At 37.5% G+C, this 144179-nt stretch overlaps 1 protein-coding gene and 1 pseudogene across 1 annotated transcript; both read right to left on the reverse strand.

The window, feature by feature from the left end:
* Positions 1-44000: 44000 nt before the first annotated feature.
* LOC143379974 (homeobox protein TGIF1 pseudogene) lies at positions 44001-45137 on the reverse strand (annotated as a pseudogene).
* A 12866-nt stretch (positions 45138-58003) lies between these two features.
* Efemp1 (EGF-like fibulin extracellular matrix protein 1) lies at positions 58004-113686 on the reverse strand. Its single transcript, XM_076832864.1, has 11 exons — positions 113591-113686; positions 112235-112322; positions 107944-107992; positions 107391-107777; positions 73710-73832; positions 69966-70085; positions 68870-68989; positions 67478-67597; positions 63502-63625; positions 63217-63412; positions 58004-58260 (listed from the first exon to the last, which is right to left on the reverse strand). The coding sequence occupies exons 2-11, from the start codon at positions 112313-112315 to the stop codon at positions 58099-58101; spliced, it is 1482 nt and encodes a 493-aa protein (XP_076688979.1). The 5' UTR covers positions 112316-112322; positions 113591-113686; the 3' UTR covers positions 58004-58098.
* Positions 113687-144179: the final 30493 nt, after the last annotated feature.

Here is a 144179-nt window from a genome sequence, read left to right on the forward strand (position 1 = left end):
AAAACTATATATTCTGAAGAAAGGGAAAAGGTATCTAAAATTTACCACATGTAAATTTAGTGTATGCCAAGCAGTGTTTAAACTTGAAGTTTCTCAATGAATCCTCAGAACAACCAAAAGAATAGATATTGGTAGTACTCCTATTTACAGGGAAGGAGAACTTAAGTAACTTTTCTAAACACCTGAGACTAAAATTTCAGAGGCAGGTTTCACCCAGGAATTCTTACTCCAGTACTACTCTATAAATGAGAAAAATAATACTGAAAAAGCCAGAAGAGGCTGGTGCCGTAGTCTGGCTGGGCACAAAATAACCGAGCCGCCACACAGCCTTGTAGGTTCAAAACGGGAACTCCTTTATTCTCTGCACTCCTGCGAACACCACGCATGCGGCCTTCTCCCAGGACACACCACACACCAACCGGAAATCCCTCCTCCGGAAATCCCTCCTCCGGCACTTCCTCAACCAATGGGAACTCTCCAGGAATCCCCGTGAGAACTCCAAAGTAGTTCTAGAACTCCCAAGTAGCAGGCCAAGGCGGACAGCAGGGGTCTAATATACAAATGAATACACAGCTTAACATAACCATTATCATCTCAATGGCTTGATGGCATTACCTCTCAACCACTCTGTTCTGGCAAAAATGCCATGCATCATTCCAAATTGCCTATGGCTCTCAGCAGGCTGGGAGCCCACTGAACTTCCATTGAAGGTTTTCAGGTTCCCAGTGAAGAGCTATGCTAGAGGCAGTAGGCATGTATCTGTTGGGACCAGAACAGAGGTCTTGGCTCATGGAAGAAGCCTAGGCTGGGTTTATTTTGTGAATGTCCAAATATTCCAGTTTCTTAGTGCAGTTCCAAGTCAGGAGAGCATACATTGTGAATGGGACTTTTCTCTGGCACTGACAGACATTGCTGATAACAGTTGGGTCCTGAATGCATTAAAATCTAACCATTCTATGGCATGGGCAACAAATCCTTTATTATACTTCACTTTAGGAAGGATTATATTTGTGGGTCCTTGTTTCAATTAAGAAATATGTGTATTGAACATGAGTTGTGTGCAAGAACACGTTGTTCTAGGCACTGAGCTGCATCTGGGCGACTTTAGCAAGTGTCTCCACCTTCCCCTTCGCTCTGACATTCTATTCCTTGTGGCTCATATACTTTCTTTCTTTTTTTTCCCCCTTGAGGTAACAACCAGTATTTGACATTCTAGTTTAGATTTACAGCACAAATAAAATTAGAAAGGGATATGTTGCATATGATTCTAGATATGACATTTTAAAAGAATGGCAACCATTATGAAGTCAAACAACAACAAGTGCTGGCGAGGATGTGGGGAAAAGGGTACACTTGTACATTGCTGGTGGGACTGCAAATTGGTGCGGCCAATTTGGAAAGCAGTATGGAGATTCCTCGGAAAGCTGGGAATGGAACCACCATTTGACCCAGCTATTCCCCTTCTTGGACTATTCCCCACAGACCTTAAAAGAGCATACTATAGTGATACAGCTACATTGATGTTCATAGCAGCACAATTCACAATAGCTAGACTGTGGATCCAACCTAGATGCCCTTCAATAGATGAATGGATAAAAAAAAATGTGGCATTTATACACAATGGAGTATTACTCAGCACTAAAAAATGACAAAATCCTGGCATTTGCAGGGAAATGGATGGCATTAGAGCAGATTATGCTAAGTGAAGCTAGCCAATCCCTAAAAAAAATGCCAAATGTCTTCTTTGATATAAGGAGGGCAAATAAGAACGGAGCAGGGAGGAAGAGCATGAGAAGAAGATTACCATTAAAGAGGGACAAGAGGTGGCAGGGAAAGGGAGAGAGAAGGGAAATTGCATGGAAATGGAAGGAGACCCTCATTGTTATATAAAATTACATATAAGAGGATGTGAGGGGAAAGGGAAAAAAACAAGGGAGAGAAATGAATTACAGTAGATGGGGTAGAGAGAGAAGATGGGAGGGGAGGGGAGGGGGGGTAGTAGAGGATAGGAAAGGCAACAGAACACAACAGACACTAGTATGGCAGTATGTAAAAAAGTGGATGTGTAACCGATGTGATTCTGCAATCTGTATACGGGGGAAAAATGGGAGTTCATAACCCACTTGAATCAAATGTATGAAATATGATATGTCAAGAGCTTTGTAATGTTTTGAACAACCAATAATAAAAAAAAGAAAGAAAAGGGGATCCCAACAAAAATGACCATCTGCCCCCAGTTAATTTGAATGTAAAAATATTGTCATATTAGAGTATAGATAATGGATGTAAACAAACCCAGTATGATGCTAAAACCTGAAGTAAGTCTATTTCTTATTTACATAAAATCTCAAATGGACTTATCTGGTAGATAAAAGAGGCTTCTCCAAGTGGTAGTTCAGATGCTCAGTTCCTCTAAAAGTTGTCACACACATCTGCATCAAATAAGCAGAAAGAGAAGGAGCATAAAGGTCACACGTGTGAGGTTTTTATGGGAGTCATGTGGAAATGGCACACATCTTTCTACTAACATCCCTTTGACAATAAATCAATCACATTGTTGACATCTAATTGTGAGAGAACCTAGAAAATGTGCACTACTCTGTGCCTGGAAATAAGAGGAAATAGTTTGATGGACAACCTGCTAGTCTGTCAAAGTGTTTAGATTCATCACACCACACACAAACACACACACACACACACACACACACACACACACGGATCATCTGAATTGCAATATTTAGTTGAAAAAAAGGAAAGAACTGAAATCCTCTGATTTGTTCTACTTCTCTTAATTCACTAATCATTTTAACTTACCCACTTCCTTGAATTTCATATAAATATTTCTAAGTTTAATTTTTTTATTTCATAAAGTTAAAAATTATATTAGTAAATATACTTGGAAATCACAGCCCATTTCTTTTGTATTGTTGTTGATGTTTCATAGATGAAAACTATGTGTTGAAATAACTTGCTTATGGCCTCACAATTTGTTGGTGAGTTAAGACTAAAACTCATAGGTTTCCTGATTTTCTCTTTTACCTTAACTAAATACAATATTCATACTGTATGTCCAAGCCTTTATTATATATTTTATATTTTATACTTATACAGAACAGTTCTGTTGAATTCATTTTGTGGAAAGTTTAATATAAATCCCTTTAATGATTTTTCTTTTCTTTTTGGGGGTGGAGGGGCAGTGTCAGAGTTTCTCACTACAACCTTTAGATGGCACAAGTTAGCTAATCTGAGGTTATTTTGTAGCTATGGGTAATTACAGGAGGTTAAAGAAAAGTTTATGGAAAACAGGAAGACTGAATAATAATTTAAACAAAGTATCCATGTTATCAGCAACCCCTCCCCCTGCATTTAGAATCAGTCTATATGAATAAGTGTATATGATTGGCAAATATTTGGAAGACTACCTCCTTGGGCTGGTATCAGGAGTTTGTAGAAATTAATGACCTTCAGGATAGATTTTGGGATAAGAATTGAAATTGGAAAAGGTTTCTGAAGTGGATGGAATATAAATCTGGGAGGTAGGAAGCCTTTACTTTCCACAAGTTGCACAATTTGCAAGATGTTCTTTTCCTATGGCTTATGCTGCTTAGCACAGATGCTCATGGTATTTGCATCTCCTCATGGTATTATGTACCTCCTTGGGATGTTCTGAAAACTTACATGGGATGACTGGGAAGGTTTAGATGTACCTGCCTCTCTGTGGGATAATGCTCAAGCACAATGCTCTGAACTAGGGCTACAGGAATTGTTTGTAGAATTGAATTTTCCCACTTGAATTTCTTCTTCTCATTCTTGTGCCTGGAGTTGATTGTAAACTCTTTTCCCAAGATGCTAATGAAAAATGATATTTACCCAGTGCCTCTTACGTTCATTAGCATTCTTGGAGCCAGTGTGAAGAATCCTAGGAAAAATTGTTCTTTCTGAAATCTAATTCAGTTCTGAGGACAAGATTTGGAAAAAAAAATCATGTATAAGAGAGGTGATATAAAACCAAAATACTGAGTAATTATGTAAATAAGTAGTGCTTTTGCTGTGAGAATGTGCAAAAAATCACCATTATATCTGCCAGAAATGTGAAAATGTGTTGAATTGAGGAAAGAGGTGGTAAAAATGTTCCTCTAGTATTCACTTAAAGTAAGTAGGCTTTTTGACACATTGTATGTAAATTTCAAAATTCTATTGTTTATGAGCACTGAAATCTGAATTAGAGCTTGAACAGGCTGACTTCATTTTGCTTAACAATGTCAGTTTCCAGGTTCATGTAACAACATAACTAGGCAAAGCTAACCATTGGCATTTCTGGACTCAACATGCTCAGAGACCTTTTTCATTTTAGGTGGTGTTCCCATCCTCAGCTCACTTCCAGCAGCTGAAGTCTTACTCCATTCCCCTCCCTCCACCATTTTTAAAAATTTGGTGCATTATAGTTATACAAAATGGTGGGATTTGTTGATCCATAGTCTTCCATGCACACAATATGACAATATAATTTGGCCGATATCACTTTCCAGCACTTCCCCCTCCATCCCCCTTGGTTCCTTTCCTTTATTATACTGATCTCCTTTTGATTTTCATGAGATTCCCCCTCCCCTTTCTTTTTCTCTTTCCTTTCCAGCTTCCAAATATGAGAGAAAACATAAACCTTGACTTTCTGAATTTGACTTATTTCTTAAGCACCATTCATTTTCCTGTAAATAATTTTATTTTTCTTTATGGCTGAATAAAACTCCTCTCTCTCTCTCTCTCTCTCTCTCTCTCTCTCTCTCTCTCTCTGTGTGTGTGTGTGTGTGTGTGTGTGTGAGTGTGTGTGATCACATTTTCCTTTCTTTTCTTTTTTTTTGGGATTGAACTCAGGGCACTCAACCACTGAGCCATATCTCCAGCCCTATTTTGTATTTTATTTAGAGACAGGGTGGGATTTGTTGATCTCACCGAGCTGCTAAGCACCTTGCCATTGCTGAGGCTGGCTTTGAACTCGAGATGCTCCTGTCTCAGCCTCCCGAGCTACTGGAATTACAGGCTTGCACCATCACGCCTGGCTGATCACATTTTCTTTTCCATTCATCCATGATGGACACCTAGACTGGTTCCATTGTTTGGCTATTGTGAATTGTACTGCTATAAATATGAGTATCATTCCCAAAAAAGCTCACTCTTTCTATCTTGGCAATATGGTATATATGACTGACGCTGGCTTCAAATGTTTCTGATATCCAGAAGGTTTTCAGTTTATAACTAGTCTAAACCACCTCCCAAGTCAAAGGAATAAAAGTAATTAGATGTACTGTTTTTTGTAAAAATGTTCACATGTCCATTATAAAAAATCAAATAATATAACTAAGTATATCCCAAATTCTAACCTCCAAAGAGCCACAACACTTAGGCATATCTATATTTATATCTATATATTTATGAACTTTTTTGAGGGGGAAACACATATACAGATGCATGAAAATGGAATACAAGGTATTACTGATGAAATTAAATCCCTCCAGCAGGTAGCCTATGCTAACAACTATGTAATTATCTTTTCCTACTGGTAAGACAACTTGCATAAAGGGTGGGTAATTTATAATACACAATTATCCTCTGTAATTTAATGATATGTCTTTTAAATATTCTTAAATGCAAGATGATTCTTATGGAAAATAAATTATGACTAGAAAGTTCATTACTGTCTTGGCGCTTCTTGCTGCATAGTTTCTGTGAGGAGGGATCAGAGTACCTGCATTTTTACACCTAGTTTCCTGCTTGGAGAGGAGCAAGTCTGATTCCTATACAAGTCAGTGATGAAATGACTGGAAATGTTCAGTTATAGTCTATTGGTCCTGCCTCCCAGAATAGAAGTTTATTATCAGAGAACTACGTTATGGCTTCACCATACCCCTCTTAATTTTCTAAACTGTATTTAAGTTTTTATATGAAAATATCTTCTCTAGAAGGTAGAATTTTGTACACTTGCTCTCTTAAATACTTTTCTCCCTCTCCAAATACCTGGCAATCATTTCCTGTCTTTTAGGTTTAGAATTTTATCCCTTTGAACTCAAATGGAGCAAACTATATCATTTGCATTTATGAATATGTCTCCACCAAGCCTGTTCTGATGTTTAAATATAATGCACTAATAAAGACATTTAAAAAATCTCCCCTTTTTCTGTCTTTATTCTAATCTAGACCCACATATTTGTTCTTTTGATTCTGCAGAATAGGGATTTTCATCCAACCTAAACAATTAGCTGGTTAACAACATGCTTAGCTCACTGCCAGACACTGTGAAGGTCTTGAGAAGAGGCAGTGCTGCTTAGTGGCTTTGAACTTGGGTTTTGGACTCAGATTGCCAGGGCTTGTACACTGCTTATAATTCATTGAGGTAATCTGTGTGGACCACTGAGCCCAGTACCTGGAAATGTAATAGGTGCTACTATTATTACTTATTCTTTCTTTTTTTCTTGTCTTCTTTCTTTCTGGTACTGGGAATTAAACCTAGAGGCATTTTACCACTGAGCCACATCCCTAGCCATTTTTATTTTTATTTTGGGTTTCACTAAATTGCTTAGAGCCTTGCTAAATTGATGAGGCTGGTCTTGAACTCTCTATCCTTCTGCTTCAGCCTCCTTGAGTGGCTGGGATCACCGGAGAGTGACACTGTGCTTAGCTTCATTCATTATTTCTGAACACCATTAAACATGAAATCTGTTCTAAGGAAATTAATAGTCCAACTGAATTAATAATCATGTAAAATACCCAAAGAGTAGAATAAAATAACTGATATAGATTATGATATCGACAGTAAAGGTTATTATTAAAGAAGAATTCATGGAGGATGCAGGGATCAAGCTGAGCTTTGGAAGGTGTGTAAGGTTTGTGTCTGCCAAGAAGAAGGAGAGACAAGATTCCCTTGTGTAGAAATTGTGCGTTAAGGATAGTTTTCCTTGAGTATACAGAGCTTTGGGGTCCTTCCATCTTGTGTGGATAAACTGTTTCTCGAGCTAGTTTCTGGCAAGACTGGGAAGACTGTTGCTTCAAGGCCTCAGGGTGTGATGAATTTGTTCTATGGGGATTAATTGAGTAGATGGATGAGTAACAGCAATGGTAATTAAGCAATAGGATAGGACAGATTGTGGCATAACAATGATTGATGGGATGCCTCAGGTGAGCACTGAGGCACGAGGCAGAACTGAGAGCTCTTGGTGTACCAGAGAAGTGTCATTAATCAGCATTACATCATGCTCAAGAGTGGTTTTATTGAAATTATAAAATAGGTACTTAAAATAACATTAAAAGCACAATTTTAAACATGCACAATTGATTCTAGTGAAGTACTATGCCAGAAATGAATTCCAATCTTCCAGAGGAGTGTACCCCTAGAAAAAGAAAGCAAGCTAGGCTCCTCAGAGCTGAAAGTGACCCATTGACACAGGGTGGCCCTGCCAACTCTACCTTCTAAAAGCTGTTCTTTTCATTGGAAACCACAGAAGAGACCAGCAAAAACAGAAACGAAATCTTGGCAGTGCTTCTTGCTGCCTCGTGTGCCTTGTAATGTCGCCCAACCTCTCAGCCAGGGCTGGCTGTTTCTTCCAAATCGGATCGCCAGGGAATGTGTAAAGGAAGGGGGTCTGGATAATGCACAAGCATCATTGAGTTTGGGGCAATCTATTGCATCTGCACATAGGAAAGATAAGAGGGGGTTTGGGGCTAGGTGGGCAGGGAAAGTGATTGGGTCTCTCACCCTAAGCTGTTCTAAGGGTTCTTTATAATCAGGGTATGTAGTTCAGTATCAAGCATCTAAATCAAGTGGTTGGACTAGAGACTGGCATCCAGAATCACGTATGGGTGGTTGGTTAGGTATCTCAGCATTTAGGCAAGAACGGAGTTTTGGAAAAACTGAGTTTGGAGAGAGAAGGGAAGGGAAAGCCCATAGTGAAGATATGATGCATCTGAGAGGTTCTGGAGAGCTGGGTGCCTACAATACCTAGCAAGGCTTCCTCCTCTACATACACTGCTGAAGTAGGACCCCTCATCTTGACCTGGTTGCTCTCAAAGGGACTCTGATATTGATTAATCAGAATTAACTAAAGAATTAGGCACCACTTTCCCTTTTTATCTATGAAGGGGAAAAGAAAACAGTTATGAATCCATACTAAACTAAACTAAAACAAAACAAATGCCTTTTTCTTCTTTCTTTGAAAAAAACCTGTTCTGATCATATTAATTCAAATGACTACCTCATTAGAATTGCACAATCGTATTTTTCAAATTTTAATCTTGCTTCAGTCCTTAGTGGATTGAATGATGTCTCCACCCCCAACCCCAAACATATATACAACTGTAATTTGTGAATCTGATTGCATTTGGAAATAGGGTCTTTGCAGATGGGGATCTTGAGATGTCAAGATCCAAGTCATCCTGGATTAGAATGGGTCCAAAATTGAATGACATGTGCCCTCCTAAAAAAGAAGGGGAACCAGGCATGGTGGTGCATGCCTGTAATCCCTGAAACTTTGAAGGCTCAGGCAGGAGGATTGCAATTTCTTAGGCCAGCCTCAGCAACTTAGTGAAAAATAAAAAATGTTGGGGATGTAGCTCAGTGGTAGAGCACCCCTGTGTTCAATTTCCAGTGAGGGGAAAATGTGGGGAGGGAGGGGAGGGGGGGAGAGAGAGAGAGAGAGAGAGAGAGAGAGAGAGAGAGAGAGAGAGAGAGAGAGAGAGAGAGAAGAAGAAGAAGAAGAAGAAGAAGAAGAAGAAGAAGAAGAAGAAGAAGAGGAGGAGGAGGAGAAGAGAGGGGAGAAAGAATAGGAGAAGGGAGAATTCACCCAGAGAAGAAACAGATGTAAGGAATAAGGCAGAGATTGGAAGTGATGCAAGTAGCAACCTAGGAATGCTAAGCATCACCAGCCGCCATTAAAAGCTGGAAGAGAAGTGTAGAATGAATTTTCCCTCACAGCCTCCAGGAAACCAGACCTTACTGACACCTTGATTTTTGTACTTGTGACCTCAAAACCTGTGAGAGAAATAATTTCTGTTATTTTAAGCCACCAACTTTGTAACAATTTGTTATGGCAACCATAGAGAGAGGACACCCTTCGACAGCTTGCTTCAAGAGCAATTTTAGCTGACGGGGTCCAGAAACTCACTAACTCACTGGCCTTTGTGCTCAGTGATGGTCCTCTATAGGTCAGTCTTCAAGTCAGCATATATGGGGCTGAGAGAGCAAAGAGCTTTGATATGGATGAATGTATGTATCAGTTTTTTTCAGACTATGCCACTATACTGTGATTTCCCTGAAATGGGTAGCCCAAACTTATGGTGACCAGGTTGGTATGATAGTTGTCAAGTCAGATGAGTTAAAATGCTTTAATGGATACCCAAAATATTATCTTGAAATGCAAAGTTGTTAATCAACTGCTAAAAGAATATAATTCCAAAAACCACAGACAAGTGATCTTGGTTCTCATGTTGGTAATTAATTTATTAAAATATGTAGTGAGCACATTCCATAGACTCTCTCTTTCTGGGATTTACATTCTGCAATGTCATTCTGTTCCATAAGGTAGACTTATTTGATTTGGTTTACTTTTCCTTCTTTCCTCTCAGTTGATGTATAAGAATCCAGACTTGCAAAATGGATAAGAAAGAAGATGATGATTTGCAGGCTTCTGTTGCATGATTAAAGCAAAACAGGAAATGCACTGGTGAATGAGCTCCAATTTTATGAAATCAGCCCACTTCAAAGAATGAAGGGTCTTTTGTTGAAAAAGAATAAAATACACGGTTCATTCATTTATTCAGTAAATATTTATTGAGAATGCACATGACAAACATAATTCTATGAACTGGGGACATAGGAGGAAGCAAGGCACAGTTCCTACTCTCATCAAACTTATTTCCTGATAGTAGAGATAGATGTTGAATGGATAAACAATTATACAAACTAATAAAATTCATGCAATGTTACATAATGCATACTGTGTAGAAGCTCCTCTTCCTCCAATTCCTGGACACACTTTGACAAGAAGTTTCTCTCATTTATGACATTATTTTTTCAAACACACCTTGCATCCTCCAAAGGCCTAGACAAACGTTTTTGTTTGATACTTGCTCCCTGCCAGTCTTCTCCTGACTTCACTAGTCTGAAACTCCCTATGGGGCTGGGATCATAGCTATCTCCCTAACACCTGGCTCAGCATTAGGCACATAGAAACTACAGGCAACCTTCTGATGCATGATTAAAGCAAAACAGGAAATGCACTGGTGAATGAGCTCCAATTTTATGAAATCAGCCCACTTCAAAGAATGAGTTACTTCATTTATTCTGACATTAGATTGCATTGCTTGGTAAATTTATTATTGTCATTTTTGTGCCTATTTTTGCAGGCCCAGAATGGAGAAAATTTACTGGATTCATGTGATTTTGTTGCCTATACTTTTGCATTCCTTCACAAGCATAAACTTGTCAGTCAACGAACAGAAGACAGCCATTTAATAATTACAACTGGCTATTGACTGTGTATATTCCCAATAAAATAATTCTGTAACACATTCCAGTAAGCAGGGCTCTAATTTGAATACTCACTGTACCAATGACCTTTACATGCTAAATATTGCTGTCCTCTTCTTTAACCAGGCACTTTTCTCTTTTTTCCAATTGCAGAAACTTTGGGTGCTCTTGTCATTGCTGTTTGAGAGAAGAGATGACCAGTCAGTTCCTCTCTTTTTGGAAATTCAAGGTTATAAATGGTCATTACTTGGTGGGCAATATTTGCCAGCCTGGAGGTTCAGAAATAGCAAGCAAAGTCCATGCTTCCTAGAAGGGACCTACCGTCCTGGGACTTGATACTATAGCTCAACAAATGCTGCAGCTCAGCTCCATTACACCTTACATAATAACTGTGGACTGTCATGGAAACCCAGTAGCCTTTCATGAGATTCTATTAAAAGGAAATATAACTAAGATTGCCAGATTAAAAAAACAAAACAAAACACAAAATCTTTAAGGAAAACTTCAGAACTTCATTTACCCCAAAATAAGATTAAACTTCACCTTTTTATTCTCTGGAGAGGATCAGAAAACATTTTTTTTTAATTACTGGGACAATATCTAATCCTTAACCAAGAGCACTTGATTTTTATATTTTCTAAATTTTTTATAATGACTATGTACTTTTGATTAAAGTTATTTTTAAATGAGAGGAAAGGCATTACGGGGAATGTGGTAGCTTAAGTGTAACATAAGCTATAAGGGTCCTTTGTAGCTGAGGGCAAGAACTGTGTGTGCTGCTGGGAATGTCCCCACATGAAGTTGGCAATCATTGATGGTGATCTCAGCCTCAGTGGTGATCTTTCCCCTTGAGGAGACTTGTTGGGCAGTGAAGGGGGTGGTCAGAGAACGCCAGGCTCAGGATCTTCTGGTTGTCACCTAAAAACCAACCTGAACTTGCTTTTCCCTCCTTATTTGGATTTTTGTCATTGAGGAGGCTGAGGACAGATGTTGCTATCTTACACTAGACTTCCTCTCTTGTCATCTCTTCCAGACATTCAGAGGCTAAAAGTGAGTCACATCGAGTTTTCTTTAGGAGAGCCTACTGGTTGATAAATTAACAATAATGAAAAACAACATTAAAGTTCACAGTTGTATTGTACTTTATGATCTTTCTAGTGACTTTTCTTTTTATAACTAAAAAATTTGTGTTACAATACACAGAATCCAAAATATACCATCTTAGTCATGTTCAGGGTTCTGTAGGATTGAGTACATTCACACTGTTGTGCAACCCTGACCACCACCCATCTCCAGAACTCTCTTCATCTTGCAAAACTGAAGCTCTGTACCCATTAAACAGTAATTTACCAAGTGTTTCTTTCCACATTATTTCAGATGCTCCTCTTCATAGTCCTGAAAGTGGGAGGGAAGGTATCATTAAACTCAACAGAGCACAGGGGCTAAAGGGGAAGGATCTGGAGTAGGGCTATGTGGTTTAAACCTCAGCCATCAAGTATTAACTATTAATAGCAGGGCCCGCTATACTGTACCAGGTTGTGAAGATCACATAAGGTTATTCACAACATGTTTAGCTATAGTCATCTCCATTTTGCAGATAAGAAAACTAAGACTCTGATACCTAGAACAATATGCCAAAACCCACAGAATTAATAAATGGCCAGTGAGAATCTGAATTCTGGTTGATTTAGGGTTCTCTTCTTTGTACTAGTCAAGTCCCAGCTCAGTGTCAACTCAGCGTGCAATAATCCTGCTTTTAGGCTAGTGAAGGGAAGTGTTTTGACCTCAGAGACAAGTCCTCTCGGTTCCCCATGAGCCCTGGTATTTCACCAGAGGTACTGCCAGCATTGACCTCAAGGTGTTCTGTGAACCAGAAGAGCATCGGCTGGGGCTGGGGAAGTTAGAGGAAGGTGGATGAAGGCCATGCAGGATTGAAGTACAGTTAGTTCAGTTCCAAGCTGACATTGGACACCCACAAGGAGCCTCCTTTGGGGGCACTGGCACTGGGAATGATTTTAAATGGCAGAACAGTAATGGTGAAGGAACCAGGCAAAATGGTTATGGTAGGAAACTTGTTTCAAAATCAGGTGAGATTTGGGGTTCAATCCCTGGTACCACAAAAACAAAACAAAACAAAACCCCGCTGTTGCAAAAGCTTCAGTTTTCTACAATCTCAAAGTCCATAGCCATTTTCTCTTCTTTGATTATAATGACTGGGTCAACTTCCCTGCTCTATCCTCATAACCCAGCAGCCCATGCCTGGCGCAGAGTGGGTACACAATAAATTCATATTGAATTGGATTGATTTCTCTGTGGCATTGGAGAGTTTATCATGGAAGGACAGTAGATTATGCCACCCCAAATATGCCACTTTGACATGGGGATCATTTTGAGTTGAGGAAAATTGAGAATCAACAGATACTAAAAGAAGTCTTTCCAGAGCTCCCCTTATCTAAGCAAAAGAAGAAATTTCTGAGAGTAAGAACTGCCATAAATCCTCTGTCTCGGACAAGTTTTAGGACTGAAAAGGATGGGAAGTTGGTACTAAGATGAACCTGCCCAAACAAACCTTGCTAAGGTAGCCCTATTTTCTATTAACTTCCCCTGTGTGTTTAACTCCCCATGGTCTGCAGGTCTTAGAAGCCTAGAACTGTTTTTCCTTGTCTTGTCACATCTCCCCAATTGATCATTTCTTGTTAAAAATGGTATAGAAACTATCAGGCCTATTTGCTTCTTTGGTCTTCACTTCTTTTGCAGGAAGACAATGGTGTCTTATAAAAGCCACACATCAAATATAATTCATATGCCTTTCTTCTGTTAATCGGTATTTTGTCGGTTAAATTTATAGGATTCCAGGCATGCAGCCTAAGCGGGTAGAGTTAATTTTCCCCCTCCCTTACAACATCTTCTCCTTTCTGTTCTTTCTCAGGCTTCCTCAGCTTTTTCCCTAAAGATCAGTAGGGTCTTCGGCATCTGCTTTTTCCTCTCTATATCTATATCTTTTTCCTCTCTATATCTCTTTTTCCTTTTCTGAGACTATAACTTTCGAATTGGGAGCCCAGGCCCTAAAGCCCAAGGGCTTACTAGAAATTATCGATTGAGCGCCTGCATGTACCTCATACTCAACATATTCTGAGCCTCTCCATCTTCTGCCTCAATCTACATCTCTTGTGTGTACTAGCTCAGTGCATGACACCTGTCATATACCCTATTGTCCAAGCTGGAAACCTGCAGATGTAATTCCTTCCTCCTTTTTCCTTATCTCTCTGTGCCCTCAGTGGTTCTCAGATCTATCGCCTTTTCTCTAACACCACTGCCATCACTCAAGTTCAGGCCACCAGCATCTGTCTGTCTCCTCCCTTATTGCTGTGGCCTTCCTCACTGCTTCTCTTTGGCCTTTGGCCTTCCTCAGCCTCTGCCTCTTCTCCATCCTCCTTGGCAAAGATAATTCCCACTCATGTTTGAGTTCCATGCAACGTCACTTCACTTGGGAAGCTTCCCTGACTAAACCCTCCCCACCTTTAAGCCCCAGGACAAGTTCAGTGCTTCTGTTAAATGTGTTCCAAGCACTTAATTCATCTTATTATAATTGCTTATTTAATTGCTTAATTGCCCAACTCACCCACTGAATTGTAGATACTCTATTTTGCACTGCACCTATTTCTAGCCCCTAGCACACAGTATGGCACATGTAGCCCATAGATATTCAAAAAATATTTGTTGAATGAATCAGTGAAAAGACTCTCCAAAAAAACCACCATTCTTCTCCAAAGAAAGACCATTTTGTAATTTAGCTAAAAATAAACAAGATTGGTGGTTTAGCAAATAAATCTATGGTGTGTGTGTAAACCTCCCACTCGAAGTTCATGTGGTTGATGAACCTCAACCATGTAAGTGAAACCTTATTTTCCAAGCAAAAATATGCAGTGTGAATGGCAGTGTCATAACTTTTGAGTTCTCATGGCAACAAGCAGCTGCAACAAACAAAATTAGGAAAAACAAAGGTAACAAAACCCCATTTGTCCATCCAGATCTTTTCTGTTTAACTCTGCAGTCTTAATAGTTCAATAATTCAGCTGCAGATTTGTTAAGATTCATTGCTTTCCAAGTCTATCACATGCTCAGGCTTATTTGCTTGTCTCTTTCTGCTGGGAAACAATTTGTGGAGTGGCCCAGAAAACAACTCTTTTCCATGTTAATTACTCAAAGATTAAGAAAGGTAAAGTAAGAGTTATGTAACCGAGGGCTTGTTTTGCTCCTGGGATTACTCAGGAGTGAACATGCATACTTATCATTAAGAATGCTTACAATGATGTTATTTTATCAACCATGTATTTTCTTCTACCATTTCTATGAATAAGGTGTTAATTGCAGTCTTCCTTTTTTCATCAAGTAGCTTTATTTGAACCCTCTTGTATCTGTACTAAAATGTATAAAGCACTGTTCAAATTGCCAAAGCAGTTAGATGTGTCCTAGGTCCTCGATTTCTTTGAGAGAAATGTGACCCAAACCTTTATGAAATACATAAGATAGGATGTAAGAGGCAATTGTCAGCAAAACTTGGCAAGCCAGGATTCCTTCCCACTCATTATCAACCAGTGGGTTCAGACTTAATATACTTACTCAGCTTGATTTTGAACTCGAATACTGTAGTTCTGAGGGTGAGTTTTTTTACAAACTGAAGAGCTGGGGACATTTGCTTTCTTTGAGAGTTGCAGTCCCTAGAACTATGGTTATGTAAATTTTTTATAGTATTACAGTATTACTTTACATAAATCTATTTTAAGGGAATAATTATTCTTAATAATCATTAATTATTATAATATACATAATTAATAATTATTAATTAATAATTTCTCTCCCTCTTTCCTTCCTTTTATTAAAAGTTAATATTTTCCTTTTTCAAAATCAAAGTAATGAGCATACAGCTTAGAAAGTCAATTAGTGCTAAGAGGCTTTTAGCAAAAAGCAACATTCTCTTTTTTCTTCCACCCCAATTGCCTCCCATTTTTCTGGAAGTCATGTCTCCCTCGGATAACCATTTTTAAAATTTTCAGCTGTTTAAGCTGACGTTAGCTGGGCATGGTGGTGCCTGCCTGTAACCCCAGCAACTGGAGAAGTTGGGGTAACTTAGTAAGACCTTATTAAGGGCTGAGGTGTGGCTCAGTACTGGGGATTGAACCCACAGTGCCCCTGGATTCAATTCCCAGTACTGAAAAAAAAAAAAAAAAGCTTATAAGATATTTACTTCTAATATCAAAGTACTATGCATCTACTGCTATTGCTTGATTCATTATTTTAAAACATTACTTATTTTGGCCCTATTATGGCTCCTTTCCTCACTTCATTTCTTTTAAATGATACTAGCACAATTTTTGGTTAAATCAGTATTCAATGATTTGTTATAATTCATATGTATGTATGTAGTTTGTGTGAATATTTTATATAACTTACAAAATGTATATATGATTATATGTACTATATATTAAAGTACACTGTATATATGTACATACAGTGTAAATTATACTATATACTATTTAGTCATACAGGTTTAAAGTTTATGCTATATATATATTATAATATACATAATATATAGTATATGCTATTCATACTAGATAGTTTAAATATACTGAAACAGTATGTATATATGATATATATGTATAGTTTATATTATAATTTCATTTCTTACACAATTTCTAAGTTTTCTTGGAGTTAATATATCACCTTTTTATTGTTTAGTGTTGACATTTTTAAAATTACAAACTTCTCTCTGAAGTGGCTCTCATTATAAATTTTCACAATACAATCTGTAAGACAGTCTTCAAGTTCCATTTTATATTTTTCCTGGATGAAGCCACTCTGTTGTTTTGAGCTCCCTTCAATTAAGTTTTGTTTGGCTTTGGGACCTGCTACAGTTCTGTTTACCTTGTTACCTTCTCATGAATTTTTTTCTGAAGGAGTTTTCTCTCTGAGAATCTCACTCTTTCTTGGGTTTAACCATCATTTTAACAGAACGCCTTCCTCAGTGACTTCTGGAGAAAAAAAAAAAAGCATCCTACAAATTTGCCTGAGGCTTTATATATCTGAAAATGACTTCATTTCACTCTCCTATGTTTTGATCTTACTATTACTTTTCTTCAGAAGTTGTCTTGGTCTCTTTTTAAAAGAACTTTTCTTGCCAGGCATGGTGGTGAATCCTGTGATCTCAGCGACTTGGGAGGCAGAGGTAGGAGGAACACAAGTTCAAAGCCCACACTCAGCAACTTAGTGAGGTCCTAAGCAACTTAGTGAGACCCTGTCTCAATACATATACATATACATATAGTCATACATAATAAATAAAAGGGCTGGGGATGTGGCTTCGTGGTTGGGTGTCCCTGGGTTCAATCCCTGGCATTCTGCAGCTATTCACTCATTTTTGAATGTGAGGTCCAGTGCTCTGGTTTTGCTTAGATTGGAGAAGAGGTGATAAGGCTATGGAGGTGTTGGAGAAGCATTAGGAAAGGCTGTTTTCATGTAGACAGTGACTGGACTTTTCAATATGCATGCTCCTTTATGTGGTTTTATTTATTTATTTATTGTGGTGCTTGGAATTGAACTCAGGGTCATGTGCATGCTCTGCAAGCCCTCTGCCGCTGAGCCACAGTCCCAGCATTGCTGTGTGGTTTTAGATACACACATTCAGTATTACTAATTTGTTGTTAACCTACATTATCCAATAGATATTCATTTTTAATAATAATGTGAGATGAAAAAATCACCCTTATTGGCTACCAGGACAAATAGCCTGTGTTTCTCTTATAGTCATACAGAGGTGGTAGACCTTGGCTGTTGTCATTCTTTTTATTTATATTTTTCTGTAAACTAAATTCTTTCCTTTCTTCCTCCCTCCCCCTTTCTTTATTTCTTCTAATTAAAATTGGTTTAATGGACCAATTTTAAGGAAAGGAAAAATATATGTGTCACATACATTTATATATTTTAGGAAATGTAAATAGTTATATAAATGTACCTATGTTTATGTACATATGTATATATACATGGATATACATAAATAGAAGCATAAATGTAAATACATCAATATATATGTAATACATAAACATATGTTCTATTTTTTACATATGATAAACTGCAAGATCTTATTATTGGTGAATTTTGATAAATTTATATACCTATGTAACCAGTACCTTGATTAATAAACAGATTATTTCCATGACTTTGGAAGTAGCCTTCAGTTTAAAACCTTTTAAGAACAAAGTTGGAAATTAATTTTAAGCTACTATATCTAGGTTAATTGGTCTTTTTTTTCCAAAAGTTTTAACAGAGATACATTGAACTTTAAAAAAATAATTAATTCTATAATTAAGTAAAGTTTTAAATACTTTACAGAAGAGATAAGACATTAGGTTTTGTTTAGTCATAATTTTTCTCTTTATATCTAGAGTTTCTATAAAAGATTACCAAATTTATTAACGGACTTTATGTTGACAACATTCTATTCTTACTGTATCCACTTACTCTCAGGTTCCTTATTTGCATCCTTTATTTTTTTTTAATGTTTTTTAGTTGGAAATGGATCTTTTATTTAATTGATTTATTTACATGTGGTGCTAAGAATCAAACCCAGGGCCTCACACATGCCAGGCAAATGCTCTACCACTGAGCTACAACTCCAGCCCCTGCACCCTTTAATTTTTATTTTTGTTTTATATTGTCATTGTTGGTGTGGGACTTTGTTGAAACTTTGATTTAGGTCTGTGATGATTTGGGATATTTTTCTTCTTGACTTCAAAGAGAAAAGTTAACTTGGGTAGGTACTGCAGGTGGAGTTAGAATTCCATTTTCTTCCAAGTTCAAGAGAGGCATTTTTTTTCTTACTGTGTGTACTTTATCTGATATAATTATCTTCACTGTCCTTTGAGGTAGGATTACTGTACTTGTTCTGCAGAGGAGGTAACAGAATCAAGGTCAGTGAAGCTGGAATTTAACTTAGATCTTTTTAACTCTTCCTTTCCTCCTGACGGCATTATGTCTATTGAGCATTGTCTGGTCTTTTCCACAGAGCAATTCTTATTTCCAAATGACATGTTCAAACACACTCATACCATCACATTTTGAAAGGTCTTCTTAAAGCCTCTTAGAACATGAAGGTACATTTTATTATCATTTAAATAAAACAGTTTCTGAGTGTCCAGGATGCTATGTGTGGGGAATACAGAGCCCTAACCTAGTCTTCACATTCAAGAACATACATCAAAATATCAATGACTTTCCACATTAGTACCGACTCCTTGGAAATTTATAAAATCTTATCCTTTATATATTAAACATTTGACAAACACAATTTTGGGAGATGATGAGAAGAGTTATTGTTCTTTGCAAAATGTTTCTGACTTGTAAAAATCTAGACCAATGTGGTTTCTTTTTTCAATTAAAAAATTAAGAAAAATGCTTTTTTCAAATAGCCACTGATGCTGGCTTTCCCTATGTTCTTTAATATATCATTTTCCTTGCAGTTTAGATCTAATGGTTCTGTTTTTCAGGTATGTTTGTTTCTGAGCATTGTTTTAATGGTTTGTCTAAGTTGTGCATTGTCTTGTTCATCTTGTTAGTGACATTTCTGGTTTCTTTGCTTGGTCCTTACAAACCTGGTGTCCTTCATGTTTTTAAGAAAATTTTTTTCTAGTTGGGTCCATGGTGCTTGACTGGGATGATTTTGCCACACCAACCCCAAACCCCAGGGCATATTGCAGTGGCTGTAGACATTTTTGGGGGGGATGGTGCTCCAAGTATTGAACTCAGCTGCACTAGACCACTAAGCCACATCCCCAGACGTATTTTGTATTTTATTTAGAGACAGGGTCTCACTGAGTTGCTTAGCACCTCGCCATTGCTGAGGCTGGCTTTGAACTGTCTCTGATCCAACTGTCTCAGCCTCCAGAGCCTCTGGGATTACAGGCATGCACTACTGCACCCTGGCTTGTAGACATTTTTGATTATCACAACTAGTGGTAGTAGGGATGGGGGTGGGAGGAAGCTGCTATTGGCATTTAGTGGTTACAGGTCTGAGATGCTTCTGTATGCTGCAATACAACACAGGACAGCTCCCCTCACCCCTTTCCCTGTCGCAAAACAAGAAATTATCTGGTCCAGAATTTCAGTGTTGCTAAGATTGAGGAATTCTAGTTTAGGTGATTTACAAAGTTTAAGGAAGTCAGCTTCTTACGGTGAATAATATTTCTAGCTTTATGCATGTTATGCAGATTCCTATCAGAAATTCATTTTGGGGGGGCTCCTTTTTTGCTTACCCAGAGACTTTCCAAAATTATACCTGACCCCTTTTTTTATAGAAAACAAAATACAGTAGCCCCCTTTTATAGTGGTAGATGTTTACTTTGGCACTTAAAACAAGGCTCTCACTTGAGGCTATTTCAAATAGTTCATTATTTGTAAATCTTAACTATCACTTTTTTTTTTCTCTGTTTACTCAAGGGACTTCATAAATCAGTCATAAAGGTAATTGCATTTACAAAGTTAGCTCAATAGGTCTTCATTTAAACTTAGATTTTTTTTTAAGTGTTATCTCATGAAAAATATATTCTTAGCAGTCTTTTAAAGACTGGACCATTTTAAAGGGGTTTTCAGCATGAACACATCACAACATATGCTCAGACACTGATTTAGCACGTGTGCTGGAAACTCTCAAGTTGAGAAACTGAACAACTAGATCAATTTTTCATGCCCTCTGGTAAACTTCAAGTACTAATAAACACTATAGTATGAAAACACAAGGATATTTTGGATCTGAGGCTTAGTTTGCAGTCTTGGTGAAAGCAAGTTTGTTTGATTTTATTTTTGCTTCTTGTGCCTAGCATTTGAACCAACATACAAGGGAAAGTAGGACAGTTTATGTTTGCTCTGAAGTTTTAAAAAGAAAAAAGGGAAGATTTGTGTTCACTCTGGATTTACTGATTAGTGTATCTTCCACCTCAACCAGGCAGATGGCTTCCAGACTTCCTGAAAAGAAGTTGCTGAAAAAAAAGAGTTGCTGAAACCTCCTCATGGGTTTCCTGTGCACATGGCCTTTGGAAGATGGGAACAGATTATATTATCATTTAAGTCAAATATTTATTGACTACATATTGTGCTGGGTGTTGGGAATATAGAGCACTTGAAGAAGTAGTTTTTTGCATTTAAGGGTTGCATACATTAAAATATAAACAGCTTTCCAAATTCATACCTGCTAACTGCAGGGAGGATGGTAATAGCAGTATTGCTACTGCAGTTTACTTTCCCTTCTGCAGCCAATCCTGCTTCCAACCAGCTGTGGGGTAAAGTGTACTCCCAGTGATTTGCTTCTTAAGGTCCTCTTGCTTCTCACATGCAGAGCCCAGATACCCTGGCTCTAGGATGTTCACAAAGATACTTTGTTGTTGTTTTGTGTGTGGCTGGGCCTCCTTGGCTCAATGGCTGACTCAGACCTCTTTTCTGGGTTACTGATCTTAGTGACCTGTCTTTCTCTTGATTTTTGTTTCTTAGATTTTATTTCTGGAGCCCCTCTGCTGGGCCTTGCAGCACTCCCACCAGCACTGAGCAGCTAACACTTCCTGCCTTTTTCTTTTTTCAACCCTGCTCACTTTTTCTCCAGGAAAGATGCCAGACTTTGTGGAGGAGGTGGGACTCCATTTTAATGAGAGGCAAATTTAAAAAAAATAAAATTTTCAAATAATTTCAAATTTCAATGTATGTTCCTTCTCCTCATACCAAAAGCCCTTGTGTCAAAAAGGATTTTAAAAGGGTTAACATGAGAGTGGCATGCATTGGAATGAAGGCAGAGAAATTTCATGACATAACAGCCCAGTATCAGCAGATAAAGATCTCAGTTGGCAATAGGGAAAAAAAGAAAGAGAGCAGCACTAGAAATGGTTTAGAAAGAATTAGCCAAACTGAGCAGAGAGGAACAGAACAAAACAAAACAATAGGTTTTGGAATTGTTAGAAATGCTGTAAAAATAAAAGTGCTATCAGGGGGAAATATGAGAGACCTCTGAGTCATCACCATCCTATTGTCCCAATGTGCCTAGGACTGAGAAGTTTTCTGGAATGTGGGAGTTTTGGTTTTCAAATCAGAAAACTAGGATGAGCTGTCCAACCAGTGCCAGTACCATGGGGGCTCTTTGACCCTCCAAGTCAGTTTGATTGGGATTATCTAGGCTGACATTGAGATTTTAGTTGAAGGGGTTGAAGTTATAACTGGGAGACAGACAGTCACATATAAGAGTGGCAGGTGCCTGATTGAGAGTTGCCAACCTTCCTGCTCCCATTTTAATGAGAGGGAAATTAAAAAAAAAAATTCAAATAATTTTAAATTTTATTGTACTTTCATTTTCCTCCTACCAAACAAAAGCAACAACAACAACAACAACAAAAATCCAGAATTCAATTTGTTATAGATTAAAATGTTTTGGTCTCTCCCCAATAATTTGTTTCCTTTTGGTAGATGGTTTAATGTTTACTGAAATGGTTCATGGCAGGAATTAGAGGGACAAAGAGAAGACAAGAACACAAAAGAAGGAAGAAATATGAGAGTGAACAGATTGATTACTGACCACTGAACCTGACTGTGAGATCCCAGAGACAAGCCTCTGGTAATCTCTCTTAAGAGCTGGAATTCAGCCCTAAGAAGACCTCTGTGTAACCAGAATAGATTCTGCACATTCAGGTACTGATGCTTATGTATTTAGATCCCAAAGCAATATTTCCTATTGATACTATCCAAAACAGATTTATTTTTAATGTAGATGTTACATCATACTTATTTATATGGGTTTCCAATCATTTGTACAGTGGAGGCAATGAACCCAAAGTTTGCTTTGACATATGAACATCAGTGCAAATTGATCATTGATAAGTTGATAGTATGGAAGGAGACAAAAATTAAAAATATAAAAATTTGCCAAAGTAATAAAGAAAATCCAGTGGCTTGGGGCTATTTTATATGAGAGTGAATCAGAGAATGATTTTGTTATTTTTTTTTGTATCCCCACATAATACTTGATAGTTTAAAGATGACTCCAAACCATCAAGAAAAAGTCAAATACATCGAATATATCTTATTTGAGACCTAAGGGAACTATTTAACATATGAGAAAGGATTTTCATCAAGTTCTTACATTAACAAGTCTTCAGTTATTGGAAAAATTGACTTCTGTTGAATACTTTATTCCGCAAACTATCAATAAAGAAAACACTGTGTGTTTAAAACAAAACAAAATGGAGGAACCTAAGTGAAATTTAGGAATCTACTGAGAGTACTAGGGACCCTGCTTTTTCTGAGAAAATTGACTTGCAACCTCGGCATTCTGCTGGGGCTGCACAATGGACGCCAACTTCAGTACAAAGCAGGATCTCGAAGACATTCTGTTGCCCTGACTGCCGGCAGAGAGCCATCACAAGCTTCGGTGCAGCCCCAAGGGGCGCATATATTAAAGAAAAAACAAGAGCCATGCTCCAAAATGGCTTATTTAAAATGCAAAGGGTAACAAGAGAGCTACATTTGGGGAAAGCCCAGCTCTCAGAAAAAGGAAAGTAATACCAAATCTTGGTTAAAGTTGCTTGCTCTTGAACTAATTAGCTGGGGATTGAATTCAGCATGAGAAGTCAGAATGTGGGTTAAGAGTGAAGGAAAGTGTTATTTTTCCTGTTAGGTACCAGCCTGGCATGTCAGAATGTAGTAGCAGGCAGCACATGAAACTCAGCCAATTCGACGAAGTCACAAATTTATAAAAAACACCATGACTGATTGAAAAGGGGTTGTGGAGATATAATTTGGGCCAGATGTGTGATAAAAGGCAGTTTTATCTACTTTGGTGGTAGCCTTTTTTTGTAATAAGATATTGGCACATTTGTCATTAAAGAAAAATAAAGAGGAATGAATAATACAGGATCCAGTGGAACAGTAAATAATATGTTCCCCCACTTTTGAAATCCTATTCCTACCTAGCATTGATATGCTATTGTTTTCTTTCAAATCTCTTTTCTTGTTTTTTTAAGATGGGAGGTTTGTGGGAAAATTATACATAAAAGAAGGAAGCCAAGATCGTTTGCTGTTATTTTACTTGTGAACCCTTTAGAAGAGGATAGAACTTACAATAAAGTCATATTTCCTGTGGATGGCATCCCTCAAAGGATATGAGTCCTTGACAGAACATGTCTGTGTGGAACAAGATTTGACTTCTTAACAGGCCTGTGCTAGATTCAAAATGTTCATGCTTAATTAGCTGTGTAAACAAATTTGGAATTTAGAGAATTTTTTTATGTCACGGGGAAGTGAAGGTTTATTACCTCTCTTTGGTAGATGGGCTCTTCCCCCAAATCCAATGCACCTACACTTCCTGGATTGGATGCTATTCCCATGGTATTCCCTGACTCCTGCACTGTGCATTCCATGGGAATTCTGCAGCTGGCTTCCGGATTGAGAAGCAGGAGTAGACCATTTCAGAGACAGAGTGACATTGCCCACGAAATACAGGGCACTTTTCAGCCGAAGGCACCCAGCTCTTCTGGTGTTGCCCTGCCAAAGCTCAACAGTTATGTAAGCTTCCCGTGCCCAGTTCTCTGCCAAACTTGGGGATTCTGCAAATTTCTCGTTAGTCCATAGCAGAATGAAAGGTGTGGCAGGTAGAGATGGTGCCAACTCAAGGGTTAGGAGAGAATTTGACTAATTGGGTGTGGGCATCCATCAGCAGAGAGCACTCACCTCAGAACGGATCAGGAATCCTCAGAGAAGCCAGGCAGGCACATCGCAGGTCACCCTCAGGCGGCTTTATCTTCTCTGACTGACACTTAAATGGCAGAGCTCATTTGATGCTGTTCCAGGCTCACCGCTGGGTGTTTCTAATCATGTGTTTTAATTAATGTTTTTATTGTACTTGGGCCCAGAGGCTGTTTCAACAGACCAGCATATATTTAGAAGTCTCTGAATAAATAAATGTAAAACAAAGGAAAACTGACTCTGTTGGAATTAGGAGAATTGTTTCTAAAAAGATAGGCTGAGGTTTCAGACTTGACTGCTTCAAACTAACTCAGCAATATCAGGGCCTGTCTCCCAAACACACTGGGTGTAGAAAAGTGTGACTTCAGGATCTTATCTAGGGTCTAACTTTCTCGAAAACTATGTTCTGGATCTTGAGGCAGTTGGGAACACTAGAATTTATTGTGTTGATTTTGACTTAAAATACATTTAAAAAACAAATAGTAGGAATACAGGGATGGCAGGAGTAGCAAATTTCTGAAGCAACATTTATTTAAAGCCAGGTAGATCTCTTTCTATTGCTAGTTAAAAGGGGTAATTGAATGGGTTAGTTTCTTTGCCCCCCCCCCATTGTTCTCTTGAATTTGAACCCTCCCCCTTTTTAAAGGAGCTTATATCTCTTCCCCATTCAAGGCAGTAGCACTTTTAGAGAATGGATTTAGTTCTGTTTAGCAAATATTTACTGAGCACCTCTTCATTCAAGGCAGGAGCTTGACTATGGGAAAAAGAAGTGTTTACAGGTTGTAGGAAGTATATTTATAAGGTACAGCTTGCTTTTGGAATATGTGCTGTGTTCCCAGTGGATGAAAGCATACTCTGTGTCTTCTTATCAGGATCTATTATTAGTTAAATTCTCTGATTGTGATTTCCTTTGGGCCCTTGAGAGTTTGTGAAAGTTACTAAGAGCTGTAAAGACTGGAGTGTCAGCAAATTGCCTGGTACTAGTAGGGAGGCCTGATCCTGGGCAGGACAGTAAAATTCTGAAATTGGGTTTTCTGCTATCATTTTTTTTTGTTAGTCTCTGGTTACACTCATTTTTCCCCCTTTTCTCCATGTCCTTCAAGGTGCCCTAATGTATCTGTTCTGGATTCTGCCTGTATAGAGCATAAACAACACTGATGATAGGTCTCATGCCGAAACCAATGAAAAGTGCTTCAGTGATTCTGTCCTGCAGCTGGGGTTGAGGTTGGGCTGCTCTCTGAGCACCCCCAGTGCTCCTCCACCACGGGCAATTGGGCAACCTTGTTCTCAGGAGAGTATCTGCTTCAGTTACCCTAGATCCTTGATAAGATGTCACCAGTTTCAAGATGTTCTACAGATTTAATAACAGATTTTTTTACTTAAATAAATAAATAAATAAGTAGAAAGAAAGAAAGAAAAAATACCACACTAGATAAACCTTATTTTTGGGTCATGGCATGGTTTCAGAAATATCAAAATGTGAAAATCATGTGAATTTGAGAATAAGACCATATTACTTGAAGATAAAATTAACCTATACCTATACTATTGTGAGGGCAATTTGTATTGTAAAAGAGGATAGTTTTGAAACCCAAATATTGCATTTTATTGAAAAGTTTTCAAACCAAGTGCTCTGCTAGGCAAGGGTTTCTTAATCTGGGCCCTCAGACATTTTGGATTGCGTAGTTGCTTGTTGCGGACAGCTGTACCGTGAATTGTGAGACATTTAGTAACCTCCCTGGCTCCTGCTCACTATATGCCAGTAACACTCACATCTCCCTTGTCTCCCAACCTACTGTGACAACCAAAAACATGTCCAGACATTGTCAAGTGATCCCTGGGCAGAAAATAAAAAAGTATCCCTGATTCAGGACCATAAGGACCATGAGACTGGTGGAATAGCTATTGGAAGGGACTGCAGTTTATATCATTTAGTGTTCTGTTGCAGAGGGCAGACTCCTCTCTAGCTGGCTTAATCTGAAATGTACTAATGACACAGGGTTTTGAGTGGTCAGCCCAACTGATCTGTGGGCTGGAGAAACAGAAATCTAGGGTGGAGCTTTCAGGAATGGATCCTGAAATGACACCATGTATGAGCCATCAAGGGAATCTCTCTGGACACTGCATGACCACGGAATGGAGAGTAATGGAGAGTATCCAATCCCACTAAACAAGGGAGCTAACATGCCACCTGCAGCAGCAGAAGGATCCCTCATTCCTCATGCCCTGTGTCTTTCCTTGCTGCACTCCATTCTGAATGCAAGTTTTTAAAGTGTTTCTGGTGACGGAGCTTAAATCAACTGCAATTGCAAGAAGTTTGGGAAAAAAAATTTTTTTAGTTGACCAGCCTCTATAATAAACTCCATAAAGAGGTTCAAACAAATTTTGAATGAGCCCACTTCTAATATTTTCTATAGAGTTCTTCAGAAATCCTCAACTCCCACCAATAGACAACCACCTATTCTGGGTGATTGGGGTTGACCCAAAAGTATCCTCTTCACTCTCCATTTACATATTTTATATCTGGTTAATTTTTCTTTTTTTTCTATTGCTCCATTCTTTTCCCTATTTTCTCTTTCATTACCATTCTTTTTGCACCTCCTCTTTCTCCCTGTCCCTAATTACAGGTTTCCTAAGGATTTGAAAAGTACATATTTTCTATTTGACTCTGTCAATGCATATAACATGTAAAAAGTCTTTGTTGATATGTGAGCTGAGCTTAGTAAACTCAACTGCCCCAACTTGTGGGTCTAGTCCCCTGAAGACACTGTGGAAATCAATATTTTGAATCTGAGATTTGTAGCTTTGAACAATATTTTCTCCATTTATAAGAATAGAGCACCAATTAATATGATTAATCACACTGGTTGGCTTGAAATAAACATTGATCAGTAGCCTTAATTCCAACCAATAAGCCTTAATTCCAAAGTATAATTTTTGTCTCTACAATAGAGGCCTTCAAATTTTAAGAAGTGGTTGCTTACCTGCTATATTTTTGTTCAGTTGGCTGCTATGCTCTCCAAATTATTAATATGGGGACTTTGACCTTAAGTTTAAAATCAGTCAGTAACCTTGGAAAAGATAAAAACACCACAAGGCATTTACTCTTTAGTGTAGGGCTGCCACGAGAAATACAGGACAACTTAAATTTGAGTTTCAAATAAATAATGACTAATTTTAATATAATTTTTAGGATAAGTATGTCCCAAATGTTACATGGGACATACATTAAAAGATTGTTGTTTAATTGAAATTCAAATTTAATTGCATCTGAGTGTCTTGTATTTATTTTTGCTAAGTCTGGTGTGCATGAATGGATTGTGTCCGTTCTTTCTTTCTTTCTTTCTTTCTTTCAATTTGCACAGTCTGGGAATTGAACCCAGGGCCTTGTGCATACCAGGCAAGTGCTGTAACACTGATAAAGGGCTATATCCCTAGCCCCTTATTGAGTTATTTTTAAAGAATGTAGTTCTTGAGATGGAGGATGAAGAAAATATGAGGGCGATGGACTCCTGAGAGAAATAAAGAAGAGCAAGTTGGGTTACATACACAAAGAAAGAGGGGCAAGTAAAAAATAAAAATTAAAAAAAAACTCAAACCAACATCAAATTGGTTCTGGCTTATCATTGTCCATTTCCCAAATGTGCAAAATAAAACCCTGATTTGAAGATAAAGCTCTATTCTTTCTCTGCTAATGTGACCATTTTCCTACAGCATTTGGATCAGGTCCCAACGTAGCATTCAGTTGCCCCGGTTGGACAAGGAGAGTTTCGAGGTAAGAGGGAGAGATGAGCCGTGCAGGCATTGGATACCTTGGAGCCTTGTAATCTTGCTTGCACAACCTCCAGATTGCATGGTTCTTGGCTTGAGTGCAGTTGGGCACAATTTCAATGCACATCTATGGAGACCATGTCACAACAACAAAACAAACCAATGTAGCTGCAAGTTACATTAACAGCTTGAGAAAACAAGTCAACAGACTTGAAGACTGCTCTGGGAACCCCTCCCTGGGAGTCAGCCTCTGGCAGAAAGGGACTTACTGTGCCTCTTATTGACTTTTTTTTTTTTTTTTTTTTTGCTGAGATTATTGTATATGATCTGTAGTTTGTCAATTTCAAAGATTTTGGGGGGTGCTGGGGGAAGAACCTTTATTTGCTTTATTGTTGATCAGCATTGATCTTCCCGAGGTGCAGAGTGGTTTGCACCGCAGTGTCTTGTCCTGAGAGAGGGTTTCCCTGCTCAGACATCAGATGCATTGCAACGGTACTTCCTTTTGTGGGCTCTTACACTACTATTAGTCACAAATACATTGAGCCAGATTTTCCAAATCTTCTGATGCTTTAGTTACTGCCTGGTTACGAATGAGTAGCTAGGAAGGGTTTACACACCTTGCAACATCATCTCTTATGGCAATTGTGAAACAATTTGTTAGAGAAATTCTACTTCTTATAGAGAGTGTATTAGTACATGCAAATTAAGTCTGGTAACACCTTCTTCACCACTGAACTAAGAACAAACTGACTTCTTAAAGTATGTTAGTGGATCAGGCCCAGAAGTATATGTGGATTGGAGTCTTTCCAACATCAAGAACCTCCTGTGCTCATATATTTTTTATTTCTGATTTTTATGAAAGATTTGATTTATGTGCCAGTAACATCAGGGTATATAGGTGAATGCATTGTGAGGAAGCCAGTAAAGAGAAGGAAAATGAAACACTCTGGAAGGGATCTTCTTAGCTGTTCAGTGTTTTTTTTTTTTTTTTTAAAAAAACAAATGTAAGGTATGCTTTACTGTGCATTTTGAATCTTTTCATCTAATTTACATGTTCTTGGATATCCATATTTTGCTTTAAAAATTTTCCCTACACAAACAGAACATTGTAAGAACTCTAATTTTTGCTTTGTTTAATAATTGTAAATTTATGTTTTGAAGAGACTAACAACAAAAACAGCAAAGCCATCTCATTTTCCTTATTAGTCTTTGGTTGTATTTTTTTTAAAAGCAAGTTTCTTCTGACTCATATCCTGGGCTATCTGAATTTGTACATGTTTCCAAAGTTTGTTTTTTTAATTTTTTTTTTCCATTTTCATTGTTTGCCCTACTTGTTCTTTTTCTGGTTATCCATTTCCAACTCTTGTTTCCTCATTTCCTCTTCTTTTCCTCCACCATCTTTTCCTATTTCTCTAAATCTATAAGGAGAGCCATTATTTTGATTATTTTGATTTTTTTAAATCACAGAACTATTATGAAATCCTCCTCTAGGTTCTTTTAAAGTTATGGAACATATTGCCCTAGGTCAAGGGAACCCCAGAGAGAATCATGTAATAATTGGAGTCTTGACTGTGAAAGGGGATGAGTTATCTCTCAGGTTCATTCTAACTTGACAATGTCTTGATTCCATGAATAGATGCTTCTGGGATTGATGGATCAGGTAAACTCTTTGTGTATGTAGATTTTTCAACTCAAATATTACTGTTGAACTTACTAAGTTACACTGAACTAAAAAACAAACAGACAAGAATATTCCCAAGCCATAGAAAGATTTTGCTTTTTTCAGAGAAACCAAAAATTCACTATTGTCAGATGGTCAGAAACCCTTACACTATCTGAGAAGAGATTAACTTTCCGAAGAGAGAGTAACTGTGTAGAGATTAACTTCTAATGAAACTAACAGGACTTTCTTTGGCACATCTTGGCTTTCCTTGCTATATAGTAACTTCACCATCCACCCCTGCAGAGGAACTAGAGGTCATTGATTGATGTCACTGTCCCTGTCCTCCCTGGAATTCCTGTGGGAAGTACTTCATTTAAGATGAAAAAGCTGTTACCTCTATGGAACCAGGCCCAAGAGGGAGCCATTGAAAGGGGAGGCTGCAAAGTTGTATATCACAAGCAATAAGCATAAATTTAAATGCATTTATTTTGCTGAGGCCATTCACTGATTTGCTTTATAGTGTACCGACTCTGTTCTAGGCACATTGTTCAACAGGAGTGAACAATGGTGAACAAAACCAGATATGGAGCTTCTATCTTTATGGAGCATATCGTCTGAAAGGAGAAGATAGTTATCACATAATCACACAAATACATTTAAAATTGTACCAAATAAGTACCAAAATAAGTACCATTTAAAATAAGTACCAAAGAGGGAAAGTAATAGAACTATAGGCAAGCTTGACACAGTTGTGAGGTGAGAGGAGAGGAAAAAGATGCATTACTTGGTGGGGGGATGGGGTGAGAAAGTTCTAGATTCAGTGGCCAAAGGCTAAAGGTCTGTGATAGGAGAAATGAAGAGAAAGGACCAGAAGAACTGGAATAGAATAAGAATGGGGGAACAACAGGAGGACAGGCAGCAGGGCCTGGGTCATCCAGAGACACAAAGATTGTGATATGGATGAATTTGATTTTTAATTCTAAAAGCAACAGAATGTTATCAGAATCCTATTGGGCAGGGGCTGGGTGGGAGAAATGATCAGATTTACAAAAAATGTTTTATTTTTATACCATCATGTAAATTATTAGATGACCTCAAACACTTAAAATGGACATATAGTCCTTAAAAGTTGACTTCTAGTTCTGGCTCACCTCCTAGGTGGCTGTATTCCTTGGACAAATCCTCATTCTCTCCATGGGCCAGTTATTATATTTGTATAATGCCCTAATTAACTTTCCTGGGTGGTTGTGAGGCTCAATAAAGGCAATGTATTTGAAGACACATTGAGGGACATATAGCTAAATAAGTAAACATTAATACTATAATTTTTAGGAACCATGAGCAATCATTTCAGGGGGAAAAGAACATGTGGAGATAGCAGTCTTTGCTATGAATTACATTGTATTATATTTTTACCTTAATGAATTTAGCAGAGTTACCCCTGAAACAGGGAAATGTTTGCTAAATTATGATAGAGAATGTAATAATGTGAATTTATTTTCTCTCTCTTTCAAGGGGGATTTTCAGATGGTATATTTATTAGGTATAAATGAAAAGGATGTATTTATCCTACCTTTAGATCTTGTTTTGATCTTGTCATTTTGATTCCATCATATTTAACAGGGAAGACATTTTGATCTCTTCCTCTACTCACTGCTAAAAGAAACTAGACAAGAGAAAGAAACAAAAGGCATCCAAATTGGAAAGGAAGAAGTAAATTATCTTTTTTTCCCCCCAGATGATATGATTTTATGTGTAGAAAACCCCAAAGACTCAACAAAACTACTGTCCAGATTCAGTAAAGTTACAAGTTACTAAATTGATGCACAAAAATCAGTCCCATTTCTAGACACAAAGAGTCAACTATCAGGAAAAGAAATTGAGAAAACAATTTCATTCTCAATAGCAATATAAATAATAAAATGTGTAGAAGTAAACTAACCCAAAGAAGTGAGAGACTTGTACACTGAAAAGTGTAAAACATTGATGAAGAAAATTAAAGAAAATACATATAAATGGAAAAAATATTCCATGTGTGTGGATTAGAAAAATTAATAATGTTAAAGTGATCTACAGATTCAATGTAATCCTTATGAAGATACAAATTAACCTGTTTGTTTTTCTTTTGGTGGCATTGGGGATGCTCAGGGAGCCTATACCACTGAGCTATATCTCCAGTCTTTTTTACTTTTAATTTTTGAGACAAGGCCTCACTAAATTGCTAAGGCTGGCCTTGAATTTGCAATCCACCTGCCTCAGCCTCCCATGTAGCTGGGAATTCAAGTGTGCACCACCATGCCTGGCTCCACAGACATTCCTTATAGAAATAGAAAAAATAAAATTCAGATGGAACCACACAAATCCCTGAATAACAACAGCAATCTTGAGCAAGAAGAACAAAGTGGGGGTCATCATATTTTCTGATTTCAAAATATATTACAAATCTGTGGTATTCAGAACATGGTACTGGCATAAAAAACAGACACATAAAACAATGAAACAGAATAGAGCCCAGAAATAAATCCATACCTCTCTAGTCAACCAATATCTGGTAATGGTGCCAAGATACAATAGGAGAAGGATAATATATTCAATAAATGGATTTGGGAAAATGAGATTCTACATGGAAAATGAAATTGGATACTTTTATTACACTATATACACAAATTAACTAAAAATGGATTACAGTCTTAATTATAAAAAGACTTGGAACTGTAAAATTACTAGAAGTGAACAGAAAAATTTTCTTGACATTAATCTAGGCAGTGATTTTTCAGCTATGATACCAGAAGCAGAGGCAACAAACCCAAAAAAAGTAGACAAGTGAGATTTCACCAAACTAAAACAAACAAATGTCCCTACCCCACATGCAAAAGGAGAAGCTTCTTCATAGCATACAGCAGTAAAAAGGCAGCCTATAGAATGGGAGAAAATATTTGCAAACTGTATATCCCATAAATGGTTAATTTCCAAAATGTCTAAGAAACCTAATAGCAAGAAAAAAATAACATAATTAATAAACAGAGAGGACTCACCTCTCACCTGTTGGTTAGTATGGCTACTAACAAAAAAGACAAAAAATAACCAGTGTTAGAAGAATGTGGAGAATCCTTGTACACTGGCAACGAGACTGTAAATAAGGACAGTCATTATGGAAAACACTATGCAAGTTCCTCAAATGGTAGTTACCATATGATCCAGCAATCCCACTACTAGTATGTATATCCAAAGGGATTGAAATAATTGTCTTGGAGAGACATTTGCATTCCCGTGTTCATTACAGAATTATTCACAATAGTCAATATGTGAAAACAACCTAAATGTCTGTTGACACATGAATTGATAAAGAAAATGTGGTATAAGTAATATAAAATGAAATGTTATTGAATCTTTAAAAAGAAGGCAATCCTGCCATTTGCAATAACGTGGATGTACCTGGAGGACATTATGCCAAGTGAAATAAGCCAGACATAGAAAAGCAAGTACCACATGATTTCACCTATATATGGAATCTAAAATCAAGCTTATAGAATCGAAGGGTAGAATGGTGGTTGCTAGGGCCTGCAGGGAGGGAGAAATGGGGAAATGTTGATCAGAGAGTGTGAAGTTTTATTTTTGCAAGATCAGTAAGTTCTGGAGGTGTAATCTATAGTAATGTGACTATAGTTAAAAGTATATACTTAAAATTGTGAGAGTGTAGATCTTAAGTGTTCTCACCCATACACACATACAAAGGGAACTATATGAAGTATAAATATATTTATTACCTTGATTATGATGATTATTTAATATGTAGTTGTATATTTTAAATATATAAAACTTTAATTCATCAATTATGTTTTAGTAAAGTTGAGAAAAAAACAACAACCCAACATAGAGTGGAAAGGACAATACCCCAAAACAGTGGTCAAATTATCTGGGACCTGGTTTTGAATTTTTAGACATATCTTATCTGCACCTAATATGGGGTCCTGTTCATCACTAGTACCTTATCATGCTTAGTTTCATTATTTGTCTTTAAATCAAGTTTTAATTTTACTTTATGTGGAAAACTGATGAAAAATTAACTATCCAGAAAGAGGTTGATTTTTAATTTTAGTCAAAAAATAACTCTTTTTAGTCCTGCATATAAATAATATAGATACTTGTTTGGAACTACTATTTACTACTTAGTCATATTGTAGTCTTCTAATTAATTTTATTGAATTTAATTAAGTCATTTTGTAATTTGATGGTGAATTTAAATTGTAAATGTGTGACAGTGATTTATAATTTGATAGTTTGGAAAATTCTGATTGGCTTACAAATATGAGAAAAATATTGAACAAAGAAGTCCTCTCTTATTTTGACAACTAAAAAATTCTGATTCCATTTTCAAAAGGGATTACCTGACTTTATAGTTAATTTCTAACTAGTAAAATAAATGGTCACTATTGGAGTCTTTCATTTAAACTTAATGGAAAGTGACTAAATTTCCAATCTGCATGACTTCCAAAGCAAGCATCATTTCCATTTATAAATTATTAGAAATAGAACAAGTTGTGAATAATACCAAAAGATACAAATGCTGAAGTCTGGTTTTTAAAAAATATCTTCTAGAGAAAAAAAATCCAAGTTCTTGAAAAATATTAACATAATTGCATAGTTTTAATTCTTGGGTTGGAAGCAATCATGCTAGCTAAAAAAAAAAAAAAAAAAAAATTAGTGAGTGAAATAAAATGCAACACCACAGTGGAAAAGGTGGCTTGCAAACAGAAAGACTTGACTGATTGTTTTAGCTCAGCAGTTCCATGACTTACTATAAAAGAAGAAACCCCACAAATTTTGTATACAGAATGCAAGTCTTGACCTCTGGGAAACCTGGAAATTAGTCTTGCATATTTTATTTGTGTATGTGCAACCTACACCTTGGCAGCACAGCCTAGTGGTGACAAGGAACCTCAAGAGCCTAACAGACCCAAATCCTTGCTCATTTATTAGCTACAGGACATCCACAACCTTGGGAGAATTACTTAACCTCTTAAAGCCCTGGTTTCCTCATTTCTAAGGTGGAACTAATAATAGTTGTATATCATAGGATTGGTGTTGGGGTTAAATGTCATAATGCATCTGAAAAAATCTCACCTATTATTATCATCATCATCTCATCATCATTACCACCACCACCACCACTACTACTAGCTATTAGAGAGGATTTTATGGCTTAATACAAATATATTTTTCCTTATTTTAATATATAGTTGGTGTTTGAAAAATGTTCTTTCCTACCTAAATTGTTTAATCTCTTTATCCATGTTCTTCCTAAAGACCCCTGAGACAGTTGTGGGCTCTGTGTTTGAGGAGATTAAGGTTATAAAATGTAGCATGCTGGTATATTGTAACAGGATTCTAATATTGTGGGTATTAAAAACAGAGGGAATGCACAGAGAATAAAACTAATTCTGAGATGTTACTTATAATGATGTAATCTTTGTAAATCTCTTTCATATCTTGGCTTATTAAAAGGTTTTTCTAATCATGTAAAATTCTGGCATTGGACTAAATCCCGAATTTCCTTTTCCTGTCTGAAGTGTCTATTTATACAGCTGGTACCACTTTTTATTCTTCCCCTTTTCCTATGCTAGGGATCAAACCTAGGGCCTTGCACCAGCTAGGCAGGTGCTCTACCACTGAGCTGCATCTCCAGCCCTATCTGGTTCTACTTTTATAGTGACTTATATCCTTGGACCTTGTAGGATAGATCAGCATAAAGATGATTATCTGTTTTTTTTCCCCACTCAGGGTTATGGTAAAAAACACAGCATAAATATGAAGGCATCCAGAAGTGAAGTCTGCCATGTGTGCAGTATCAATACAGAGGCAGTGCTGAAATGACAAAATGAGGTGATGGATAGAGAGGGCCACCTGTGCTCCTGTGGTGCTTAATGTTAATAGGTGTTTATTAACTTCTTTCTGCCCTGAAGTTTCTTTAGGCAACATATTCTAGATTCCAGCTGCTGGGAATTTCTACCCTTGTTAACATCTATTTTCACTACCCTCTATTTATAAAAACCTACGGCTTAAAAGGCTGTTTGTTACCAGTGTCCAACATCACCACCTTCAAGGACCTGCCATATTCAAGGTGCTCTGTTGGGCATTGTGTAAATATTTGCTAATGTTCAGAATGCCAAGGCCTCTTGAGGACTTAAGAAGAATGTTGCTTAGGCAAGGATGGGGGAAGGGCACAAAAATACCTTTCCCTGCAGCTGTGTAGCAAATTTTGGAGATCTGGGGCTGAATGTCTCTGAAAAATGATTACTACAGTTCAAATTGTTATTGTGATAGCAACTGCAACTCCCTCAAGCTACCTTGAAATACTCTCTCTGGTTTTGACACTTTGAAGGAGAGCAGGAACTCTTCTCTTCTAGTTTGGGTTTTGGTCTGTGTTTGAAAGAGGAATTATGAACATGTAGGTCTGCAAGGTTGTGGCATAACAGGCCTTCGACCTCACAGTGAGGGCTCAGCAAGTTGCTTCATGTTTTCTGTTCGTAGCTGCCTCCTCTGTCAGTTCTTTTGAAGCACCCATAAAACAAAATAGGCTCATTAAGTGCAAGAGGGCAAGTGAAGTTGGCAGTTGCACCTATTCAAATAGGCTTTCCTCTCTAGATGTTTACACTCTAGGAAGAAGAAGAAGTTAAAAAAAAAAAAAGTCAGAAGATGAATGCCTGCTTATCATTGACTCTTCCCAGCCTCCCTTTTGAGGGTAAGTGAGGTCATCCAGGCTCTGGGAGATGGGAGCGTTTTGCTCCAACTCTAACATGAAACTCGTTGACAAAATTAATGTCAAAGTGAAAAGTCAAGATGGTCTTGTCATTGCCATCTCATTCACTAAGTTTTCTTATAAGGCTGAAGACAGACTGTCAAGTAGGCTTGTCCCACACGTGCCCTCTTGCCCACAAGGACAAGCAGTAGTTCCGCCCTGTAGATTTGCTCTTCCCGTCCTAAGATTCTCTTCTTTTGTGAAGTTTTTCCCTACAGATTTGGCTCTTTTTCTGAACCTACAGGATCCACATTTTAATGAGCTGAAGGGATGCCAAGATACATAGATGGTTTTAACCCTCAAAATCTTAACCGTCAGTAAATGAGGTCATGTGTGATGATCTTCAGCAAATCACCATGCAAATGTGAGGTAATTTGAACTCACCCTTGAAAGATGGAAATGTTTCTGTGGTCTCTGGTTGTGGGAAAGGACATTTCAAACTGGGGGGAGGTTTGGATGAAGGCACAAGTGTGTTTCTAATCAGAGGACACTTTTTGGTTTTTCCCTTATTTGGTCTGATTCCTGTTTGGTACTGTAGAAGTGTCTCATCTTGAAGTGTCCTCTTGGCATCTGTGACCTCACACTCTGCAGGATTTCCTTCTTTTTTTAAGATGGTTCTTTTCAGTCTCACCCTCAGTTTTCTATGACCATAGATATGCTGATGGTAGCTCCCCTCTGCCTCCAGCCAGGCTGCTCTCCTGATGCTCAGACCTATACAAAACTAAATGCTGGCCACATCCATGTATCTAACTCTTACTTAAAGATCTTAAGTTCTGCATGTTGCATACTGAACTCATCTTTGTCTCCAGATTTCCATCTTCCTGGGTTTCCTACTTCAGTGAATGATGCCCATCTAATTATTTAAGAAATATGTCAGAAACAGTGTGATCTTGACTCTCCCCTCCCATCATTCTCCATATAATAAATCATAATGTCCTTTATATTTTCTTATGTCTCCTGAATCTGTCCAGGTCTTTCCATCTTCATTGCTATTTCCTTTGGTAGCTCACCGTAATCTTTTGCTTGGAGGACTGTAGTAGTCATCTGTCATCAAACTTTACTCCAGCTAATTCTTTCTCTACAGAATCTTTCTAAAGCACAGATTTGGTCATTGTATTGTTTCTTTCCTTAAAGCCCTGTGATATCTCCCCTTGCCTTAAGGATGATGTCCAGATCCTACACAAGACTTACTTGCCTTTCTTATGCTAGCCCTGCTGACCTTTCTTGCTACCACCTCTCAATTTCCCTTACGTTAGCCATTTTAAAATGTACCTCCAGTTCATCAACTCAACAGGGTTTTCCTGTCTCCAAGACTTTTCCTTATCTGGCACACTCTTCTCCCTTGTTCTTCCTCTGATCTCTGCTGAGAAATCACTGCTGTATCAATCCGTTTTCTGTTTCTGTGACAAAATGCCTGAAGGTAGGTACTTAAAAAGAAAAGAGGTTTATTTAGCTTATAATTTTAGAGCCTAGAAATCCAAGATTGCATCATAACATGATGAGGATGCATAGGAGAGTGAGGAATCACATGAGGAGGCAGGAAGCCAGAGACTGGGCCAGGGCCAGTTTTGCTCTTTTTTTTGATAACCCACCTTTGCATGAACTAACTGGGATCCCACAAGAGTCACATTAATCTCTTCTAAGGGCAATGCCCTCAATGATCTAATTATCTTACACCTAGCCTCATCTCTTACAGGTTCAATAACTTCTTTATTCTGCCACATTGGTGATCAAGCCTTACATGAATTTTGGGGAACACACTCAAATCATACCTAAACCATAGCAACTGCTCATACTATAGTCTAGTAGCCTATTTATTTGTCTATGTTCCTTTAAGCCAGTACCTTTTTGAAATATGGAGCATTTTAGGTAATCAGTAGATTTTTTTGAGTGAATAAATAAGTGATAATGTATGTAGTATTTTGAAGGAATGTCAGGTAAGCCATTTGCTGGAGTGTAGGATATATAGGAGACAAAAGTAAATGATATGAAAGAAAGGTGGTTGAGTATATTCCATTATATCCTGGAAGACCAATTCTGAGATGAAGATTCTAGTGCAGGAAATTTATTGAGGAATGCCCTTAGGATCAATAACTGTAAAGGAATAAAGAAGGCAGGCCGAGAAGTTGAACTGAAATGAATTTTCAAAAGATGCTCACATATGTCACTCAGAAGCTGGCATAGACCTACAAAAATGTCCCGAATTGATGCAAGGACCTTGTGTCCTCATAGCAACCAGTCATTGAATGTGGGTTAAGACTGGGGAGGGTACAGAACTTGGACCAAAGAGCATCCATTGCCCAGGGTAATTTCTGGAGAGGGATTCATCTGGCATTGCTGGTATCTAGGGAAATGAATCTATTTGGTATGGGGGATCACAGTGGCCCACCATAGCATCCACTACACTGGGCCCAGTTCCTGCCAGATTGAGGAATTTATACTTTATTCAATAGATTTTTGGATGCAATTGAAGGTATTTACACAGAGAAGTAATGTGAGTCAGAGTTGTATTTAGGAAGATTAATCTGGCTGGTATGTTTAAATTGGATTAGAGGTGGAGAAATTGGAGTCAGAGAGGCCAGTGGGAGACTTTTGAAATAGTCCAGGCAAGGAAATAAAGGCCTAAACAAGGGTGTTGGCAGTGGAAATGGAAAAGGCGGGTGGTTGCAAGAGATAGAACAATGCTAGAATTCACAAATTCTGGTGACTGAATATGGGAAATAGGCAAGAGGAAGGAGACTCAAAAGTGATTCCATGGTTTTGAGCCTGGATTAAATATAAGGACAATGGTAACCTAAATTTATACAGGCTTGGGGGTAGATTTTTTTTTCTTTTCAGTATGGTAGCCACCTAAGTAGAAATTGTCATTGGTGGCTGAAACGATTTTTGGGGGAGAGTAAAGCACACATAAATGAGAAGTTATGTAATGTTACAGAATGGTCATACCGCAGTATAAACAAAACAGTTGATGCTATAGGATCACAGAGAAGGAAGAAATCATGTTGTCAAGCAATGTTCATGGTGGAGGTGGAATTTAAGTAGCATTTAGATTTACCATAGGGAAAGGAGGAATAAGGAGGGCAGGATGATGACATCCTAAGTGGATCAGCGATTCAAGCAGAGGCAGCGGGAAAGGAATACACATTCCTATTTAGGGGACCATGAGATCAATTAGGCTAGAATGGAGGATCACTTATGGGAAATGTTGGCTTACAAAGTTGAAATGTTGATTGGGGAGGAACTTGAATGACAGAAAAAATGACAAGGAGAGCAGAAGGATTTAGAAGGTTTATTAAAGGCTTCGTATCTGTTTCTGAAGTTTGATCCTATCTGCTGCCTGAATGTGGTTCTCTATAAACCCACAGAACGAAACTGTCTACTTGAGAGACACTTTCAGTGTTTTTACACCAAAGTGGCTATGATGTAGAAGGCTACTGGACATTGGCAGTCTTTAGTGAAGATTATATGAAGACACATTGAGCAAATCCCAGCCTGCGTGTGTTTCTGAGGCTTTTACATCCACAGCCTTTGCTTAGCTTTCATGAGGCACAAGAATCTGTGGCCTAATTGGTCAGATAGTTTACAGGCTCACCCTGAAGAGTAAATATTGTGTATCTGCAAGTGGAAAGTTGGTAAGTATGTATAATCAAGCTGCCTAGTCACGCCTGCCTAAGCGCTGTTGAAAAGTTTGACCAAAGACTATAAAACTGTCAAAACCGAGGCCCAAGCTTGCTTCCACACCAAATAACTCGTTATTGAAGTTATTGGGAAGATAATAGGACTTGCATTTGACTTGCGGGGATTTCTTATTTGCTACAGAAGTATCTGGCAAAGCTAAATAGCTTTGCATTGCATCATTCTCTTCTTTTTATTTATCTTCTACATTTATTTATTTGACATGGAAACTTGTCCCACCCACCTCTGAGCACCATCATTGAATAAAAAGGATACCTTAATATAAATTCAGAGACTGCAAAATGGAATCTTCACATTGGCACTCAGACCACTGGGTGGGGGGTAAACAACAACAAAAATGACAACATTTCATTGGTGTCTTTGAGCAGATGTTTAATTTTACCCTCCTCCAAAATGATCATGGCCTGCCATGAAACTTCCCATTTCCATTTTGTGACATTCATAATATTGTTTGTTGTATTTTCTTTTTATAATTTCATCACAAAGTATTTGAAACTTATTTAGGAATGAGGATGAAGATTGCTACTTAAGATTGTAACCTACCTCTCATTTTGTCCTTTCCCTTACCTTCCCTTCTCTTCAGAAAGTGAATGGAAGGTGTCAAAGCTGCCATGATTGCTTTTGGAATAGCCTGCTAGATTCAGGACCAATGATGGAGACTATGCAATTGATGATGTGTGAACAGTTACTTCTGTTAAGGTAACGTGGCCCTAGTGTATCTGTAGCTTTCCTCACAGTTAATTGCTTGGGTTTTCACTCAACAAAAGAAAATGTGCCAAACCTTAAGTAATTAAAAAAAAGAAAAACACAAAAATCTGAGCACGTTAAGGTGCAACTGATATTCAACAGCTCTACATTAATCTCTGAGAAGCAAACAAATGAGTATTCACAGTTTTTATCCATGGTTTGGTTTTGCACAATTAAATACATTCTCCAGTCCCCAGAAATATTTATTGCACTGTAGGGATTTTTAAATATTTATATTTTATACTTAACAGTGTGTTTGGCCTAAAGAGGTGTACTTCAGTGATCCAAAGAGGCATCGTATAGAGGTTGTGTGTTGTCTTTTCCATTTTAATTAGAAATCTTAATTGCTTAATGATTTATTTATTTAGGTCCTTCCTGAACTCACACTAATTTTAATGGCTTCCTTAGCTATCTCTAGTATAAAATTTTAATTTCTTCCCTATTTATCTTGGCTAGGGATGGAGAAGAGTCATCTCCAGTTCTTATTGTGTGATGTTAGGGGTGCTAAAAGATATCCTTTCTTCCCATGTTAGCTCTTATAGTTTTCTGTTATTAGTATTCTTTTAACAGGGAATAAATACCTTAATGTAATTTATTTATACATGGTGTCTACCAGCCCAATTGAAGCATTGTTTTTGCTTCATATATATATATTTTTTTTTTTAGAAAAATCAATGACCACATATAATTAGGCACTGACAGTAGTGAGATAGTTAGGACTACAGATTCTGGAGTTAAACAGACCTGGGTTAATGATCTGGCTCTACCACTTTCTAGTTGTGCAACCCAGGCAGTTTCTTATTTCTCTGATGCTCAAAATATTCATCTTTAAAACAGGAAGGAAATGCTCATAAAATGAGATTCTCTGTAAAGCACATGAAACTTTTAGCACAATGCAAGACCACAGTGTATGGTTATAATAGGTGCTCAATAAAGGTTTGCTATTATCATCATTGTTATTCAAATATCTAGGCATTAAAAAAATGTCTTTCTTGGAAAATTTGCTGACACTAAGTTATGCCAGAAAAAGTGGGCCTTCCATCTTCAAGTGAGGCATTAGCTTAAATCTCATCCTAGGAAATCAATCAATATGAACCTCCTAGCACCTGAATCCTTGCTCTTGGTCCTCCCTGAATATGTGCGATTCCAATCTGTTCCCACAGCTTTTGCCTCTTGCATGTAATTGTTTGACTTGGGGCACCTCCTGTATCCCCAGAGGTGTGGTAACCAAGATTTGGCCTGTCCCCTAGCTCTTCTCTTACCAGGAGGTTTATTACTCTACCTTATCTATCCAGGCCTGACCCTCTGGCTTGAATGCTGTGTTTTCATTTTGCCTGCCAGGTCAGCATGGATGGCCCATCCTTGGGCAATACACATGACACCAAGGTGTTAAAGTTCTTCGTTAATGAGACTGGTGCAGTCTATAAGAAAACACTGTTGTATAATCATTCATATGGAATTTTTATAGTCATCTTTCTATTACTATGTCAAAATACTTGATCAACTAACTTATTATAAAGAGAAAAGGTTTGTTTAGCTCATGATTTTAGACTGAAAATCCAAAAGGCCATAGTGCAGGCTTGGCAAGGGCTGCCCCACCCACAGCACAGATGGTAATGATGAGGGTGTATATGGGGACAAGCAGGTGATTGATTATATCTTTAACAAAGAGGTAGAGAGAGTGGGAGTGGCCAGGCTTGTTCCTTTTATGACAGCCCTCTTCTGAAAACTATCAAAGTGGTCTCACAAGAAATACCTCATGCTCTAATGACCAGAGGGCCTTCTCTTAGGCTCTATTTCTCAAAGGTTCTACCATCTCCAATAGCTGCACCCTGGTGACAAGTCTTTAATTACAATGGGGGACTTCAAATCGTAACATTGCTCCTGGATTTTGGACTGAGCCTACAGCTTTAGTTTAGTGTCCACTTTACTTGGAATACTTAAATATGACCTGGTTGAAATTACCTATCATATTTCCAATTCTCCTATGTCTTCTTAGAGTTTGCTTTAAATTAAAGGAAAATTTTCATGGAACTCATTGTAAAAATAAAGTTTCAGATATAAGAAAGTACAGACGCACACACACCCACACACACACACACATACACACATACACACGCATATTTTATGTAATTGACACTACTTCCTGCATTTACAAGTATTACTGTATCATAAACACCCCTTATTCTAAAAATCTCTTTATGAACATGAACAATGAAGCGCATCCAAAGGAAGATGAGCAGAGTGACATAAGCAACATTCAAGTCTGCCCCCTAGCAAAGTCCTCACGTTCAATCCTCCATGCTTTCCCCGACCCACTTGATGTAGATGAGAAGTAGGTGACCTTGGAAGCCATCTGTTGAAGGTGGTGGAGCCCCAAGTAGGTTCCTTAATCTCTACATGGAAACAACTGCCTATGTAACAGATAATGGGAGCCAGAACCCATATTAATTCTTGACATGTCCTTCTCCCTCATGCTCCACATCCCATTCATCATTAAGCTTTTGATTTTGCTTCTTAAATATGTTAAATCTATAATTTCTTTTCTTGTTCTCCACTAATACATTTTTTGATAAAGAAAATATTATGAAAAAGACATCAATCAACTAGATTCACACTTGTTTGAAAAGAATTTGAAAATTAATTAGGCAGTATTTTGAAATTAATTGGACAGTATGTGGGCATCTTGTTCCACATGGGAAAGAAATGATGCTATGTTCTAAGTCTTGCACATTCTGAAAAATCACCAACAAAAAAGGAGAAGAGGAGGAAAAAAATTACATGATACCGAGAGCCATCTCATATTATGAATAATCTACCAAGAAACATTCAAAAAAGTAACTCTTTGCTTCTACAAATGAATAATTCTTGTGATGATTGTACTCCATTGAAGACATCTCACTAACAAGAAGCTTCATTTTAGCAATCCCATGTGCAAATTTTAATAAAATATATTAAAAATTCAATTCATATCTTGCCATCACTGTCCAGCATGCATGACAACATTTTTGAGAAATCTTTTACTACCGCAGGGGTTAAGCCATAGTTTTGCCTGAAACTCCCATCTCTGCAGTCTGTTTGGATGTAACATCCACCAGAAGCTGAAATCTATGAAAATCCTAGTTGAGGTCTGGTGGAGTAGGAGAGGAGTGTTGAAAAGACCACTCCTGAGTATTTATTTGTACTCAATCCAGATTTATATGTGTCCTCTGGGTATCAGAGAGAGATGCTGTAAAGTTGCTGGCTGCCATTTGCTGTATATCTGTGATTTGTCCCACATCAACCAATGGCAGAAAGAGAAAAGCACATCTTTCAAAGCAGTTAGAGTAGCATGGCAGACCACTGATGGACAAGCCAAAATTGATCCAGGGATAATGGCTTTGGAGACAGTGGCCTCCCCAGGGTTAGGTTTGGTCTAGTTGTACAGGAATAAAATAGGCTCTTCTCTAGAGCTGGCATGATGTTTTCAATACCCACTGCAGCCTAGAAATACCGAGTGTGCCACAAGAAATCAAACACGTTTGAAAGTAGGTAGGCAAGGCACACTTTTACTTCTTCTAGAACATCTCCCTACCTACTGGAACCTGACTGCAAGTGCTCCTGGGCGGGCAGTCCACCTCTCTGTCTACCTAGTGTAGTGTTGCCCATTGCCTTGATTGGAGGAGCACAGGGGTACAATCTATGTGATTGGCTAATTTTAAAATTGAGGTGGGCAAAGGAAAGGGCTATCATCGAATGGCTACAATTGGACTCAATTAAGGCTGAATACTGTATTTTGAAAATAAACTAGATTTTCTATTTCTCACATGTCCAGCTAGCTTCAGAAATCTTGGCTCTAGAGCAAGAAATGATGAACTGATTTGAATCTTTGCCATCCTCTCTCAGCAAGTCCAGGAGAAGCCTATACCTGGTGTGGATGAACCCGCTATAAACCTGTAGCGTAGACAGTTGTGTTTGCTGGGACAATATTGTTTTTTCTTCCTCTGAGGGACAGACATTTTTTGGGAGCTCATATCCTGCAGAATCTAAACAGACTCCTTGGGCAAGTTGCCTCTTCTCATTCTCTTGCCCCCCAAGTCAGTGGAAGAGCAAAGGTCCAGAGGTGTGTCCAAGTTGTCCTTATCATCAGTCTGGCTGTGGGATGCCCCTACCTCACTATTCTTGTTCTTCATTCTGGAACTGCTCTCCCAGTGAAAGGCAATGTTGAGAAATCAAGGGACCAGGAGCAGGGACACAGCAGGCAAAGGCAAGGAGTTGTCCTCCTTCACTGCTGACTCTCCTGCAACTTACAGGATGTGCCCCAGCTGTTATTATTGAACAAGGCACCAGGATCCCAGGTGCCTGTTCCTGGATGGAATTCAAGTGACTCTCCAGAGATCTTATGGTAGCTAGAGGAGACTCTCCCTCACCCAGCTCACTCCCCTCACCATCTCCTTCCTTCCTGGCTCCTGCATGAAGCACCTAAATGCTGTCAGAACCTCCACCGACACTCTTGCCTGAGTTACCCTGCCATCTTCTCCTGAACTGCTGAAGTCTTTCTAACCTGCATCTACCCTAACCCCTTTTCCAACCTATCTCCAGGTCAAAGTGATTTTTTTTTTTTTGTAAACGTGAAAATCTGGTAACATTACCTACCCACTTAAAATATTTAAATAGCTTCCCATTGTTTTAAAAACAAAGGCACAGTTTCTTCAGTGGTCTCTACATATCTATTCAGCCTCATCCTCAGCCCCAACCACATTGATATTCCAGTTGCTTTTAACACTGTGCCAAAAAATGCTCTCTCTCTTCGAAGAGAATTTGCATATGTATATCCCTTTGTGTGTGTGTGTGTAGTTATTTTCTGTTTATCTTAAAGATAGTTCAAGTGACATTTTCTAGGGATGCCTAAGTAGGTCATTTGATTTCCCCCTAGGCTCATGTAGCACCTCATGCCTTTTTTGCAGCCTCTGGCACAGTTGAAATTTACAAATCACATTCGATTGTGAGATTATTTGATTCATTCCCCCCCCCCCCAAAAAGTGTAAGTTTCTTACAAGTAGGAAAAGTACTTAAACAACCATCATATCCATGCTCATGGCAGGAATGAAAGAAGGAGAGAAGTAAAGAGAGAGAGGGAAAAAGTTTGATGGATGAAGTGATTTGTTATCACACGATTCAATATCAGGAGCCAGGATCTTGGTTGAACATGAGGAACCACAAAGTTTATAAGTTTTCTCCGCCTGATACCTTGTTTTGTTACTTTGTTTTGCCTCCTTGTTGTTATATTTTGTGGTGAGGTGTCCCCCTTAAGCTCATGTGTGAGACTATGTAAAATAGTCAGCCAGTGGAGTCTCTCTCTGCTTCTTGATCATCATGTGAGCTGCTTCCCTCCACCACATCGGCCATTGTGTTTTGCCTCACCTGGAGTCCTAAAGAAGGGAGCCAGCCTTCTGTGGACTCAGACCTCTGAAATGTGAGCCCTCAAATAAACTTTTTTCTCCTCTACAATGGTTCTGGTTGAGTCTTTTAATTGCAGCAGTGGAAAAGCTGACTACAATGCCTGCCTTTGTGCATAGGTCCTCTTCTGCTGAAACACCTGCTGTACTTGAAGAAATCTGGTTCCCCTGGAGATGAGCCCAGGAGTGACTTCACTGCCCCCTCACCAAAATCAACTACCCTGAGCTTTGCTCTCCTAAGAAAAGATTCAGGCTTTGGAGACAGAATGGGTCTTGTTTCCTGTCTTGATTCGACCCTGCTTGATATTTGGTTCTAACCAAGTCATCGGATCTGCTTCTTCACCACTATGATGAATAGTAACCCCTCTTCATAGGGTGAATGTGAGGAATGAAATAATGGTCTGGAAGCACCTCATGAATGATAAGTGCTCAGTAAATGGTGCTGATTTTTTAAAAAACTGAACGCAAAACATTATTTTTCATTTTCTGATTCTACTGGAAGTTCTCTGAGGCCAGGGACCATGATGTATTTATCTTCATTCACTTAGTACTTAGTGCAATACCTGGCACTTGGTGGATGCCCAGTGAAATGTTTATTAAAATGAATGCCACTAGAAATATAAGGTTGGATCCAGTTGCTGAGATATAATCAGGGGTTTGGATAGCCTCAGATCAATCTCTCTGAGGTCTTTTCCTTCTTATTAATGGCTACTCAATAGATACAAGGAGAAAATGAAGACAGGTAATCCTTGGTAAGAGACAAGTAAGGAAAAATATAACATTGAAGTACTGTAAGAATAACTCACCTAGAAACATGAGTGTTGATGTATATTTTTTCAACTTTTGATCTTGAGTCAGAACTTACTACTCTTAAATCCACAATTGCTATTAACAAGATGAAATGATGGCTATAGGAGCTGATGGCAGGTAGGGAAATATAAGGCCAGCTTCTGTACCATTTTCTGACTATTTTCATTTTCCAAGACCAAGATTAAGTGTCTGACATAGTTTGGAAGCAGTTAGTTCTCTCCAAACCTAAATTAAAGCTTGGGCCCAAAGTAATGGTATTCAAAGGATCTTTAGGAGATAGGGGCTAATTGAAGGCAACTGGGTCAGGACCATTCTAGTTAAAGGAATTAATGCTGGTTTCATGGAAACTTGCAAGGGTGGATTAGTTCCTGAGAGTGAGGGTTGTCATAGAGCCCGAAGCCTGTCTTCTCTGCAGTCTTTTGCTTTCCTTCTGGTCATTTGACCTCTTTCACACTACTGTGCCACATACCTGCAATATGATGCATGTATCATGTTATAATACAGCCAGAGATCTTCCCAGAGGCCAAACAAGTGGGGACACAAAATCTTGGAAGTTCAGTCTATAAAATTGAGATCTCTCTCTCTCTCTCTCTCTCTCTCTCTCTCTCTCAATAAAGTGTCAAGTATTTTGCAACACAGAATGGACTAAGAAAGTGTTCTTTTGTAACTTTCATGAAAGCTCCATATATGTAACAAGCAGCAGGGCTGCTTTTTGGTCTTACTACCAGGGATGTGCTCAAGTTTTGAACAAAGCTTATACATATTTGGTGGCTCATTTTAAGGGAAAGAATACAAAATTATAAGTGTAAAATTAGACACAAAAGTGAATTTTTATTTAAAATATCAAAAGAAATCACAACAAATTACAAATTTCAAAAGCTGACAAATATAGCAAAAAGTCACAAAGTCTGGGGAACAAACATTTTTTTTTTTTTTTGAAAGCTGCCTAATACTCCTTTGTAAAACTCCTTTCCTGCATTTTTGGCTGCATAGTATGATGACAATTCTATATATTTTTAATAGAGAGAATAGATATATAATTGTGTTTTTCTTTTTGTATGGTTGACTTTTTTTAGTTGTAAATGGACATAATAACTTTATTTTATTTATTTATATGGTGCTGAGGATCTAACCCAGTGCCCCACACATGTGAGACAAGAACTTTACCACTGAGCCACAACCCCAGCCTGAGGTTTTCTTTTTTTTTTAAATTTATGGTTTCTAGAAGTTTCTGCCTTGATAAATCATTATAATATCATGCACTTTTTAAAAATTGTCAAATTTGGAAATTTGGGAAACCTCTTCGGAACCAGGATCACTCGGGTGAATTGGGCTGGCATGAATGAATCACACAGACACAGAAAATACCTTTTATCTTGGGGCTTTTCAGGATGGCTCCTCCTCCTCCAGCTTAAGCTCCCACAAGGGGCACAAAAGAAAAACACAGGAGGCTGGAGGGGGGAGGGAGGGAGGGGGGGACAGGCCCTGAACCTTGTTTTTTATTGAAGAGAACCATTAGATAGAACATTCCATCCATTCCATCCAAAAAAGGTAAAGGGTAGTATTACAAAGGAATGAGAAGGTAGCCCACTCCTATTGGGTAATGCCCATTCCCAGAGACTAGCTCCCCTGTGGATCCACCTGTTTCCTGTACAGGGGAAACCAGTCTCCACACCTCCACAGCTTAAGGCTAAGGGTGCTCAACTCCTATATGGCAGTTCCGGACATCTGTCAATTTTGTATCATGTAAGATCTGCATGAGTTTGGATCACTCCAAATTTTCTTGTCCAGGGACTAATTTTAATACTCTCTGAAATGACATACCTGTTAGTCAGGGGGTAGTGTCTAACTCTTGGTTTTGTGTTATTCTCACTTATGTTAGTGTTCTGTACTGAAGTAGCAGGACATTTACATCTTATCCCAGTGTGTTCACATGATTCATTCCTCTTCACTAATTTGATTGCAAAATTAACCCACAAGTCTCTCCATTATTTCCATTTGAAATTTATTTCTTCCTCTCAATAAATTACAGCTTTTGGAATTATCGGAAACATATTTTGATTATAATTCACTTCTCATAGTTAGAATTGTTTCTAGTGAGTTCTTATAAAATTTATGCAAAATATTTTCATGGTATGGTGCATTTGTAATTGTGCCTGCTGCATAATCAAGTATATTCATGACTTAGGAATTGATTAAAACCCAAGCCCTCTGATTACCATTTTATATCTCTGGTGTATGAAAGAATTTTTGGTAGATTAGCTTCTGGCTTTGACTATTTCAAAACTTGTTTTTCCGGTTCACATCCAGCACTAGATGCTATAGGACATTATATTGTGATAGGAATCCTGTCTTTGACTTTTGTGCTTGCTATCAGGTAAGATCAACAGAGAGGGTGGTAGGAATTTTTTTAAAAGCTATTCCTATACCAGACAGGAGCTCAAATAACACATAGAAGTGACTGTTAACCATATAAATACGTCCTCCTAAACCCAAACTGAATATACCTTCCTAACTCAAATTCCCCAGACTGGATTCTCAAAAATGCTTGTGACTTACTCCAATGCTACAGAACATGAGGAAAAGTATGATGCTGAAAACCGAGAGGAAGGAGGGATCCTATAAGTCAGCTAAAATATATGAATTTTTCAAATTTGACAAAAATATATGGCTATGTGAATATATAGCTAGGGTCCCTTCCAGGGCCTTATGTAAGAGAGGAGCCTTGAAGCTTTAGCTTCATTAGCTCCCCTGAACATTCACCTTTGAAGAGCAACCCATTTCACCCAGTACTCTGTAGTTTAGAGTGATGAACTCTAGAATCAGGCTCCTGGTGTCAACAATATGACCCCACACTTTTTTTTTTTTTTTTAAAGAAAGAGTGAGAGAGAGGAGAGAGAGAATTTTAATATTTATTTTTTAGTGTTTGGCGGACACAACATCTTTGTCTATATGTGGTGTGGAGGATCGAACCCGGGCCGCATGCATGGCAGGCAAGCGCGCTACTGCTTGAGCCACATCCCCAGCCCAACATCACACTTTTCATAGTACCTTATGGGTCTTTTTCTATCAGTACCACATCTCTTAGACATGGTGGTGCCCAGCTTGCTAATCAAATAACACTTAGAGAAGAAAATTTTAGTAAAAGAGAGGAAAAGAGAAGAAAAAATAAAAAGATGGGAGAATGAAGAGTAAAAGGTCAAGAAAGAGGTTTATGTGATAAGAAGCCATCAAGCCAGGAAGTAACATAAACTTCAGCTGTCAGGGTCATAAAGCATTGACTGACCTTGTCCAGCCGATGCTGATGTCCACCTGCACATCGCTTTAGCCACATAAGCTTACTGGGTGCCACAGTAGATGTTTCTAGCTTACTGGCAGTGCCCTGTATCAAAGCTCTCTCTTGTTTTTGCCTGAGGGCTTTTTCCAGCATCAGAGAGCTAGCTCATTCACCAACTGGAAGTTCAGGGTGGGTGGGCGACCCTTACCGCAGGGATGGAAGTTGGTAGATAAATACTCCAGATATAGAGCTTTTGGTGGAATTCTTTTCCTTTTTTAAATTTTAAATTCTTTTTAGAAATCATGAAAGTAGAATGTATTTTGACAGATTATACATACATGGAGTGTGTGTGTGTGTGTGTGTGTGTGTGTTGTAATTAAAACTCATTTTAATTACAATCTTATTCTTGTGGTTGAACATGATGTGGAGTTACACTGGTTGGTGGAATGCTTCTGAGTTGAGTTCCACAGGATTTTTCTGAGGATCACAGAGGAACTGAGCACCAGGTGCCCACAGAGATGGCCCACTCATTAAGTCACTTATTGGTATCTTTCCTTTCCACGGCTCCCTTTCCCCACTCCCTGAGATAACCTCTCAAACCACCCAAACTCAATTCTTGTCTCAGGATCCACTTTGAAGCCTCACAAATCAAGACACCTGGTTTAAGTCATGTGCAAGTAATTTATGGTAAGTGTAAGCTAAATATTAAAATACAAAAAACGTGGAATATGGTGTTTAAAGGAAATAAACAATTTGGAGATACCAAAATAACTTATTAAAATAACTTATTTTTGTGTTACAGGCATCTGTTTAAAGATAATACAGATCTGTAGAAACTAATTTAGTTTCTATGGGAAGATAAAAAAGAACTGAATTATTGCATTCAGGTCTTTAAAATTCTCTTGCGTTTATATTCCAACTCTGGCTTATTAAAGGGATCTGTGCTCTGTTAACATACACATGTGCTTACAATATAAACAGCTTAACTAGACATCTGCGTTGACTACATAGAAGAGGCAGTTAACTTTTTGCCTTGTTTCTGTTCAATGATCTTGATATTTTAGCCTGTTGGCCAGATGAAACAAGATCGTTTTTTTTTTTTGATACCAGATGTGTCACAGTTTGGGCTTGCATTTTGCAGGTGCTCCCCCCAGCTGGGAAGATGGAAATTTGCCATCTCTCAGGGATGATGATTCAGGATAGAAATATAAGTGTGTTAAAATATTAATGGAGGGCTTTGTCCCTTGTGAGCTGCTTATGCATAACATATGAGCAGACCAACAGCTGTTCTATATTTTAAAAGGAAAGTTAGAAAGTTAGATGCATACAGAGCTATTCAAAACATAAGCAACTGCTTGAAGTCATGGAAACAAGATTCAACAATAACCTTTTATTTGTGAAGCTTCCCAAGAAATAATAATCCCACCGGGCTGTGTTCAGGTGGTCTCAGGGCATTGAACAGTTGTTCTGTTCCATCATTTGGATTCACTCCATCTCCCTTATATAGTGGTAGAGATACTACCTTTATTAGATATGGGGATTGGTTTCTAGCTGATTTCTACTCTCCAATATTTAATCATAATTTTAGAAGTACCTATTTGTTTTGTCCCCCTTTTCACTTAAATATATTGTGAAAGACCTAAAAGGTCTTTTATGATGGAGTTGTCAATTGTGATATCGCATTCCAGCCTGTAAAGTAAGAAGCCTTTAGCAGATAATGTTCATCGTACCTATTTCTTTCTTCAAGAATCTCTTAAGATTAATAATATGAACCAGCATCAAGGAATGACACTATTCTTCACATTCACACCTTGTCTTACACTGATTCTGATGGCAGGAAAGACTCCATAAGCCTTTTTGTCCAGCTCCTGGACCAGGACAGTGTTAGACCCACTCCATATTCACCACTCTGCCTCTCAAAGCCCACCCCCCCATCCCTGGCTCCTTCTGGATCTCTAGTAATAGACTCTTCTTTTCTTTTGGAAATTGCTGTTCTCTCAACTATAGTAAGGTCTACATGATTGGTCCTTGCATTTCAATTTGTAGAGCTCAAGAATATTTTATGTAACATATTTCTCTTTCTCTGGAGTTAAAAGAACAAATCAGCTACAGTTCTTGAGAGTCCATCTCTCTTGGGTTGGTATCTGTGTTATTTCAACTCAACTACATGTGACAGTAGCAGTGACAACTGGTCATGTAGCCAGCAAGGTTGATCCATGACATGGAGTGAACATTTTATAGGAAATATAGCATTTAATAGGAAGAAGTTTGGAAGGAAAGGGATTGTCTGACGGTGTTGAAATCTGGAGTGTGGCCAAGGAAAAGTGCTCCAATTTAAATCTTAGGACCTGTGTTCTAGGCATCGTGCTCTTGCTTAACAAACTGCAACCTAGAGCAAGTCTTAAAAACAAGATGGCGTCTAAGTTCTAGAATCCTGTTTTATTACTATTATTATTAAAAGGAAAGGTGTGTAACAGGAGAGATTTTGCTTGGAAGAAATGGTGACTGCAAGTTGTCAAAGTACTTTTTTTTGCAGGGTTGGGGAGTTGGCAGCTGAGGGAAGTTATCCTCTTTTTGAGATGGCCTAACCCCCATCAGGCCTTGCCTAACCAGTCAGAAAACAATTCTGCCTTCCTGGAGAGCACCGAAGTCTCAGAGCCCAGGCCAGGGGCATTGGGATGGTGAGTGGTGGAAATGTCTAGGAAAGTTCTCATTACACTAAGGCTCACCGAGTAGGCATTTCCCGGAAGCATGTTTGAAGTGTGGGAACCCATGACTGGCCCTTTTTTTCCATAGGTGAAACAAGGTAAAATGACTTTCAATTTAACATGAGTAATTATATTTCAGTATCAACAGAAAGTAACAAAAATGTAATTTTACAGAGTGAATACTAAAAAAAGAAAGGTATTTTGAATTGTAATTTAAAAACTTAGAGCTGAATTGGATTATTTATTGTGTCTTCATCCTCAATAATGAACCCACATTGTTGAAGATCTGGTTTAGGGTGGGAACTGTTAATTTTTTTTTTTTTTCTTCTGCCAATGCCCAATATTCAAAGAATACTCAGGTGCTTTCAAAGATTTGGTAAATAGAACTTTGTCTTCTCTCAATGCATCCTTGGGGGAGGATTTATAAAAACTTACAGTTTTACAAGCTGGAAAAACATCTTGTTTCAACATCCTGGTTTTGTAGATAAAGAATCATAAAGAATCCAAGATTTTGAGTGACTTTACTAAGGTCTCTCCACTGGTAATAAGAGAAGAGAGACTAAGAATCGTGGTTCTTTAGGATGACATCACACTGTTAGATTAGCAGAGACATTTATCAATGAATGTTGACAAAAAAAGATAGATTCTGACCATGAATTATTTTTCTATGATTTCCATATATGAGAGCTGGTTTAAATCAACCATTTCCAAGGATGACAGAAGGAAGGAGTCTTGTATAGTCTGAAAGAAAAGCAGAACTTTGTCGTACTGATTTGGTTTATTTTTAGTCATATTTATTTTGAATTTCAAATTGCATTTAAAGAGAACATGATGGAATCTCTCTGCCATTTCCCTTTCTAACTCTTCCCCCTCCCCCTTATTTTGGATTAGCTTCTGCATATCAGAAAAAACATTCAACTTTTGGCTTTTGGAGTCTGGCTTATTTCATTTAGTATTATAGTCTCCAGTTCTATCCATTTATGATCAAATGCTGTAATTTCATTCTTTATGGTTGAGTAATACTCCATTGTGTATAAAACCCACATTTTCTTTATCCATTCACCTGTTGAAGGGCCCCTTGTTTGGTTCCATAGCTTGGCTATTATGAATTGTGCTGCTATAAATATTGATGTGGCCATATCCATATAGTATGCTGATTTTAGCTATTTTGGATATATATATAAAGAGGAGTTGGATAGCTGGTTCATATGGTGGTTCCATTCCTACATTTTTGAGAAATCTCCATTCTGTGCTGTTATAATGTTTGCACTAATTCTGTGCTGCTCCAGAGTGGCTATACTAATCTGCAGTCCCACCAACAGTGTATGGGTGTGTCTTTCTCCCACATCATCGTCAGCATTTATTATTATTTGTATTCATAAAAATTGCCATTCTGACTTGAGTGAGATGAAATCTCTATGTAATTTTGATTGGCCTTTCCCTGATATGGAACATTTTTCCATATATTTGTTGGCCAATTGTATTTCTTCTTTTGACAAGTGCCTGTTTAGTTATTTTGCCCCATTTTTAATCAGATTATTTGTTCTTTTGGTGTCAATTTTCTTAAGTTCTCTATATATTCTGAGGGGCAGGTGACAAAGATCTTCTTCTGTGCTGTAGGCTCTCTCTTCACACTCTGGTTTCCTTTGTTATGAAGAAGCTTTTTAATTTCATGCCATCCCTCTTACTGATTTTTGGTTTAATTTCTTGTATGTTGGGGGTCTTGTTAAGGAAGTTGGTTCCTGTGCCAAAAAATGGAGTGTTTGTTGGATCTATATTTTCTTCCAGAAATTCAGAGTTTGTGGTCTAATTCCTAGGTCTCTGATTCACCTTGAGTTGATTTTTGTGCAGGGTGAGAGATAGAGGTTAAGTTTCATTCTTCTACTTATAGACATCCAATTCTCCTAACACCATTTGTTAAAAAGGCTACAGTGGTGGACTAGATGAAGGGAACTAAGCGGGGGGATAAGACATGGGAGAATGGAAGGACAGCTGAATGAGTCTGACCTGATTTTGCTATGTACATATATGGATATACCACAGTGAATCTCACCATCATGTCTATCCACAAGAAACTAACTCAAAAACAAAACAAAACTACCAAAGTAAATAGCAAAAAGATCAGTATAGTAGAGGGAAAGGAACACAGAGAGTGGGGAGGGAAGGAAAAGGGGAAATACTGGAAACTGAATTAGATCAAATTATATTCCATGATTTTATGTCAAAATGAATCCTAATGTTATGTATAACTAAAAAGAACCAATTTTAAAATAAAGCATGAGATTTTTATGTTTAATGGGGATCTTTATAAAGGCACTCATATGTTAACTTCTCAAAGTTCTTTCCAAGTTTTCATTCCTATAAAAAAAAAGTTTACTTGCTACTCTTTTTAGTCAGAAAGGAAACTAAAATTGGGTGAATTTAGACTGTGAAATTAGTGGATGAATTGTCTGGGAATCAGTTTCTTTTCAACATCCCAAATAAGAAGGACTTATAGATGGACACCATCTGTTGACTGATATCTGTCAACTAATGAATGGGTAAACAAAATGTGGTATATCTATACAATGGAATACTAGTCAGTCACAAAAAGAAATGAAGTACTTATACATGAAGCAACATGGTTGATCCCTGAAAACTGTTACATGAAAGAAGCCAGACACAAAAGGACACAAATTCTATAATCCTATTTATATGACATGCCCAGAATAGGCAAATCCACAGAGATCTGAGGTAGTTCCCACTGGGGCTGTGACAAGGAAAGAGTGGACACAGACTGCTGATGGGCATGGGGTTTGTTTTTCCAATGGTGAAAATGTTACGGAACTACATGGTGGGAATATTTGTATAATGTTTAAAGTGCTACTGAAGTATACACTTGAAAACTGTGTGCACGACCACATTGAATTTTGTGATGTGTGTTCTACCACAAATTAAAAGAAAAGGGGATTGAATCAGTGAAGCTTCAGTATAGCAACCCTCTCCGCGATCTATGATTTGTGAATAGGACCAAGCCTTGAGATTCAAGGATATTCATTATCTTGGAAGTTAATGGTTTCTATAGATTTGGATTTCATATACAGGATTTGGGGGTAAAGGGAGGGCCAGGGTTTATGCGCAAATATCCCAGAGACTCCTGTTACTTCTACTACAAAGACTCTGCCTTTTAGTTTAAGAGTGAACAATCTTGGAAGGTCTCAGGCTCTTTTCTTTTTTACTCTATGCAGACAAATCACTAGACTGATTACAAATAGAAAGGTTTAAACCAAACCTTAATTTATCTGGACTCCTCAACTGTCATGTAGGCAGGTGAGGAGCATGCCCTCAACAGTCCAGCCGCATGGTCAGGCCTGTTCCCCCTCCACTGGTCCTGCCCCTCTCTAGCCCTGAAGGGCCCATCCCCCACTCTAACATAAGGAGTTTGTGTTTTGTTCCTTGGTCTCTTGCTGAGCTTTCTTTTTGACAATTCTTACACATTCAGTCCACTGTGAGAGACCTTCATTTTAGCAGCAGGGTTACTTGGTGACAGAGGTTATTCATTTGTGCTTTGAAATTGGATGTAAGAAAAAAAACGGTTGTACACTTTCTTCGTGGCATGATTCTAATAGTCTTTGTTTCTTCATTTCTTAACACACACACACACACAACACGCACACATAAATATAATGGTTGTTCTTGCTCTGGCAGTGATTTTCCCCCAGATATAAAAGTTATATTGGCTGTTATTGGCTACATTAAGAAACCTCCAAAGATTGGGTGATCTTCTAAGAGAATATTTATTTTTATTTAAAAATATGACACATCAAAGTGAAGCAGTAACATTAAAAAAAAAAAAAATAAGAAGACCTAAAACCTTTTCCTAGAATTGGAGGAAGGGATTTGCTTTTAGTTCACACTCACTCTTGATGCCAGGAATAAGAACCATCATCATTTTCCTCCTTTGTGGGCACTGAGTACAAATATGAAAAATTTTACTTATAAACCAGTGAAGTGTTAGGACTTTAATTTTATTTAGAAATTAAAACTCCCCCAGTAAAATACCTTTTCTTCATTTTGTTCTGCATCTTGTGAAATCCTGAATTCAGGGATGTTATTACATTTACTGGATTTGCTTCTTCCGTTCAACTCCAATGTGGTTTAGAAAAAAAAAAAAATTTCTCCTCTGTTTCTCATAGATTTCTCAACAGAATAATTTTCTAGGAGATACTTGATTCATTTGGGGGAATTTGGGGAAATTTTTCTTATTGTTTTTTCACGTTCATAATAAAGGATTTCTGACAAAAATTTAAAATACCCTATGGAGACCAGCTTATTGTATAATAACGATTTATTGTATGTAATAAACAACCATCTGTAGACTGATCATGAAAATAAAGACCAACACAAATGTGGGAGTTCCTCATTTTCTAAAGAAATATATCTTTATTGACTTTTTCCATTTTCTTACAAAGCAGTTAAAAAAACCTCATTCCTGCCCTAGCATGCTATTCAATGTTAGGATGACTGCCCCCTTAAGAGACTGTTGGTGGAGCTGTCTTAAGGTTTTCCTAAGCACCACAGAAGAGCAACATCGCTTGGTCCCATTTTTACAGGATAGAATCCAAGATTCACCGGATAATGTATGCTTAGCTCTCTTGAATAAGACCAGTTTAGTGAATTAATGTTTGAAGAAGACCAGTTTAGTGGATTAATGTCTAATTTACACACATTAATACAGACAAACCTTGAATCTTTACAGATTAAATGCCCACTTTATATCATGGTGTGATTATGTGAATTATGGGGGAGTGTACAGTATATAGATGTATATGTACTAGATATATCTATAAATAAAATAGTGCTTTAAGGTAACAATATTCTTTGGTTGATTTAAATGCCTGTGGTAGACTCTGGTAAAAGGCTAAAAGGCAAATGGCCCCACTATAATTGTCAATCTTAACACTGAGCTTGTGCGGAAGGTCCCTATACTGTTGACTGTCAGCATTTCCAGGTCCACGATGTATTCTCTTGGTCCTGTTAGTGACTTTACGAGCACAAGCATGGCACTTACAGGACTTGTTTGCTAAAATAAAAGAAGAAAGAAGAGGGAGAGAATTAGTTTTCTTGGAATAGAGTTTCTCTTATTATACTTCCAATGAGAATTAGGAAATAATTAACTACTGGATAGGTAAGAAGTGGGATTAAAAAAACTACTACTTATCCCTTCCTGATTCCAAACCTTCTTCATAGTTATCCTTGGACCTAGCTCCAAGTTTCAAGGAGTTGCTTTTCAAATAGGTTTTCTTTTCTACTTCTCCCTTTCTGTGAATGTTTCTTATACCCTTGAGTAGTTTCAGCTATTTTAGAGTCCAGAGCTTGGAATCAGATCATTTTTGAACTGGTAAACAAAGCTGTAATTTTTCATTTTCTTCACATTGAGCATCTATTTACATTCTAGTGGGTGAAGAGAGAGGGAAACAGTTAATTTCAATAGAATGTTGCAAATATTAAGGAATATGGGGATACTCAGGGTGTGTGCAGACAGGTGCAAATACACGGGAAAAAGAGGAGGAATCCTAAAATATTAAGGAAAGGCTTTGGAATACCCAGGGAGAGTCCCCAGGGATAAGCGGAAGTTCTGTAAAGCATCATGTTCAGAAGAACTCAATGCAGTTTAATTTTGATGAAAAATGTGACGGGTGTTGGAAAGAGGAGAGAGATGATATTGGTGGGGTGGGTAAGCAGATGGTGAATCTGAATGACAAAGGATACAGAGAGAGATTCAGATTTAGCAATCACCTCAAGGGGTGGACATAAAACCAAGGGAGAGAATGTGGATGTAGTAAAGCCAGAGTTCTAGGAGAGGATGACACTGAAGGAGTAGGTAGAGGAGAAATCAAAGAAAGAAGCTGAGAAGAAATAAATGATTAAGTGGGGGAACAGATGAGTGGTCAGTTGTGTCCACCAGAGCGGAGGAGGATGAGGATTCTGGAATTTTAAGGTGCCTCTTGGATTTAATGTATGGAGGTCATTAGTGGCTTTTTTTCCCATATCAGCTTCCATATGGTAGTGGGAACAGAAGACAGGAGTGACCAGGAAGTGATAAAGCACAGACCATGATTACAGACTGCATTTAAACAAGCTAGTCTGGAAAGGGAGAGGAAAGGTAGGGCAAAATCCAGAGGGAAAAACATGTTGAATATGTAGGAAGTAGAGGGGAGTCTGTTAAAATAAGATTCTGGAGGAGATAAAATGAAAAATACATGTGCTGGGTGGATCTTGATTGACAGAAACGAAACCTTGTTTTTGGAAACTTGATGGAGGATCCAGAGACGTAAGTTTGCAGTGAGTGGCATGGGAAGTACAGCTAACTCATACCTATTTGATGTCAGTGGTTTCAGAGGAGTAGGAGGTGAGGTCACCTACTGAAAATGAAGAGCTCAAGGACTTAAAGAATATGGGGACATTTGAGACCAGGGAATAAAGAAAAATGGAATAAAAGAAATAAGAAAAAAAAATAACAGAATTGTTGAGCATACTGAACACCCATCTGTAATAGGAGACCAGAATTTTATAGGATTACTAGTCCATACAAGCTGGGTATGAAAATATATATGGATTTATGGGATTGATGTGGGGCTGCCAGATGGAGGATTGATGTGTTGGTGACAGGGTAGTTTAAGTGTCCACCAAGTAGCTGATAGACTGGAAGGAGACAGGGGATTGGAGGATCAGGGAACTAGCATCACTTTGAGGGTGAAAAGCACTGTGTGAGAGTGATGACGTGAGAGAGAGAGCAGGGTGGTGGAGAGGGAGGATGGTCACCAGAGACCAATACCTGAGTGTGGCCATGGGGGTTGGTGCCATTTTGTTCTGCATCTTGTGAAATCCTGAATTCAGGGATGTTATTACATTTACTGGATTTGCCATGGGAGATAAGATGGCTAGGGAACTATAGGCTAGGGCACTGGATAATTCTAACAGTGCTCAGATCAGGTTACAGAAAGGAAATGTCTTCATGCTGTAGCCTAGCCCTTCCTTATTTCAGGCTCTCCTCTCTTCCCACTAATCACCCACTCCAACACACTCTCCCTGAGTGATCCTATACGTCACCATGGCTTTGATTATTATGCATTTGCCAGTGACTTGGAAGTCTGCATTTTGAGTTCCAAATCCACAAATCCAGCTACAAGTATCTCTACTTTGATTTTTCACAGGGACCTGGAATTAATTTATCCAAATGACCTTTCATCTTTCCCTCCACACTGGCTCCTTGTTCTTCTTTATCTCCACTATTTACTGTTGCTCAAGACAGAAACAAGAAGGGTCTTCTTGATGCTTCTTTCTCCTCAAACGTCCCAATAGCAAATGAGTTACCAAGTCATGTAGTTTTTCCAATATCTTCTTAAATCTGTTCTTTCTTTGTTTTTTAAAACTCCTGGCTACCACCCTAACTTCCTGTCTATCTCTTGAATGTGTAACTGGTCTATTTCCATTTTTGCCCACTTCAATCCATGATCTGTAATGTAGATAGGCATCATTTTAACCTGAAAGTCCAATAGAGACTCCTCTACCTGAAGGCCTTAAAATACTCTATAAGGCTTGTGAGATCTAGTTCTTTCTGCTCTCCAGGATCCTCTCAGGCTCCTCTGCCTCTAGCACTAGACCAACTGCACTTCTATATACTCCTTTAATTTGCTATTCTTCAATTTGTCCTTGAGTTTAAATCTATTTGTACCAGAAGGCTGACCTGATTAGGTCTTCTGCTTACATACTTGTGAGCACCCTTTAAACTCTGTGTTGCAGAGGTCAGCACCCTTGTGAGCACTTGCACAGAGTCTAAACTATTATCTCCAATGGGATAGGAATTAGGCTGCTTTTATTTATTTTTGTGCCTCTAGGATCGTCTATAGTACTTGCTTCTTGGAAGCAATAGCTGTAGGTAACAGTAATACTTTGAAGGTGATACTTTACTTTCAATTTTGTGTACTACTTCCTTATAAATTGTCCCCTTTTCTAGGGAAGGAGCTTTTCTCAGTATTCTCCCAAAAGGAATAAAAATAATAAAATCCTATATTCCACATATCCTTTCAAGGATCAGGTCAAGTCTCATGACTATCCAGAAACTTCCTTTATCTATTAATTTTTTGCTGTCTTTAAACCATGGATTTAAGTACAATGCTGGCTCCTTCTTTTCCATAGATGTTAACTTTTGCTGCACAATTGTAGTCAGAACTCTTTGAAATCAGGAACAGTGCATTACCTGTCTTTTTAATTCTTCACTATGGAGCCAAGAACATAGTAGTGCTTAATTATGGACTGCCTGTTGATTCATAGGCATAAGTGGAATTTCAATGAGAAATTTTGTAGGATTTGATCCAAGTGCTTTTTGAATTATGTGATAAGAAATAGTATTGATGTATTTTTTTTAGCATTTAAAATAGTTTTTTATTCAAGTAATTTAAAATGATTTAACTCTGGGATTATCAAAATTGGCAATATTTTATATTATTCATGGGAAAAAGGCTTTGTATTTGTATTTGAAAAATCAAGTCAATAACTCAATAAATCAAGTCAATGAACAAAAATAACTTTCAAAGTGTCCTGTTTATTGCAGAGAAAAACCACGTTGGAACTTTATTTAACTGCTGATCCTACTAGGGAATTTTATTTCTTAAAATTATGGTGCAGAGTTCAAAATGGAAAGTTATTTTTAAAGCAGAATTTGAGATGAACCTATCATATTACCGTGGGATTACTGATAATATTATCTGTTTGGGCTAGAATTAATTAATTGGTACTATCTGAACTGTGTAAAACTCATTTACAGGAAACTTTTTACAAATAACCTAGTGCATCTCAAATTTAAGACACCAAATGCTAAAGAAGTTTATTTTTTCCTACTAGAAAAAATAATGATAGTAATAGACTGTATTTTGGGTTGGGTTTTTTCTCTTCAGAAGTTGGTCATGAGAAATTAATCATTTCTAATTTACTGGCAAAGAAACAGAATCACATTGCTTAAGCTGGAAAGGAAGTCAGCATATCAAAGAACAGGATAAACGTGTAAACATTAAAAAATCTGTAAACTCGACCACAAGGATGAATTTCCCAATTTGCTTTCATATTCTCAAAATGAAATATTGACTTTAAAATCTGATTAAAAAGGAAGAGTGCCCAAAGGAGTTTTGAAAAAAAAACTGTAACTGGATGAATAACATCCTGAGCTTGAAACAGTTACGGTAACCCTGCAAACTGCTTGGTGGGGTGCCATCATTTTCACATGAAGTGGTGAGCTGTATTTAAAATGTGTCAGAATTTTAACCTAAAATGAACTTGCTGAGATTTTGCAGGGGAGAATGGAGTCCGGGAGATCAGCTTGGAAGGCTCTGGAGAGACTGGGGAGGTGAAGCAAGCAGTTTAGAGAAGAGGAGGCTGGGGCTTTGGAAGCAAAGATAAGCCAGGAGACACTATGAAGAGAGAAATGGCAGAATTCAGAAGCAAGATTTCACATAGGTAATAAAAGACAGGGAAAAGACCTGGGTGAGCCCACACTGCCCAGAAGACAGTGGTATATGTGTTGACTCATACGATGCAGCGGAGTAGGTCACTTCTGAGAGTGACAGGTTTTAGTTTTGCTGTGAATGTAAACTATCTTGCAAATGTAGCAATAAGGAATTAATGATTTTTGAAAAACTCTCTGGAAATTATTTTTCCTACATACAATCAAATGTCATTGATTTGTAGGTTTGTGTTTTGGTAGTCACACACAACTCTAGTACTAGAGTCGGCAGTTTGGTATCTTGTGATTTTAGGGAAGCTACTTAATCTCTCTGCATGTCATATTTGTCTTCTGTAAAAAATCAAAATCAATATTAGTATATATCTTACGGCATTACCAGGGGATTAACTGAAATAAGATACACTGGAGGTCCTTACACATGTCTACACACAAAACTCTAAATGTTAGCTTTCCTTCCAAGTGAATACGACACGACAAACTTCCACCTTTCTCGATAGCTGCCTTCAGGATACTTACCCTTAGGTAGAACTCTCCATTTTCATTTCCAGATTTAATCCGAAAAGTATTGATGGTATTGGCATAAATAGTTGTGGCCTGTATCTGGAAGATGTCTGATGGTACAGTCCTGTCAGAGCGGATGCTCATATATTTGTAGACTATGGATTGGGGCAGTTCCCTGCACATAGCATTTGAGACTGGGCAAACACATCGGCTGTGGAGACAAATAAAAAAGCATTCAGTGGTTTGGTTGGGGAGTAACAGAAGAGGCTTACTTTCAAAAGTTCTGTTGATGTTTCTTACTTCTCTGATGTTAAAATATAGGGATCTTGACAAGGATTTCGTGGGTAACAACGGAAGCCACCATGATAATTCCAACACATTTCATCCTCTCGGCATTCATTGGCGGTCTCACACTCATTGATATCTGCAGACATAGGGTTTAAGAGTATATTGATCAAGAAGATTGTGTAAGTGGCAGGAAAATTGTGTAAGTTTCATGGAAGGCAGTATATAAGACACAAAACTGGGTGGAACCTGAATGCATTACATTGAATTCAGGACAGATGTAGTTGAGCCATTCTGCACAGATTAATATGTATCGTTTTGTGATATTTTTTTAAAAATCAAGTACCAATTGTTTATCTGTTAAATTCAAAGTCAAATGCTAACCATTGACTTGGCTTATATTAAAAAAAAAAAAAAAAGCCAACCAACCAAATACCCTACCAGTTCCTTCCCTCAGGGAGATGATAATTTAGTTGGGAACAATTACTTATAAAGCAAAATGGAATTAAATAGGAGATAGATAAGGACGGAGGAGGACTTGAAGTGAAATTGACTCATTCTGCCTGGAGGATTAGGGAAAGCTGAATAAAGAAGTAGGCATCTCAGACTGGCCTTGAAGGGTGGTAGTTAAATGGATTTTTCATTGCTAGGGTGGGGAAGGCTTCCCAGGATGAGAAAGCAGCAAGGAGAAACTATGCAGAGGGCAGCTGGTCCTTTGTCTCAGGAGCTCAGGAGAGAGAAAACATCTGGAAAGGTAGTTTCAGGAAGTAGGCATGCTGAGGGATAGATGAGGGGTTTCCATGGCCAGGAGGAAGGAGCATAGCGGAAGTGATGTCAATGTCATGAGGTTTTCCGCCTTGTAGAACACAGATATTTAAGGACTGTGTAGAAGAAGAAGGGGCTGGTGCCAAAGAGCCAGAGGGAAGAGTTCCAACTGTGAGTAGGCTAGGCTGGATGAAGGCTCACTTCAGATTTGGCTATTTGGAATTCCCAGGTGATATCTGAAAGAACACCTTAGTGAGCCATTGCAATTGTAACCACAGAAACAATTAAATTAATATCCATCTCCCTAGGTCTATCTCCTTTACATTTGAATACTGATTTATATTTTATCCCACATAAACATTTTCTGAATCATGCCTTCCCCATCATTGGATATTTTCATTCATTCATTTACTCATTCCACAGGTAATTTACTGAATCCTTGCTGCAAGCCAGGCATGGGCGGGGTGCTGGGATATGATCTCTCTTTTGTATTCCCATACCTGGTACTCCACTTTTAGGATCTTTATTGCTTTCTGCTTTGCATTATTGAAATCTGCCCGTTTGTTTTAATCCTTCTATTGTAAATTCCTTGAGGGCAAGAGCATAGTACCCACATTTTAACCCTTTTTATCACCTAGTGTTATTGCGTTGGGACATTGGCTTTTAAAAACGTTAAGTTTTGCTTCTCACATAAAACTGTGTGAAGACAGGTGAAGAAGATGCTATCTCCTTTTGACATGGAGAAAAAAAAAATCCACCATGGTTAAGTGGTGGATTCAAGTTCATGTAGTGAACTTGAGTGACAGGCATCTTTCCAGTGCAAGGTTCTCTAGGGAAGAATAATTCCAATGCCTTGTCTTTACAGAAATTTTTTTTTTCTTTTGACTTCCAATTGGCTAAACTTATCTGAATTCTAGGAGGAAACTGGAAAAGTTATGCAGTTTCCAAGAGTCAGACACAAGAAGTGTCTTCTTGGACTGGCTATGGCTGAGGACAGAAAACCTAACTCTCTCTGAAGAAATTACAATTGACTTGCCCTTTCAGCCTTTTTTTTTTTTTTTTTACCTTTTGGAAAAATAAAGGTGATGTTTAGCTCAAGGGAAAAATGAAGACTGGATTGTTATATGGAGTCCAACAATAGCACGAGCAAGCTTTATTCTATAACTTTGGTGATTACTTCTGACAGTGTAGAGTCTAGCATAATCAACAGCTTAACCATTCTGGAAGGCTGTTCAAAAATGAACAGTATTAAAATATTTGAGGAGCATGCATCTGCATGTATGTTTTTTTTTTCTGTCTGTTTAGATAAAACACACACACGCGCACACACACACACACACACACACACACAGAGTTTTCATTTTTGTAAGCCTGTGGAAATGAGAAAAGTTATTTCATACCCAAAATAAGCCCTTAGAGGAACGTAAGAATTCAAACCTTCTGAATTCTACTTTGTTCTTATGGACAGGGCTCAGGAGAGATGGTTTCAGTGGGGGAAAGCAATTGGTTGATACTTTAAAAGAATGCAAGTCTCTTTCACAAACAATATTTTGGCTCACTCAAATATTCTGAAGCTACATATCTTCAATATAACAACATTCATGAACCTCCATCTGTAATTTCAGTGCATTTTCCTTCTTTACTCAAAACAGATATGTCTCTGGATATATAGGTCAGGCAAGTAAGATCCTACTGTACATTAATTTTCTTTTGTCTTTGTTCAATATCAACTCCATTTATGATCAGAAACACATGGACATTTGTTTGAAGGACTCCAGGGAAATTGGTTAAAATATCCTACTGGCTAACATTTTCCTGCATGCAATATTCATGTTAAAAGTCTCAATTAGGGTTCAGTAAGTAAGACCTATGGAATGCAATGTTTCCCCACAATTAACATTTACAGAGTTTCTAGTAAGGGTTATAAAGATGTTCATTAAGAAATGAACGACATTTTGATTATGCACATACCTAGTGGTTGGAGTCTAGCTTCATGCTACAAAAGCCCAGGTCACGATGTTCCTCTGAGTTACTATTTCCCTACACGATTATTATATAGACTGAGACTTTCCAGTGTTTCCTTTCCTTGATCTTTTCCTTTCTTAAAAAGATCCTTATTGTCCTGTGTGTACTCTTTCCAATTCTGAGATTTTAAAAGTCTCTAGGAAAGACTTACTATTAGTTCCTGACATTGCTAAGCAAATTCCATAAAAACACTTTGAATTGTAGGAACTTCATAGTTTATGAATTATTTTCACATTATATTGTTTCATTCCCACATCTCCTTTTTCCAAAAGAGAGAGCTGAGACTCAACAGAAGTTTGATTTGCTCACTATTGTGTAGATAGAATGTAGTACATCCAGATTCAGTATGCAGAAAGGCAGTACATACATCAGAATGCAATACATACAGATTTTTTCTGTCCTCAAGTTAAGCCATTTTTTATACTTTCACTGTTTTATGTAAATTTGAGTATTTATACTAGTTTTCTCAGGATTATTTACATGTTTTGTTTTATCTACCAGTCTTTTTCCTCTTGAAGAAGTTTTAAACTACACGTGGTATTGGAGGTACATTTTCAAATTTTGGCACATTTTCAAATTTTCCTAAAAGATTCTGAAATTATACAATTGTAGATGGTTGCATCTCACATCTATGTGTAGGTGTGAAGACCACCTAAGTATTTATTTTGTAGCTGGTACAAGGTCATCAATTATTTTTTGGCTTCACAGTTTTTTTCCTGAAGAATACAGGCACATTTTAGTACATATTAGGATGATTTTCTCATCATCTAAATTATTACATAATTTATAATCTTGGTATCTTAGAGAATTAAGACTAAATTGAGGTTATCTCTAACTCACATGTTAAATTGAGGCTCTAAGCTCAAACTCATGGTGAAACATTTTCATAACTGAATCTTTTCTGGTAGATGCTTGGAAGAGATTATATGTGCCAGTTAGTAGAGATATTAACATTTTATTAAAACTATTTACACTTTTTAGAAAGGAAAACTGTTACTCTAAATTCCAAAGAAAGTCAAGACTAACATGGAGTCTCCTCTTTATGAGATGTGCATTATCTCATGATGAATAGGGACACAAAGAGCACTAATTGTGTATTCAATGTGGGAAAACTGAAAATCTGTAGTATAGAATCCTGTAACTTCCTTCAGGTTCTTCCTGGGTAAAACCAATCACTTCACATGTAAGAAAACAAATTTACCTTGACATGTTCTGCCTCTCACCACTTGGTATCCCTGGGGGCACATACATGTGAATTTCCCAGGTTCATTGACACATTGATATTGACACAGGTAGTTTGAGGTTCTGCATTCATCAATATCTGTTGAATCAGACAAGAGCAAAGACACAGAGTTGAAAAACTTTCATGTCACTACTTTGGTAATATACTTTTTAGATGAGCTGAAGAGAATAAAAACATTGTAAACTTTAAACAGAAATATAAGATTTTATCAAAAGCTTGAGGTCAAATTCTAACAATATCAGTGTATTTCCCTGTACAACTTCCCAGTATCAGGAGTTTTTATTTTTACCATCAGTTTTACTGATTAATTGTGGACAGTTTAGTTAACCTTGGACCTAACTATACTAGCTAAACAGACTTAATGAATTGGGGACATGTACTTCACTTTGTGCTCCACACAGGATGCAGATTCATGTTTGTCTTCTCAGAAATTGGGTGACTCTGCTACTATATTCATCTGAGCTTTGAATTCCAAGCCTATTCTCTGTGCAAGTTTCCAGAGGTGACATTTTGGCAGAGTCTTGTCTTCAGAGGAAGAATGCTTTGCATATCTGAATAGGGATGCATGTTTAGTTTGCTCAGAATTGCAGAAGCAGCTTCCTTGAGCTGGCTCCTTATGGTTTTGAGTGTAATGGTATGATGTGAGGCTTCTCTGGGTAGGGTATGACCTTTATGGCCCCAAGTGAATCTGAAAGGGACCCGGAGGAATTTAAGGACATCAAGTGTTGATGGTATCCCCTTCATGATATCTTATGCTGCTTGAATTATTCAGAGGAATGGGCACATTCAGGACTCTGAAGATCATCCATCCAGTAGAATGGCTGTCTTTTTACTTATACGAAACTAAAACCTAGGTAGCTTAAGAAATATACCCCAGGCACACAGTGGCAGGAATAAAGCTAGGGGCCAGGTCTCTTGTTTTTTTATTGCAATGTTTTTGACAAGCCTTCAGCATTTCTTAAATTCAAACATGCACAGCAATCACAGGGCATCCTTGTTAAATGCAGACTCTGCTTCAGAAAGTTTGGGCTGGGGTCTGAGATTCTGAATCTCTCAATAAGCTTCCAGGAGCACTGGTGTTATTGGTCACCAGATCACACTTTGAGAAGCAACACACTAGAACATCCTTTCTAATGATTAGACCCAGCTAGCATATAAAATTTCAGTTATTTCTGTTTTTTTTTCTCTTGGTAACATATGAAGAAGCCAACATTAAACTATATGAATTAGATTTTGGAATAGAATTTGTGTGAGTAAAAATTTGTTTTCATCAACAGCTACACGATCAGAGAAAGCCACACGAATGACAAGGGAGGACTCTTATTGCATGTTATTTCAAAAATATTTTACCTTCACAGTTGAGCCTATCACTGCTCAGCTCATATCCTTGATTGCACTGACAGATGAATGAACCGAGAATGTTGTAGCACTGCTGAGCACATTGGTTGCTGGCATCACATTCATTTATATCTGAAGGGAAAGGTTGTAGATATACATATAACTTTAAACATATATTTGCTCTCTTGTACCTATATCATCTGATGATAAATGAGTAATTCCCTAGCTGAATTCTTTGCCCTGCAGAAGCTCATTCGAGAACATCCATTCAGTTTCATATTTGTTGGAACAACTTCAAAGGTCTGTAATATACTTCTTTTAGAAATACCAGAATGTTTTTTTCTAGGTACGACAGTTTGATGTTTGATAAATCTTCCCCAAAGAATTTAATGCTTCTAATAAATAAACATTCCAGTGTCTATTTTCTTTTGTTGTTCAGATTCAAAATGCCAAGTCTATAAATAATTGTTATAAGACACTCATACTGATACGGTCTCTCAGCATGCTGTAGTGAAGATTTATCTGTGCTATTTATTACTTTTTAAATGGTTTCTGTTAAATTCCATTACAATTATAACATAAGCCTTTGAGACTCATACAGAGTTTTGCAATGCTCTAAGGCACTGAAAATATTGTGAAAAGGCATTTTTCCTGCACTAGATTCTTTCCATGTCATGCCAATCTTATAATTGTGTGCCGTGACATTGCATTCTGAAAGGGGAGAAGAAGCATGTAAAAATCAGATGCACTTTCAGTGGAAAGTTTATGTACTTGAACTTCCAGTAACCCCCTTGGCACCATTATCACACCCTGTTGACGAATTGGTGTGTGGATGTATCAATTGATCTATAATTTGAAAGAAATTTTGATACACTTACAGAGGAAAGCTAAAACCAAGCTTCAAAAAGGTTTCCGTTCACATGTTGATGTGTTTTAGGAAACACGTTAGTTATTGTCCTTTCAGCATTAAATGATTACTCAAAGGAAGTTGATGGAAACCAGTTCATTAAAGAATGCTGAAAACTGGAAGTAGTGCACCTTGATATGGGGTCTCCTTTTTTTTTTGAAGACAGAAATCAATTAGGATGGCAGTCTCCTCAAGACTTACCTACACAGGTGTAGTTGTTTGCCGCCAACTGAAACCCGGGGTTGCACTGGCAGTAAAATGAGCCTGGAGTGTTCACACATCTTTGGTGGCAATACGGAGGCACAGAGCACTCATCTATGTCTAAGAGACCAGCACACACAGAGAGACAAATTATTGACTTACCAAGTTTTCAGCAGAGATGATCTAGAAAACCTATGTAGGGAAGACCTTATTAAAAAAAAATCCCTTTGTTACTAAAATTCGGGTATAAGTATTTTAAATATACTTGAATCAGCATTCTGAAGTTAAATAAGATGTTAAGAATGAAGACTGCATACTCCAGTGTGTGATAAATAATCCTGGCTGGGTGGGTTGAGACTTAAAAGAGTAAAGTAAATAAGACCACTTCACATACATAAGAGAATGTCCATGTGGGGAGCTAAAATCTTATGAATGAGGTAAAAACCAATTAAGCAATGCAGCATGAAACTAAAAGAAAGGAAAGGAATTGTAGAGTATGTGTGGCTGGTGACAGGGGCTAAGTCACTGAAATGTTCTGTGTCCTGGAGTTTCTTCTGCACACAGTGAAAGGAAGGCTTGGCATATGTATCTTAGGAAGTTTTTGTGAGAGTCAAATGAAAGAATGCTGTGGAAAGAAAGGATGCACAACAAGTCACCTCTTGAGAGGGCCCTGCTGACACCAATGAGGTGTTCCAGATGGTGTCTTTCTCAGACAAATATTTCCAACCATAAGATGCTCAACTGAGAACTTGCAGAGGAAGATGAACATCTTAGAAGCATAGTAAAATGTCACTAATTCATGACTCTATGCTAATGACAACTCCAACATGGCATGTGTCATTCAGAGCAAAAAGTATGCAGGTACAAGGTAACACTGTATACAGACCCTGCCTTTTGGTAAAATGAAACAAAACAATGTGAAGCTGTTTGGGTACTTTAAAAATGTGAGAGGCAGTGTGCTCAAGTGACTTCAGGGTAACCTAAGTTTGGATTTTCACTTTGGCAATTACTATCTTGGTCTTAATTCTCAAGCTTCCATTTCCTCTTCCATAAGTAATAGTGTAAAAATATGATAGAATTGCTAGGAGGATTACATGACATAATGTAGGCAAAGTTCCTGGATCACAGCAGATAAAAATAAATGAGAGCTATTATTAATAAGCTGCAAAATATTTTTGATTTAATCTGCATCTTTTAAGGATTTTTTTTTTTTAGTTGTTGATAGATCTTTATTTTACTTATTTATATGTGGTGCTGAGAATGGAACCCAGTACCTCACACATGCCAGGCAAGTGCTCTACCACTGATCTACAGCTTCAGCTCCTTAACTACTTATTAAAATAAAGTGTATTGTCTGATCAATGTCGCCTCCTCAAGGAGGTCATTTCTCCCACACATATAAAATAGTTTATTCTGCCCCATCTATTTCTTTATCTTTATTGCTTTAGATGGATCACTGAAGGCTTGCTAGAGGAGGTATTCTGAACTGGGACTGAGCAGAAACTTGCTAGGAGGGAATTTCCTTGAGCCCTTTGCATCACTTGACATTGAGTTATATGTTTATCTGCCTCTTGTTTGTCTCCCTCACTACAATGCAGGCCAAATAAAACCTGTATCTTCTCCTTAAGGTAAAAACAGTGGGTCTTTTTTTTTTTTTTTTTTTTTTCTGATCATGCCATACGCTTAATATGTGGAACAAGGACTGGCATAGTGGGTGCCCCATAATCATTATTTGAATGAATGGAAGTTTAAGGCTAATTAGCACAGTGCTTCCTAGTACCTTGTATTATAGGCAGGTTCCAGCATTGATAGTCATTTATACAAATGGTACTTTCTAATAGTTATGACTTTGTACAATCTGTTTGTTCATTATTATAGCCAGTATGCAGAACAGCGCCTGGCACACAGTCCGCCTTAAATAATTTCTTGATAAATAAATAATGTGTGTCTTCTCAACCAGTGGACATTCATCAACCATTGTTATTTGGTAACATTGTATTTGGCACCGCCGGTTTATAATGATCTGCATCTGCCTAGTATGGAATATAGGCATGAAACAAATTTCCCCATGGAATAACAAGATCAATAATAGACAGATGTACAAGGGATAGAAGGAGCACACTGTGCTACACAAAGTGTGACCTACTGACTGCTGCTGGTCCATGGACTATTTGGATCGATACAGAAACTGAAAGTATATGTTTAGGTATAGCAATTGACATTACCACAATATTTTTTATTATACCTTACAGATGTATTGGTCTTGCAACAGATTAGAGATCTGCAAAAGGATATTTCATCATAGTTGATGAGGAAGGAGTGACCAATTATAGTTGGATGGATCACGGAAGGCTTGCTAGAGGAGGTACTCTGAACTGGGACTGAACAGAAATTTGCTAGGAGGGAATGTTCTTGGAGCAGGAAAGAACTTGGGTGGGGGTACTGAAGTGTGACAGTGTATGTGTATAATTAGTCATGAAGGTCTCTTCCTATTTTCTCACAAAGGGCTGTGACCATATTATGTTCCTGTCTTCTAGGTTCGCCCTGCAGTAGGATGAGTTAATTCTTTCTTCTGGAACATTTATTTTATTAACTAACACAATAGGCAAAGCTCTGGTGTCCGTGGAGTTTCCCCACACTCTTTTCCCAAACCATGGCTCAGCTGCTACAAACCCTGGGTGCTCCTTAGAGGCTGGGCACCAACCCCAGCATCTAGGCACGGTCCATGGCAGGCAGAACTGGGCCACGGCCCATGAGAAGCTCAGTGCTGACAACCTAATGTCAACAGCTCACACTTGTGGGTGAAAAGTGATTCCCTATCTCCACATCCTCACCCTCTATTCCTAAGAGAAAATAAGGCCTCTTCACTGGCCTGTGGTAAGAGGCGGTATCTAAATAAATGGACAGAGGGACTCAATTACAGAGTTCCAGGGCTACTGCTGGGCCTCACTGTTGAGCCAGGATGCTTTATTTTACTTCACTATTTGCCAGTTTACCTCCTCACACTGTCTTCTTCCATTTTGAATGCAAAATGCACCCACGGAGCATCCATCCTCTGTGTGGTGGGCTCTCTCTGAGGACTTTGGAGCCAGCAGTGACACATGCTGACCTGGCCCTGGCCCTCAGGGAGCTGACATGCTCAGACCCTCAAGGAAGCAGGTATCATGCTTGGCTTTGCACTTAAAACTCCCGGCACAGGCTGGCAACAGTCTCTGGCCTTTCTGTTAATCTCTGCATGATGATGGCAAGCAGCTGCACCACACAGGGCCAGTCTCTGTGGTGGGTGATCCTGTGCAGGAGCTCCTGAGGTAGGGACCCCTGCTGTCTCCACAGGACACAGGAACAAGGAAGGACACTGAGAACTGAAGTTCCAGCCTTGAGAGGATGGAGCTGGGATTTGAACTTCACCCTTTTCCCTGTGTGCTGCGTGAGCTATGCAACAGTGTGCCAAAGCCACATCACTAGTGTGTTGGTGCAATACCCGATAATTTAAAATTATTTTCTTGGTTGCCCTGTGGTCCAATTTGTACCACAGATTTCTGCTTTGGCTTAATCTGTAACACTTTGCTGTTCAGGATAGGCTTAACCTTTAAGGCTAGTTGTTCTTGTTAGATGGAGAATGGATTGGTAGTCAACAAAAGAGGAAGTATCATTGCTATCATTCTTCAATGGATATGGGTGCTTTGCTGTGAATGCCTGAAGATGCCCAGGACAAGACTCTATTTACTGCCCCATGGGACTTACCCACACACTGCTCTCCTCGCTTCTGATACCCTGGAGGGCAGTGGCATGCAAAGGAGCCTCGTAAATTGATGCACACTTGGTCTGCTCTACAGTTGTGCGTCCCTGCAGTGCACTCGTCGATGTCTGTCCAAGTCATGCAACACAAACAATGTTTTAGTAGATTGTGAAGATTTCATCATTTCTTCCATTTTGCCATTGCTTTTCTTAAACTGAATTTGACTTTATTCTTAAAGCATTATACTTTTGTTATATTGAAAATATTTTAAATTTAAATCATTTCAAGAATTCAGTAAATAACTTCATAGATAATGGTTTGTTAAAACACTAACATTTTGCCATGCTTGTCTTGGCTGCTTTTGTTTTGTTAAGAAATAAAACATTGCAGATGCAGCTAAAGCCTCACCCCATCCTCAACCCCTTACCCATCATGTGCCAGTCTCCTAACAGGCAGAAGATGTCTATACTTTTGTTAAACAGGGATTAGGTGTGTGCATCTAGTTGGATATAGTAGTTTAGTGTGTTTTAAAATTTTAATAAGTTGTATGTTATCTGATGTTCCACCCATATGTTACGTTATAATTTCTATTTACAAGGCTTTAAAAATCTGCCCAGTAGGTGGGTATAACTAATATTATACATTTAATTTCCTGTTGCTTTTTAAATTTTTTTTGCAAATGGTAGAGAAACATTTATGTATAAATTTTTCATTGCAAATTCAAAATACAAGGGATTCAATAAGATCATATTCCTCCAGGAGACAAAGACTGGTGTATTTTAAAATACACAATTTCCCAAAGCCTTTTACTATTTCGACAAATGTTCCTTAAGGAATAAGCAGGTCATTGTTCTAGAAAAGTAAAACAAACAAACAAACAACCCAAAACAAACAACTCAGCTGTACATATAAAACCAGTTTAGAGAATTTGTTTCATATGAAAATGTGATATAAAATCGTGTGTGTACATTCAGGTTTACTGTCATTTATAAGTGAATTCAATTTTGCCTTATCTATATCACCTTTGTATTCATTCAAATCTCCCACATCATTAAGTTAAATAGAACAAATTAAAGCATTACACAGTTTTGGCATCCTCTAATTGAAGACTCTTAAGTGTCATTAAGAGTATCGTATGACTTGTAATTCTGAGATGACACATTTTGCATGAAAACTGAGATAGAGTTAGGGGATCTTAAATCATCCTGTCTTAAATCATCACTATGGTCTACATGGGGGTGCTCTAGCAGAAATAGTGGACCAAGAATCAATTTTTAAAAAAAATAACCAATCATCTGAGTTCATGCAATCTCTGCTTTCCCTTTCAGAAGCTTAGAGAGTTGTCGTTTGTGTTTTCGCCTCATTTTTCCATGTTTTCAAGGTGAATTATTGCATTATGCAGTGTCCTAATGTAGAAAGACCTGGTTGTAAGAAGTTTGTCCTCAGATAACTGTTTCACTTAGCTGGGCATGGAAATGATAACAGAGATTCTTCCACAAGAAAGAGGGACAGAAGGTGAAAAATACTCGAGTGTTGTATGGCTATTTGTTGGATAATAACCTATGAACGCATCTACTTACATAATTCTTTGAACCTGGTGATAAAGTTTTAGCTGAGCTTTCTTGGTATGTTTCTGGCTCTGTTTTGAAATTTATCAGTACTATTTCTATCATTGTTAGTTTCAAACCAGTGATTGCAAACTGTGCTTTTTGGGTACGATACAATGGTTCGATAATCTTTCTGTGAGATTAATCTGCTCCTTTTGGTGTCTTTTATTATTTTCTCATAGGCACTTGATGAAAACCTTTCTACTGGGGTTTCTTCAGAGCTTTATGACTCGTTAATGCAGAAATGACAGCAGAATTCCTATTGTTTTATGTCAAGAACATTTGCCAGCATTTGCGGTGATAACAGCCCTGAGAGATATGGCAATGTTAGATTCAGATGTGGCAGGTTTCCTCAGCACACTCTGGCAGAAGATCAAGGACTTGGGCTGCTGCTGCATTTCTAAGGGAGGCCTCACCAGTGACTGAGGCTTATTCTTTTGGAGACATCTCTCTGCAAACTGCCTCCACCCCATTGCATTCTCGATGTCCTACCATTTCCTTCCTATTTCCACATTGTTTATTTCTAAGTCTCTTTGATAAATAGGTTAACATGTCCAGTGGAATCAATACATCATTAAATAGTTTTTAAATACAGAAACCTGTGCTGCTACTCCTTAACTATCATGTCTGTTAAGCTCCCAGAGGTTTATTTAATAGAAACAAAAAAAGTTAAAGTAATTTAATAAAAACAAACAAACAAAACCCCAAATACCACTACCTCCACTCTCACTATGTTCTTTTCTCTATCAAAAACCAAGCAAAGCTGGCAGTGGGTGCATGCCTGTAATCCAAGCAGCTCAGGAAGCTGAAGCAGGAGGATCACAAGTTAGAGACCAACCTCAGCAATTTAGAGAGACCCTGACCCAAAATAAAATAAAAAAAAAATTAAAGGGGATTGAGGTATAGCTTAGTGGTAAAGCACCCCTGGGTTCAACCTCCAGTATCAATCAATCAATCAATCAATCAATCAATAACATAAAACAAGCAAAGCTGCAGTAGGATCGGCCTCACCTAATGTTGACTAGTGATTATACTTTCTACTTACCTGGACTTCCAAAATGATCAAGAAAGTAATCTCTGTGACCAGGAAAGCAGGCTTTTTGTTTTGTTTTTTGGTTCTGGAAATTGAACTCTGGGGTGCTTTACCACTGAGCTACATTCCCAGCCCTTTTATTTTTTGACAGGGTCTTGCTAAATTGCCCACGATGACCTCAAAGTTGCAATCTTCCCGCATCAGCCTCCTGAGTTGCAGGGATTATAAGTATATGCCACCATCCTTGGCTCCAGAAAGCAGTTATTTACTGTATTTCCACTTATGGCTTCTCTGACTTCAGTTTATAATATATTCCTCCTTGCTTTTAGCAGGTTATCTAGTGCTGAAGTCTCCCAGTGGAATGAATTTTTTTGAGCTATCATCTATTATAGTATACATTTATTAGTTTACTTAAACAATTACTTTCACTATTTAAAACAATTGCTCTTTAACATCCTGTTATTGAACATTTACACAGCTATACAAGGTCACATCAAAATCATATGTTGATAAACTCTCTTATATTTGTCTTTTCTACTTGTAGGCATTTCAATATGATTCAAAAATCACTAATTCAGCCAACACAAACAATGTCTTTTACAGGCACCTCTGCGGTGTGTAGTCAATTTTCTACATCTATACTGGGGGTGGGGGGGTATGTGCATAGGCAAGAACAATGCTTTATTTTTCAGGGAAACTATTCAAGTCTGTCAAGATTTTCCTGATGATGAAAGAATAAATACTCTGGGGAGAGGAGTTTGTATTGTGTTTTTAAATTATCTACCATTTATTCTTGATAGTTAAGCTTACTTGGTTTTTTAGGTAGTCAGCATATGCCCTGGGCCCTGGAATCCAGCTCTTTGAGGATGGAATCTATATATTACTTTTTCTGTATGCCTAGCCCAGTAGAGTGCATAGCACATGGTGATTTTCAATACTTATTTGCTCAATAAATAGATGAATGAGTCATTGTTTGCTGGGAATTGATGCCTAGAGTTTAAGGAAAGTAGGGTCAGTGCTTTATCTCATGCAACTAAAATTTATAAGATAGTGTGACATGCAAGAACTGAGAAACAAATGCAGCAAAATCAACAAAGTATGGGTCAGTGGGAATAATGTAAAGCGACTGAGTGCAGAAGAATCCATGAGGCATGAAGCAGCCTAAGAGGGAAGCAGCTTCAGGAGGTTTGCCAAGGCGGTGGGTCCTCCGTTGCATTTTGAAAAAGATGAGATACATGAAGTAGCAGGAAAATGAGCTTGTTTCTAAGGAGAAAGCTGTTCCCATTAGAAAACAGTGGTGAGATCCAGTTGCTGTGCATGAGGAGAATGGAAGGAGCTGAAGTCAGCACACTGGAGGCACTGTGTGTAAGGAGCCTGGTACAGTGCCTGGCAGAAGTTGCTCATAAACTGCTGGCTCAAGTCATGAATAAAATTCAGGGCCCTTCTATACTGTAATATGAATTGTAATGCATTTTGCTGTCATATATGACAAATTAGAATACAAAATAAAGTAAAGCCCTAAAGGTGGGATTAGAGAGTTTGGATTATACACCACAGCAAGCAGACCTGAACTATGCAGTCATAACCTAATGTTGACATTAACAGAGAACAAAATAATAGAATGTGCTTCCTAAAATATCACAACATATTTCATCATTATAATATATTAAGAATAACTAATGGCAATATTTGGTGATTCTCTCATTTTTCAAAAATGTGTCCACGGTCTCCCTCCTAGTGATTTATACTATTCGTGGGTCCCTCTCTTGCTGACTTTGGCAACTTTAGTTGCTTTAAATAGTCCAGACTAATCTTTGCTCAGCTGTTACTTCTAGCGTCTTTATCACACTGGCCGTCAGTCGATGGAACCACACATTTGATCTCATCTCCAAGCTAATGGAAGCAATGGTGTCCACATCACTGTGGTGTCCATTAAGTTTCTGCTTAGGCCTTCATTCTCTCTGTTTTTTGGCTCCCTCCTTTCAGTCTGACTCATATTTCCCAAACCCCTGACTCATGCTGCTTTCTCTCTCTTATGCAACATTTTAATCTCTGCAATGTTCTTTCCATAATTTGATAACTTACCACGACATGGAGTCACTTCAGTGCGTTTTTATGGGCAACAAACTATCTGCATTTTGAATGCTATTGAGTGCTTATTTAGACTGTTCTAATTTGTGCTGCTTTAGGTTTAAGAAATAATTCAGAAGTACATTTGAATAAGCCACCATAGGCTATTAATGGGTGTGCCCTGAAACGGGAGGAAGGGGATTGAAGTGATTTTTATTCTGTGATAGCTATGGGATCTAGGGTCATAGTATCAATGAAACTTTCTAAATGAAATAAAAGAGACTCACTAGATAGAGGTCTTATAGTAACTTGGAATATTCATCTTATTTTCCAGTATAATCCTGGAAGGTAGGAACTAGTTTAGCAAGAGCTGAGGGTGTTGTTGTTTTACTATTGCCTTATTTATTAAGGGCAATTGATAATTATAACCTGAGTAATCAAGGTATTAAGTTCTATTGATTGAAATCATAATCAAAATATATAATATTTTATATAGCTTCATTTATAATTTATTAAAATTCTAAAATTAACTGGGATGAAAATGTTTTGCAGCATGAAATGATCTATTATTTGGTGAGGGAGTCAGATTTACAAAACCCAGTCCTGTGGAAAAGGTGATTGCATCATCCACAATTAACAGATGAGGAAGGAGGTTACTGAAATGTAGGCTCAGTGAGGTAGCTTGCCTAAGATCACACAAAACAGAGATTCAAACCCAAGAGTTCCAGTTAACTTCTGTAGTTTAGTTCTTTAGAAAGGCTTATTTCCTAAGAGTCACTAGATAGCAGAGATTTTCCTGTAGCCATATAGATTTTATATTTCTCAGCATCAAAGAGAGGGTCGCTAATCTTGTAGCACCTTGAGTCCTCCCTTGAGTCTTTCTTTTGCTTACAATAACATTCAGAGTGCTCCAAGTTTTCTGTTTGCCTCCCCAGTTCTTAGTCAATTATCAACAATTTTTGTCAAAGACCTTCTAGTTCCCTTGCTGCTTCCTTCACAGTACTGGAATCAGATTTATCTGGGCCAAATGCCCAGTTCTAGTTAGCTTTTCACCCTTCTGAAATTATCAGCTAGAATTCACCCAAGCTAAGCAGTTCTAGTGGAGAAAATAAATACTGATATTAAGTAAGAGAAGAAAACTGTCTTTATTGATGGCCAGCATTAGATTTATAGTTCTAGATTGTTATCAGTTCTGGCAAAACATATTGTTAATAATTTGGTGTGCTTTAAATGATAAACAAAAATATCACCAAAGTCAACAAATATCAGCCTCCTTTATTCATTGTCTTTGTTTTAGAAAGTGACAAGTCAAGTATCCTGGCAGTCCCTGGCCTAGCAGGGTTTTATCAGACTCTCGCAATATGCAGTTCCCATATGGAAACATCAATGCTACATGTACTGGAGTTGTCTTTTTAGAAATGATGAAGAATTTGCATTGAAAATGGACCCTCGATCTCTAGTTTCCTCTGTGGATAACAGCTTTTGTTTGCAAGATGACTGGATGAGGTTAGACATATTCATAAATGTGGGAAGAAAACCAACTGATATATGTGAATGATCAATCTGTGACTCATCTGTACTATACACAAACCAAATGAAACAATCAGTCATAGGCTAAAACAGAAGAACAAGCAAGAAAACAAAGGCTTTCGAGCTGATTCATTTCAGCTTTTTTCACACACTGGCAAAGTGGAGTTTACTGCTTTCACAACCTTAAGAAAACAACGTTTTCTATAGATAAATCCTTGTTTCTTGTCAGTGGTTATATTCTGGCATCTCAGTGACTATATCATACCCAGCTAAACTCTCCTGTTTTTTTTTCTTTGTCTTCTTAACTTAATTATCCATTAAAAAAAATGGCTGGGGAAAGATACCCTGAAATTTGGGTTATTACAACCAATCGTCAGTCTGTAACCTGTGGAATAAGACTGTATTTTGAAACAAGGAGTACTTTGAAACAGGGAGTCTTTGCTCCAAGGTGGCTCAGTACTAGGAATTAAAGACTCTCTGTGTGAAGGTTCAAGTTTGTTTTATACAGGTTGGAGTTCTGCTTCAAATTGAATGGGCTTGGGAGGAATTATGATCTCAACTTATTATGGGATGCCTTTGCACTGATATTTTAATTGTGTTTTCCTGAAGCCTCACCACTTCATCTTACCTCTCCCCCATTCTCTGTCTCCCTGGTCTCAAATCAAACCCTGGAGACTGATGAACTGAATGGAGATCGACTACATTCAACTGAGCATCAAGCCCTACATGAGCCCTGTGAGTTGATTCTTGGCCTTCCTCCCTATGCCTTACAGCCAGCTTAGACAGTCTCCCTAGCCCAAAGCATGCACATTCCAGGCTTACTCTTTCAGGCAAATCATCACTTGAGGTCACAAAAGCCCCTGGCTATGGCAATGCCAATTATAACAAGCATGGCTTGGTGACCTCCTAATTATATGGGACCAATTACATTATATTTGTTCATCCAATAATAAGCAGCTTTTGTGCCCACTAAATTGAGGCATAGTACTAAATTTGGTGAGTGTAACTTGGCAATACTTCTCCAACTCATTAACTGCCTAAAGGTTTTTCAATAAAGTATGTCTTTGTGCCTCTTGCCTCCAGAGCGTGTTGCCCTCTTGTGTGTATTTTCCTGCCCATTTTATCACATCTTACTTAGGTTATTTCTGCACAATGATCCCCAAGTGTTTTTCTGAATTTCAAATGAAGTAGAGGTAGGAAAAGGGTGATGGCAGATGGACTCATCAAATTTACACTAAATTCTTTTATTCCCCTCATTTTGGCAAAAAAATTCCAGCACAAGGATGAGCAGTGTAAAGTATAAAAGTGAGTAAATCTAAATGAATGCTGACTATGCAAAATGATACTAGTAGACGATTTATAGTTGGAGATTTATAAAATATTTAGAATTAAAATACATGAGAATAATAGCATGTAGATTGACCAGAAGGTAAATGGAGTTTACAAATTTTAAGTTCTTCACATTGTCCAGTAAGGGTTGAAATTTCTAATTTATTTTAGATCTTAAAAAATCATGGAGGACCATTCAAGTAATCCCTAGGAAAAACATTAAAGGAAGAGTAAAAGAATATAAAACTACAAAGTTAATGGAAGTGAAAATGGAATCATACAAAATATTTCATCAATTTACAGAGAAGGCAAGAAAGAAAAAAAATGAAGAGGGGGAGAAGCTAAAATTTGCTGGACTAACAGATGGCAAATGGTAGAATGGTAGTTTTAAGCCTAAACATGTCAGTAGTTGCATTAAATATAAGTGGAATAAATGCTCTCTGAACTGCTCCCCCCCATTATGAGACTGATTTAAAAACAAAACCCAAATATGCTATTTCAAGAGACATTATTTAAATACAGGGACACATAAATTAAAAGAGTTGGAAAATATACTATGCAAACACTAAATAAACTAAAGTTCACTTAGGAATTTTAATATCAAATTCACTTAAGGGGAAAAAAGATTATTAAAGAATAAAAAGAATACCACATAATAATGAAAATTTGAATTACCAGGAAAATGCATATACATTTAATCACATTATCTTAATATAGATAAAGCAAAAGTGGATAAAACTAAAGGATAGAGTAGACAAAACACAATTTTGGTGAGATCTTAACACATTTCCCCCAAGAACTGAGAAAACAAGCCTACGTTTTCAGAAATAAAGAAAAAAATATAATTAACATGATTAAAATTTTTGAACTAATTGATATATATCAATATATATAAAAATATACACTTATTTACATATCAATTAGTTAAAAGTTTTCTGTATGTATTTCTATATGGAATACATAACCTTTCTAAGGATTGAGGGAACATTAAAGGAAATAGCTACACAAATTTATAAAGTCAAGGGTCATATTTTTTCTCATATATGGAAGCTGGAGATGAAAAAAAGAAAGGCAAGAGGATCTTGAGAAAAAAATAGAAGAGAGGCTAATAAAATAAAGAAAGGGAATAAGGAAGGGAAAAAGGAAATACTGGGGAACAATATTGACCAAATTATGTCATTATGTCATGTGCATGAATGGATATGTAGCAATGAATCCCATCATTAAGTATAATGCACTAATAAAAATACGGAAAAAAGAAAATGCTTGTATGCTAGCTAGCCTTAAGGCAAGTCTAAAATAAATTGTGACATACAAACTATGTTCTCTAATTGTGCAAATAAGATAAAAACAAAGCAATGACAAAAACAGCAATGGCAGCAATAAAACCAGGGGAGGAGGAAAACCCTTGTTTTGGAAAAGAAAGCATGCACTTTAAAACAATCCATGTCTTAAAGAAAATGGCCAAATCCAAATTGGAGAATAGGAGAAACTGAATGAAAATGAAAATATTACATATCAAAATCTGTGAGAACAAATGCCAGCACATAAGAAAGCCTAGAGCCCCCCCCCCCCACTTCCTTGCACCTCACATCAATCTTATTTTTCTCCCTTGCCTTCATTCTGTAAGAATCATAATTGGCTATAAAAGTGGACTTCAGGGTTTTGAAGGGCTGCTTAGAAAAGAAAGAACAGACTCAATCATGTATTTCCAAAAGGTGGAACTAGAATGAATGGGCAAATTTCAAGGAAAGTAGATTTTTAGTTCCATGTAAGGAAAAAATGTACTCCCTAGGTTTTTGAATGTATTAGGAGGTAATGCGCTTCCTATCTCTGGACATATTGCAAATGGTGCAAGGTGGAGCCTAGCAGTGGGTGGGGATTTGGTTTGTTGTCTGTTTAAGAATGGTGGTAAGGTGCTGTAGGCCAATATGGTAGTATGTAAATGGTGTTTTAATCTGGATGTTGAGGTTCAATGTTGTTTGTTACTGCACAATTAACTTTTCTCTAAACTTGGTAATGTTGATAATAAAAACAAAAGTTGAAAAACAGATGCTGCATCTACCCTAACATAGAAAATTGAGAAGATTTAAGAAAATGGAAGATCTGTATTCTTGTTTGACATATGGTGCACATGTATCTATCATTGTATAGTTTTGAAGTTAACTTTTACATTTTATAATGTCTCCTCTAACACCTGAAAAACTTGCTTGATGATAAAATGAAGCAAGGAAAGTTTTCATTTTTAAAGTGGTTATTTTGAGGGCTAGAGCACTTGCCTAATACATGTGAGGCACTGGGTTCCATCCTCAGCACCACATTAAAAAAAAAAAGTTGTTGTGGTCATCTACAACTAAAATATATTTTTTTAAAAAGTGGCTATTTGTTTCCTCCTTCCTCCTTGACCTAGAAATCAGTTGAGAAGTCTTTGACTTGTTATTCCTTGTCCTGTATTAGGATTTTTCATGTTTATTCAGGGATTAAAATGTTAAATGTGAGCAACTTTCAGCTTGTGCCCAGATCTTTGATAAAGTACCATTAAACCAAGAAATTTGGACTTCTTGGTTTTGTTTCAAATTCATACTATAGCATTTTCTCCAATTTACCCATGAATATCATGCACACTTAAATTTAATTTGCTAATAAACTGTGTTGGCAAAGACTGAGATTTTTTTTTTTCCCTCTCTGTGTTAAAACACCTTCAGTATTGTGAGGCAGGAGTATTCAAACAACTGCTGAGCATCTGTAGAAGGAATGCCTAAATGTTAACAGGGGACAAAAGAAAATACTGTTCAATAAAATGACTGACACTATGAGTTTTACAAGTCTGGGTATTTCTGAGAAGTCTTTGAACTTTTAAATGAGACGGGGCGTTTTATCTTACATTTCCCTGGTAAGCTTGGACTACACAGTCTCTGAGATCTCTTTCAGTTTTAAGAATCTGAATTAATGGTTACTTTGATGAATTCTTGAGTGATGTTTAAAAAGCATTCATTTTTTTCTCTCTCATCTCTCCTCCCCTTTCTAACTGACTACGTTGGATTCTGGGAAATCTGGATAACATGCTCTTGATTTCATGAGATCTGGGTCACAGGTGTCTATTTCCTCTTCCTTCCTTTTTAATTTTTTTGGCAAACTTCTCCTGTCCTCTAATCTGGAGGATCAAAGCAGAGTCTAAAAATGGACTCACCTTCCTAGATCAGAGTAAATGGCTCTGTTAGCTGAGAATAGAAAGTTCACTTCTATTTATGTTTAAATGTTTAAATGCACTACTGTGTACCTGTAAATTTACATAGTTGTAGGAATTTAGAGTAGTTTAATGTCTGTTTGGCAATGTAAACTGAAACACGTCTTGTGGGGAAACATGCCCTGTATGTGGTTTCTTGTGTTGGTAGGGTACAAAGGCATATGGACCTGTGCCAGTGATACAGTTGATGTGTAAAGGCAGATGCCAAACTAAGCCAGTCTTCAAGAGAATTTCTTGGCATGAATAATAACACCAATGGGGAAAAGAAACCCTACATTCTCAGACTTCTTTTATGTGTACTTTACATGGTTACCATATGCAGCACATCCAAGTTTTGTTTTGGAAGAAAATGGAAACATTGAGCAATTCATATTGTTAATTTTAAAACTGGGCTAGGATAATTTTTCCCTAGAAATGTGATAATTTGTTTATGGAAACCCCTAAATAAAAACTTTTGGGTTCAGGCACTTATGTGGTTAATGTGGATGACTGTGAAGCTGCCAGATAGGTGTGAGGCGGTCCCCTGTGGGTGACCTTCATTACAGATCTCTTTTTAATGGTTCTGAGAAGTAGAAGTATCAGGCTATTCTTTCACTGCCAGTATTTTTAAGTTCTAAATTATTTTATTTGAGATTATATCTTTCCATAGTTGCTTATGCCAGCTTTTTTTCTAGGCTTGTTAAAACAAGAATAAACACTTATGTATAATTAATAGCAAGAATTAGCATTTGAGTGAGGACTTGATCTTTTTAGAAAGTCTGAGAACTTCAGAATAAAATTTTTTTTTCTTATGTAGGTCACTGACAGAAAAATAACTGAGACAGAAGAGTGTGTAAGATCATGGGTTTTAGAATCAAATAGGTCTCTATTCAAGTCCAAGTAATATCATGCTTTAGTTGCACCTCCTGGGAAAGTTATTTAGCCTTTCCAAGTCTTACTTCCACATTTATTAAGTAGGGATAATACCGAATTCATAATGCTATTGTGAGAGCTAACCACAGTAATATACACCTGTTCCTTAGTAAAGTGCTCAATAAATTGTTCTATGAGTGAAAAGGCTCTAACTTGATAATAGATCAGGGTGATAATTCTGTTGAATACAGATGGGAAGAAACAAAAAACTGCAAAAGTCATGATTTCTAATATAATATTCATGTGTCTGCATATAATTAAACATCTTATCTTCGTTTCCTTGCTTATTGTCATGTTTTGAATAGCATCCATCAGGACGACTGAAATCCAGTCAGGAGGAACATCATAGCATTGCATGACCTTCCCCTTCCTTTGACATATTCCAGACAAATGGATACAAGAGCAGGCAGTCAGCCTTTCTTGAAGTTATTTCTCATTAGGGAAATTGCAAATATTCAAACACAAGGGATCTGGCAAAACAAAATAAATCTAGCATCTTTTGCATTTCAAAATGTTTTGTGATTGGAAAGAACTGTTCAGGACTACAGGACCCTTTCATGGCAATGGAGCGTTAATGTTTATAAAAGACTTCTTAGCAAGCATAGAATTAACTAGAGCTCTGGTTAGAAACTATGTGTAAATCCAAGAAAGAACTAGTGGATGAACAAGTTCTGGCTATGGAAAAAGGCATGATCCTGTAGGACAGGACATTATAATCACCATCTTATCAAGGCAATAATGAAATCATAACTCAGAACTAGAGAACAAATGGAGTGGTATTTTCTAACGTCATCATAGTAACTGAATATAAGGTAGGATAAGGATCTCTGGCCATTTGTTCTAAGGAAAGCCTCAGATTTAGTCTAAGATGAATGGATTGGATTCACTAGATGCCTGACTTCTCAAATGAGCAGGCTGCAAACATAATGGTGATCTACAGTACTTATGCTTGTACTTAATGGAGCATCCATGAGTCACATCACATAGGAGAGTTTGATCAGGAGCCAGTTTTTGTTTTTTAAAATGCTCTGCTAGTAATAGAGTAAAATCATGGCATATTAGAAAAGTATTCTTTTGGAAAGCTAATTTTGGTTTCTTTGAACATCAAACGACCCTTTCCAAATGCTTTCATTATAGCTACAGGTAAATTATATGTGCATATATGATTGCCTATTGGTCCCATATTAAGGGTGTAACAGAGAGAATTAGCAGGAAAAATGAAGAAACTTAAAGCCTGAGGAAAGGCTTCAGGCTTATGATGAGATCATGACAAATTAGCAGGTGGCCACGCTGACTTCCTTTGTTGTCCTTCAACCTATCTGTCTCCATCCTGTATTTCTGGCTTCTTTCTTCTTCCTATTTTCCATTCAATTCTGCATCATGCTTCAGACCATTCTTCCAACTGGAGAGCTCTGGTTGCTGCCATGTGGTGGTGGTGTGAAGACTCCCTTCTAACGGTCTGGAGGCCAGGGATGCTGCTTCTTGGGGAATGGTTTGAGGGTGCTTCTCCTCTGGCCCAGGGTGGTGGCTCTCCATTGAGACCCTCAGGAGCTTGGCAAGCCTGCCTCTGCCATTTTTCACCTTCCTAGAGAGGCTGGGTTGCTGTCAGGCTCTCTGGGCTCCAAGATCTGCCTGTGACTGTACATGTATATGTTAATAAAGTGGCAGATGGCACTGGGTGATTGGTCTGAACTTCATTGCAACAATATAGGTGGTTCTATATACAAAGTAGCCTCTCCTTGGGCTCCAAGTCACCAGCATATCTTATGGGACCCTCCACATCAGCCATGCTGCCCACTGCTATGTTCAAGACACTCTTGTCACTTGTCTGCTTTGTGAGCCTTCCCTTAATTAACTCCTCTACCTTACTAGGACTGATTCCTCTTCAAGGTCCTCCTTATGTCTACCTCTTTAAGATCCTTTTCCTAGGTTCATTTGGACAACTCAGGCTCACCAGTCATCCAACTGACCTTTGGGACAGCTGTATCTATGATTTATTCTTGTTGCGGAAGAGAAGTAGTAAGCACACCTGCTATCACTGGAAACTCAACTGACTTGATGAGCTTCTTTTTTTTTTTTCATTTTTTTTCAAACCATAATTAATTTTATTTTTTATTAGCTACACATACAATTGATGAGGTTCTTGATGACTATTCCCCACCTCATCTTTAAAGTCACCCAAGGATGAATCTGTGTGTCATAGAACTCTAATTGGCTCATGGTCCTATACAAGTTTTGCTCTAATCAACAAATTCTGGAATTTTCCATTGAGAAACTAGCAGCTGGATAACCCCTGGCACATATCAGTGGCTATATAATTTTATAGCCTTAACCAGTTGAAGGTAGCAATTAAGCCCTCCATTAGATTTAATGTACACTTTCTAGCATTGTTACATTGTAAAGAGGCAAAACACTTAAATAATATTTGATACTTCCCTAGGGTTTTACAATTGTCGCTGCAACAACAACAATTTTTTTTTGTTTTGTTTTGTTACAAGATTAGAGAATGCTCTGCCAAGAAAGGCCAATATGTAGCTTCTGCAAAGGCTGAATTTCAATTTTGTTTTTCAAACCAGTGTTCCAATAAGTTTTAGTACAGGTTCTCAAATAGAACAGACCTTACATAGTAAAAATCCTTAAGACTTACAGTTATAGTCTGTGTGGAGAGAAATTAGAAGTGGCCTGAAACAACACACTAAATGCTGAGTGGAATTTTAAGGCTGGTTTGATGTCTACAGCTTTTCCTTGAGCTAAAAGATGTTTTCTCTACTGCATTGTTTGATAAAAACAAGCTTATGAACAGAAATGTTGCTATTTTTAGAATAAAATCCATAATTAATTTGGATTTGTAGCACTATTGTAAATGGAAAATAAAACTAGTCCTAATTAGTCATACTAAAATTATGTAAGCTCATTAATAAATTATAATTCAGAAATAAATTTAAAAGTAAGTGGTGTCTTTTGTGCACTTAATTCTTTAGTGAGCAAAGAACATGACTTCATTTAGATTTGCATACGTAAATTACAATTTGATCTGGGGCATTTTTCACTTCATACAAAGGAAAACTGGTTATGTCACTTCTCATCACTTCAGGATGAAACCCAAACTTTTTAACATGACATGTAAAGCCCTCCATGATTTGACTCCCGCCTATTCTCACCCTGTGCACACCGAAGTCATACAAAACAACTTGTTTCTTTCTTCTGTCTTCCACTTACAATCTTAGTAAATGCTTCTAATTCTTCCTGGAACATTCTTTTTCCTTCCCTCCTCCCCCAGTTCTCTAAAGTCTAATTTCTACAACTCTCTAAGACTGAGGCCTGGTCTCTAGGAAGTCCCTAAAATGGCACTCAAAATGCTACCTTCTAATCACTGTTTCCTCTTACACTGTGAGCTCTTTGAGGGCAGACTCCATAAACTTTTCTCTTTGAATTCTCATCACCTAGAACACTTTTTATATAGTTACCCAGTTCACGTTTGCTGAATAATGTCACACTTTGAAATTATGTGTAAGGATCTAGCAACAGGACACCTAGAGTGTTTCATGCCATCTCCTCAACATTAACTAACAAAACAAGGTTAAATTCCACCTCCCGTCTTATTCCCAATCCACACAAAATAAAAAAAGTAAATCTAGACAACTAACACATCATCTCCAGATGACTCCTATTCTTGAGAAATTAGAGTACAGGTGCAGCTACTGCTTATGAAGTGTTTCAGAATGAAAACTTAAACAGGTCAATATGTGGACAAACCAGGTGTTTTTTACCTTTGCCGAGTATCTGTGGGGAGGCCTTCAAAGAAAACAACATCTACAGAGTTGAGAATGAAGTGAGATCTAAATCCAGCTAAAATTCCTTTGCATTATTCCATAAACTATATATTCTTATGTTCTTAAATTCTGCTAAGCTGATAAAGTTTGCTCAGCATTCTAGCCTCACCCCTATTCCTAAATCACTGTTCCTCTTTCTGTTCCCCTTTAAAATTTGATTCCACTCATCTCCCATGCTGCCATTTTTTCAGTACTTGGGATGGACCTCATGGCCTTGCTCATGCTAAGCAAGTGCTCTACACTGAGCTGCAGCCCCAACCTTAAAATTCTTATTTTCAGATGAAGATAATTTTTAACTGGAAGATGCATTTCCCTTAGATGTATTAGGATAACTTATTGTTCTCTGTTTATGAGAAGATTACTTATTCATGCTTATTTGCAGATGGATAATAGGAAAGTATGCAGGAAAGTGGGCCTATGGATAATTGCCTTTTGCCATGATTTCTGATAATTGTAAAAACCTAACAATCAGGGCATGATTCTATTTAGGTTGAGTTCTCTGCATTTTGAAGGGTCACAGTCTTGTTAAAATAAGAGTAATTGCTATTAACTGTCCACATTTAGATGTAGTTTATAGTTGGAGACTTGCTCTGTATTTATTTGATCATATATTACAACTAATGAACATTCTCCAGTTTAAAGGATGTGGGCACAAGACAGAAAAGAAAAGCTGATTGTTCAGAAAATCATTTAAGGGCTTAAGTAGCTCCTAAATGGTTATTTCACAGGATGTGGGAGCTAAAATCACATGATCTTATTAATTTACAATTGATGCTTACCTTTATAATACCTATGAATACATCGCTAAAGAATATCATAACCATTTACCCTATTTGCAGTTGAACATGTTTAGAATCACTGTTTGACTCAAGAGAAGCACTTACATGCAAAAATAATGAATATGTTTGTTAGAAATAGTTGGAGAATATAATGCTAAGCGAAGTTAGCCAATCCCAAAAGACCAAATCCTAAATATTTTCTCTGATATAAGGAGGCTGATTCATAGTAGGGTTGGGAGGGGAGCATGGGAGGATTAAACAAACTCTACATAGGGCAAAGGGGTGGGAGGGAAAGGGATGGGCATGGGGGTAGAAAAGATGGTGGAATGAGATGGATATCATTACCCTAAGTACATGTATGAAGACACCAATGCTGTGAATATACTTTGTATACAACCAGAGATATGAAAAACTGTGCTCTATAAATGTAATATGAATTATAATGCATTCTGCTGTCATATATAACAAAGTAGAATAAAAAATAAATTAAAAATTAGTTTTAAATTAATTATTCATATCCTGAAAATAGTCCTTGATCAATTTTCTGTCTCTTGTTAGCATTGTTACTGCATATACACTACTTGAGAGTAATCAATTCTTTTCTGAGAAACTCACATTTCTACAAATTAGAGTGACATCTACCTTCTCTATCCCCTCCCATATCCAATTTTATTAGGATAATTTAATCCATTTAACCATATGTGTGTGTGTGTATTTATTTATTTTTCTTCCTCATCCTATAAGTGCCTGGAAGTAGTGTTTACATTATGTCACTCATTGATTAAAATCTTTCTTATGACAGTACTAAGTCTAAACTTCTTAATCAAGAATTCAAGGTCCTCCTTAACCATCCTCCAATGAATGACTCTTCCAATCTTTCCTGCTGCACCCACAGTGGCCTCACTTTCTCTTTCCCTGAAGAGTGACACAGACTCTCACCACTATGCTATACTCAGGGTGTCACCCATCAAAGCCTGCTCTTTTCAGTTTGAGTCACATCCTTCATGACCCTCCACTCTCTCTGAAAAGTCTTAACCAGGCACCTGGTTGCAGCCACCAATCCCTCCTCTGACTTCTTCAGGATTATTTGGTAACCACCATTTACAACTGACTACATGAGAACGAATGTTCTCAACTAGTTCGTTAACTTGAATCGTTGAGATAAATTATTTGTATCATTTAATTTTTAAAAATACAACCGTATCTACCTTTTCTGATGGACTGAAAAGTCCTTGCTAGAAAGGCAGTGTGCCTGGTGTCTAGTACAGTTTGCAGGCGCATTAACCTAATGCATGAATAGAGGACACAAATTGAACAGAGCATGTGTCAATGGCACAGATTTCAGGGTATATGGAGAAATATATCCCAAATTTACATGAACATTTTGGGGTCTAGTGAGGAAAAGATAGAGTTCTTAAAAACCCAGGCTCTTGATATTTAAATTATCCTTTAATATCTACGAGACAAAAAGTAGTGATCCAACAAAGTATGGGCTGGAAACAGGCTCCTTTGTTTCCATAATCCCTTAGTCGAGCCCTACATGTTTGGGAATGTAAGAGCAGCATGAGGTTATGGTGATGATCTGACCACATCATGTCCTGTCTTCCTTTCTACCATGGGAGAGATTGTGATCTCATTCTCTGGGAAGTGGACTCTGCTCCAGGATATCCATAGACAGACACTTGGAAGGATTAAGTGCAATACAAAATGGGATAAAGACAGAACAAACCTTACTCAGAGAACACGCAGGAGTTCTAGGAATAGGAGAAAGTCACTGCTGAGCTTTCTAATGTTTTTCCTTCTGAACCTTTGAAAAGATCAACTCTGGTTTTAGTTTAGTACCCACTCCCACCTCTCTACCCCCCACCCCCCACACACCAAAGAAACCTACATGGCCACTTATTCAAATTTGTTCCAGATGGATTTAGTCATAGAATGATTGATTAACCGCTCAGTTGTGAGCTCTGTGGGTAAGCTCAAAACCTATAACAAACTGGTTTGGAGCCCTGTTTCATGGTAAGTGGCAGAAGAGATAATCCTTAAACTGTCATTTTAGAGTTAGTGATGAGGAAAGAGGAATTTAGTGGGACTACTTATGTCAAGAGAATGTATCAGCAAATGGATTGCTGAATATGAGGAAATCTTATGAGCATAATGCTTTTTTACTTCCCTCTGGGCTTCAGAGTAAAGGAAACCAGATCCAACTTGGAGCCCCCCTGATGGTGACTCCAACTCTTATTGCTGGTTTCATGAACCAAACCAGCCTCCCCAGGATGCTCTAGGCCCAAGGCCAGAGGCTGGCCTCTATAGGGCTGTGAGGCACCCACTTATCCCATAACCCACTCAACAAGCCATAGAGAGTTTTATTATTGGCATCAGAGACACCTGAACAAATCTGGAAAATACAGTGAACCAAGGGGAAAATGTACTACCCTTCATGCAGAGCTATGTTATGTACTTTCAAAAGCAATTTAAGAATGTTTGGTTCATTTCAATATTCTTTACCAAATCTTCCTTTGGATTTTAGTTACTACTCTCCTCCTCCTCCTCCTCCTCCTGCACCTCCTCCTTTTTTTTGGGGGGGGGTACTGGGGATTGAACCCAGGGGTACTCTACCACTGAACCACATCTCCAGCCCTTTTTTATAATTCTTATTTTGAGATGGGGTCTTGCTAAATTGCTGAGACTGGTCTTGAAATTACCATCCTCGTGCCTTAGCCTCCCTGATCACTGGGTTTACAGGCATGTACCATTGTCCCCAGCTTGGTTAGTCTTCTTAATAGCTGAATTTACCCTTCTTTATTCTTCCTCTCTGGTTGATTCGCAATCTGGCTACTAGACTGTTTGGGAAGAGACTGAATGTGGTTGGTGGCCATCCCTTCACATCACCAGCTGGTTTTATAGGTCCCCCTATACTATGTTCAATTGCTTGGTTTCTATCTTCACTGAGTTTTTTTTTTTTTTTTTGGTGTGTGTGTGTGTGTGTGTGTGTGTGTGTGTGTGTGTGAGATATCTTTTAACAGAAGCCACCACCCTGCCTCTTATTAAGATACCTTCTCTGCTGGACCACAAGAAAGTTCACATGGAATTTTGTTGCTTCTGAATGTTTAACTCTTACATAATCTATTTTTTGGGTGTTTTAAGCAATCATCCCTTAGTAGACTTTAGAGGCAAAAGAAGACTTACACATATTTAAATGTAAAGATGATGATTCTAGGAGCAGGTAACCAAAACACAACAGGAATTTCTATGGGAGAGATGAGAACATTTTCTCCCCCTATGATTCTCTAAGAAACACAGATATAACAATGTCTAGAGCAAAAGATAACATAAAGTAAGAACAGGTTTATTTTCTTTCTTTTATGTAACAGGCATGTAACTACATGTTAATCTGCAAAATGAAAGGGGATTTTTGTGCTTGCTCATAACATTTTTGTTTTATGGATATTGTTTATTTGTAAAGTGGATGAAAATATTTTAATGAAAGAAGATATTTTAAAATCAAATGAAATAAGAGATATTTAGGAGTGAATTTGGAGGAGACAGAGAAAAGTTCCAGGTCAATGAAGAAGAAAAGGGTGTGCTGTTAGAAGCACCCAGTTTCCTCTTTTGGACAAGACTTCACCTGTACTGCTGACCACACCCACTAGGCTGTATATCCAAATGAGTTATCCAGTCTCTGGCATTGCTAGAGAATGGGGAATGCACTTTGCTTTTAACTCATATTTTGCTTTTTGAAATACTTTAAAATTCTAGATTTAACTGGAAAGATTGGGCTGGAGTGAATTCAGGGGGAATTTTAATTAAAGATTGTAGTAGCAGCTTCTGACCTGACTCCTAGTGATGCCAGCCTCCTGGCATTCACACCCTTGAGTATGGCTGGAGCTAGTTATTTATTTCTAAAGAACAGAAAATGGCAAAATAGGTGGGCTGACACTTTTTCAAGTAGACTACAAAAGACAGTGACTTAGTGACTTTAATTAGCATTGTCTCTCTTGATGGCACCTTCTCTTGCTCCCTCCCTTACCCACTCTGTTGAAGGAAGCTGCCCTGTTAGGAGATGCTCTATGGAGAAGTGGATGCCCAAGGAATTGTGAGTGGAAGAACTCATGAGGACCTGAGGCAGGAGGTGAGTCCTTCTGGCAGCCACTAATGAGCCATCTGGGAAAGGGATCCTTCCCAGTCAATCCTTGAGATCTCTGCAGCCCGTGAAAGATCCAAAGCCAGGGGACCCAACTAAATCACACCTCAATTCCTGGCCCAGAGAAACTGGGCTTATTGTTTCAAGTTGCTAAATTTGGAGTCATTTGTAATGCAGCAAGAGATAACTAGCACATAACCTTCCTTACAGTACATAAAAAGAACAATATATAATCTCAGACAAAACCCAGTTTGTGTTGTATACCTGGTTTGAATCTAAGACTGAAAAAGATTCCAAAATGTGAAATGAACCACCTTGTAGACTTTAAATAGATTGCTCTTTGTTGAAAAGCACTCCTGTCCCAGTGAAGGCAGGAAATCTTAACTCAAAATCAAGAAAATAATAAAAGATTGGTCATATTTAGTGCTGACACTTTTACATTTAAAGGAGTTTGGATTGATACATGCAAAAAGTATACTTACTGTGCACTGAAGTTAAAATAACTCCTTCCTGAGCTAGAATTCAGATGGAGTTCTGGGCTGTGTCATGAACCATAATAATTGCTCATGTCAGTGCCTGGGGGAATGACTGTAGTGATGTAGCTTTTAAAGCATCAGTGACTTGGCCCAGACTTTTAGCAAACAACCAGTACTGGGTGTGAACTGCTTTGTCAATAAAGCTTCAGGTCATTAAAACCGTCTAGTTTTCTGTTTCTGAGTCATTAATACTATTATAATCATGGAATGCACCTGCATTCTTCTCAGGGCAGATTTCAACTTGCCCTGGTATGTTTTCCTCATAGAAATGCCATCTAAGAGGCAAAGAAGAACTGTCGTCAATACACACAGTTTAAGGGCTATATCAAGAATGATACCATTCCCATATTTCCACAAAGCTTATAACCTAGACAAAATGTACCCTCTTTCTTTCTTTATTATTATTTGGTTTTGTTTTTGATACCCGGGATTGAACCCAAGAGCATTTAACCACTGAGCCACATCCCCGATCTTTTAAAATTATTTTTAAATTTTGAGACAGGGTCTCACTAAGTTGCTAAAAGTCTTCTAAGTTGCTGAGGTTGGCTTCAAATTTGTTATCCTCCTGTCTCAGCCTCCTGGGCTGCTGGGATTACAAACATGCCTGGATCTCTCTTTATTTTGAAAAATATCTGAGAAAACTAAAGACCAGAGAGATTAACTGTTTTAATACAGTCGACGAATCACTTAGGGGAAGACCCAAATGGAAATTTTTGTCTTTTGCTTCATTACATGGAGTTTTCTACCATTCTTTGCTGCCAAAGACTATTTTCTAGAATCCTCCTGAGCATTCAAGTACAAACACATTCCACTGCAGAAGAAAATTCTATTAATTAGTAAGCAAGGGAAGTATCTGTATATTATAGCTGTAGCTATTACAATGTAATTTATGTCAGAGAGACTGAATATCTAAGTAAAGGAGGGAAATAAATTTTTGAAAAATCACTACATGCAAATCTGATTCTACTCAGATTATACCACATTTTGCTACCACAGAAAATGAAGCATAAAGAATCATTAAACATATCAGCTTCTTGGTGGGAAGTGCACTGTCAGCTACTGGAAGATATACTCTGCATACATCAGCAAAATCCAAGAAACTTGTTAGAAAAGTGTAATATCAGTTCTTAACTCAGACATACTGAGTCAGAATCTTTATTTAAAAAGGATACCCAGGAAATTCGCATGCTCATTAGAGTTTGAGAGGCATTGATCTAGAATGCAGGGTATATGGAAGAGTCTTGAACATATATTAAACTTGATTCTGAATTTAAAGACTCTTCTACTGGTTCTCTTTCTCTGGAGAGCCCTGATTGATGCAGAGGTTCACTTAACTGTGACAGAAGAGAGAAGTTATTTCTCCTCTTCTAAGGGAAAGTGTAATATGTCTTTCTGCTGAGTAATAGCTTTGACATAATATTGTGTCATCTATTGCAATAATTAAGACATTCAGATTCTTCAACTCTATGCAAAGCCTTGGTCTGCACTGATTCTTCCCTAATTCAAGATTTACACTGAGGAATAGGCAGGCCCAGTGCTTGCAGATAATTTTACCCATTTCTCAAGAATTTAACTTGATTATTTTCTTTATTTTAGGCTCTGGAGAAAATTTCAAACATCATTCATTTTAAGTCAAGTAACTCATGCAATCTTCCTTATTGAGGTCTTTTTATTTTTTCTAATCAATACTCCTATACCCTTGTCACTATAAATCTTAGACCAGAAACTGTACTTTAAAAAGAGCAATACACTGAAATCCTAATAAAGTCCAGAGTTTAGTTAATAGTAATATGCTGGTGTTATTTTCCTAGATTTGACAAACATATCCAGAAATATGATATTAAAGGAATCTGAAAGTGAGTGAGGGATATATGGGAATTCTCTGCAGTGTCCTTGAAACTTTTCTGTAAGCCTAAAATGATTACCAAATAAAATGTTTATGAAAAATAAGCAAAAAAGAGCAAAACATAATTTAAACTATTTTATAACTGATTCACACATAATTTTGGTAATGTGTACATCTCCCTATTCCTAATTTTGATATTATAACCATAGTTTCCAATAATTTTTAAAAATTATCTATTAGAACCCTACTACTCTATTGTGACCAGGTTTAAAAATGGCAACTAAATGTAGTCCAGGCTCATTTTTTAATAGAGTGATATTCTGATAAGTCTATTTGGGGATATTAACCATCTGTGACAGGCAAGTTTATTGGAAGCTACTCTTCTGGCATGGTTACACAAATCATGTTTTTACTCAAAAAATCAATAAGAAGATTTTTGTAGTTTACTTAGAGTTGAGCTCTAATTTATAATGGTTTTTCTATTTAACAAAGTTTTTTGAATGAGCTATTCACTGAACAATCTTTCCTTTTTTTTTTTTTTTTTCAGGGCTATCATTAGCAGCTTAAATTGCACCATAATTAAATTCCCATGTTGCATTTAGTATCTTTTTATCATTAGCCCTCCTCCTCCCAATCACTGAAGGAGGGAGGTCACACAATTGAAGTTCAGAACAAAGCATCTTTACCAGTCTGTGTGGGAGGATGTTTCTCTCTGGCTCCTTCCCTGGATTAGGGTTCTTATGATACACCAGGTCATGAACTGTGTTAACAAAAAAGGCCCACAGCTTTTACTGTGAAGTTTAATTCATCATGAATGACTGGAATTTTCTGCCTTGCTTGTTGAGTGTAGTTTTATTCTGAACTTCCTTCTTACTATATAATTTACCAAAGTCTGAAAAATGAAAGAGCTTGGTGATTCAATTTTAGTCCCAGATAAGTTATTATTTCCACTCTGTGATGGTTTATCTAAAAAGTTAACTTTGCTAAAAAAAATTCCATTGAGTATAAAATACAAAGGTGGGTCAGGATGGAATCCAGGTAAATCTTTCAGAAAGATTAGAAATGAAATGACCCGGATGTGCAGAAGTATAAGGTGACAAAGCCTCAGAGGTTAAGCCTTAGGAGTTTCATTTCCATTTTGTTGACTCTCTGTGTTATTCTGTTTAATACAATTCTTTGTTGAGCAAATAGTGTAGTAGCTGTCCAAGGTGCCCTAGTTTTTTGCAAGAGGTACACAGATGCATTTAGAAAGTGGTTTTGAGTATTAATTTTACAGAAATAATGATGGCAGAAATGCATTTCAATTTATTTTGGAAGTCTATCAGCTTTTATCAGTTTGGTACATGCTACTTTCCTACTAAAAATAGTGGTGAGTGTAAGTTCGTGCCTACACATGTGTACAGATAGATATGTGCTTGAGTAGGTATGTGTATATGTACACCTGTGTGCGTATCAATAGCTGAAATAAACTAACTTCAGGCAAACAGTGGGTGTGTATCCTGTATAGGCAGGTATCCCAAGTGTCTTTTTAACAATCTCTTCTGGGATGCTCTTTTCTCTTTTAGAGAAGGGGTCTTTTGATATCATCAACTACTCAGGAAAGAACATAATGAGAAGAAAAAAAAAACCCATTTTATACAATAGCATCTCTTTAGACCTTAAATTATGAAAAGTAGTGATTAGAAAAAAAAAGTTCATTGGTGAGTTTTGCAAAGTTGAATGATACCAGATTCACAAATTGCTCACATATTTTAGGAGAATGATTAAAGTTGAACTAATTGTCGAAGAAGCCTCTTCAAATGAACAATGCTAAGGATTCAACATCAACTCGGAAAACAGACGTACACTGCTTTTTGTAATTTTCGTGTACTAGAACATATTGGGATATTTAAGCTTTTAGTAAATTTAAAAATTTAACAGTTTGATGGCAGACTTGTGTGAGTGCGTGTACAAGTTGGCTTTGCTGCAAAATATTCCACAAGTGAAATCCAATCATTACTGATAAAAATTCTTCCCTAATCCAGGTTCTGATAGACCTAGTCTCCGGGGAGGGCAATGAACAGGCCTCCAGGAGCTGTTTTCCATTTTGAATTGTGTTCTGTGGCTCCAGTCAAGGGATCAGGATTAGATTCCTTGCAAAAACAGCTGTTCAGAGTGAAAACTTATTTTGCCACAGTCCCCAGAGCCTTTTAACATTTAACTATATGCACAAAGGCAGGTCTAACTCCTGTCATGATTCTCACTTTAGCTGGGCCCACAGAACGCCATATACACAGTTTTATGGCAGGCTCCAGTTCCATTCCCTACTTTACTTTTATTTCACCTACACTTCAAGTATAAGCCAGTTATCAACTCTCACGGAACCCTCAGTGAGCCATGTCCTTTCATCCTGGGCCCCCGAGAGCTGTGGCTTTCCTTCCCACTTCCCTAGCAATTCAGTTCTTCCTATTTGGGGGCCAGATCAGAACTGCTCTTCTTAAAGTACCTACATTTAACTAACGGCCTTTCTTGGGTTCTAAAAACAGATTTTAAAAGGATAATTTCTGGCCTCTACTCCCAGGAAACCTCTTTATTTCACAGGCCTTCATCAAAAAGCCTTCAGGGTCTTCAGAATATCAGAGAGCTCACACCAATATCTTCCAGCCTTTACACAAATAATGCCTAATCTCACTTACATGTAGAATCTAAAAAAAAAGTCAAATTCTTAGATTCAGAAAGAACAATGTGGTTACCAGAGGCTGGAGCTGGGGTGATCAAGAATGGGAAGATGTTAGTCACAGGGTACAGTTTCAGTTACATGGTAGAATAAGTTTTTGAGATTTATGGTACATGCCAGCAACTATAGTTGATCATAATTTAATGTTATTTCAAAATTACTAAGATAGTAGATTTTTACTGTTCATAGCACGAAAAAAGGTAAGTATGGTAAAGGATGTTTTAATTAGCTCGATTTAATCATTCCATAACATATGCATCTATCAAAAATCACACTGTGCCCCATAACTGTATTCAGTTGTTAGCTAATTAAAAGTAAAACTTAAAAGATGAAAAAGAATTCCAACCTTATGATTATCTTCAAACATAATATATATTAACATTTCTCCAAACTGTATATTTTCATTATTCACCATGAGCTTTCTGAGGAAGGATATGTTGATACAAAGATGCAGAACATGGTTCTGGAAGATGTTTAGCCAAGGCTAAATTAAGTCACTACTATTTTGTTGGGGGGATTTACTGAGGGTGGAACCAGTTATAGATGTGGACTGTTACTTTCTGATTTGGTCTGTGTTCCTAACTTACCTTGCTATCATTCCTATCAGAAGCACAGTGCCCCTGGGACTTCTTTGGGGAGACTGTTCTGGAACAGAAGGAACATAGATACCCGGCCTCTCGATAGTTCTGCCTGGCTATGGGATGGGTATTTCCTCTGATGTAAGAATTTTGATTTCTACATCAGTCCTATCAACTTATTATTCTCTTCTCCATTCCAGGAAGGAAATAGACTTTAGTCCTTGATTATATTTCTAGGGACATGTTTTCTTTTTCTGTCCAACTATATATTTCAATAAAAATTTGTGGGACCACCTGTGTCACAAACTAGCTTTACTTCTACTTTTGGTAATCCATTGTGATGTCCGTGTGTTACTTTAGTACTCTGTTGTTTACTTTACTGGCTATTTGGTAACTCGTGTGTTGATTATGCCAAGTCCCCTAAAGACCATGACAATTTTTTGCCTTTTACTTGAGACTGTCTATCAAACCACAATAGAAAGTGATTCTCAGACTTGACTGACTTTGTTGAACACTAACCAAATGCTTTTGTGATCTTTTTCTTCCATTTATCTATGGTCATATGAAATGGACAACTGTAAACTATCCATGCTGCTGCCAATATCTTGGCACTCAGCCTTCCTTTCATGTCATTTTTTAATCAAATGTTTGCAAGTCATTTAGGTGTAAACCACAAACCTGCAATTGTGTCTAAATTCTTACAGTGACTGTTTTCTTCTTGCCAGCATTTGAAGGAAGTTTTCTTGATCAGTTTTACTTTTGAGTGTGCAATTTGTGGTTACCTCCTGGAAAAAGCAGCATACTAATGAATTTCAGATGTGGCATGAATTACTTATTTGTACATTCGTGCAAAATCAAACACATTTGGGACAAATTTTGTTTACTCTCTGGTTTCAAAGAATAAAATTGTGCCAGGAATTCAACAAGTGCAAAGGCAATCCTTACAAAAGGGCAACTTGTTGATTTCAGAGAATATAGCTTGAGACTTTCTTCTGGAGGAAGAAATAATGAGCCAGTACCAGTGCACATTCCTGAAGTTACCCAGGCTTGCAATTCTACTCTAATCTGTTTCTTTGTGATTCTATGCGGAGAGAGAAATTCATTCCACAGATTAAGTGTTAACTAGTCTTAACAAGAATCTTCTTATCTTTGATGGGAAGTAAATCTTTGATAAAGTTTAAATTGTACAGAAGACACCAATGTGAATACCCTTCAAATATCTGATGACTAACAGAGTCTAAATGTAATAAGATGGTCAACTAAGCACCTTATTCTAAAAAGATCCCATATCACTTTGGTGACTGAAAGATGCATTAAAACCAAAGTCAGAGTCAACATCTCTCCTTTTTGTAAGCTTTATATGAACTAAACCTCCAAACAGCATTGCTTCATATCACAAGTTTGTGCCATGAGTTTAAAGGGGATCTTGAGGGGAGATAGAGCTAACATTTAGCACCGATCATTACCATAGCCAGAGTACAACTTTTCACCTACTGGCAATTTAAGGATAGTTATATTATTTCATCTTTGTAGTTTATGTATAGAGAGATGCAAGCCTTTCTTGTTTTTTTCAGATGTGCCTTTTCCTTGAGATTGTACATATTGAGTCCTTGCTTCAGGGATACAGTCCTAACCAGGACTCATGACCACCCATTTTCAGGAGTCAATGTACTGGTGACAACAGTAAGAAAAGTGAGATAAGGAAAATAATATATTATTCTACCCCACAGAACAACAATTTTTTTTTTAATGCTTTTTCTTCACCATCCCATGTCAAGTATTCTAACCCTGTCTTCTGATTTATACAATTGGATGTAGCTTCCTGAAGTTAAGATTAAGTTAGGGTATTGATTCTGACTTGAGCAGGCATCAGAATCTTTGTTAAAATGTAGATCACTGGATCCCATCCCCAGAGTTTCTGATTCAGTAGGTCTGGTATGGGACCCAGGAATCTGTATTTCTAATAAGTTGCCAGATGAGCTGATGCTTCTGGTGTAGTGACCAGTTTGGAAACTGCTGAGTTGGGTGTTTAATGGTATAATCTTTTATTACAGAAAAGAGATTATACTGATTTCTTCTTCTACCTCAAATGGTTGGCATTCAATTTTTTTTTTTTTTTTTGTCCTGGGAATTGAACCCAGGGGTACATAACTACTGAGCTACATCCCCAGCCCTTTTTATTTTGAGGCAGGGTGTTGCTAAGATGCTAAGTTATTGAACTTGGGATCTTCCTGCCTCGGCCTCTGGAGTTGCTGGGATTACAGGTGAGTGTCACTCTGCCCAGCTTGTCATTCAGTGTTTATGAAGGAATTTTAAGGACACTTTCTGATGGTGTGTGAATCAGATATGTATATTCTCACATGCACATTAAAAATATCTCAAATTGATTAAAAGTCAATGTCTACAATATTTTGAAAAGTAAATCATAAAACAACGCTAGATTTTTCAGGAGTAAATCAATCACTTCTATTACATTCCCTCAGCTTACTTAAAAAGTAATGAAGTTTTCCCTCAAGACTCAACTCCTTTCCATTTACATAGCTTTAGAAAATTTTCAGATACTCAAAGGTAGTTAACAACTAAAAACAATGAAGAACTATAAGCTGGTTAAATGCCCATTTTACTTTCTGCTTTAAGTATTTTTTTGGTTAATATCATAATTTACTCTATAAAATTATAGCCTTCTTTCTGCAAAATGTCTATTTTCTTAGATCAAAGCTATTCATTGGGCTGTGTAATTATATACAACAAAATTTAGGCATTTCCTTACAAAACAAACCAGATACCCTAATGACATTAGTAAGATCAACAGAAGGGCAGTGTTTAAAAGCTGTTTGGTAATGACAATACCAGGTATGATGAGCCACTTGATTACACTATAATTTATAAATCTTCTTTTGGATATGAGACTACTTAAATTCAAAATGAAAGAAGTCAAAGAAAGGTGTCCCTCCTCTTTGGGAGGCTATACATGTTAGTTCAAGTCTCTCTTTTTTAAAGTAGATTTATAGACAATAACTTGAATTTATTTCCTTTTCAAAACAGTATTTTAGCTATCCTTCTGTTTATAAAGAAATGTGCAGAACATAATGGATGGTAACCAAGAATGAAGGTTTTTTGCTTTTTTTTTAAGCTGAGCATAATTTCATGTTTCTTTAGACTTCTATAAAGAGCCAAAAAAAAAAAAAAAAGTCCACACATGCTTTAAAAAATGTTTTACTTGCTCCTTGCTCCTGCTTCACAGGTAATAATGATTAAAAATAAAATAAAATCATCGAAAATACAGCTGAGAGTTAAAAAAATTAAATCTTTAGCAAACTGAAAAATTTATAATCGAAGCTTGGTCCTTAATTTGGCCATGTGGAAATGTGAAAAGATGAGCTGGTTATGGTATGACATATATCTAAGTCTGTAGGTGCTAATGTCTAGGTATTCCATCTGTGTAAAGTCTAAAACAATGTGGAGACCTGCTCATTGGCAAACTGACAAGTGGGATCCCAATAACTGCACAGGAAGGCTCTAAGTAATGAAAAATCCATGAAGTTTGGTTTTGGCTTTGAAAAGTTTAAAACGAATTTAAAAAAATAGTCTCACTAGAGACACAATGCCTTAAGTGAACTAATGACTCTAATGTTAAGACTTTCTCTCTTGGCTATGAACTGCATGGGGTTTGGTTCTAGGGGTGTATATGCTGGGGTGATGAACCATCCTATTTGCCTTGGTTTGAGGTGTTTCCAGAACCATGGGACTTGCAGTTTTCAAACCAGGTCAGTCCTGGCAGATGGAGACAGTTGGAACCCCTCGGGTATGTTTTCACATCTCTCAGTGACACCTTATATAATATAAGCCAGGAAGTGTGCTCTGGATTTGGCTCTATAATCAGCTTCATTAGGCATCTGTACTGAGTTCATTTCTTGATGGCACAGTTTCTTTAGCATGTTAGTAATCATATCTGTAAATCTTGACTGAGCTGGTGATGGCTTAATTACTAGCTATGCAAAATGCCCTATTTTTAATTTTTTGAAAGTTAATTAAGCAAATTAGGCACTTGATGCTTTTTCTTTTTTTTTTGCCAGTTCCCAAATGATTTTTTTTCCCTACAAAAATGGGCTCTTAGAAACTTATATGTGATTTTAAAAAAATCTTTTCTTGACTTGAGCTAGTATTTTTCACTCCTTCTTTTGAGAAGGATTACATTGAGACTTTGTAAAAACAATGTAGAAAATCAAGCATGAGCCATCAATGGGTTATAATAAATCCCCTATTTATACCTCTTCCTTTTGGCATAGATAAATATCTGCTGTCTTTGAGGTAGGTGATATCTCATGGAAACAACTAATTATTAAAACTTTATCCATGCATGACTCCAGGTATGTAACACCGAAGTGATTGTCATGTAATTCTACAGCTGCCAATGATAACACTAGTTTTGTGAAACTCTCCCTACCTTCATTTGGCTAAAACTGAAAAAACAAAACAAAACAAAACAAAAAAACAGTTGAGTCTGACTTGCTCATTGGATATTATGTTGTATTTCAAGCCTTTTCTTTTTTTTGTAAAAAACTGAGAACTCTGAAAAAATACATGAAAAGGAATAAAAACATGTTTTCACTAAACTGTTGACACAGACAGCTGGTTAAAATTCATATTTATAAAACAGTGTACATTAAAAAATCTAATATTATGTAAATTAGTAGGAACTCTGTGATTGGTATAGGGCATTCAAAGGCAAAGTTGATTTTTAAGACTGAGACATGGTACAGATCTCAACCCTTACATTAAAAAAAAAAAAAAAACTCTTAGTTTTAGGTTATGTAATGATAAACTGTACCTGTTGAAAAGTATATGTGGAAAAAAGAAATATTTTTTGTACAAATATGACTCATAAGGAGGCATTCACTATTCTTACCCAGCCGACCATGGTAAATGTGTTTGGCTTACTGGGCAGAAGTATGCAACATTTAAAAGGGAGTGGAGATCTTTATTAAAACAGAAGGCTCCTCAAACTGCATGATGATGTCAGGAATATAGGTCCTTGGAGCACATTATTGTTTTAAGCAGAGGTCCCCACACTTTCACATTGGTTATAAAACGTTATTTTGTGCTGCTGGCCTGGAATGAGAATGTCATACATCTGCAGGCAATTAGAAGAACCTGGACTGCATGTTTGATTAGCTCAATAATAAATGGGCACAAGTGTGACTCGACTTATGTTAGTCAGATTCCCTAGACAGATTATCCTGTTGTTATCATATGAAATAACCCCCCTTTATCAACAATTAAGTAAATCCACATTTATGGGCACTTTGTAAAATTGTAAGGTGGGAAGAAATCCAACTTGAGCCTTAAGTCATCCAAAAAACTTTTAACCCTACTTTCGATGGTACAGATCCCAATCTGAAATTTTAGAAATCGGCTCAATTATATAGAACTGTTTGGGTTGGAAATACCCTGTTTGTACACAATAAACACATCGGTATTTAAATTTTCTATAAGAAGGTAATTAATAGTTTCAGTTTATAACTAAAAGAAAAATCCCAAAGAAGCAGAATTAGAAATGTCTTAATATGTTAAAAGTAATTTTGGAAGGTAGTCTAAATATAATCAAGAAAAATTAAATGGAATTTCATTTTCATTATTCAAAGTGTAATTTCTACTTTGACCAATGTGTATTAAGTCTTGAATATTTCATTCTAGAATTCTTTCATGCAGTTTTAGGCAGTATTCTTAAATTCAACCATAAGTGTCAATGATGGACTATAAACCACTTTGGGCAATAACCCATTCATTTTCTGTTTTTTTTTTTTTTTTTAAATCTCCCAAGTACTTTTAAATTTCTAATATCTGAAAGACTAAAAATAACTCAAAACAGAAAAGTCAGTGCTGAAATCCAACAAAATTTTTAAATTCCAGGAAACATACCACCAAATCTTCCAATCTAATTATATTTTTAAATAACAATTAAAAGTTTGTATATCTTAAATAAACTCAAGGTAATTTTAATCCATATTCACCCAGATACATATATAAAAATAACCTCATCAGTTTATCTCCTTGACATAATCCTTAAATTAAATATCAAAATATCAAGCAGATGCTGAAACATTCATCATCAATATTGGAATTCTGACTCATGACAGTAACACGAAACAGATGCTCAAATGATGCTCCCTCTGAAAAGTGACACCATCCCTGCATGGGTTAGCTCTTGATGTGGGGTAACTTAAAATTTGCACACCAAATATGAAATAATAAAAGTCAGAGCATGATAGATTTCCTTACCTATAAGCCATTTAAAATCTATTGTCTCTTATACAGAAGATAAAATGAAGCACTGGTGAATAGGACAGCATCTCAGGGTACAAGGAGATTCACCTTCCACTGATTGCAGTAGCTCCATGACCCCAACTGGGTGGAGGAAGGGGGGTGTTCTCTTCCTCACTCAGAAGCTGGAGATGAGAACTCCTGGGTCCTTTCCATTGGCCAGTGTGCATGTGCCATGCACTTATGTGGTGGTGACAAGGAGCCCCATAACATGGGTTCTGCATAGTTAGCTCCTAGCAGTGTGAAAGGAGTCCTACAGCCCCATCTCATTAACACATTCTCCATTAATCGGGCAGCTCTGAAAGGGTTTGCTAAGAAGGAAAAGGGAAACAAAATCCCTAGCACAGTCCAGTTAGCTAATACCCTACATGTCTTCAAAGCCTGAGATTCTTATCGCTGTGCTAGCATGAGTCTACAGCTGTTTCTAGAATACACAGTGATGTGTACTCTCTGTGAAAATAAACAGAAAAGCCCAGGCAGACGGTGCCATGGTGCAAGTGATTGAAGCAAAATGTGCTCAAATGAGAGCTTTAAAAGAAGTAAACGTGAACAGTGGAGACTCCCTCCAAGGTAGTGAGGCAGGAGCCCTGTGTCTTTATTGCTGAATGAGGAAAATACGTCAGTATTTTGATAAATTCAATGACAACAAAGCTTGAGAAACCAATGGGAGACATTTATGGAGCACTATTTCAAATTCCAGACAAATCACCTGACTGCTACTTCTGACAACTGTGACTCTGGTGCCCGCCTGCCGGGGGGGTTTGAAAGCCAGATCTGCACTTCCACCTGTGTGACCTTCAGTTCTCAAACTTGGCTGCATGCTGAACCACATGGGGTGCTTTTAAAAAATACTGATGCCTGGAATCTACCTCTGGGAACAGTTATTTAATTGTGCTAGGGTGTGGTTTGGCCATTGAGAAAGTTTTAAATGTTCCTAAGTGACTATAAATAGGGACAGTGATGGGAGGGGAGGGAACCACTGATGAACTTTCTGAGCCACAGTTTCCTCACTTGGAAAACAATAGCAACACTGATGACAACTACGTTTTAGGATTATTGCAATGATTAAACATGCCAGGGTGGACAAAGCACTCAGCACAGTGTCTCACCGGAAGCCCTTGGTAAACATGAGCTACTGCTATTGTTCTTAACCAGGGTTGTGCTTGGGTGAGAACCTTCTTGATAGCATAGTAAGTCATGCTCACCTTGGCACACGTTGTGATCGCTTTGCTCGTAGCCTGCTGCACACTGGATCCGATGGGAAGGGTTGGAGGGAATGCGCTGAGGGTCAGCTGGGTTCCGCCGGATGACAAAGTTATTTCGGCCAGTCTGTACTTCAGGGCCTGCGACTGCAGCAGCACTGGCCACAAAACCACCCCCAGGCACCACTCCACTGGTTGCCATGCTACTGGCAGCTACACCCCCGGTGGCTGCGCCTGAGGCTGCTTCAGCTGCTGGTGTTTCTAGCTGAGGTTGTTCATTATTGACAATAATCTGGGCTGTTTTAGGAAGGCATAGGTATCCTCCATAGTGGTTGACACATTTCATTCCACCTTTGCAAGCGTCAGGGACAATGTCACATTCATCAATATCTGTGGTCAGGAATACAATAAGTCAGCAATCTTTTTAGAGGGAAAATGGAACATGTAACTGTATGCACGTGCCTTTTTGATACAATACAAACAGGACAGCAAGAGCAACACAAGAGATGGAGACAGAAAGTTGTGTTCAGATGGGAAGTCCTTGAGGCCGGCTCACCTTTGCACTGCTGTCTTACAGGGTCCCACTCGTAGCCATCAGTACATTGCTGCAAAGAAAACATCAAAGATGGAGCCAGAAGACAATTGGTTGTTTCCCTAAGAAGACACTCAAAATCATGCTCATGGGCAACAATCCTTGGGCTGGGGTCCTAGATATACAAGATGGGTAACTTAACATTCTCGAGCTTTCCTTGTTTTAAAGACAAGTCTATGCATTGGTTTGCTTCAGGATTCCCTTCTCAATCAGCCACTGTCTGAACTCTTGGGTTTGGTACAGTTGCCCATCACCATCTTTCTTGAATCCTTTTCTCTGTCTTGAGATTAATCTTCTTCAGTCTCTCTGACTACACTATTATTCATCCCCTTTCCCACATTGTAAATTTTACCGAAAAAGACAAAACATTCACCAGGTTCTTCCTTCCCCCAGCCCTGACATCTTCCTTCTCTCTAAATCCTCCTGAGCAATCAAGCTCCTGGCTTTGCTCACCATGATTAGCTGCTTCTCACACCCGGCCTTCCCCTTCACTTTATTTCTTATGGGTTCTCTCTTGTTCACTCCCTGAACAAGCCATCTATCAAGCACGTAGGGATTGTCCTAGGCCCTGTGGATGCAAAGATAATGAAGACCTTGCCCCAATCCTCAAGCAGCTCATGGGCCAGAAGAGGAGACAGGTAGCTGGACAAGTTGGAGCAAGATGTCAGTGGTGTGGCACAAGGGTGTATGTGGAAGGGGTGAGGCACTCTGCCCTGGGCTGAGGGGTGGGTATGAACAAGGCAGAAGGAAAGGCTTCACAGGGGAGGTGACAGGTGAATTGGGCTTTATGGAATGAGGAGGATTTTCCTAGGGAGATGTGGTTCTTCTAAGAAGGAAGACCATTGTGAGCCAAGGCACAGAACTGTCAGAGGGAAAGGACTGGAAGTAGTTCTGGGTGGGGGAGTGAGGTTAGAGAGGTGGTCAGGGCCAAATGCAGGAAGCCTTTCCTTGGGATGGAGGGAACTAGATTCTACCCAGAAGGTCCCTGAATCTCAAGCTTTATTATGCCTTAGGATGAATTATCTAGGGTGCTTTTTAAAATGTGGATTCTGATGCACTCCCAAACAAAGGATCTGATTCTATAGGTCAGGGTCAGAGACCTGGAATCTGAATTCTTAATAAATATCCCAGGTGATTCCCAAATAGGTCATCTATGGGCTACATCTTGAGAAAAGTTACTGTAGGTGCTAAGAGTCCCCTGCAGAATTTTAAAGCTCCAGAGACAATTTGATCAGATGTTTGCTTGAGAAAGTCATGGTGAGGAAGATGCTTCAGGAAGGATTATGCAAAAATGGAGTAAACAAACAAACAAACAAACTAGATCCTTTTAACAGAACCAAGAATTCCTCATTCAACAAAGGATGTACGGCAAATAACTAGCTGAATGGAGGAAGAGATATCCTTTGAACTATTTAACTGACATCTGAAATTTACCAGGATGATAACTAAACTTATGTTATTTCCCAGACTATTTTTTTTTTCTATTTTCCCCCAACACTTCCAAGGTACCACTACTACCTTTCTCAAGACCCATGAACATGAGCTTTGACTTCTCTAATTGTTTTCCTTCGGGCTCTGCCTACTTGAGTCTGCTTCTACATTGACCACAGTAGCCACATTTCTGCCTACTACCTTCCCTGGCCTCATGAGGCGACAAGGCTCTTGATCTAGACATTCTGCAGTAGCCCCGATGATAATCATTTTTGCTCTATTGATTACTAAGAGCTCACAGTGGGCTGCACACCTCTCATAGCTCATTATTATCATCTCCAGGTTCTCTCCACCCCCAGCGCCAGCCCATCTGCCCTCCTAGCTTTGTCTTGGCCATTTCACCCCCAGTAAATGGTGATGTCACACTCTCTGACTCAAGTGCATCTTTAGCCTTTCTAGATCAATCTGAGGTCATAACTTCTTCAAGAACCAGCCCAGTATCTTCTTTATTATGTTGGCCAGCACTGACATTAATCACCTCTTTGCTTTTCTATTTCTTTAGCAATGTATATAATCTGTATAATATTATTTGTATTTACTTAGTAACTTTGTAGTTTTCAATGATGCCTCCCTAAGGTAAATTTCCTGAGATAGAAGGCTGAATTTTCTTAGTAAACAAATAAACTAAAATTTTTTAAAATTATTGTTATTATTTTTTTGGTACTCTGGATTGAACCCAGAGGTACTTTACCACTGAGCTACATCCCCAGCCCTTTTTATTTTTTAATTTTGGGACAGGATCTTGCTAAGTTACTGAGGGCCCTGCTAAATTGCTGAGGCTGGCCTGGAACTTGTAATGGTCCAACTCAGCCTTCCAAAATGCTGGAATTACAGGCGTTTGCCATCTTGCCTGGCCACTTAAATTCTTTGGACAGTGATGAGAGATGCTTATGCAGATATTTGTTGAGTCAGTAGCTGCCTAAAACCAGCCTTCAATATGGAAGGGGAATATGAGGTTGTCTTGTATAAGCCCATCCTTCCAAAATGTATCTTTCAAACCAGGCAAAGATGGCAGTTCACTTGAATAATCTGTATGGTAAGTAGTGAAGACTTGCAGTTGGTTGTAGCTATTTAGTTCTAGAACATTTTGGACCTATTATTAAACAAGCCTAGACTGAATTTAGTTTTACCACTTGCTGGCTGTGTAGTCATGTGCAAGGCAGACACTCCTTCTGGTCTTCGGTTCTGTCATCAGCAGGAGGAGCATGATGCCACTTACCTCTTAATTTGCTGTGATGATGAAAGGAGATAGTGTCTCCATAGTGGAGTACTTGAGAATAGGTATCTCTTGTCCTTTATGTCCTTTAACTATGGATTATTAGGCATACACAATTCAAAAGAGAAGAGACCTAATCTTAGCACAAAAAGGGCATCATATCTGGAAAATCTATTAGAATAATAGTGAACCCTGGTTAGTAGTCTTAAAACTACAGTGCTTAATCTACAGGAAGCTTTCTCTACTAAAAATAAGTTAGATTTAGGCTATTAGCAAACAGAAGGGCATAAAGTAAGCAATTGTAAAGTCAATAAAGTCTTTTATTATATGATTACCAAAGGGAAAAGCAAATTAAATTTTAGTTCCCTGAGAAGGTAGTAAGTTTAACCAGAATAATAAAACATTTTCATTTGAAGATAAACAGCACATGCATTAATTTCTCTTGCTTTATTTATCTTCAGCAGAGGAAGCAACTGCATTTAACATCAAGTTAACAAAATATTTATATTATACTATTTTATTTACAATTGATCTCAACAACAAAAAAGAAACATTTGCCAGATGAATACTAACATTCTGGGGTTTAAAAAATAGTGAGATAATGTTTATTATCAATAATTGACATAAGATCACTTTTAAACTTAAAAAAATTTCTTTTGCATTCTTTTGAGTATGATTACTTAATTTTTAAAATTGGGAGCAAATAGAAAAATGTGTTTTTCATATTCTGAACCAGGACAAATGTCATTCACTTCACAATAGACAAAAAACTAGAAAACACAAAACAGAGATGCAAACTCACCACAAGTGAGGTAAGTCCTGTCTTGCTCTGTTCTCACCATGTCTATTTTTGGCAGTGGGAGTGGTCAGATGATATTTTTAACATTTCATTATATATTGGTTATATTCATGCATTAACTAGTTAATCAAACACTATTTGGAAATATCAGGGATACTAATAAAAAATGCAAAGCAGAGTTGCACAAACTGCATTTTAAATCTGCTTTAGCCAACACTGAATCCTGTAGGGTACTTATGTGAGTTATACTATAAGTGAATATATAGCCTTTATAAATTTAATAAAGGCTGCTTCCATGACAAAAGTCACATGCACAAATGGGATGTTGTGCTTATATCATGCTTGACATTCTTATTTGACTTGCTGTTAATCTGCACTTATTGATTTCATTGGCATGTATGTAGGAATCCAAGTTTCCTGATTTCTTACATCCATTAATTTATTAAATGTGTTGGAAACATGTGGCTTACTTTGATTTTAATTTTACATGGGTTTCCTTTCTTTTGTTCTCATACAAATCATTACATTTTTTTTTTTGGTCTTTATCTCAATTGGTGATCTAAATGAACTTTTAAAAGGATTCTGGGCAATTTACAACAAATCTTAAATGTGAACCATACTAAAGTGGTGTTTAATTTATTACCCGTAACAGAATACAGCCGGCATTCACTGGCAGGGGTGGGTAAAATCTTTCTTGTGTCATAGAATCCCACTGAACATTCTTATCTCAAATTCCATCTCCCCCTTACCGTGTATGTGATGGTTTCTTCGGTGTCCTGTGATTCGACCAGCGCCAGAGTCAGCATAGTTAGAAAAAGGGCTTTCAACATTGTGAATCTCAAAGAAAACACAGGACAAAATCGATGTTTAGTATCTGCTGCGGGGGATGGGACGCGCGCGGGGGTGTGTGTGGGGGACTTCAGTAGTGAAGTAACAGGCAAGACAGGGAGGGTCGGGAGGCCAAGGCTCTACAACACCCAACTTCTCATCTGCTTTCTCATTTCTCCTCCCCCTCCCCAACCTTTCCGGTAGCCACCAAACAAGGCAGCAAAGACTGAAAAGGGGCTGCAGAATAGCATTTCTCTTTATTCCATTCATCCATATTCAGAGGACATTCGGCGTGTATTTTATACTGCACTTACACAGCAGACTCCAGAAAAAAAGGGAATTGAGGAAAATCAAGAGTAATTAATTTTAAAGGCGATGGTGAATCCCTTCTCCCCCCCCCGGGGGGGGGGCGGGTGGAAGTAGGGTAGTAAATCTCTATTCCCTTGAACTTTAAGGATTTCCCTATACGCTCACCTCCAGCTAGTGAAGTTCCTTGCATAGCTCAGCAAAAATACCTGCGAATCAATATGAATTACATGGCCTCAAACTTTTTTTCCCCCCTTAACAAAATATCAAAACAAAATTCGGAAAGCAATCTCCTCCCAGTTCTAGTAAAATACTGGAGCTTCCCACATCCCTCAGAGCGTCCCACATCCTTCAGTGCACACTCTCAAAGTGCATTTCTGCACATAGCTTTGCTTAAAAACCTCAGGTTCTGTAGAGGAGCAGCCCAAAGCTTCTGATTCCCTTGTATTTTATCAATCCCTAGGTCCCCGACCTGCTACCTTCAGGATCCCGCTGCCTAGGGGCGGAACCGTGGACCGCGCGGCGGCCCCCGGGGTACCAACTTTGGGGCAGCGGGCCCTGGCGCCTCCAGCGACGTAAGGTCCCCTTTCTCAACTCTAAGCTAAGAGGCGGTTGTCCGTCAGAGCTGCTTAGCGCTCCGGCTTCTATTGTAGCTCCTGTGGAATCCAAGTGCAGCTTAAATTTCTCACATGGGTCTCCTGAAATCTTCAAAACTACGTTTACAGGCAATACCCTGCCTGTTGGTCGTAGGCGCGCACACACCCAACAGATGTCAGGAGCACTCGCACGCGCTGACAGATCGCATTCCTAGACCGCACACCTCCACCTCCCTTTCTGCCTGAGAGACCTTGCACAGTCCCGGGCAGTTCTCGGGCGCTCTGCACCTCGCAGGTCACCCCATCTTACTCCCCGGCGCGCAGCCTCGGGGGTGCTGGGCGTGCTTGGTGCGATCCCCCGTAGGGGGCTCCTACCTGCGCTGCGGTGCTGCGCTCCTGGCCGGGGCAGCGAGGGGAGTGCGCAGGGGAGGGCAGCCCGGTGGGTCTGAACTGGCGAAGTCTGGCAGCTGCTGCGGCGGCAGGAGGAGGAGGAGAAAGGGAGGGAAACGGGGAGGGCGAAGGGGGGCGGAGGAGAGAGCGGAGGGAGGCGCAAGCGCCCAGCCAAGCGCTGCAAGCCCGCGGGGCAGCGCGCCGCGCAGCTGGTTCTGCGCCCCCCAGGGCGGGTCTACGCCGCCCAGAGCTTGCACTCCCCTCCAGTTCCGGAGTTTTTTGACTCACCGGGACCCCAGGCCTCAGAGAGTACATTTGAGAAGTGATGCTCTGCTTTTGAATCAGCGTTGGTGATGCTCAGGGACTACAGGGAGATTTCTTGGGTTCTAAGAGGGGCAAACGTTTCTCCTTGAAAGTTTCAAAAGTTGTTTTTAAAAATTTTTCCCTAGTAGGTGAATCCTAGAATACATTAATCCTATCCACAGAAATGGTCCTCCTCCCCCGCTTCTTCTTTATCTCCTTCCTTCCTTTTCTTTATTTCTTGGCTGCTGCTTCTTCTTCTTCTTCTTCTTCTTCTTCTTCTTCTTCTTTTTTTTTTTTAGGGAAAAGGTGATTCCTCAAATAAACAAAAATGAGAATTCCTGTATTCATTCAACAAATATTTGTGGCCTACTGTGTGCAAGGTGTTGGGAAGGGGGCCATGGAATTCACCCCAACCAAATTGTGAGGAGAGGTTTACTTTTGGTTTTTCAACCCTCGCTTTCCAGTGGTTCTCCTTTCTCCTCTGCAGTTTATCTTTTCTTCTGCTGGTTCACTTGATGGAGTCCCCAACGCTGCTTATTCAAAGTTGGGGATTTTGCTTCTTCCCCCTTTCACCTAATGGTGGAATTTTAGGAATCTGGACAGAGATTTTTTTTTTTCTTTTCACTGTATCATATCACACAGATTGGAATTATCTCTGAAAGCTGCAACTTTAAAATCAGATTAATAGTTTGCTTCCGTGGCAGCTGTGCCTATTAAGAACCAAACCATCAAATACAGAGATTACCTGCAAACAAGGAGGGATTAAGAACTAAACTCTGCCTAAGAATAGGTGTGACCAAGAGTGGGAAGGTGGTAGAGACTACAGGAGAGAGAAGTTTCTCATGGGTACCCAGACCTTGCCAGCTTGGTGAAAAGTTTTGCATTATTGGACAAGCTCAGAGGAGCTCCATGACCTTCCTTGAACCTTATCTGAACATACAGGGTGTTGATAATTGTATTGAAGATTTTTATTATCAAAATTCCAGTACATCTTTTCCACAGACATTAATAACATTTAAACTTTCCTTTTTTAAAATGGATCTTTACTTTTTTATACAGTAAAAGATCTATCCAGGTGTTTTCTTCTATTTCATTTGAACTCTTTTTACTTGTATTCAGCTCTTTCTCTAGAAAAATGAGGTGAAAACTCTTATCTGCAGCCTGGATCTCTTCCGGTATATCCAACTGTGGACTTGTCTTCATTTAGACATCTAATGGACATTTCATACTGATCACATATGCTGGTCTCATCTTCACCCACCTGTTTTACCAGCTCAATTAATAGAATTTTCATCTTTCCATTTGCTCAGATCCAAGATCATGGATTCATGCTTGATTTCTCTTTTTCTCACATTCAAGTCTTCTAGAAAACTCTGTTGGCTTCACCTTCAAATAATATCCAGAATTGGACCACTTCTCATTATCTCCTTTGCAGACATCCTAGTCTAAGCTACTGCGTTTCCTATCTCAATTATTCCAACAGTCTCCTGATTGGTCTCCCTGCTTACACTGTTGTTCCCCCTGCAGCCCTTTTCCCAGCAGACGTTCATGTGAATGAAATTATATAGTATATAATCTCTTGGGTCTGACTTCCTTCAGTTAGCATACTTTTGAGATGTATCCTTGTTAGGAGTATCAGAAAGATTTTAATTATCAAAAAATTTTTATTATCAATTTTGATAATAAAAACCTTATTCCTTTTTATTGTTACATAGTATTCCATTGTGTAGCTATACTCCAATATGGACATTAGCACAGAAATATTTGTGTGGGCATATATGTTTTCTATTAGGTAAATAGGAGTACAATTGCTAGGTTATATGGTAGAGGTATATTTAACTATATAAGAACATGCCAAAAATATTGTCTGAAGTAAGTGTACCATTTTACATTTCCACCAGCAAAATATAATATAAAATATAATGTAAAATGGTACACTTACTTCAGACAACATTGTCCCACATCATGACAACACTTGCCAATATAAATATTGCCAGGTATTTATCATGTTAGCTATTTTGTTGCTGTTTAAGTGGTATTTCATTATGGTTTTATTTTATAATTTTCTGATGTTGAGTGCTAAACATTTTGCACATGCTTATTATCTATTAATGTATCTTCCTTTCTGAAAGGCCCATACAAATCTTGTTTATTTATTTATTACTTCTTTTGTCTTATTATTAGTTGCAAGTGTTTCTTATTTTTTATTTACTTATTTTTAAAGAATAGTTCCCGCAAGTCCTTTATTGGATATTAATTTTTTTGAATATTTTCTCCTAGTCTCTCTTGTTTTCTCAATTTGTTAATTCTGTCTTTGGAGAGCAAACATTTTTAATTAGGATGAAGCTCAATTTATTACTTTTTTCTTTATATTTCATCCTTTTCTGTTCTGTTTAAGAAATCTGCCTTGGGCAAATGTTTTCCGGTTTCTAAGCTTCAGTTCCTGCTTTTGTAAAATGGGGAGGATACCACTCTGTACTTCTTAAAGTTGTTTTGAAGATTGAGTAAGAAACTTCTGGAGAATATCAAATACATGTGAATATCAAATACATGTTTTTAGATGCTAGAACTTGTGGTGTGTGAACTGTGGTAGACCATTTCTCTGTTCCAACATGACCCAATATTATTTAGATATTGTGCCCATTCCAAACACCAGGGTATTTTTTCTGATTAGTCTAAAAGTAATGCAGTCAACTCTGGTGTTTTATGACTGCTGCTTCAGGTGTGGGCCATGTAATACCAATGCTGGATCCATAAGAACTGAAAGGAAGGGGCTCTTTTCCATAGCTGGGGGAAAGGCTTTCTGTGCTGACAGTAGAGCAGAACAAAGGATCCACTGCTTCAGTTGCCACTTAGCAGCCACAGTACACCCTGGCGGTAGACCAGCTTGAGCCCACAGATGATACACACTATCCATAGTCAACAGATGCAAAGAACTTGGGTCTCATGTATCTATCCCAGGACCCATGATACTTTCAGGGGTTCTCCTTAATGATTTAATTTCTTTTAAAATCAGAAGAAAATAGATTGACCTTAATACCATAGTAGTTGTCAAATATAGTTATTATTGTTGTTATTGTTATTATTATTTTATGATGGAAGGGGACCTTGAGGGCAAGGATGCCTAGGGATCATGGAAGTCGTTGTGACTTCTGAGCTACTAAAAAATGGACTGTGCCTTACCTCTGTACTCTAGCTTTGCCAGATAATATATTTCCTCATGGTTCAAGGAGTTTGCGTCAGGTGCTCCTGGCAGCAGAAAATGTACTCACTGCTAGCTGAGCAAGACTCGCTCTGTGGGAACTCGGGCCCTGGTCAAGTGTTGTACCTGGGCCCTGCACTCCAAAATGACAGGCCTGGAGTATTTCTTGAGAGAGACTCCCAGCCTTTCTGTCCTTGGGTGAGCTGAGCATTCAGCTTCTTCTACTTGGAGAGCTTCTCAATCTCTCTCTCTCTCTCTTTCTCTCTGTATGTGTGATTTTCAAAGATTTTCCATTTAATAGTCACTGCCTCAAGAAGACAACTCCGGGTTTTTGTGACTTAAAAAGTCACAGAAAACCAAAGATCAAATGTTTTCTCTAATATGTAGATGCTAATTCACACTAATGGCAGAAGGCTAGGGAAGAGTAGAGGTACTTTGGATTAGACAGAGAGGAGTCAAGGGAGTGAATGGGGGTAGGAATGATAGTAGAATGGATTGGACATTACATGACTGGTGTGACTCTACACCATGTACAACCAGAAGAATGAGAAGTTATACTCCATCTATATATGATGCATTAAAATGCATTCTATCATCATATGTGACTAATTAGAACAAATTTAAAAAGTAACAATAGCTTTAATATTGGAGCCCTGTGCTCCCAGTTTGCTAGATGTTACATTGTAAATATCACACACAAAAAAATTATTATGTTTTCTCTAATATTTACCTTTTTAAAAGTTCACTGAAAATAATCAGAAGTCTCAAGATCCCACATAAGTTTTTTTATTATTATTATTATATTTATTTATTTATTTAAAAAATATTTGAGTCATGGAGTCAACAAATCCTATGGTTCAAAACTAATTAAGAATATTCCCTGGTATGTAAAAAATTAAAATTGATGAAAAAAAATGAATTCAGTAAGAGGGCACTAAAGATGGATCTGTTACATGGTGATTTATAGGGTGATCAACTTGTCCTGGCTTGCCCAGGACTTTCCTGGTTTTTTACTGAAAGTTCTGTCCTGGGAAATCTCTTGGTCCCAGGCAGACTTGAAGGTGTGAGTAGTGGAAATGTATGGAACAGGTAGCCAGGAGTTCTTGCCTGGACTTTACCATGTTCCTGTGGGGAGCCCTGGCAGTCACCCAGGTTGTTTGAGTCAGTTCAACACACATGTTGACGTTATTTTTCTGCAATAATTATAGTATTTCACCTGCTGGCATCAACATCATGCTTTTTTGAGGTCTTTATATTGTTTTCCCTGTTCCTCATTTATTTTCTCTCCTTCTAGCGACAGTATCCTGGTTTTCCTTTGGAAACCAGCCTTATATTGTAGGCACTGACCAGTTCCATCCATTGGATGCCCCTAAGTGCACACCAAAGGAAAATTCGTAGACCCTAAAGAATAGATGGGGGACTGGGTCAGTGCAGGCACAAGAATATCAAGGCCCAGAACCCAGCTAGACCATCAGGCCTGGTGCCGTGGCAGAAAACTGCCCTTTGTATCGGTTTAAGTTGTCTCTGTGTGCTGATGAGAGAGGGGACACAGACAGCACTATTCCTGCCCCTGTGACTGGAAGACAGCTCATTCTATCTAGGATGTCAAGACTTCTGGGCTTCAGGCCAGCCATTGTGAACTACAAGGAAGACCAGAACAGGGGCATCTCATGAACCTTTTTTTTTTTTCCATTTTATTCTTTGGATGATAATTATCTATCTTTGAATCCAGGCAGGTTTGGCTTAGAACTTTTCTGATCTATATGATTTGCATGGAGTTTATTTTTCCCCTGGCATGATGGGCGAGCACGTACCTAGGCCCTGCTAGTCATAACATCAAATCTCTTAAAGCCACAATGTTTGGTTTAGGAATGGTAGACACACTTTAAGACATCCCTCAATGAGGAGGTGGTGGAGCAGGAGGCTTAGAATGTTGGAATCAAACATTCTATCAGTGTGACTCATTTCTAAGAGTGGCTCATAGTGATGTAGAGTGACTGCATCCAACAAGGACCACAGTGGGTATCCCTGGCATGCTGGGACCAAGACATGAATCACCAAATTAGCCAATAATCTCTGGCCTTGTGGTCAAAGCAGGCAATGTTTGGGTCCACTTGGTTTGTAAAGGTATCTTTTTATATGAAGGTGCTGAAGGACAAGCCAAGGCTGGAGCCATGGTGACCGAATAAATTTCTTCCTTTTATAGCAAGAGTTTCATTGTTAAATGCTAGTATTCTTAGAGAATTGATAAAAATTGATCACTGACAACTAAAAGCCCTGTTGTATACTCTTGCAAGAATAATGCCGGTCATCTATTTTCTTGAACTGCTTTCATATTGATGCTTAAAAAATTCAATGTTTTTGAATAGCTAAATTTACCATTATTATTCATGAAAATAATCTCACGGTAAACACACAAATGGATTGATTATATACTTACCATGATTGGAACAATGCCTTGGAAGAGATGGTTGCCAACGTTCTTTGATTATAGTTTGTCTTTTCTCACTGAATTGGAGTCCAAAAGGTCAAAAGAAAGGATGAATTTCAGAGAGCTTTCAACAGATGCTAAGTCTTTTCTTTAAAAACAAAACAAAACATACATAAATAAATATAAACTTGTGCACAGAAGATAATGCGTACTTATTTAATCTATTGCTAAAATAACCTCCAAACACAAACCCATGGGACTGGTGGCCCGGATGTTAGAAGACTCACTGAATAGGTGGTGGTTGTATTGAAGCTTGGCCCTCAAAGAATATTGACAAATTTGCACATTAATTGGCTTTAAGTATGTCATTGGTAAGTTCTTTGTTTTAGTGAGTGCCAGATGTATCATTCTTCAGAATATATTCAGCGAAACTCTGTTCCCAAATGCCAAATGAACATGAGAAAACTTTCAGTCATCTGGAGCTTGTAAATTGTTCTGAAAATTTTGGAATTTTATTAGAGGCTTGATTTCATCACCGAGCAGAGAATACCTTGGATGAATAAAAGTCAAATCAATCAGAAATGATTGGAACCAGTAATTAGAATTTCCTTGGAGAGATAAAAATGTATGATGTAAATCCATTGCCTTGCAAAAGAGATTGCTTTCTAACAAGTTATCAGATCTTACAGAGCAACCTCAGATGCGGACACAGATGGGAAGCTTTATTTTGTTTTCAGCTTCAAATCCCTTCCTTCTTATTTCAAACTTGGCTTTTCCGGAAACTTCATTTGGCTAATCAAGGCTGATGGTGTTTCAAGATGATTATATTATGGAGCATGAAATTAGAAATAATACTGTCTGAAAATTAGTAATTTTATTTCAATGTGTAATTTAAATTACTAGATCATCACTCTTCCACTTTTGCCAGTTTGGTACGTTTCCATAATATTTTGTTGACTTCCAACTTTATTTTACCTTAGTTGAATAATTTTTTCCTTTACGTTGTAGATTTTCCTTAAAGAGAAGTTCTTCATTTGTCCTTTTGTGAATATTTAATCTTATATCTTGATACTGACTATAGGTTACAAGACAGATTTTAAAATCTCTTTGAAAATATTTAAATTGATTTTTAGGGAATAGTGGTTCAAATAAAATCATGAAGACTTTGTGTATATTGACAACTATAATTAAAAAAAATATATAATAGCCTTAGTAAGACAGATTTATGAATTTTTTTTCCCTGAACATGTCATGTGCTATGCCAGTGGAACTCCTGAGACCAAAGACTAGAAATGGGATGAACATTATTATTCTCTCTCTGCTCTTTAAGGAATTTTAAAACATAAATTATTTTGATAGACTAGCATTAGTTTCTATCTCACTGTAGAATGTGGAAGGGCAAAAAAAAAATCTCTTTCTACTTAGAATTTATAATATGCTGCTAAAGATAAAATATAAGGAATGACATATCTGACTTTTATTGTTGATTAAATAGGGCAAATGTGGAAATTCTATTCAAGGTAAGAGGTTAAAAGTTTACATATCCACAAGAGGGATATTGCTTGGACTGAAGATTTTTTTTTTTCCTTTAAGATCTCTGTTCAAGCAGATGCTTTCATTGTAGTTAATTTTTAAAGGGCCAAGAGTTATAAAACACTTTTGAATTTGTTCGATTCAGTTGGAAGGATGGCAGGATCAGAAAGGACTTTCCAATCTGATTAAAGAATAGATGGATTCATTTTACAGTGAAAAGGAGAGAGAAGAAAAGGAGGCTCTGAGTAACCATTTGCTCTTACTCCCTCATGGAACTTGCAGTTTACCTTAGTTGCTCAAGTTAACACTGGTTGGAGGCAGAGCCAAGGACTGGGGCCACACATCTTGACTCCCCATTTTTGGAGCTTTTCCCTTTCCTACTTCCCTGCCTTCTTGCTTTATTTGTAGCCTCCCTTGTCTGTTTGACACAGTTAATCTTCATTATCATCATCTATCCTTTAACACACACTGAGCACTGACTGAGGCGTGTCTCCAGCCCCTCGGGAGCTGTTGGGTGGAGCTGACAAGTACATGTGTGGAATTAAATGGGTGTTCTCTCTCTCTTCCACCAGGCTGAGATCCTGAAGGCAGGGGCTGTGCTTGTCCACTTCGCTAGCAGCCCACACTGAGAACTGGCTCTGTGAAGCTTTGTGCAGAAAGCACTTGGCCTTGGGCTATTTCTCCACTTGTTCCTCTTCCAAGATTTCTCATGTCTGTTTTGGTTTCTGTGCCACTGCTTCCTGCTAGGAGTCCTCTTCCACTGTCTTTGGATGGACAATTCACGTGGACAGCCTGGCTTTGATTTTGATATCTCACCTAGAGATTACCTTTTACATTATTTTTGTTTAATACTGTTCTCTGTGCATCTTGGGCAAGTGGCCCTCATATCTGCCTTCTGCAGGCTCCTAGGATGCTAACCCCAGTCAAATGCCCAGCCCCTATCTGGGAACTGAAATAGGTTGTTTTTTTTAAAATCAATTTCACAATCCTGGTATTTGGTAGATACTCAACAGATGTTTATAGAATGAACATTAAAGATACTTTATAGAGACACTTTTGTCTTCATCCTCCTCAACTTTTTATGGAGTGTGTAGGTTGGAGAGACTGTGTTAAGCACTGTATGTGATATAAAACTGCTCATGGTTCAACGGATCACATTCACACACTTAAGTTTATTCTTTGCTATGGTTTAAATGTCCCCGCCAAAATTAATATTGGAGTTTAATCTCCATTGTGAGGTCTTAAGAGGTGGGACCTTGAAGACATGATTAAGTCACAAGGCCTCTGCCCCCTGAATGAATTAATCCACTAATGGATTAATGGGTTAATGGACTATCTCTAGAGCAGGTCTGTTACTAATGCTGGTTTGGCTCTGTCTCTTGCATGTGTCCCTCACCATATGATACTTTGTACTGCCTTGGGCACTGTAGAGTCTCCACCAGATGCTGCCCCTTAATCTTGGACATCCAATCCTCTAGAATTCTAAAGAAATAAATTTCTTGTCTTTATACATTACTCAGTCTCAATTATTCTGTTATAGCAACAGAAAGCTATAGGAGTAGCTTAGTCAGGTGGTCTATCTGGCAAATTGTGTGCATGACTGGTTCTTTTTTCTCCTGTATGCATTGTGAAGGCTGACTTTGAATATAAGTTTATGCTATATAAAGGGATTATCTTCTCTTTTCTCCCAGGAACTATTTAATTAGTGAAGAAAAAGGAGCTGTTCTGTACACAGATGCTGAGATTCTATCACTTAGTCTGCTTTCAAAGTCTTTCAGAAATTCCAGGCTGAAGCTAATTAATAACTAATATCTATCAATTTAAAAATAATGTGTGAATAGCTATATTTTAGACAAAATAGTACCTATCTTTCTTCTGCAGAAGTATACCAAAGGAATGTCACAACAGTTTTAAAAATGACGACCTTGGCTTGGAACTTATTTTCAGTGATTTGCCAACATTTTTATAATTACATTTTTATCTTTCTAAACATTGTGTAGCTTCCTTCTTCCTAATGACTTTTTAACAATATTTTTTCCTGATTGTTATGATTTGAATGTTTCCCACATATTCATGAGTTGGGAATTTAATGCCCCAATTCCTGTGTCAATAGCATTTGGAGTTGGGACCTTTGGGAGGTGATCTGATTTTGAGGGCTCTGTGATTATGGGCAGATTAATCCATTCATAGACTAATGGGCTAATAGGTTACTGAGGAAGTAGCTTTGTTATAAAAATGAGCTCTTTCTGGAATATTTGCTATGTCTCACTATGTGATACTGTCTGCCATGTTGTGATGCAGTCAAAAGACCCTTACCAGATACCAAGCCAATGGTGGTACCATGCTGCTAGACTTCCCAGCCTCCAGAACTGTGAGCTAAGTAAACCTCTGTTCTTTCTAAATATCCATGTCTCAGGTATTTTATTATTAGCAACAGGAAATGGTCTAAGACACTGTTATAAAAGTAATATATGCTTAATGTAGACATTCTGTAAAACAGAAAAACATAAAGATTATAAATTAAAACCTTCTATAATGAAAATGACTTAAATATTTTCAATCTAAGAAACTACAACTCTTAACAGGGTTATATTTCTTTGTTTCCAGACTTGTCTATATGCACACACAATTTCCCTCTGTGTTTATGCTAAATGTACATTTTGGAGCACACATATTACACCTGTACATATGATTTTATATGTTATTTTATTCTTGCTCAACATTGAACTATTTCAACCATTTCCTTCCCATGTGTAATGTTTTGTAAAGTTCATGTTTGATTTTCTTTATGAACAATCTCTAGTCCTAGGCTCTGATCATCACTGAATTAGACCACTATAATTTTCTCGATAGTAATCATGCTCCATTTTAGTTGATTGAAAAAATCTGACTTTTGTGGGAAAATTATCTGTCCCATTTTCTCACCCTTCCAGATTGGGTTAAATACTTGTCTACACTATGAGAGCACTACACGTAGGCCCCTTGACCTATGGTCTATAATTTCCACGTGTATGTGGGTCTACGCATCTGTCTCTCTCACTGCTAAAAGCGCCTTGTGGGACCAGGTCCTATAAATTTTGCTGTCCTCCACTCAGTAGGATGACTCTAATTGGTGCTTCATATGCACACATTTATTAGAGAGACATGAGAAAATGGAGGCCCAGCAACATCAAGCCAAGGGTCTGAGAGAACAAGATTAGCCTAGACCTCTGCATTAGAGGGCAGGCTTGGCCTCATTAGTTTCTTTGTTACTGAAGTTACTTCAGGGAGTGGCAGGCCACCTTTGAGAACAATAATGTTTTTGGCTTTTGTACCCATTTTTTTAAAATCATAGAACATCTGTCCCAAACTCTCTCCTGCTGGAAAGCAAGTCTGGGGGGACACAGAGGCTCATGAATATGTTCTTCTCACCTCTTCTGACAGCTGAAAACTGCTGAGTCTGCAAAATGGTGTATCTCCTGAGGACAAGACTGAAATATTTCACTGGACATTCTGGCTCCCATGGTTGTGTTGCAGCTCTTGAGAATCTAAAGTGATGTTTTCTGAAACCTCCAGTACTCTAAAGATGTTCTGTCTCATGCAGAAGTGAGGGTGTCACTTGGACACTAACACGGCATGTAGGAACCTTTCCTCTAGAATCAACATAGAAGGCATTGGCCAGGTGGAAAATCCTGGTGACGACATACTCAGTCCAGTGCTACCTCCTGTCTTCCACAATGACCAAGTCTATCATTGGATGAAGCTGGGTCTTCTCTAAGTGCTCATCAGTCTCCCAGTAAAAATCACCTTGCAGCAGGTCCATCCTATTAGCTCATCAGACAAACTCCTATGTCTCAATTTTAGTGGAGAACAAGGCATATGTATCTCTCCATCAGATTGTACTTTGATCTGCAAGAGTGATCTACTGGTTGGTGATGAAGATAAAAAGGATGTTTGAATTTTGACAACAAAGTGAAGAGCTTTTGAACATTTTCTAATTCTAGGCTTCTTCTGGGATTTTCTTGGAAAAATTTTGCTATTTGTGCTCTGTGCTGGCTCTTATTTGTTATGCCTAATCTCTATTACATTTCTCCTCATCTCCATATCATCTGCTGCTTTTCTTTCCTTCCTAGCATCATTAAGCCCTCATTTATTTTTCTATTAGCTGATGAGGAAGGCTATTTTTCCTAGACCAATATTACTGCATCTACATGAGATAGGTAATCACTGAGTCATAGAAAATAGGGGTAACTTTCTCCTTTTTGCTCCCACTCTTTTCTATAAAAATGGAATTGAAACTGGAGTTGAACTAGTTAAGGGTAAAAATGAAACAAAGCAATCTGTAGTCTTATAAAGGGAACTGAATTGCTCTCTTTTATATTTTACCCTGATGGTCATTTTTTAGAACCTTCTCATTCCCATATTTTCATACTTATCAAAGGCATTGCAACATTAAACAGACACATACTCTAACTCTAATTCTTTGATCTTTTAAACCATTCATATTCTGTTTTATGGAAATTTACCTGAGACCGACAGACAGGTAGGTAGGTATGTGCACACGCACATTGAAAAGTCCAGTTGGGTACGGAATTCTGTTTTCTTGATTCTTATCCCATGCAATATTTTTCCCTCCACCCACTCTTGACTTTTTGAGAGCCTGCTATGTTTAAGGCCCTGGTCTGGGTGTGAGGAATATTAAGAAGATCTTTGCTCTGCCCCATATTTATATGGAAAGGAAGACAGGCAATGCTTAATTCTGAGAAGTAAAGATTACTAGAGCAAATGATGCTTAAGATAGAGTTCACAGGAAGATAGGGTTTTGTCATCCATCGGAGTCTTAGATGCAAGAGTTGGATACAGATGCAAAGTTGGACAGATGGTGGGAGGTGAAGTTGAAGACTCAGAGAATGGTGATCTTATGGATCCTGAGTAGTGACTTGGACTTAATGGCCCTGGTAAAGAGTTTAGGAAGGGAATTGATGACTCAGACTTAAATGCTATAAATTTTACATTGCTAGTAGAAGGGATGATGGGTGAAATTTTAGGGGAGGTGTGAGGTTCATGGCAGTTGGAAACCTGTTTGAATTTTTCAGATAGAAGGTGGAGAGAAGATGCCAGAGGTAAGGGGTGTTAAGGGAGTGGGCTGTTTAGTACCTGGTGATGGTGGGAGGAAGAAAGCACAGGTGACTCTTGTGTTTCTTTCTTGGGAGACCAGGTGACTGTGGTGTGCTGGAGGGGGAAACACAGAAGAGAAAGAATAAGGGCTGTGGATGGGGAATAGAAGAGAGAAGTTGATAACATTTCGTAATGTTGAGAACTTCTATTCCCCTAGATGGAAATGAATCGATTGAAAATGCTGGCTATTATCTTTTGAGATAACATTCAAAAGATAGTTATCCAGGCCTGGGGAATAATTTATAATAAAGAGTGCTAAGGCACATTATTAGGATAAGAGTCTAGCAATTCAGTTTTTTGTTTTGTTTTGTTTTTGCAATGATATACTGCTGTCAAACATTCCTTATCTGTGACTCTAAGCTCCACAAAGGAGTGGCTGCTGCTTCTGTGTCAGAACCATGGAAGACATTTTCAACAAAAATGTGTGGGATGAATTACTGCTTGAGCAGTTAGGTTAGTCTTGGAAGCTGTAGCTTAGTTGAAGAATCTCACGGAACACACACCTTGAAGATATGGTCCGGAAAACTACTCTCTTTCTCCCCCTTCCCTTGTCGAGAGTGATTAGCTTCAATGAATGCTCATCAGGTTCCTTTCCTGAGTCCATTTTGCTTATGTTTGAGTCTTTGCAATTAGATCTCTTAAAGTGCACATTTCTAAAAGTGCCTTATTCTTTTGAGTCCCTATTTCATTTGGACAATGGTGAGATATTTCTAATATCTGAACACACTGAATGTTTAAGATACAAACTCAAAAATTCCTTGCAAATTAAAGTGAACTTGTATTTCTAGTACAATTTGTGCTTATAGTAATGCATTCAGTCTAACTAGCCTCCAATTTGTGAAAATAACATTTATAAAAGAAGGAACTTGAAACTGATTAATAGACTGTTCTTAAATTATAAAAATCACCGTAAAGCCCATTACTGTTTGATCTTCAAGTAGCCCATTAGGTCAGTAAATTCTGTGAAAAATAGAACCCAATAACTGAATTATTTATGGGCAGTAATGCAGACTGAATCATTGCTTTTACGACTAGACAGAGATACCAGTGTTCAATTTGGTGATTAGATTTAATTAGGTGATTATGTTCTGGCTAACTGCTAATGCATTTTACTTGAAATTATTAAATACCTTTTGGTTGTTGTAATTGAGTTTTAAGAATAGCAAGAAAACTCGTCAAATGCGTATGTAAAGCTGGGCATGGTGGCACACTCCTATAATCCTGGCATTGAGGGAGATTGAGGCAAGAGGATCACAAGTTTGAGGCCAGTCTGGGAAACTTAGTGAGACCTTGTCTGAAATGCAAAAATCAAAAAAGGATTGAGATATGGGCATGTAGCTCAGTGGTAGAGCACCACTGGCTTAAATCTCAAAAAAGAAAAGTCTATGTAAAACCATCTGAATGATTGGGGGGTGTATGTGTGTTATTTTGTTTTAATTTTTTTTAGTTGTTGATAGATATTTATTTTATTTATTTTTATGTGGTGCTGAGGATTAAACCCAGTGCCTCACACATGCTAGGCAAGCCCTCTACCACCTAGCCACAACCCCAGCCCCGTGTTATTTGTTTAATATTTAGACATGTTTAATTGACACATACCATGCAGGTTTGTGGGGTACAATGTGTAATGACCATATTAGGGTAATTGGCATATCCATTACCTTAGAGATTTATCACTTCTTTGTGTTGGGAAATTTCAAAACCCTCATTGTAGCTATTTTGAATGTTATTTATTTATATTTAAAATTGTTCATTTTTTTTCCGGATTTTTATTGGCCCTTTGGTTTTTCTACAAATATTTGTAGAACACATGCTATGTACTATTTACCGCCCTATGTTTAAGGACATTGCAGGTGAGCTGTGATATGATGGGCAAGCAACAGAGAGTGCAGGAAGAGACAACTAGCTCAGCCTTGGGAGGTCAGGGGTACTTGTTTCCTAGAGAATGTGAGTGCTGGAAGACAGGGAAGGCAGGGTTTGACTTCACAAAGTCTCAGCCTTCAGGACAGCTATAAAAAGTTCAGTATGAATGGAGTAGAGAGATCTAGGATGGTGGGGGAAGATAGTTAAGACTAGAGAAATAAGCTGGGGTTGGGTCCAGAAGGATCTTGTTTGACAAACTAGACTCTTGGGCTCCATGGTGGGGTCTAGGTGGGCTTGAGTAGGTTTGTTTTCAATTGAAAAACATAGACTGGATTTAGAAACAAAGCCATTTTTTTACCTCAAGAGAACCATATGTGTGTGGAAAGGCAGGAGGTTGAAGAATGAATAAAAAAATGAAGAAATGGAGATAGTGGTTATTGTTAAGAAGTTATTTTATGAAATATTTGAAGTTGATATGCCATTAAGTATACAGAATTAGTATGAAATTATAGATTGGTTACAATGACAAATGAAAGGTTTACCATCATGTACAACAGTGTGTGATAATTTCTTGTCAAGTGTTAATTTTAATTGTTTTTCTAACAACATGAAGATGGGGATATTGACCATTTGAACAATACACAGCAGAGGTCCACACATGCTAACAGGCAGGCCCAGATCCATTTCAGCTCTTAGTCAGGGGGTTTGTGGGCTGCCACAGAAGAAAATGTAAATCTCTTTCTATAGGTATGCTACCTTTATTTTCTAAGAATTGAAAAATAATAATAATGTTAGGGGATAAAATTTTTTCTCCATAAAGATGTTATCTTTTATGATTAAGGCTAATGTCTTCTATTTAAGAATCATGGTGCATCCAAGATACAATAATTCCTACAAAGTTCTGTCTCATAATGACTAATTGAGAGAACCTAAAGGTAGATTATAGTTACTGCTATAAACAAACGAATCATTGGAATCTAATTTTTAAAAATGGATTACTCATTTCATAAAAGAATTCTTGACATTATAAAAGATATTAGCTATAGTGTTTCTTTGGCTCTTTTGTACATAAAAATATTTGATTCACAAGAGTTCTGCAAATATTATTATTATGCAAAGAAACCCACCTCTGCTATAAGTACTATGTTGCCGACTTTTCTATACAAATTATTTTCTTTTAGATTATAAGGTTTAAAAATGAAGTACAGACTATGCTTCTGATGTTAAAACTGCTATCAGGGGTGGATTTACCAGGAAGTTGATGAAACCTCAGAGTGCTTACTTGCATGGAATTCTGCCTTAATTTTGTATATCTAATTTCTAAAATATTGTACTTAATTTTGTCTTGATAATGCCATTATTCTTCATTTAAAAGAGGGCCTCCAAGATATATGTTTCAAAACCACAAAAATCTGGGCCTGCCAGTGATTTCTCTGTGACCGATAATCCCTAGATAAAGAATCTCAATGTAATTATTTAAAGCTTCTGCTTTGAACTTTATTAAGAAAACAGAAGTACATTGCTGATGAGAGAAACACACTTAAATTTTAAACAGGTGTTCATTAGTAGAGGATATTCTTAAAGTAGCAATAGAAGAGATTCCTACAACTAAGTTATTTTTATCAACATGTAACTTGGTTGGCTAAGTAAAGAGCTCATACTTTTTGAGGCTTACTGTGAGTTAGGCTTTGGTTAATCATGGCGATGCTTTGAAGTAGGACCTTTACTGTGTGCACTGTACAGATGAAGAGGCAGAGGCCTATAGAGCTGAGATGGATCTGGGCCTGCCTGTTAGCATGTGTGGACCTCTGTTGTGTATTGTTCAAATGGTCAATACACATTGCTAAAGTGGTCAGGCTTGTCTGTTTGATACCCCCCAAAATCTTAACTCTGCAGATAAATGGATCTCAAGGCAAATGCCCCTGGTCACAGGGAACTATTAGAGTTCATGACTGGATCAGGGCACATCCGTGGCCATATAGGACAGGGAATCCCAACCTACTTCAAGAGTGAGTCTCTATGGTGAGTTATTGCTGTATATAAATGAAGATTTGTGATTTTGCCACATTCTAGATGATGGATTTTCTGTCTAAAGCATCTGATTCTTTTGCACCCCAGGAGAGTATCAAATCACTCAAAAATCTACTGGTTGCCACAAATCAGAATCACATTAGTACATTTGAATACTTATCATGTAAATGGCATTTTAAGAGAGGAAGGGTAAAGGTGTAAGTCTTCTGATAATATAAAATGAAAGAAATTGGCTTAAATTAGCTATGGCCATGGGGGGGGCAATATGTTTAACATACCCCCCTTTAATAGTTATTTTTTAAAAAAATGTGATCCAGATACTTGTTGTCATACAAACAGTCTGATACATTTGGCTGCTGAAATACTTGGTGTGTATAGGACTTGTGGTAGACATAACCAGAGTCAGGAACCTCATTTATTTGGCCATCCACGAGTAGCTGAATAGTCATCCCATGTTTTGCCCACCTGCTAAAGCATTTATATTACCAAACGGAATCGTGTTATTCTATAGAAACAAGAGTGTTGTTAATTGAATCCTTCTGTGGTGATCCTGTTTTCAGGTTGGTCCCTGGTCTTTAGAATTCTTTCTAAAAGCCTGAAAGGGTTTAGTTGTTTATTATAGGCTTTTTCCAGACTAGTAAGCTCTTCCCCTCCCATTTTCCTCCAGCAATATTTTATTTTAAAAGAGCACCTGGTACTTTAAGCGTAGTTTATTTTTATATTTCAAACCTGAGCTCTGATTTTTTTTTAAAAAGCAAAAGGCCAACATCTGGAGAATTTACTTCGTTTTAGTAACATCTTTCTTTTAAGTAGTTTGATTTTGTCTTCTTTCCTACTCTTTTCTGATTATAAAATTTTCTTGGGGAACTTTGGTAGGAGAGAGGTTTGAAGCAAGTGAATTTTTAAGGGCTCTTATCACTCTGTAAATTTATTCCATAATCTGTTTCTTAGGTCTTGGCATTTGATGTTATCCCCTCTCCAAAAAATAAAGACTCCTGTTAGAAACGTACCAAATCCTTTTTTTTTTTTTTTTTTTTAAGCTGAAAGAACTGCTTCTGAATGTTATGTTTACCCTAAACAGCTGACAGATTTATCCTTCCAATAACCTCCTACCCCTGCTCCCAACCCCCTCCCCACTAACTTTGTCTTATTTAGTCAGGAATAAATAACAGTTTGTGATGGCCCTTGGGAACTGTGAGATGCTCTCAAGTGGAATTTAAATTATTTCTACAAGCAATCATCTCATTTGTCATATTTTGGGATCCTAGCCATGTATACTTAATATTATTCAACCACCATTCAAAGTCATATCTCTAGGAAAGAACAGGTCTCGCCACATAAATTCAGTCTCTGAATGAAAGCCAACATGAGTCAAACAGACACAACTAATTGGGTCTTTGCCGTAAAGAGGTTGAAGGAATGTTTGTTAGCAAGTTGCAGCATAATTGTGCTAATTTGATAACAAAATAATATATAAATATAAAATGTATGAGTGGGGTGACTTTCTTGGAGGTACCCAGTGAGAGGGTTTCGCCTTCCTTAAGAGAACAGAAAGACTGAACTTTTTATGCTAGTGTATTAAATGTAAAATGACATTAAACATGTCTTTGGTTTGATCCAGTTTGCCCTCTCATTAGAGCATGCTTTAGTATACTCAATGTGAAGGGTAGAGCTGGATGACCGGACTTGGAAATTAAGCCACCTGCATTCCTGATGTTTTCACTCCCTCCCTCTTTTCACACATGTATAGTTACTTAGAAGATGGGTAAAAGTCAGAATTGAACTTTCATTTCTACAGCATTTGCAGGAGACTAATAAGAGCACCACCTTGGTAGGTAGCTTTTTGGATTTAATACTTTTTCTCCCAGAGAGAGAATCATGCAACTGCTGGGAATGAAGTGTAGGTTATAATTCTTAGTCATTGTTGATCTAGGCTATGTTCCAAACAATGAACTAGTGGTGAAAGTCCCTAGGTTCTATTACTAATCTCCATGGCCTCTGAGGTTCCTTTTGTTTTTCTTCTCATTACATTATTAACTGTGTATTGTCAGGGGATATTTCAAACTCCCAGAATGAAAGTACAATGTAAAAACAATTTATGTCGTTAAATAATTCCTCGTCTTATATAGGGTGCTCATATTTAACATATGCCACCAATGAACTCTAGATAACTTTCTCTAAATTTGTTAAATTTCTGAGAATTTTCTCCTGATATCAAATTTTAAATTTTATGACTTCCTGGCTCTTTTATGTTACATCTGTGGCCACATTTCAATAAGGTATTTAAAAATTTCACTTGTAAACTCTATCACCTAGCATAGTTGAATATTCTTGTATTGGACTCCATGGTCTCTCTTCTTGAGATTTAAGGTCTTCCTGTAAAAAAGTGTCAGATTCATCATAAAGAAAAGTGTTAAATTAATAAAGGTTGTATTATCTGATGTGGTTAATATGCAATATTACTTTTTAAAATACTACACTTAATTTTCCTTTTAAAATTATTCATTATATACGATTACTGTAGAAAATAACGACAGGCCAAAAAATATGAATTAAACTCATCTAAAAATCTCACTGAGAGGTAACAAGTGTCAACATTTTTTTTTTTTTTAGTTGTAGTTGGACACATTACCTTTATTTTACTTATTTATTTTTATGTGGTGCTGAGGATGGAACCCAGCACCTCGCACGTGCTAGGCGAGTGCTCTACTGCTGAACCACAACCCCAGCCAAAGTGTCAGCATTTTGAAGCATATCCTTTAATATCTTTCCAGTTTTACATATTATATATACTTATATATGTATGTTTACATAAATATAAATATATATATAGTAAATGAAGTCATACTGTGCCTACTTACATTGTAATTGTTTTTCTCTCCCATTTAACATTATTGTCAACACATTCTGTTTCACAATTAGGCACATAGGCTATGGTATAATGTTCGTATAATATTATATTGTATAGATTGCCACAGTTTATATAGCCAATCCCTAATTATCAATTAACTTAAATTGCTTTCAACTATATTTTGTTTAAGAGTTTTCTGATATCTTTATACATAAATCTTGTACATTTGACTATTTTCTTAAATTTCTAGAAGCATAATTCTTTGGTTATTATGCATATATTAAGGTTTTTGATCTCTTGTCAAATTGTTCTCCAGAAATATTTCATTAATAAATAATTCCTCCTGTTGAACGTGACTCATCTTTCATCTTATATGGTTTTCTTTTTAATATTTGACCTTCTCACAGTTGGAAAGGGCATCACATACATGGCTGTTTTGATTTATACTACATTATTGATTAGTGAGGTTGAATGCCTTTTCATGTATTTACTTGTCTATAATTTTTAATAGATTGTCTTTTCAGTGTTCAGCCTACTTTTCTATTAAGTATACTTGTAGTATTTGAAAGATCTAATAACTCTTTGTCTATTAGATATGATATGTTTTTTTTAAACTTTGTCATTACCTTTTAAAGTTTGTAATGTTTTTGATAAACATTTTAAGTATTTAATATATACAATCACATAACTTTCTGGTCAATGATGATTTGTATATACAGTAGTGATTTCATAAAATTACAATAGAGCTGAAAAATTCCTATTGCCTAGTATTTTTACTGTACTTTTTCAATGTTTAAGTATATAAATACTTATTCTTGTGTTACAGTTGCCACAGTATTCAGTATAGTAATATGCTGTATAGGCTTGTGTCTTAGGAACAATAGGCTATACCATATAGCCTAGGCTATTCCATCTAGGGTTTTTAAAGTGCATTCTGTGCTGTTTGCACACTGATAAAATTGCCTGACAACCTGTCAGAACATAGTACACATGACTTTAAAAATAAAATATATTTTCATTTATATATATTTTATATATATTTATATATATATTATATATCTATAATATAAAATAGAAGAGACGGTATAAATAACATACAAATAACATATATTATTTGAATAATAATAAAACAAGTAACCCTGTCCTGTTGCATATGTGTGGAAGATAAATTCCTGAGATTTGTATTACTTGGTTATAGGTGTAGATATTTTTTGCTTTTACAAAACACAAATTGATTTCAAAGGGTTGTATTATTTTGCACACTTATACTGACAGTGAGTTCTTATTGTTCCACATTATTATCAACATTTGATATTCGAAGACTTTAAAAATCAGTGAAAATTGTAAAATACTATCTCATTGTATTTTCATTTTGAGGTGGACATTTTTATCATATAGTTCTTGGGCATTTGTGGATGTCCATCTGAAGAGTGCCTTTCCATGTCTTTTTTTACCATTTTTCTATTGGTTGTCTGGGTTTTCTTTTTCTTTTTTTCTTTTTTTGATCAAAGGTATTTAAAAAATATATTCAGATAGCAATACTAAACCAGCTTTACACCCTGAAGACACAAAATTTTTGTTTTTCCCTCAGAGGCATACAATTTTGTTTTTCATTATTATGGTTCCCTGACACATCCGAAATTTTCATGAATAATTTCAAGTGCTGTGGTAATTACATCACTGACCTCAGTTCTTCATCCCTCCCTGTACTGATATCCTTTTGACTGCGGTTTTAAGTTCCTCCCATAAAATTAGATGATATTTCCCCAGTTCTTAACCTGGGATCAGTGCTGCAACTTGTTTTAGACAACAGAATGAGCAGAAAAGACATCAGTTTTGAGCTCAGAGACCTTGTGTGTTCCTGCTTCCTTCATTGCTATGAGGAGAATATGTCTGATCTAGTACATTAGTCTCAACAGGAGGGTGGCCCCAGCCAAGCAGACTAACTAGAACCCAGGTGATTTAAACTGAATTCTAGATGACTTGTCAATGATAATGAATCATTGGTGGTGTAAGAAGAGGCTGAGTTTGAAGTGGTTTGTTCTAAATGATAGTTAGCCGATAGAGATACTGATCTAATTTCATTTTTTTTTCTTGTTTGGAAATCAGTCATCTTGCTTATCAATATATAGTAATGTGTTAGTCTTTGGTTTTCTTTTGTTAAGTGTTTTCCTGGTATGTTCTTTAAAGGAGAGAGTATAGTCATTTTTATTTATAGTGATAATTGTTGATTTTAAATTCATTGTTCCCATTTTAACTTTCATTTTCTGTCTTATTTTTTTTCTGTTTATTTCTCTCATTTTGGATTGGTTTGTTATGTTGTCTTCTTCATTCTATTTTTTCCTCTTCTAGTTTTCAATTGCACATACTATTTCTATTAATTTATGATTACTTTACATTTATATTGTACATTTAATTTTAAAGTTTTCAAAGGACATCACTATCTTTACACTCTTTTTGAAAAATATGAGGACCTTACCACACCTAACTTTCAAAAACCATCTTCTTATTGTTTTATTTTATTTTTATTCTATTAAAAAACTCCACAAATTAGACATTGTTTTCATTGAAGTTAATATTTTTAAATTTACTCACAGTTTTACTATATTTTCTCTTGGTATTTCCTCTTGCATATCAGATCTTTCCTTGGGTTTTGTTCCAGAGTGTTTCTTTTAGAAATGCTTTTAGACTGGGGCTGAGTTTGAAGTGGTTTGATCTGAATGATAGTTAGCTGATACAGATACTGATCTAATTTTATTTTATTTTTTCTTGCATGGAAATCAGTCATCTTGCTTATCAATATATAGTAATGTGCGTTCTTTTATTTTCTTTTGCTAAGCATTTTCCTGGTATGTTCTTTAAAGGAGAGAGTATAGTCATTTTTATTTATAATGATAATTGTTGATTTAAATTCATTGTTACCATTTTAACTTTCATTTTCTGTCTTATATTTTTCTGTTTATTTCTCTCATTTTTGATCCGTTTGTTATGTTGTCTTATAGTGGTGCACTCCAGTAATTTCAGCAGCTGCAGAGGCTGAGGCAGGAAGATTGCAAGTTTGAGGCCAGTCTGGGCAACTCATGAGACCCTGTCTCAAAATATAACAATAAAAAGGGCTCAGGATGTGGCTTGGCTGTACAGCACCCCTGGGTTCAATACCCTGTACCTGGGGAGAAAAAGTTCCTTTAGTAAGGATATGTGAGAGGCAAGCTTTCTATTTTTGTGTATCTGAGTATTTCTTCATCATGTTTATCTTGAAAGATACTTTTTTTTCTGGATATATAATTCCAGGTTGAGGGTTATTGTTGTCATTTGGCAAAAAAAAAAAAAGGATTGGCTGACTTCCACTATTACTCTAAGATGTCAGTGGCCTTTTTACCTGTTCATTTATAGATAATTTCTGTTCTCTGATTTGTTTTAACATGTCTTTTACTCAGGTATATTATAGTTTCTCATCATTCTAGATATGGATTGATTTTTATTTATCTCTCTTATTGTTATAATTTCTGAATCTAAGGTTTTATGCCTTTCTACAATTCTAGCAATTCTGTTGTATCTCCTCATTATCTCTATTGATTTTTTTGGCTGTGATATTATATATATTGCTATCATGTGTGTGTGTGTGTGTGTGTGTGTGTGTGTGTGTGTGTGTGGCGGGGGGAGGTGTGCTAGGGATCTAACCAGGAGCCTTGTAAATGGCAGGCAATCATTTTACCATTGAACTACACCTCAGTCCTAGGTCTATTTCTGTCCTCTTGCTGTGTCCTCCGTCCGAGTCTCTTGATAACTCTTTCATGTGTCAATCTTTGATTCTTGTTGATGCTTATGGAGACTCAGATTTTTCCTCTTGTTCACTGATTCTCTCTTCAGCTCTCTAACTTAATAATTAACATAAGTTTCTAATATTAATAACTTAAGTTTCTAATATTAATTATCATAGTTCTATTCTTATAAAGTAATATTTTGCCTTTTTCAAGCTTGCCCACTTTTTTATGCTTCTCTTGTTCATCACTTTCATCAATTTCTGTGAGTCTGAATTATTTGGATATTCAGCTGACTCTTCTTCATAATATCTTGCTTCCTTATAGTTTCATGATTTTTCTTCGTGAGCACACAATGATTGGAACTCTATCTGTGGGAAGTCTATAAGGCCTGGGTTGAAGGTACCTTCTAAAGAGAGAATTTCAGTTTTATTCTGTGAGCCAACTGGATACTACAAAATCAAGAACCACTGTAATTTATCTTAACCTTAATTTTTTTTATCAGACCACATGGATTATTAGAGTTCTGCTATCACACTAAAATGAAAGTTGCCCTGTGGTTATGAGTTCTCAGGCAATTTCTTCTTTATTCAGAATCTAGTCCTTGCTTTGTGGGTTAGGAGGACATTTCTGTTGTTGTTGGTTGTTTCTAAAATTCTCCTTTTTCACCAAGAATGTCTCCTTTCAAGATTTCAGTTTTATGGAAATACATAAATCTTAATTTTTGTTGACCTTGTCTTATGTTCCACATTAAAATAGAAATCCCCAAACATCTAGAAATCAGCAAATTAAAAAAAAAATGCCTGCCCCCCCCCGATCTAGCTTTTACATCATTTTTGCTTCTGAAGAATTCCTTTATTCCTTGCTATGTGAGATATGTTCTAAAGAGGGTTCTTAAATGTTTTATTCAGATTTTTTTTAACTATCTCACATAGAAACAGTCTTTGGAAATAGCACACTATGTTGCCGGAATTGTATGTCTAGAAATTCAATAATTTGATTAGTCAAATATACCAACATTTTCTCTTATGGCTTTTATTTTTGATGTTAAGCTCAGGAACTTCTCTTGAAGAATATTAGAATGGAATATTCACCTATTTTGTTTTTGTAATTTTATTTTTTAAATATTTAAATCATTTTGAATTTATCATGGGGTAACATGAGAAATCGGGATTTAATATTCTTTTTCTCACCAAAGAATTAATTAGGTGTCTTAACAGCTGGATAATACTGTTAGCATTTATTATTTCATACATCAAAAATTGGATGTATGAAATAATAAAGGCTAACAGTATTGTCAATGAAAAGCATTGTTTTCAGTAGAAGTTATAAGCATATGTGTTAGTTGTATAATATGGAAAATCAATTGTGAAAATGAGGGGCTTGTGTTTTTTAAAGTCCTTTGTGCTCTTTGAAAGAGGAGGGACTTGGGTTTTATTTGCTGGCATCCATTGTGGAAGATAGCTTTGTTCTAAAAATATCCCAGGATGCATTAAAACAGGACTAAATATTTTTGCTGACTCACTCTCTCTCTCTCTCTCTCTCTCTCTCTCTCTATATATATATATATATATATATATATATATATATATATATATATATATTCTTTATGTGTTTCTAAAATCAGAATCTTGGATATATCAGATTTCCCCTGTGACATAATTATTGGTGGCTTAGTAGAGAATTAGAAACAGACATACATTAATTTGGAATGGGAATATTGGACTTTCTTATTTCCCCAGGGATGGAGGCTGTGAAGATGGAGAGAGGGGTGCATGGATAACACATATAGCAGATTATAGGGCTCTTCTTCCTATATTAAATTTATACTTTCTAATTTAATTTGTGAAAATGAGGGGCTTGTGTTTTTTAAAGTATCTTAATTCTTAAAGTATCTTAAATCTGATACATGCAATTAATTGATTTCTAAGCTTTTTATTATCTATTATATGGAATTATTTCCATGTAAACTAGATAGTCACGGTACTAAAAAGTAAAATTAACTTCCTTTTGAAACTTACATAGCCTCAGACCTATGTGGGAATTACATAGATTTTGTACTGTGGAAACAATTTCAGTCATTCAGGAATTATTTGTTGAGTCTTTGAAACTCCATGCTTGGCCTTGCTTTGAATAAAAAGAGATTTAATTCTTCACTAACTTATAATGTGGGGCAATTAATTAGTTTTATTAATAGAATATATGAATCATTACACTAAAAAAGAGTCAACAAGTAGAAATACATTTTAAACTAAAACAATATGAAAGAGGCTTGAACTTCTCTGGTGCTTCTAGGTTTTGTAGTGTTTTTCACTTTATAGTTAGAGATTTGTTATTGCTTACCCCTGTAGTTAGAGATGAACAGGTTAGATAGAAGAGTGAATCAGTATTGCTTTTATGATTGTGTTGGAAGTTGTTTTATGGACTACATTTCTGGAAGCTTGTTTACTTGCAATTTTTTTTCTTATAATTCCACAGCCATGATATCTTTCAGATGTCCACCATGTCCACCACAGTGTTAGGAACACAGTAAGCAAGCATTCAATAAACACCTGCATATTAATAGGAAGGGGAGCATAGTAAAGCACCATCCTGTTTATTTTAACTTTCTGGCCGATTGCATTCTAGATAAATCATGGTTTATTGTAGAGAGAAAAACAGGATCTGATAGAATCTAGGAACAATGTGGAAAGAGGAGTTTGTCCAGCAGGTCAGGAAATTTGAACCTGTTGTCAAATGTTCTCAATGTCTTTCCTGTTCAACGTTATGAGGTGCGTGCCCATCATTCACTTTAGTTTGTTTTTATGTGAGCGTAAACTTTAGATGATTCCTTAACTAGTGCTTTTTCATTTCACATTGAGCTTTTCAAAAAGTGATTTGCATTTTGTTTTACAACAGCTGCCCAAAATATTCTTGAAAAAGGAAGGCTGTGTTCATTTTTAATACTTAAAAATCACTTGGAGGCAGTTCAATTAAGCATGAGTATGTGTTTGCAAGAAAGTAAAACATAACCAGAATGAGGAACCTCTGTTCTCAGAGGCTTATTGCATATCATTTATGCTTGAAAAAACAGAGTGAATTTATTTGTTTTAATGTTCAAAAACTTTGACCTGCAAGTTAAAAGGAGCTAGCTGACCAATAAAGTAAAAATAGCAGCAAACTTACTTTTTAACTGGGATGATATTTAACCTTACATCTCTTCATCAGAGAGCATGTTGAAACAGTTTGAAATAATTTTCTAGCATCAGAAGCATATTTAGAATGTCTTTGCTGATAAATACCAAGTGTTGCCCAAATTCTGCGAATAACCCAGGTCCCCAAGCCCACCCTGGAGGTAAAGGATAGTTACTGTTTTTATTTTTTTAGTTTAAATGATCCAAATAGCTTATCTTTCTAATTCCATGACACCCAGTAACTGCCCAGTCTGCATCTGATCCCTGCTGCCTGTGCATGGAGTTCTATGAATGAAATAAGGAGCTGTGGGAATCATTGGTGAAAGCTCATTTTACTTTAAAAAAATGTTGTTTTTAAATTAGAGATGATACATGATAACTTAGCTAAACACAAAGAAATCCTGATTCATCTCCTCATACATCTATATTTTGTTGATGAGTCCTGGGAGATTGTGCTCTCATTTTCTGTTTTCTCTAGGGGAGTAGGTGGGTCTTCATTGGCTCCGATGCTCCCTCCCAAGGCCTCTAATGAAGGCGGGCCTCTTTCCCAAGTGACTTCTTTGTTATCTTTTAGAAAAATGCTGATGACGATATCTTTTTTTTTTTTTTTTTTTTTTTTATTTTTTTTTTTTTTTTTTAGTACTCTTTAAACTGAGCCTCTCCATCCCTTCTCTATTGAATATGATAACATTTGATTATTTAATATGTAATGAGTAATTCTGGGTCAAACAAGAGCCTCTCCCTTCCTGCCAGTCATTTTACAGCTGTAGATATACCCAAAAAAGCATAATAGGGAATATAATTCACACTCTTAGCCAACTTATTTATTTTAGAATCTGAGTTTGATTATGGAAACACTGACATTGATAAAATGGCCTTTTGATGATTAGGCACTTTTGCTTTATTCTTGGTATTGTGTCATTTACATTGTGGGGTATAAATGCTTAAGATGGCCTTACTGTCACCACCTTATAGTCTAGATGAAGTGGTCATAGTTATATCAGGACATTCAGCAATTTAACAGCAGTGAAGGACAGATTAGGACTGAATGCCCCAAATAAGCAGTTTAAACAGCAAGTACCATGAAGGGTTGAGAATCAGAAGAGGACATTTAACCTAAACAGTAGAGTCACATTTTACTAAGGGATAAAGAGGCAAAATTAATACACAATCTAAAAATTATGTGAAGTCAATATCCTCAAAAGTCTCTTAAATTGCTTGTAAGTTTCAGCATATGAAGTCACACATATTGTTCCATTGGATACTGACACATATTCTTTCTCCTAGAAATTTCTGTACACTAAGTGTTTCCCTTAAACAGATCACTGAAGAAATTTGCTTGAGTTTATTGTTTTTTTTTTTTTTTTTTTTTTGGTACCAGGGATTAAACCCAGGTGGGGGGCCATAACCACTAAGCTACATCCCCAGCCCTTTTATGTATTTTATCAGAGACAGGGTCTTGCTGAGTTGCTCAGGGCCTTGCTAAGATTGGATTTGAACTCACAACCCTCCTGCCTCAAGCCTTCTGAGTTGCTGAATTTACAGGTATGCACCGCTGTGCCCAGCTTTGAGTTTATCTTTAAACCTGACAATCAGCCTCAGTGTCAAGAGATGCTTCTACTACAAGGTTGTGCATGTAGTAGATAAGTTAAATGTGTACATGATGTGTTCTATATATAAGTTACATGTACTTTTGCCTTCTCTTTCTTTATCTCCATATGTGAAATACTCATTTGTTTGGTTGTATTTGACATTTGTGTGTCTTACTTAGCTCAGCATGTTATTTTTCTATGAGTTTTGTTTTTAATAAGATTGAGTCTATCTTACTCAGGAGTTTTATAGTTTTCTCTATCATTTACTTATATTTTCCTTCTTATCTTTTTAGTTTCTTGGAAGGAAATATACCCTACCTGTTCTATAGCTAAAATCTCCATCTCTCCTGCAATTGCCCCCATCTCATTTTCTGTAGGATTCCATCACCCAAAAGATTTTCCAATTAGCAGATATTTACAGAGCACCAAGTGGGATGCAGTGTTGGATTAAGCTTTGGAGAAGCTTTAAAATATAGCAAAAGGGAAGACAGGGACTTTCAGTAGCTTGAAATACCATGTCATAAGTGCCAAATCAGTGAGATGGAGGGAAAGTGCTGTGGCTATTCTGAGGAGGGAGACACTCATGGCCAGATGGAGTGGCCTGAGAAAGCTGAGGGAGGGGAATGGGATTGAGCCACACCTGGGATGTGGATAGAACTCAGATACAGAAGGCAGGGTGCATTCGTCATTGTATTCATTCAGATCAGATCAAGGTAAATGCAGACTACCTGGTGCTGGTCCCCTGGAGCTTGCAGTGATGGAGACAGACAGGTGAAAGGATGATTTTCAATGCAATGTGGCAAATGTGCTTAAACTGAGATTTGAAGAAAGTCTCATGGGGTCATAGATTCTGAGAATCTTGCTGAATTCTGATGAGAGGTAAGAACAGAAAGGTCATTTAAGTTGTACCTTAAAGGTAGGTAAGGACTTGTTGGGGCACAGAGGGGCTCTTTCAGCACTTTAGATCAAAGAAAGCACTCCTCCCACGCATGGATCTGGACAAAGCAAGAAGCCTACCACAGCAGTGAGGAAGGGCTAGAGGCCAGGGGTTATGGCATGTATGCAGTAGACTGTGAATGCGGTGGTCCTTCTACATCTGGGGAGGATTGACATTTCATCTTGTAGTAAAAGGGGAGTCAAAACAAAACTGGAAGCCACAGCATAACAGTATACAGGAAAATGCATTTAAGTCCGGTGGCCCTGAGAGCAGCTAAGAGGTTGGAAGCTACACAGGGCCAACATTGTGTGTAATTCCCCTTGGTGTGACTAGGACCTAGCACTTTTCGGTGCTCTATAATATTTTACTGAATTGAAGATTTTTTTCAATTGGATAATCTAAGGAAAGGATGAGAGCTCAATCTAGGGCCTTTGCAATAGAAGTGGAGAGAGGAGGTCAAAGTGAGGTTGTGAGAGGGAGTCCACAGAGCCTGTTATTCAGTCCCATGTAGTGGAAAGCAGTTAAGAAGAGGAGAAAGTTAAAGATAATGCCAGTACTTCTAACTTGGGACACTAGATGGGTTTATCAAAAATTAAATAGAAACACAAAAGACTATGGGTTTGGGGCTCCTTTTGGAAATGATGTTTTAAGGGGGTTGTGGATATCCAGAGAAACTATATCCAGTAGGCAATGGGAACTAAGGGTGTGGAGAGTGGGACTGAAATCAAGGCTGGGCATATAGATTTCAGAGTGCTAAGCAGAAAAGATGTATTGGAGCCACACTGGAATGGCCACTCTGTGGGGAACGGATGAGGGTACTGAGTTGAAGAGTGTCCCCCACAGATTTCATGGTTGCCCAGAACCCAAGAATATTGGGAAACAAAGTCTTTTCAGTCATAATTAGTTAAGTTAAAATGAAGTTATACTGGATCGGGGTAGGCCCTAATCCAAAGACAAATGTCCTTATCAGAGAAAACAGACACACACATACATGTGAAGGCCATGTGAAGACACAGGCAGATATTGCAGGATACATGTATAAACTAAGGAACACCAAGGATTGCCGGGAACTGCTAGAAGATAAGAAGAGGCAAGAAATATCCCACAGCTTTCAGAGTGAGCGAGGCCTTGCAATACCTTGGTTTTGGATGTTAAGCCACTAGAATTGTTAAAGAATATAAGCCGGGAGCAATGGCGCATGCCTGTAATCCCAGTGGCTCAGGAAGCTGAGGCAGGAGGATCATGAGTTCAAAGCCAGACTTAGCAATGGCCAGGTGCTAAGCAACTCAGTGAGACTTTGTCTCAAAATACAAAATAGGACTGGGGATATGGCTCAGTGGTCAAGCGCCCCTGAGTTTAATCCCAGCTACCCAAAACCAAAACAAAATAAAAAAAGAATATATACCTATTGTCCTCAAGCCAACTGGTTTGTGGTACTTTGTCATGATGGGCTTTGGAGATGAACACAAGGACCATGGAGGGACCAGATGCTGGCATGTGGGCAGCCCTGGTTGGGGGAGCAGGCAGAGGGGGGATGGCTCTTGGCTGTTGCCGCATATCCAATCTTCTTTTCCCTCTCTTGCCTTAAAATCTATGCTGGATTCTCCTATTTGTAAAAGACAAAACAAATGACCTTGCCTTGTCCCTTGTGGCTACTGCCTCTCTTTCCCCACTGCTCACCCTTTGGGATTTGATTCTCTCCTTCACTTCCTAAATAGCCTGTAACTAGTTACATCCAGG

Source organism: Callospermophilus lateralis, chromosome 14 (assembly GCF_048772815.1).
Source record: "Callospermophilus lateralis isolate mCalLat2 chromosome 14, mCalLat2.hap1, whole genome shotgun sequence".
NCBI lineage: Eukaryota > Metazoa > Chordata > Mammalia > Rodentia > Sciuridae > Callospermophilus > Callospermophilus lateralis.

Coding starts and splice junctions, on each gene's coding strand:
- Efemp1 (XM_076832864.1), bottom strand. CDS start 112,315: ATGTTGAAAGCCCTTTTTCTAACTATGCTGACTCTGGCGCTGGTCGAA. Junction 73,833..107,390: donor CGATCACAACGTGTGCCAAG/GTGAGCATGACT, acceptor TGACTTGGACAG/ACATCGACGAGTGCACTGCA. Junction 58,261..63,216: donor ATGGAGAGTTCTACCTAAGG/GTAAGTATCCTG, acceptor CTTTTATTTTAG/CAAACAAGTCCTGTAAGTGC.